This window comes from Drosophila simulans, chromosome 2L (assembly GCF_016746395.2).
Source record: "Drosophila simulans strain w501 chromosome 2L, Prin_Dsim_3.1, whole genome shotgun sequence".
Taxonomy (NCBI): domain Eukaryota; kingdom Metazoa; phylum Arthropoda; class Insecta; order Diptera; family Drosophilidae; genus Drosophila; species Drosophila simulans.
Genome location: NC_052520.2, coordinates 22131435 through 22275613, shown reverse-complemented (window position 1 = coordinate 22275613; position 144179 = coordinate 22131435). Strand labels below are relative to the sequence as shown.

At 39.7% G+C, this 144179-nt stretch overlaps 1 protein-coding gene across 2 annotated transcripts; it reads right to left on the bottom strand.

Annotated features, from left to right (window-relative positions):
- Positions 1-40285: 40285 nt before the first annotated feature.
- On the bottom strand, positions 40286-128442 carry LOC6733134 (meiosis regulator and mRNA stability factor 1). 2 transcript variants are annotated; one of them, XM_044922358.1, is made up of 8 exons: positions 128291-128442; positions 69516-69606; positions 44557-45421; positions 43756-43887; positions 41906-43702; positions 41582-41843; positions 40882-41492; positions 40286-40828 (listed from the first exon to the last, which is right to left on the bottom strand). In XM_044922358.1, the coding sequence occupies exons 2-8, from the start codon at positions 69533-69535 to the stop codon at positions 40631-40633; spliced, it is 3885 nt and encodes a 1294-aa protein (XP_044778293.1). In that variant the 5' UTR covers positions 69536-69606; positions 128291-128442; the 3' UTR covers positions 40286-40630. The 2 variants fall into 2 exon arrangements, with proteins under 2 accessions (XP_044778293.1, XP_039147198.1); XM_039291264.2 differs by lacking the exon at positions 69516-69606.
- Positions 128443-144179: the final 15737 nt, after the last annotated feature.

Below are 144179 nucleotides of genomic sequence, written 5' to 3'. Positions count from 1 at the left end.
TTCTGTCCAGGGTAGTACCTCTTACTCAACCTGAAGATCAATATCATCCTACTTTCGAGGTGGAAGTCGACTTAGGTACGGTATTAAAAGTAAATTCAGAGAAGTCAACAAATCGAATTCCCTGTTTTCGCAAGGCAAATTTTCGGAGGCTAAACAATTTTATAGCTGGCTTTAATTGGTCCGATCTTTACTCCTGCAACATAATGGCGGATGCGATTAATATGTTTTATACCGCAATTAAATCATTTTTTTACTCTTGTGTTCCGATGTACTATCCGTCAATCTCTAAACCTCCTTGGTTTAATAAAGAGTTGACACACCTAAGAAATGTAAAGTCCAGACTCTATATGAAATTTAAAAATACCGGTTCTCAGTCCATCCTTTGTAAATATTTAAGCGCTCGGTTAAACTTTACCGTGCTTAATGCTCAGTGCTACAAAAATTATTTAAACCGTTGTAAGTTCAAGTTTGCACAGGATCCGAAACAGTTTTATAATTTCGTTAGCACTAAGCGAAAAACAAGTTCTTACCCTTCCTCGCTATTTTTTGAAAACAATACGGTTACATCGGATCAGGCAATAGCCGATCTATTCGCCAAGTTTTTTCAAACAACATATTCAACTTTACCTCATTCCGAACAGCCATACTCTTATGCTGTATCTAAGTCGAACCTAATATTTTGCCCCACTATAAACGAAAGCTTACTGCTTAACGATCTTCAGCGTGTTAAACCGGTCTATTCGCCAGGTCCCGATGGAATCCCTGGCTGTGTGCTCAGATTCTGTGCGGAAGCCTTGTGCAAGCCTCTACTGAAACTGTTTACCTTATCTTTGGAATCTTCACAATTCCCTCATATATGGAAGGAGTCCTTTGTGATTCCTCTTCACAAAAAAGGTAGCAAACTGGATGCAAGCAATTACAGAGGAATCTCTAAATTGTCGGCTATCCCACAACTTTTCGAAAATGTTATCACTCCTCATTTGCAGCACCTTTGTAGATCAATCATATCACCGTGTCAACACGGTTTTATGAAACGCAGATCTACAACCACTAACCTCTTGGAGCTAACTTCTTTCGTAATACAGGGTTTCAAAAATAATCTTCAAACAGATGTCATCTACACTGACTTCAGTAAAGCATTTGACTCTGTTAATCATTACCTTCTAATAAAAAAACTTGACCTTATAGGTTTCCCTGTTGATCTTCTAAATTGGATTTCAAGCTATCTGAATGGCAGGACACAACAAGTCCTCTTTAAAAATTCGTTATCTTCTATTCTCCGAGTCACATCCGGTGTCCCACAAGGGAGCCATCTTGGTCCGCTTCTTTTTACCTTATTCATTAACGACCTCCCCTTAATAATAAAACATTCGCGTGTACAAATGTACGCAGACGATGTTAAATTATGCCTCCAGTACAAGGACACTTCTTGCCATTTGGACTTACAATCCGATCTAGACCGATTTCAAATATGGTGCCGTATTAGACTTAAATAGCTCCAAGTGTAAAGTTATGACCTTTTGTCGTGCCAACCCAATACGCACGACTTACACTCTAAGTGGGTGCTCTCTGGACAGAATAACACGAGTTGATGATCTTGGTGTTCTTCTGGACCCAAAACTAAAATTTTCTGACCATATTTCGTCTATTGTCAATAAGGCCAGGGGTGTGCTTGGTTTTATAAAAAGGTGGTCCAAGGAATTTGATGACCCTTACTTGACTAAAACTTTATTTATTTCGGTAGTCCGTCCGATTCTCGAGTACGGATCACCTGTTTGGAGTCCACACTACGCAGTCCACTCGGACCGCATTGAATCGATCCAAAAAAACTTCTTACTTTTTGCCTTGCGGCGCCTAAATTGGGATGCAAACCATATATTACCTCCTTATTCCAGTAGACTACTTTTAATTAATTTACCATCCCTAGCTAACCGTAGAACTATGCTTGGAACAGTCTTTATTTGTAAGCTTATTCGTGGGGATGTTGAGAGCCCCGACTTGATTAGTCGGCTTAACTTCTCGGTTCCAAGTAGAGTCACTAGAAACTATATACCCCTTATCTTAAATCATTGTAGATCTAATTATGAGTTGCATGACCCTTACAGAGTTTTATGTTCTGACTATAATAGACTTTATCCTATTATCTGTAATCTTGACTCTCTGCCGCTATTAAAGCAATCCATTTTATCTTTTCTATTACATAATTAGATCCTACTAACACTAATATTTAACATAGTTATTAATTTCCTCGTCCTATTCTATTTTTTATATCGCGTCTATATCTTCTCGCGAATCGAGCCGTACGATACACGGCAGCGCCCCTCGGTCGGTTGGGCGGGAGGTGTGGCCGTGGGACCCGTGCGAAAAAAAACATAAAAAAAAAAAAGAAAAAAAATTTACAAATTAAAGTAAGAAATTTTGAAAAGTGGTTCCTCGATAGTACAGTGGGGACCAGGTTTCAATTCCCCGTCGGGAAAACCAAATTTTTGAAAGTGCCAAAATTTGAAACGAGAATGGATGTTTAACAGTAAATATAAAAGTTTAAGTTAGAAGTAGTCAACAAACATTGCATTGTTTAATAACAAAAGAGAGAATGCTGTTGTCGAGTTCCTTGACTATCAGATATCCGTTACGCAGCTAGTGTGAATGCGAACGCGAAATTTCCTGATTTTTCTGGGATATCGATAGATATTTGGGAAAAAAAAATGAGGAATAAAATGAACAAATTTAAAAATTGTTCAAAAATGTGGGAGTGGCAGTTTTGGGCGGTTTTTGTGGCGTTGAGTGGACGTGGCAAAAATTATTTTTGGAAATCGATAGAAATTTACAAGATTAATAGAAATGTGCATCAACACATTTATCAAAAGTGTGGGGGTGGCAGTTTTGTGCGGTTTGTGGGCGTTAGAGTGGGCGTGGTAACATGGGTGCCCTAGGTCCTCGTCTCTAGAATTCAGAATGCTGAATCTTAAAATTCTAGCTATTATAGTTCCTGAGGTTTCGACGTTCATACGGACAGACGGACAGTTGGAAAGACGGATCGACTCGGCTATTGATCCTGATCTATATGTATAGTCGGAAACCCTTCCTTCTGCCTGTTACATACTTTTCAACGAATCTCGTATACCCCTTTACTCTACGAGTAAGGGGTATAACAACCATCCCGATTGCGGCCAATAATCAAAATAAATATATGCTACAATTTTTCTTTCATTATATGGTTAAACTTGCTGAATTAATTTCAGAAGTTCGATTTCCAAGTATGATTTTGATAAAATAAAAAGTGTAATTGTGTTATAATTTGTATTTATGTCTGTTTGTGCTTATGTAAATTCTTCATAATACCGCATACGATGTCTCTTTGATTAGATTAAAACTAAATTCGTCAGCAATTTTTTGCTTTTGCTTTTTGGCTTCAGAATACCTGGGTTTGAACTTCGGCCGGCGGTAGTGCTCTACTGACTGGGGTGTCGGAGCTCTACTCACTCCACTACCGCCGGCGGCAATGGCATAGCATCCTGGGATAAACTTGAATTTCGTCTGATTTGAAAATAATTTCGCAGCATTCCTTTCCCCCTTACGCCCTTCCGCTTTTAACAACCCAACTCACACCACTAAAAGCGACTGCTAAAGGTAGTAACAACAAAAGGCAAGCCATTTTTTTAACTAGTGGTGGTATTACCAAAATAGCTTCTCTGTATCTTCCTCCAAATAAGGGTTGGACTAAAAACGATTTTGATCAGCTACTGATCACATTGGGCCCCAAGTTTTTAGCAGGAGGGGATTACAATGCTAAGCACCAATGGTAGGGCAACCTAAGGGCATGCAGTCGAAGAAAACGACTACAAGAGGCCATCATAACTATTTCTAGCGAAGTTCTAGCTACAGGTGAACCTACCTTTTACTCATCTAACACTAGACTGACGCCAACAGCTTTGGACTTTTTTATCGTAAATGGGGTGCCAATAAGTAAACTTTCAATTGAAACAAAATACGATCTATCTTCTGATCACCTACCTATAGTAGCAACATTAAGCCACACTCCCCAATATAAATCCAGAAAGAAATCCTTACTAGCTCCCGGCTCCTCTGTCGAAACATTTAGGATTGTCCTAGACAGAAGCATTAACCTAAACATGGACATAAATTATCCAGAAGACATCGAAGATGCTATAGTGATGTTCATGGACAAAATTCCGTGGCTGCGACACTTGCTACACCAGGAAGCAGAAATTCTCCTACCCAGAGTAGACGCAGTGTACTTCCACAAAACGCTTCAGTTCTCATACATCTCAAACGAAGAGCTAGACGAGAATTTTCCAGAACAGGAGACGCACGCGCCCACAACATTTACAAAAGGTTATAAAATCGTCTTAACAAAGTTCCGGGTAAAAACAAACAAGACCACACTGACCAAATGCTGGAAAATGCAAGTCCTGATGCATCGACTAATTACTCGCTGTGGAAACGCACGAATAACCTTAAAAGACAAGTTATTCCAAAGGCTCCCATCAGAAATCCGGCTGGTGGTTGGTGCGGCTCCAGTCAGGAGAAGGCCGATATCTTTGCAAGCAGCTTAGAGGATAGATTTAAGCCACTGAATCTTACTCCGGCAGAATACCGAGACAGGGTGCAAACTCTCTTGGACCAACCTTTTCAAATGGCCCTTCCCACAAACCCTGTTACTTTGGAAGAGGTAGTAACGCAAATCAAAAAGCTCAAACCTAAAAAATCGCCTGGTGAGGACCTCCTAGATAACAGGACGCTCAAACTCCTTCCCATCAAATCTGTACTTTTCTTAGTCCTACTGTTCATTAGCGCTCTAAGGCTGGGACACTTTCCAAGCAAATGGAAATCAGCAATCATAACGATGATTCCGAAGCCTGGAAAGCAACCCCCTGAAGTAGATGCATATAGGCCCATTAGTCTTCTACCCGCGCTAGGGAAAATGTTGGAAAGGGTAATATTAGAACGTATCCTCAAACTTCCAAGCGTGAGCCAAGCTATTCCAAAGTGGCAGTTCGGTTTCCGAAAAAGTCATGGCACTCCAGAACAGCTTCACCGAGTGACAAACTTTGCTTTGAAGGCAATGGAGGACAAGATGTATACAACAGCTGTATTCATGGATATACAACAAGCCTTTGATAGAGTTTGGCATGATGGTCTTCTAAGTAAGCTTAAGACCATTTTGACGCCACAGCTATTTCTTCTTATCAAAAGCTTTCTATCGAACAGACAGTTCAGTGTGGTTGTCGATGGCGACAAATCGTCTACGCATACAATCTCAGAAGGCGTACCCCAAGGCAGTGTTTTAGGCCCGACTCTTTATTCGCTGTATACTTCTGATATGCCGGATTCCTTGTGCTGTACAGAAGTTGAAGACGAAAACGTTCTTATTGCAACCTACGCGGATGACACCGCGGTAATGGTCAGGAGTACAAGCATAAGTGATGCAACCAGGAGCCTACAGGAATATGTGACGGCCTTCGGGAAGTGGGCAACGGAATGGAATATCGCATTAATTGCAGCAAATGTGCTTGCGTCACATTCACAAAGAGGCCTTTGAACTGCTCTGGAATTTCCATGCTCGGCTCCACACTTCGACACGAGACCTTCTACAAATACCTCGGGGTGATTTTGGACAGAGGACTAACATTTCAAAGACATACGACTATGAACAAGCAAGCAGTACTTTCAAAGGCTGCAAAAATGTCGTGGCTCTTATCGCCGAGAAACAAACTCTCATTGGCAAATAAAGTTCGCATGTATAAATCCATCCTGACCCCAATTTGGAAGTATGCGTTGCAAATATACGGAATTACGGCCAGAACTAACTTGAATAAAATAAGAGTTGCTCAAAGTAAAGTAGTTAGATCACTATGTAACTCCCCCTGGTACATGAGAACCAGAGATATAGAAAGAGATCTTAATATTCCAAAGAAAGGCGATGTATTGAGGACCCATGCGGAAATGTATATGCGGCGACTAGGTTCCCACCCAACACCCTGGCGAGAAGGCTTATCCATCCCCCGAAAAAAAGAAGGCTAAAAAGATTCCACCCACATGATCTCCCATTGAGATTATTATAATTATTTGTTCATGGAAAAGAAATCAATTAAATATGGTTAGAATAACTTAATTTATAAAGTAATGTATAAGTAATGTTTATATTGGTATGCTGTAAAATTTTATGTAAAACCTGGTCAAGTTGCCACATAGGTAGCAGTAAACTTGTTTAATTCCAATTAATAAAATTAAAAAAAAAAAAAAAAAAAAATGAACTGTGTGTAAAGTGCAAAAATAAAAAAATATCAAACTCGATAGTACAGTGGGGACCAGGTTTCGATTCCCCGTTGGGAAAACCAAATTTTTGAAAGTGCCAAAATTTGAAACGAGAATGGATGTTTAACAGTCAATATAAAAGTTTAAGTTAGAAGTTGTCAACAAACATAGCATTGTTTATTAACAAAAGAGAGAATGCTGTTGTTGAGTTCCTTGACTATCAGATACCCGTTACTCAGCTAGTGTGAATGCGAACGCGAAATTTTCTGATTTTTCTGCGATATCGATAGATATTGGGTAATAAAATGAGGAATGAAATGAACAAATTTAAAAATTGTTCAAAAATGTGGGAGTGGCAGTTTTGGGCGGTTTTTGTGGCGTTGAGTGGACGTGGCAAAAATTATTTTTGGAAATCGATAGAAATTTACAAGATTAATAGAAATGTGCATCAATACATTTATCAAAAGTGTGGGGGTGGCAGTTTTGTGCGGCTTGTGGGTGTTAGAGTGGGCGTGGTAACATGGGTGCCCTAGGTCCTTGTCTCTAGAATTCAGAATGCTGAATCTTAAAATTCTAGCTATTATAGTTCCTGAGATTTCGACGTTCATACGGACAGACGGACAGTTGGAAAGACGGATCGATTCGGCTATTGATCCTGATCTATATGTATAGTCGGAAACCCTTCCTTCTGCCTGTTACATACTTTTCAACGAATCTCGTATACCCTTTTACTCTACGAGTAAGGGGTATAACAACCATCCCGATTGCGGCCAATAATCAAAATAAATATATGGTACAATTTTTCTTTCATTATATGGTTAAACTTGCTGAATTAATTTCAGAAGTTCGATTTCCAAGTATGATTTTGATAAAATAAAAAGTGTAATTGTGTTATAATTTGTATTTATGTCTGTTTGTGCTTATGTAAATTCTTCATAATACCGCATACTATGTCTCTTTGATTAGATTAAAACTAAATTCGTCAGTAATTTTTGGCTTTTGCTTTTTGGCTTCAGAATACCACATACCATACCTGGGTTTGAACTCCGGCCGGCGGTAGTGCTCTACTGACTGGGGTGTCGGAGCTCTACTCACTCCACTACCGCCGGCGGCAATGGCATAGCATCCTGGGATAAACTTGAATTTCGTCTGATTAGAAAATAATTTCGCAGCCTACTTATAAAAAGCTTTCCTGGAAATAAAAATCAGGATAAATATCAGGATATAAATACTTAAAGCGCAACTGAAAGCATTATGTCATAAGTAAGTTAACAACGAACTCCCAGGTTAGCATCAGCAGGCCTATTTTTATTCCTCCTATTAATATTACTCATTTTATTACCCATAATTTATTAATATTAAGCACTTAATATTATAATTATTACTCCACTCATGTATGGACCACCCCAAATTGGGACCACCCTAATTGGCCCGAGAGCTGAGCCAACATATTGCGCCCTTATGGGCCGTGGCTTTGACCCATTGGCTAGCAGCGATCGTATGACTTCTGCAAAATGTGCATGGTCAGCGGTCTGCCACGGGCATCCGGTCATGCATAAGCTTTTGTTAGTTCTTAAGTTCAGTTCTGATTTGATATTCAATTAATAAAGAGCACAAGCTCATATAACAAAACTCCGGCACTTAGCCGTTAAACCTTTTTATTACAAAATATACCGGCTGAGTCTCTAGGCCAGCGGTATTGAAGGACAGTCTCCTTCCAACGTAATCATCCTATTTCATCATAGAAACAGGACGGCCAACCGGCCCCCCACTGGACAACCAGCAACAGCCAACCGGCTACCTACACTGGGAGACAACGGCGAGGGATATATTATTGCCAACCTCCCACTCCACTTAATAACTGGCGCCCAACTACTCTTCGAACCTACCCTGAAGATCATAAAATGTAAGTGACTGTGCGACTAAGATAGCACCAGGTCATGATACTGTAATAAACGAATAAATAAAGTGTGCCTGTGAGTTCTGCATACCTCGCCAGTAAAACTTCCGTACAGTGTAAATTCCCGATATATATATTTCTTTGCATTTTTGTGTGGCGATTATGCCCCGCACCTTTCCCCTGGTGTATTCTGTGAATTTACTTAATTTGCATGTGTCTAATTTTAAACAAAGAAACGTAGAAATTTTGTGCCCAGTGTATCTGTGTGTTTGCTTAGCCTGTGCTTCGCTCCAACCATTTCCCAACTGGAATATTTCTTGGGATGTATAACTCAGCGTTTTTATTGAGATGTGTTCTCGAATTTTCTGTGACTCCACTATCTGTGCAGAAACTCCAGCAAACGATTGCTAAGTTTTACACATATAAATTCTGCGGGTTTATTATTATATTTTCTCTCAAATTTGTTATACTTCGCCCACTGTGTTGTGACTCCTCTAAAATATTGTACATCGTCGCCAGACCCTGACTTAGCTACAAGTGTCGGCCAACTAAAAGCGGTGCGCGAAACGCAAATTTTACCTTTATTCGCCACCCATATTACTGCCAATTAATTCACTCAGCTTCATTTGTGGCCGATGCATTGGGAATATAGGGAAGTGAAGCATGAAGTAGACAGTGACGGTGGTGAGGAAATCGGATTTTGCCCCGCAGTGAGACAACCAGACTCATCAGAAATGAATGCAGAAGTGGTCCAAGCGCTCATAACAAATGTCGTCAACGCCGCGCTAACCGCACAGGAGCAGCGCTGGCGGGCAGAAATTGAATCAGTTAGAAACCAGGTCAGCTCGTTAACTGTGCAGGCACCCCAAGTAGAAGTTTATGAAAGGGTAACGCCGGACCCCAGCATAAAGTGTGATGTCAAGTTAGATATTGTGAAATCGCTCCCAACCTTTAGCGGCAGGTTGGGCAGGCCGCATCAGATGCGTACGAGGTATTCAAGAGATACAAGGGCAGCGAGGCCCACTATGAAGCAGTGGTAATTATTAAAAACAAAATTTGTGGTAACGCGCGAGCGCTCCTCACATCACATAATACTGTGCTAAATTTCGATGCAATTCTGGCTATGTAGTATTACGTCAAAATCTCGAGATGGTTCAACAACGTGATGCCGATCTTATGGCATACTATGACGACGTCGAGAGGAAACTCACGCTCGTCACGAACAAAATAGTTATGTCGCATAGTGCGGACACGGCAACTATCTTAAATAAGGAGGTTAGGGACGATGCCCTACACGCATTTATTGCTGGGCTGAAAAGACCGCTCAAAGCACTGGTGCTACCAGCACAACCAAAAGACCTTACGACTGCGTTAGCGCTTGCGCGGGAGGCTGAAAATAGCATTGAAATAAGTGCATTCGCGGCGTCATACGCGAAGGACATCGAAGACAAGGCTCTTGTGCACGATGGCAACAGGCGTACTAATAAATTTCAGGGAAAGCAATGGAAAGGAGAAGATAAAAATACACACTTTATTCCTAAGCAATTCCAAAGCAAGCCCCAAGAGGACAGCCCCTGGCAGAAGCGCGGGGACCCCGAAATTGTAGACCATAACAAAGTACAGCCTATGGAGATCGACCCTTCGACAGCCAAATCTAGGCAGGAAACAAATTGGGGAAAGCCTCAGAATAATAGCAACAACAAAAGACGGAATTCATCTCAGCGTTATTCGGGACAAAGACGCCAGCGTGTTAATAATAAAACTCAATCCCACGAGCAGGAAGAGTCAGGGTATTCCGTCACAGCTGAAGCGGAAGTCGCCAGCATTGAAGAAGGTAACGACTCCGATGAACTTAAAGATCTGCTACATTTTTTAGGGAACGCTCCCGACTGCCGTTCATCGAACGACAGTTGGCTGGTAGAACACTAAAAATACTTATCGACACGGGGGCGGCAAAGAATTACTTTAAGCCCGTAAAGGAGCTAAGAAATGTAATGCCGGTCGAGACCCCCTTTACTGTGAGCTCTATTCACGGCTCCAGTGACGTCAAGAACAAGTGCATAATGCGCATTTTTGGGTTAGACGCCCCATTTTTCCTGTTGGACACACTGAGCACGTTCGATGCTATATTAGGCTTCGACTCGCTAACGCGAGCAGGAGTGGCATTGAACTTAGGCGACAGCGTAATAAAATACGCAAACGTCACTGAAAAGCTCAAATTCTTTTGAAAAATTCTTTGACTGTGAAAACGTTAATTTCACTAAAATTGATTACAGAGTGGTACCAAATTCGGTGAAAGCCGAATTTAAAAATGTTATTCTGAAACGAATAAAGGTGTTTTCGACCTCTAACGAGGCGCTAACTTTCAACACCTCGGTCACCGCCACTATTCGAACTAAGAGTGACGAACCCGTCTACTCCAGATTATACCCCTATCCCATGGGGGCAGCAGACTTTGTTAACAACGAGATCAAGGAGCTGCTGAGCAATGGCATAATAAGGCCTTCCAGATCCCCATACAACAGCCCTGCTTGGGTAGTTGACAAAAAAGGGACTGACGATAACGGCATCAAAAATAAGCGCTTGGTAATCGACTTTAGGAAACTAAATGAACAAACAATTGCTGACCGCCACCCTATGCCAAGCATTCCCATGATTTTAGCGAACTTGGGAAAAGCCAGATACTTTACTACCCTAGACTTAAGGTCAGGGTATCACCAGACATACTTGGCCGAGAAGGACCGGGAAAAAACCTCTTTCTCAGTTAACGGAGGGAAATACGAGTTTTGTCGATTACCTTTCGGATTAAAAAACGCATGCTGAGAATGCTGAGGGAAGAAATAGGCAAGATATGTTACGTCTATGTCGATGACGTCATTATATTTTCAGAAAACGAAACCGAACATGTTAAGCACATCGATATAGTGCTTAAGCGACTGCTCGAGGCCAACATGAAGGTGGCACGAGAAAAGACTAAATTCTTTAAAGAAAGCGTAGAATTCTTAGGCTTTATAGTCACTAGGGGGGGAACGAAAACAGACCCTGAAAAAGTCAGGGCAATACAAGAGTTCCCCGAACCCAAAAATCTGTTTAGCCTTAGGTCTTTCCTCGGCCTGGCGAGCCATTACAGAAGCTTTGTGAAGAATTTGGCCTCCATTTCCAGGCCTCTCACTCATATTCTCAAAGGGGAAAACGGTACAGTGAGTAAAAACATGTCGAAAAAAGTTCCTGTTACATTTGATGAAACCCAGCGCAATGCGTTTGATCACCTGCGTAACATCCTAGCATCAGAAGATGTCATTTTGACGTACCCCGATTTCAAATTACCATTTGACCTAACCACCGATGCTTCAGGCAGTGACTTTCGGACCTCTCCGAACTTGTTTTACGTGGCGTGTTCCACACTGAAGGGATTACAACCACGACACCCTGAACACCCACTAGTGGTGCATGTATCAACATGGTGCATGAGTCTGGATACGCCAGACAAGCGTCCCGGACTGGAAGCTATAGCTATGTACATAGCGACCACCCCGGTAGCAATTCGAGTACTTGCTTGCCGGGCAAGCACTCCCCCTTGCTGAGGAGCGAGATCTACCTAAAATCTCTACTGATCTCTGGGTCACAGCACCCGAGTTTTGCGCAACCAGCACCGCAACTCAAACGTCGAACACGAAGGCTCTACCCGCGATATGGGTACCAACCACAGCCACCACGATACTCCCACCAGGGGGCCTACCTCAATGTGCAGTCTTGGATAGCTGCACAACCCGTGGTACCGAAAGAGAGGCTCGGTGGGCCTCCTCCTTTTGCTCCGACAAACACGGTTAGAGGAACCTATCGCTATATTAGTCGCCTCTTACGACAAGCAATAGCAGGCTGTGGAAGTATTCTCGCCCGCTAACCACACGGCGAAGTTTTTTGGGCTAAACGCCCCTCCTCCTACGGAACACCTCGTCCGCAAACTCTGCCAGCTGTTGAGTCCTCTGTTGATCTTCCAGGATTCTATCGAAGGTCCAGTTTTCGCCAAGGCGCTGCACTCCAAGTCCATCGAGGTTCCGCAAATCTGCATATAGGGGGCAGGCGCACAATATGTGCATCCAATCCTCATATGGATCTCCACAAGCGCAAGCAGTGGTATCGCTGAGGGCTCTCCCTTGCAAAAATGCGTTAAACGACCCGTGACCTGTCAGCAGGTAAGACGTCCTCATCGAGAATCCAAAGCTTGGATTCCGATAGGCAAGAGTGACGTATGGGATGAACTTATGCGTCACCCGTCCTGGCTCGCTGTCGTCATCCCATCTATTCTGCCAATTCTGCAGTAAGCACTCTTCTAGGCGCGTCTTCCGCTGCTTCCAGCTTAGACACGTAGTGTCCTCGTCGTATAGCCAGTCGTTCTCCTCCAGCGGGTATCCACGCTTCAGCTTGTATTTGACCGCTAGAAATTTAGCAGCCAAGTCAAGCGGGGGAGCTCCACCAAGTACCTGCAGTGCCACTGTGGACACAGTTCGGCACACCGAGAGGCTTCCAAGCAGGATTAGCCTCTGGCAGGAGGCTAGTCTTCTCCGGGCGGCTACTTGCTCGGCGGTGTCATACCATACCGGGGCACCAAACAGCACACAAGGTGCCATGAGTCCGTCATATATGGTCCGCCTGGCTCGAGGACTGAAGCCCCAAGATGCTTCAGGCAGTAGTATATGCGCGGTATTGTCCCAGAACAAGAGGCCAATCACAATAATCTCTCGTACGCTGAAAGACTGCGAACTGAACTACGCCACCAACGAAAGGGAATTGTTGGCGATAGTCTGGGCAATAGGCAAACTTCAAAATTACCTATACGGTACCAAAGAGGTAAGGATCTTTACAGATCACCAGCCCCTCACATACGCGGTATCTGAGAGAAACACCAACGCTAAGATAAAGCGATGGAAAGCATTTATTGATGAGAACAACGGGAAAGTATATTACACACCGGGAAAACAAAACCTGGTAGCGGACGCGCTATCTCGACAACCCCTGAACAACTTAGAGGCTGAGGCCCAGTCCGATGCAGCAACGGTGCATAGTGAGCTTTCCCTTTCGTACACTATAGAAACCACAGACAAACCTCTGAACTGCTTCAGAAACCAAATCCCGCTTCGGCGAGACTTCATAATCTTTGGAAATAGAACTCGCCATATCATTAACTTTAATGACAACGACTCGCTTGCAGAATCCGTTAAGGAAATTGTCAACGCCAATGTCGTGAACGCGATTCACTGTGATTTCCCGACCCTGGCGCGTATTCAACATGCCTTGAGGCAGGAGTTTCCTGCGAAAAAGTTTTGGCATTGTAAAGCCTTCGTCAGTGATATAGTATTACCAACGTCAATGAACAGCTTGAAATCACTAACACCGAGCACAATCGCGCCCATCGGGCTGCACAAGAGAACGCTAAACAAATCCTCCGGGATTATTATTTCCCGAATATGTCTAAACTAGCTAGCGAAGTGGTCGCAAATTGCAAAGTCTGCAATAAAGCCAAATACGACCGCCATCCTAAGAAACAGGAATTAGGAAATACCCCTATACCTTCATACGTTGGAGAAATGTTGCATATCGACATATTTTCCACTGACAGGAAAATCTTCTTAACCTGTATTGACAAATTGTCCAAATTCGCCATCGTACAACCCTTAGTCTCTAGGGCAATCATCGATGTACGAGCCCCTATTCTCCAATTGGTAAACTTCTACCCAAATATCAAAACCATATACTGCGACAACGAAGCCTCTTTCAACTCTGAGACAATCACGTCGTTGCTTAAAAACCAATACAGCATCGATGTTGTCAATGCGCCACCGCTACACAGTAGCTCCAATGGCCAAATTGAAAGGTTTCACAGTACACTGGCAGAAATCGCCAGATGTCTCAAAATTGATAAAAAAAATAGAGGATACTGTGGAATTGATCTCACGGGCTACGATAGAATACAACAGGTCGCTACATTCGGTCACAAAGTTTAGACCAGTGGAGGTTATCCACGCTGGCAATGACGAGATCATGTTGGCAATCAAAGATAGAATTGACAAGGCACAACAAGCTAACCTGGACAGAATTAACCCTTCTAGACAAAACCGAATCTTTGAAGTTGGTGAAAAAGTACACCTACGTAGCAATAAAAGGTTAGGTAACAAGTTGACTCCGCTTTATTCAGAAGAGCGCGTGGAAGCAGATCTGGGAACATCTGTTCTAGGGGGAGGGTGCTCCATAAGGACAATATCAAATAGGCATTTCATCTGCCACATTCACCCTTATATTAAACACTCACTATTTGCTATAATTTCCACAGGCTTGCCGTATTATCCATTATACTTCTAACCACCGCAAGCGCGCGAGTCACCGACTTCTCGCATGCAAAATACATCCCGGTGTTAGACGGGAATGTATTAGTATGGGAACAGTATGGCCTGATTAGGCACTCGACAAATCTGTCTGAGTTTTCTAGCATAATTGACTCTACAGTCAGAATGCTTGAACTGTTCCCACAGTCCCACATGAGGAAACTTCTGGAAGTCGACATCAACCATGCCCAGTACATGCTGGATGAAATTACCGTGCACCGTAGAATGGCCAGGAGCCTGGATTTCCTGGGCTCGGCACTTAAGATCGTTGCGGGCACGCCCGACGCGGAGGACCTCTTTAGAATCAAAACTAACGAAGCAGCCCTAATAGAGGCAAACAATAGGCAGGTAGTAATAAACACAGAAACGAAAAACCATATTAACCAACTCACAGACACAGTAAACAGAATCCTCAAAGAGAAAAGGGACGGGTTGGTTGACGCCGGCCACCTTTTCGAGACCCTCTTAGCCAGAAATAGAATACTAATTTCAGAAATACAAAATTGCATGCTCACGATCACACTCGCAAAAAACAATATGATAAATCCAGTTATTTTTAATCACAATGACCTTAAATCTATCTTCGACGAACAGCTCACAGAGGTCCCCATAGTTAGTCTTATGGATGTATCTAAGATTAAGATTTTTCAATCTAATATTTTTATCCATGTAATTGTTCAATATCCTAAAGTTAAGTTTATTTGTAAAAAAGTCCTGCTCTTTCCTGTTGCTCACTACCATACCATGTTACGAATTGAAGAAAACGTCTTGGCGGAATGTGATGACGGAGTCCTAGCAGTTTCAGATTGCGCGTCTACCAACTTGGCCACGTTCTGCAAAAAGGCGGTTCACGACACCTGCGCCAGGCAGTTACATGCTGGCGGTGTGGCTACATGCCGGACGCAGCCCAGCAATCTAGAGCCCCTTACAATCGTGGACGATGGAGTAATAATCGTCAACGAGAAATTTACGAGGATTACTATCGATGACGGGCCTACAACAACCGTAATAGGGACCCACCTTATTACCTTCGAACGAAAGGCAGTCATCAACGGCTCAGTGTATTTGAACCTCAATTACGCTGTGGATAAGAGCCCTGGAATCGCGGGCTCCCCATTAATCAACATCACCGGACATGATCAAATACTGAGTCTGCCGCTACTACAGCGGATGAACGAGCACAACCTGCGGCTGATGCAGGAGCTCAGAGAGGACGTGTCCGCGGGAGGTGCACGAAAAATCTGGTTCGTCGCGGGAGTCGCCGTTAGCTTCACGTTATGCGGCTTGGTCCTGCTGCAACAACACTGCAGGCGCAAACGGGAGGCATCCCAGTTGCAAAAATCCATTGACGAATTGGCTGTCACCGAGGACGGCGTCTAATTTAAGGGGGGAGTAGTTAACAACGAACTCCCAGGTTAGCATCAGCAGGCCTATTTTTATTCCTCCTATTAATATTACTCATTTTATTACCCATAATTTATTAATATTAAGCACTTAATATTATAATTATTACTCCACTCATGTATGGACCACCCCAAATTGGGACCACCCTAATTGGCCCGAGAGCTGAGCCAACATATTGCGCCCTTATGGGCCGTGGCTTTGTCCCATTGGCTAGCAGCGATCGTATGACTTCTGCAAAATGTGCATGGTCAGCGGTCTGCCACGGGCATCCGGTCATGCATAAGCTTTTGTTAGTTCTTAAGTTCAGTTCTGATTTGATATTCAATTAATAAAGAGCACAAGCTCATATAACAAAACTCCGGCACTTAGCCGTTAAACCTTTTTATTACAAAATATACCGGCTGAGTCTCTAGGCCAGCGGTATTGAAGGACAGTCTCCTTCCAACGTAATCATCCTATTTCATCATAGAAACAGGACGGCCAACCGGCCCCCCACTGGACAACCAGCAACAGCCAACCGGCTACCTACACTGGGAGACAACGGCTAGGGATATATTATTGCCAACCTCCCACTCCACTTAATAACTAGTACACGTATCGCGTTCGAGCAAGTGGAGCCGGTCTTTTATATGAGCCATTGACAGATCGCCTATGTGGTAATGAACATAACCAACCTATTGAAGATGTTTGGAATTATTTGAAATGTTTATATATAAGTTAAGACAAACCAGTTGGTGTTGTAAGCCCGACGACTCGCTGGTTGACCCTTTCCCTCCTTGAGCATTCCTTTCCCCCTTACGCCCTCCCGCTTTTAACAACCCAACTCACACCACTAAAAGCGACTGCTACAGGTAGTAACAAAAAAAGGCAATTCAATTTGCTGACAAACAAAAAGTCGCTCATTCGCTCGACCGACCGAATTGCGCAACGAGCGCAGACATGGCCGAAAAGTCTGATCAGCACTTCAACTGGGCTGGTAGAAATATCCAGCGGTCAGTTACAATTAAACTGGAAACGGGTCAACAACGACACGTCAGGCACGTTTTTTTTTTGAAAGAACGGTATACATACTGTTTGCATAAGAGTGCCGCCGCGGTAAAATGATTGAGACAATGAGATATGATTAGGGTGAATGCTTTATTAGAACTGAACTGTGTACATAACTTCGTATACATGCTTCACTACTTTGAGTGGAAATGAGAGTAAGAGAAGCTTGCTCTCTGAGAGAGTAATAAAGTTGCCAGACAGATGATATGCAATCTTATATTTCCAACACTTTTGCTTAAGATCAACATCATCTGTTTTGCAATTACAAATTTAAACAAACCCAAGTGATTTCAAAAAGCCACAATGCTTTTGCTTACTTAAACCTTTGGTTAGTATATCTGCGACATTATTCTGAATGTTAACATATTCAACAAATATTTCATTTTTGGTAATTTTGTCCCTTACAAACTTATATCTGACATCAATGTGTTTTGTACGCTTGTGATTAATTGGATTCTTGGCAATACTCGAAGCGCTCAGATTGTCGCATAGTAGTTTCAATGGCCCCTTGTCGAACCATCCCATCTCTTGTAAGAGTCTTCTTAAAAACACTGCTTCTGCTGCTGTTGATAAGGCGATGTATTCAGCCTCGGTGCTGCTTTGGGCGATGACGCTCTGCTTTGATGAGCCCCATGAAAATGCACTTCCAGCCATAAGGAATGCATATCCTGAATACGACTTTCAGTCGACTTTGTCGTTTGCCCAATCTGCGTCTGCGAATCCCTTGACCAGCTCGCCGGTCTTCTTGTAGACAATGCTCAGGTTGATTGTCCCACACAGATATCGTAGCACATACTTTGCTGCTGCTTCGTCTTCGTGGTGAGGGTCGGTATTTCTCTGTGATAACTTGCTGACAGAGTGCAATATGTCTGGTCGACTTACTACTGCTAAATACATAAGCGAACCAATTAGTGATTGAAAATGGGTTATATTTACCTTTGCACATTTCTCATTTGTGCAACCAGATTCATAACCAGGGTCAAGTGGGGTTCCCACTAGTCGACAGCTTTGCATGCCATACCGTCTTAGTAGATTTTCAATGTAGCGCTTTTGACATAGCTTTATAGGACCTGTTTGTCCCTCTCGGCTTATTTCCATCCCAAGGAAATAGCTCAGTTGGCCGCCATCCTTCATATCAAACTTTTTTGCTATGCTCCCTTTGATGTCTTCAATGCCCCTTTTTTGGGAGATATGATGATCAAATTGTCAACGTAGACAGCTATATAGCTAAAACCGTTTTGTTGCTTCTTGTAGTATAAACATGCCTCGTTCTTGCTTCTTTTAAAGCCCATATTTTGAAGAACTTCATTTAAGGTATCGTTTCACAGTCGTCCTGACTGCTTAAGCCCATAGATTCTTTTTGCAACTTAAGGACTTTTTCAGGATTTTCCTTGTCAACGAAATTTTGTGGTTGTTTCAAATAAACATCCTCCTCAAGGTCGCTGTTTAGGTATGCGTTTGATATATCGATTTGATGCATGTGAAGGCCTTTTTCTGCTGCAACTGCAAGCAGCATCCCGATGGTCTCGTACCTGATTACCGGGGAATATGTTTCCCAGTAGTTCACTCCAAATTGTTGTCCACAACCTTTGTCAACAAGTCGTGATTTTAATCTCTCTATTTCGCCATCCTTATCTTTCTTGATGCGAAATACCCATTTTGATCCAATTGCTTTTGCTCCTTTGGGCAGGTCTACCAGTGACCATGTATTGTTGGCTATTAACGCTTCATACTCCGCTCGCATTGAATCCTGCCAATTTACTTTGTATTGGCCCTTGAGTGCTTACTCCAACGACTGCGGTGTTTCTTCATCTTCCTCGTAATTCAAATATTGAAGAGTTTGATACACCTTTTTCGGCCTTCCTGGTGGGCCAGTTTGATGAACCTTGGTCGGCCTGGCCTTCGCTGTTGTGTCATTAGGGTGTCATCTGCAGATTGGTCATCAGAGTCGTCATTAGCTCTGACAAACATCCTGCCCTCATCGGTGTCGTCAACGGCTTCTTCATCGTGAGTACTGCTGGCCTCAGCTAGCTCATTGATCGGTTCGGGAGTATTTTGATCAGTGTTCATGGATTCCTTGATTGGCTCAAAACGAATAATACTTGTTTGAAAGTCATTATTTGTATTTGTATTAAGTGACCTTTCTTTAATTTTGGTTGGAAACTCACCCTCAATAAATTTGACGTCTCGGAGCTCGTATACATTTCTTCTTTGAGGATCATACAGCCTGTATGCTTTTGCTGTAAAAGAGGAGACAACAAATACGTACTCTTTTGCTTTTGCCTGGAACTTTCCTCCTTTGGGTCTAGTTAATGCAAACGCTCGTGAACCGAAAATTCTAAGATGCTTTACAGAAGCTTTCCGGTTGTTACAGTATTCGAATGGTGTGCGGTCATCTAAGGTTTTTGAAGGACACCTGTTCCTTATATAGGTGGCAGTGTGCACGGCTTCAGCCCATAAAAATTCATCCAAACCAGCATGTATTAAAAGACTTTTGGCCATTTCCACAATTGTGCGGTTTGCACGTTCAGCAATTCCGTTTTGCTGAGGGGTATACGGGACACTTAAATGTCTCTTTATCCCGCATTGGCTTAAATAATCGTTAAATTGTTTCTTGATATATTCAGTGCCATTATCACTGCGTAACGATTTAATTCTTTTTCCGGTTTGCCGTTCAACTTCTTTGAATATTTTGAACTTTTCGAATGCTTCATTTTTTGCTTTCAAAAAATACACGTGAATTTTTCTTGTGAAGTCGTCTATGAACGTAATAAAATACCTACTACCTGCCAACGATTTTACGTTCATTGGGCCACATACATCGGTATGTATCAATTCGAGAACGCATTTTTTAACTGTTTCTGCCTTCTTTGACACATAGCTTTGCTTTGTTACACGTATCATTTATATTTCTGCCCGTTATTTTACTGTCTATTCCGACTACCAAATCGTTAAGTTTCTTTAAACTTTTAAAATTCAGATGACCGTATCGTTCGTGCCATTTAATTTCATTATTTTTTACAGAATTTACCGCGTTTATTTGATTACTGTTAACCTTGAACAAGTATAAATTATTTTCAATTGACGCGCGAGTTACCACCCCACCCCCTAAACCACCACGCCTCTAAACAAATCGTCGGACACTCAACCGGGAAGACGGCAACTGGAACACCGCATCCGGCCGAATGCTGACATTGCACACAAAGTTGCACTGCAACATTGTCCCCAGCTAACCTAATGCCGAGTCGGCATGTTCATTATGCTTACAATTAAGAACCTATGTACTTATGTATAAGATTGAAACCGAGTACTCAAGTAGCCCTTTTTTCTGACAATAAACTTCACTCTGGTTTTGAACTTCAAGAAAGTCGGTCGCATTTTATTGAAAGTTTTCATACATATACCACATATATCTGCCGAAAGCTAAAAGCCCTCATACATATACACATCATATCCTCGCAAAAGGCTCCACCCTCGAGTGCACGGACTTAACTCGCACAACATTATTTGTCCTTGTTTGTTTTTTACTTGTGCCTCATTTTTTCCAAAAATAATGCTGTGTTCAAACTCAGCCGCTTTACTTACTGACAAAAAATTCATATTGAGTGCTGGCGCATACAAAACATTTTGCAATATTAAGTTTATGCCGTTTACTTTCATGCTACATATTTATCAGCTGCTAATTTTGCTGAAGCAGTTTCTTCTTTGAACGAAATGAACATACCCTTTACACAACACATGTGCGAAGTTGCACCACTGTCAAGACACCATGTATTTTTGTCTTGCTTGCTGGGTCCGCAATCGGTATGCATTAAACAGTTGTTTGTCTCGTCGTCTTTGGCGACTTAGTTCTTTTGCTTATTTCGGCAGTCATGGGATCGGTGCCCATACTTTTTGCAAATGTAACAATTCCCTTCAAACGAATTTTTGTTTTTGTCTTTTCTAACGAATTTCTTTTTGTTTTTGGAATTATCATTGGAATTGGCGTCGCGGTTCTCACTTTGTGTTTTGCTGTTATAACTGTTCACTTTGGAATGTGTATACACAGCTTGGGACTAATCACGCTCATCATCCCTTTTTTCTCGACGCGCTCCTTCTCTAGAAGCTTGATTTTCAATTATTCTAATGATGGCAAGCTATCACGGGTTTTGATTGCCACTACAAAATTTTCATAATTTTCTGGTAAGCCCGTGAGCAACATAATCACTTGTAACTCTTCGTTAATCTTTATGTCCAACTCCGACAATTTTCCAATTATTTCCACGAAAGAGTTAACATACACATCTACATTATCATTGCTTTGCTTTTTTTCAAGTTCACGAGTTTTTGATAAAGGTAACACTTTCTTTCTGGGCTCGATGGCATGTGCACTTCTTTGAGTTTTTGCCACGCCTCGTAGGCCGTTACACACAATTTTATGTGTATCAACTGTGATGGTTTCACATGCAAGATCAAACATGATAATGCCTTTTCATTTACAACGTCCCACTTTAGGGCTTCTGCCGGTGTCACTGGCCTTACTTTTTTGCCACTAGTAACATCCCATAAGTCTGTGGTGACTAGCACGCTACGCATAGATATGCACCAAACATCGAAATTGTCCTCACTTAACTTTTCGATCTGCAGGGATATACTCATTTTGCCATAATTAGTTTTTTTTTTTTTTTTTTGAGTGGCAAATGAGAGCAAGAGAAGCTTGCTCTCTGAGAGAGTAGTAAAGTTGCCAGACCGATGATATGCAATCTTATATTTCCAACACCAAGAAATAAATAAAAATGTAATAATTAACGGCAACAAAATAATAACAATAAAACAATGTAAAATCAAAATAGGAAAAATAACGTTAAACGAAAATCAGCTGAATCCCGAAATAAATCTAACACCATTGTACACACCCATCGAATTAATAAAAATAAAACCAATAGAACATAAAGACATTGTAAAACTAATATCAAATAATAATATTACAGTCTTTATTATCGTATCGCTCATTAGCCACATTTTTGTATAGTTTGTATCTACTTAAAACTAAAAATAACAAAAACAATTATAGAAACACAAGATACAAACCCAACTGCATTACCAAGTTTATATGCGTCAAGCCCATTACAAGCATAAGCTTCCTTTTAAGGGGAGGGAAGTAGCATAACATGCTTCACATATTACGCTTACAAGCATTGTACATACAAGCTTGCACATGCACAAACACATGAAACCAATTCACATTTTTGGTTACATATCGTTCTTTTGTACACATATAGAAAAAATCAAGCCCCACAGCCACAAATACACTGACTAGACATTCCCATTTCTCGCGACTCACTTCGAGCCGATCAAAACTCTGTACAGTAGTCTTAAGCTGACATTCCTAAAATAAAGACGTTCACCGAAATTGTTCGTGTTTCAATTTAAAGTTGTTTTAACGTTGATCTTTGTCTTTGTTATTGACGAATCATTTATTCGACTAACAAATTAATAAATACGTAAGTATATAGGTATAAGTATATATTTATCAATTCTTTTAATGAGCGCTCAATCACACTGTTAATCGCACAATTTGAGTAACGGGTATACTAGATTCATTGAAACAAATGTCACAGGCAGAATAACGCGTTTCCCACTATATAAAGTAAATATATTCTTGAACATGATCAATGGCCGAGTCGATCTTGACATGTCCGTCTGTCCGTATGAACGTCAAGATCACAGGAAGGTAGAAGTTTGCGATTCAGCATACAAGTTAACTAAGTTAACCGGACCGATCGTCCGCACCCCAGCTCCGGTCAAATTGCTGACCAAGCATTTGGCCGGAAGCCCATGCATAGCCGGCAAAAGCTCTGCACATTGGCGGAGGCCGCTATGAAGCTCTTCTTTGTTAGCTTTTAAGTTTCAGTTCGTTTTGGACATTCAATGAATAAAGAGCACTAGCTCATAAAACTAACTCCGGCAATCTGTCGTTATCATTTTAACCTACCATAGCTATCTGAGTCCCTAGGCCAGTAGCCAAAAGGAAGACAGTCATCTTCCCAACATAATCGTCATAAATCTTCAAGTGGAAACCACCACCCCCGCCTTCGGACGAAGGCATCAGAAGATCATCGGCCAACCGGCAAATTACCAGTGACGGCGGCGAGAGATTCCCCCCACCTTACAGCATTGGAAAATAATTAATTGGCACCCAACTACAGGAAACCGAACCCACAAAACTACACACAAATTATGTAAGTGAGCTCCTGATCCAAACTGCACTTAGAATTTTTAATATTTAAAAAAACATTTGTGCGACTAACGAAATTAGAATAACAAAGTCTGCACTTCCATAACATTGTAAACGTCGTGCATTAAATTAAATGTTGAATTTTAAATTTTGATTGACTGTGCGGGTTATTTTATTCCACACTAGTCGCAAAGATTATTGACTTTGCACTTTTTATTCTATTGTGTGCATTTCGTTCCACTTTGTTTTTCATGTGAATTCGCTACACTAGCTCTGCAGCCCTCTCGAGCTTTGTTGTTGTTACCCCACTCCACTTCGCCAACCGACACCGGCGCATGCATTGCTGTGGCAATTTTGTATTTTTTTCTCTTTGTCTTCGCGGTGGCAAATTTTATCTTTGTATATTTGTTTCTCTTGATGGAAACCCGCCACCTACAGGCCCTTCTCCTTGTTGTTACTTAGCTGGGCAGCGGCTCTGCTCACTGAGTCTTCGGCCAGTGCCTTCAAAGCGGCGACTCAGCCCCCGCGTCCCCCTCGCAGTACGGTTTGGCCCCATGGGCCCAACGGCTTGAGTTTCCCATACACAGCTCCCCATGTGCGAGCCGTTTCGGCGGTATAGAACTTCTAAAAAATACGCTAGCGACTCAGAGTCCGAAAGCGACGATTCTACAGGAAACTCTGCACGAAAAAATATCCGAGCGAGTACATTTTCTTCAAGTGAAATGTCTCTCGAAGGGGAACAAATTAAAGCTCTCATAAGGGCGTTTGAGGAACAGGCCTTAGAGAGTCATCGCAAGGAGGCTGAGTTGCGTACAACAATTCAGGAACTTGCCGGACAAGTCGCAGCTCTACGGGTTGCCCCCGTACAAAAAGGGACCCCACTGATTAAAGTTTATAAGCCAGTGGATATCTCCGGACTGGTCCCTTGCAACGAAACATTAGATGCCGTTAAATGTCTCCCAGAATTTTCGGGGACACAGGAGACATACGTCTCCTGGCGGCAAGCGGCAAATGCCGCTTACCACATGTTCAGGAAATATGAAGATAGTTCACGCCACTATCAAGCGGTGGTTATTATTAGGAGCAAGATCAAAGGCCCTGCTGACGCAGTGCTATCATCCTTCGGAACTGTCTTGAACTTCGATGCGATTATAAACCGGCTCGATTTCACGTACAGTGACAAACGGCCGATTCATGTGATCGAACAAGAGCTGGGCACCCTTAGACAGGGTAGCCTCACGCTACTCCAATACTATGATGAGGTAGAGAAAAAACTTACCTTACTTACTAACAAGGCGAATATGTCATATGAACCGCCGGCAGCGGCAGTTCTGTGTGAAAAATTCCGAGATGACGCCTTGCGAGTTTTCGTCTCAGGACTCAGGCGCAACCTCACAGATGTGCTATTTGCGGCAAAGCCGAAGGACATGCCATCAGCGCTTGCTCTGGCGCAAGAGGTGGAATCCAATCATGAATCCAATCCAACGCGCAGGGAAGTGCCGGGAAGAACCCGCACTTTACCAGGCAACACAGAACACAAGTGCACTCTGCTCCGCGAAGCGGCAGAACGGCCCGAGAAGGCACACCAGAGCCTATGGACGTGGATCCCTCATCGTCCAGAGTACAACCATCCCACGCCCCGGCTTTCCCAAAATTCAAGCCGGCCGCGTCCGGCCGCTCGGCCCCCCCTAAAAGGCAAAGGGTCAACCATGTTGCTCCGGCCTTAGATAATTCCAACACGGCTTACGCCACCGCAGCCTCCAGTGCAGCGGATAAGATCGATGACAATGCCATCTTAGAGTACGACTCGGATGCCGTTAATTTTTTAGGGGAAAATCCCTGCTACCCGTCATCAGACGAAGAGTAGCAGGGATCGACATGAAACTCTTGGTTGACACGGGTGCGTCAAAAAATTTCATCCGACCATTTAAGGGGTTGAAAGGCATCCGCCCAGTGGAGTCCCCATTTGCAATCCATTCGATTCATGGTGTGACTACAATCACAAAAAAATGTTTTGTGTCCATTTTTAACCTTAAAGCTACCTTCTTTCTACTACCGGATTTGACCTCCTTCGACGCGATCGTTGGCCTAGACCTCTTAAAGCAAGCCGGCGCGTCGCTTTGCCTAGCTTCCGGACAGCTCAAATGGGGCTCCGAAGCGGAGCAAATTGATTTTCACACCTGCCCCGATGTCAATTTTACCAACGTAGATTGCTCGGACGCACCGCCCTTAATTAAGGGTGCTTTTTTAAAAATGCTCACGAATAGGAAAAAAGCTTTTGCTAATCCTAATGAGGCTCTTCCTTACAATACGTCGGTGGTAGCCACCATCCGGACGATTGATGAAGAGCCCATTTATGCCAAATTGTACCCATATCCCATGGGAGCAGCTGATTTCGTCAACGGCGAAATCCAGGAACTACTTAAAAATGGCATTATCCAGAGGTCGAAGTCCCCCTACAATAACCCAATATGGGTCGTAGACAAGAAGGGCACCGACGAGACGGGCAGGAGAAAAATGCGTTTGGTACTGGACTTTCGCAAACTGAACGAAAGAACAGTACCAGACAGATACCCCATGCCAAATATCTCAATGATATTGGGGAATCTTGGAAAGGCCAAGTACTTCACGACACTCGACCTGAAGTCTGGCTACCACTAAATCAGGCTCGCTGAACGCGACCGTGAAAAGACGTCGTCCTCAGTGAACGGAGGGAAGTATGAGTTCCGAAGATTACCGTTCGGACTCAGGAATGCTGCAAGCATCTTCCAGAGAACAATTGACGATATTCTGCGAGAACAGATCGGAAAGTTCTGCTACGTTTACGTCGATGACGTCATCATCTTTTCAGGAGATGAAAACGCCCATGTCAAACACGTCGATTGGGTTCTGAAGAGCCTGTACGATGCTTACATGAGAATATCGGCAGAAAAGTCGCGTTTTTTTAAGAAAAGCGTGAGCTGCCTGGGGTTCATCGTCACCAACAATGGCGCGGCGACTGACCCAGAAAAAGTTAAGGCCATAAAGGAATTTCCAGAACCCAAAAACGTATTTGAGGTAAGGTCATTCTTGGGCCTGGCCAGCTATTATCGTTACTTCATTAAAGACTTCGCATCAATAACGAGGCCCATTTCAGACATACTGAAGGGTGAGAACGGGAGTGTTAGCCGACACAGGTCCAGGAGTATCCAGGTGGAATTTTCCGAAGCGCAGCGACGTGCCTTCGAAAAGCTACGCAATATCCTGGCATCTGAGGACGTCATCCTTAGATACCCTGATTACAAGAAAGTAGTGTTGGGTAATCCTAGTTCAATTTGAGGAATAAGTTCGTTCGTTCGTTTAAAATCAATGAACTAGGTCGTTCATTTAGTTCAATCGTTCATTTTTTAAACTTGCTTAAAGGTGCTTCAAAAAAAAAAATGTTATGAATTTATTTCATACAATGCTGTCATTGAAAATTAATATTATTTATTCAATTTATGTCAAAAACACTTATACATAATAATAATAAGAAATAATAAAGAGTTTACAAACAGATAATATAGTAATTTTAATGCATTTATTTGATTTCTGAAAAGAGAATAGAGAAGTTTATTAGGAAACATTTTCAATAACATATGATAAAATTATGTTTATACCTGTGATCCATCTACATGTTGCTATGAAGGAACATTAGATTTTCCACTTTATTAGGTTTTAGTAGCATCCGTCTTTTTCGGATGATTTCCCCAGCACTTGAAAATAGGCGTTCGCAAGGAACTGATGTAGCCATAAGGCATAGTCGCTTAAGGCTGTAAGAATATAGATGCGGATACAATTTCTTTCTTTGTTCCCACCAAACCAAAGGGTCAGCAGTCCTCGGTATAAATTCCTCTTCGAGGTATTTTTCCATCTCTTTCTCGGCAGAACCGGTAGTGTTTGCAGCCTTTGTCGTGTTCTTGAACTCACTGTCAAAATCACACCAAACCGAACTCTGATTGGCTGAATTAGTTTCAAACGCAGGTGATTCGAATTCATAATTTTCGCTGTTGAGACGAATTGGAGTTACTTTCCTTTTAAGATTACAAACAGCTTTTTCGTATTCTTCTTTTGACTTGAACCAACGACCTTTAAATCGAGGACCTAAAATGTTACTCTCTGCGTAGAGTTCGTTACTTTCCAGCTTGCAAAATCGTCGATTCATCTCAGCTTTTAGAACTGCAACAAGTGCAGCAACACATTTATCCTTAGGCGTTTTGTTATTCAAACAGTTCTGTAGCAAAATCGCAAGAACTATAACCTTTGAAAGGGTTACATTCTTTTCTGCTGATATTTCTTCTGTTACCTCCATGAATGGTTTTAATATAGGCAGTAACTCTTCTACTATCGCCCACTCATTCTGAGATAAGTTTAATTCAGAACGCAGAGTAGAAAGTGTTAATATAAGAGCATCTTTCAACACAACAAGCCTTTCTAGCATTTTAAAAGTTGAATTCCAACGAGTTGACACATCTTGAATCAATTTGAGATCGGGCAAGTTCAATTGGGTTTGAGTTGACTTCAGCTTCTTAAGGCCGAAAGTGCTACGATTGAAAAACTCCACAATGAATTTGACTTTGTATTGTACAACGCTGATTTCGCGGAGTCCTTTTTGCACAATTAGGTTCAAGCTATGTGCAAAACATGGTATATGTGGCCAATTTCCTGTTTTAATGGCATTGACAATATTTGCAGCATTATCGGAAACCACAGCAGATATTTTGTTCTCTATACTCCATCTTTCTGCTATTTTTTGTAAAAATGCGCTCAGATTTTGACCACTGTGCTGCTCAACGAATGCCTCGCATGCAATCATATGTGAGCTCATAACAGTTGCCTCACTCTCAATAAAATGAGCTGTAACAGCAATATAACTTTCATTTGCAAGAGAGGTCCAACAATCCGTTGTCAAACAAACTGCAGATGCCAGCTCCATTTTTTCTTTGACGCTACCAACAATTTCGTCCCGAAGCTTTGGAAGAAGCACGTTGGACAGCGTTTTTCGAGTGGGCATCTTGTATCCGGGGCAATTAGACACATCATCTATGAGCTGCTTGAAATCAGGCTCTTCTACAATTCGCAATGCATGATGACCTTTTGCAATCATACGAACTAGTTGCCTATCAATTTTCTCAGCTTTCCCGGCAGCCGGTGGTCGTTGAATGAACGAAGTTATTACTTGCTGTTGGGGTCCAATTATCTGAGGAGACTATGTTAAAAGAAATGAAGAATTTAGTAAGCCTACTTAAATGAATAAATCAAAATATTATGTTTACATTTGCTTCCTGTCGGCTTTCATTGGTTTGGCGCTTTGTTTCCTCCAAAGCTGCTGGGTGCTTATTTTTAAGGTGACGCGATAAGTTTCCTTGCGATCCACCAGCCACACTAAGCACAGTTTTGCAGTATTTGCATTTAGCACTCTTCTCATCCACTGAATCAAAGAAATTCCAAACTTTGCTATGCTTTCGTTTTGAAGCCATAGATACGCACAAACTTGTAAACCGTAGTTTTAAATGTATGCGAAAATTAATCAGCTTATTCGGTAAGCGAACTTTCGAACTAAATGAACTAAGACCAACCTATCGAACTAAGTGAACTCAGACCAACCTATCGAACTAAGTGAACTCAGACCGACCTATCGAACTAAGTGAACAACGAACGAACGATCAGGGTAAGAGATCAAAATGAACGACGTGAACTAAGTGAACTATATTGAACTAAGTGAACTAAATTGAACTATCGAACTATATTGAACTATAAAGGCAGACCTAGTTCGTTCGTTCAGTTTGGTGAATAGTTCAATTTAGTTCGTTCGTTCACGAACGACACAACACTACAAGAAAGCATTTGATCTAACGACAGATGCTTCTGCCTACGGCATTGGCGCAGTGCTGTCCCAAGAGGGACGTCCAATTACAATGATCTCTAGGACATTGAGCGACAGAGAGGTTAACTATGCTACCAACGAAAGGGAGCTGTTAGCCATAGTCTGGGCACTAGCCAAATTGCGACACTACCTTTATGCGGTCAAAGAGATAAACATCTTTACCGACCACCAACCCTTGACGTTTGCGGTATCGGAATCCAATCCTAACGCCAAGATCAAGAGGTGGAAAGCACGCATCGACGAATCCGGCGCTCGAATGTTTTACAAGCCCGGAAAAAGTAACCTCGTTGCAGATGCACTCTCCAGACAACAACTCAACGTTTTTGACGACCAAGAACCACAGTCGTGCCCAGCCACGGTTCACAGCGAACTTTCGCTCACCCACACTATCGAGTCAACGGACAAACCCGTAAATTGCTTCCAGAACCAGATAATTTTAGAAGAGGCGCGCTCCCCTTGGAAACGCACTTTTATATTATTTGGGAATAAGAAGCGTCACTCGATAAATTTCTCCTGCAAACAAGCCTTGCTAGAGGAACTTTCCAACACCATTATCCCTAATGGTGTGAACGCCTTCCACTGTGATCTCCACACGCTGGCACAAATCCAGAATGAAGTGGTTCGACAATTTCCGGCCACAAAATTCTGGTACTGCAAAAATAGGGTCACCGACATTTTCGCGGTTCAAGAGAGAAAAGAAATCCTTACCGCCGAGCACAACAGAGCTCACAGGTCGGCACAAGAAAACGTGAAGCAGGTACTCTCCGAGTACTACTTCCCGAAAATGGCCAAATTGGCTAGCGAAATAGCAGCCAATTGCAAAACTTGCGCCAAGGCGAAATATGATAGACATCCGAAAAAACAGGAGCTCGGTGAAACACCAATCCCAGCCCATGTAGGAGAAATATTACACATTGATATTTTCTCAACGGATAAGAAATACTTCCTCACCTGCGTGGACAAGTTTTCGAAATTCGCCATGGTTCAACCGATACAATCTAGAACAATAGAGGATCTAAAACCACCCCTGTTACAACTTATGAATGTTTTCCCTAAAGCCAAAGCCATATACTGCGACAATGAACCCTCATTGAAATCGCACACAATAATGGCCATGTTGGAAAACCATTTCGGCGTCAGCATCTCGAATGCACCGCCCCTCCATAGTGTCTCCAACGGACAGGTGGAACGCTTCCACAGCACGTTGATTGAGATCGCTAGATGCCTAAAAATCGACAAAGGCATAGATGACACGGTGGAGCTGATCTTGCTGGCAACTACCAGATACAACAAGTCCATCCATTCTGTCATTGACAAGAAACCGGCCGAGATTATGCGGGCAAGTCCGGACGAAACGCAAAAGGATGTCCAAGAAAAAATTTGGAACGCCCAAAATGCGACCAGAAGCCGAGAAAACGTTTCTCGGCAGAACAAAGTATTCCAGGTCGGTGACAAAGTCCTAGTAAAGTCAAACAGACGACTAGGCAACAAACTCACTCCCTTATGTGAGGAGAGGACCATCGAGGCGGACTTGGGGACCACAGTCCTAGTTAAAGGGAGGGTGGTTCACAAGGACAACTTCAGGTAACCCGAGCAAGACCCAGATGCGAGTCACTCGAGGTTTTCATTTTTTCATTCGTAGCCACTTGGCATAAGTTTTCATTATTTTTTATTATTCATAGCCGCTCGGCATACGTTTTTTTTATATCTATTGGCGGTGGGCAACCCTAATTCGGACATGTATTAATCAACCACACATTTTACAGGTCGTTTCCAACGCTTTTACTCCGTTTCCTGGCCGTGACATCTGCCCATATAACAGACTATTCCCAGGCTAATTATATTCCCGTCGTCGACGGTCAAGTCTTGGTCTGGGAAGAATATGCCTACGTTAAACACTCAGCTAACATCTCTGAGTATAGGCGGGTAGTTGATGACACTGAAAACATGCTCAATATGTTCCCCCAGTCTCACATGAGAAAGCTTCTGAGCATTGATATCGCTCATCTCCGTGATATGCTTAATTCGTTGAGCATCCATCACAGAGTTGCCAGGAGCCTGGACTTCTTGGGAACTGCGTTACACTGGGACACTGCCTGCGTGCCACAAGGGCTAGAAGATCCGCAGCCCAACTTAAAGAAATCCTCACCCAAATAGGGTCGGCCGAGGGCGGCCTTAATCTTGAGGGGGGAATAGTTAACTAAGTTAACCGGACCGATCGTCCGCACCCCAGCTCCGGTCAAATTGCTGACCAAGCATTTGGCCGGAAGCCCATGCATAGCCGGCAAAAGCTCTGCACATTGGCGGAGGCCGCTATGAAGCTCTTCTTTGTTAGCTTTTAAGTTTCAGTTCGTTTTGGACATTCAATGAATAAAGAGCACTAGCTCATAAAACTAACTCCGGCAATCTGTCGTTATCATTTTAACCTACCATAGCTATCTGAGTCCCTAGGCCAGTAGCCAAAAGGAAGACAGTCATCTTCCCAACATAATCGTCATAAATCTTCAAGTGGAAACCACCACCCCCGCCTTCTGACGAAGGCATCAGAAGATCATCGGCCAACCGGCAAATTACCAGTGACGGCGGCGAGAGATTCCCCCCACCTTACAGCATTGGAAAATAATTAATTTACATATTCTAGAGACAAACGCCAACAACCACAAACGCCCACAAACCACACAAAACTGCCACGCCCACATTGTTGAAAAATTAGTTGATATTTTTAACATTTTTATTAGTCTGGTAAATTTCTATCGATTTGCAGAAAAATAAATTTGCAACGAACACTCTAACGCCCTAAAATCGTCCAAAATTTCACGCACACATTTTTAAACCATTTTTTTTTATAATTTTCTTAATCTTAATAATTTCTATCGATTTGTCTCACTAAATTTTTGCCACGCCCACTCGAACGCCACAAAATCTCCCAAAACTGCAACGCCCACATTTTTGAAAAATGGTTGGATATATATTCATAATTTTATTAGTCGTGTGAATTTCTATAGATTTGCCATAAAAACTTTTTTCCACGCCCAATCTAACGCCCTAAGGTCGCCGAACCGGTCACGTCCACACTTCGGAACTATTTTACAATTTTTTCTTATTTTATTTCCTAATATCTATCGATATCCCAGGAAAATTCTGAAATTTCGCGTTCGCATTCACACTAGCTATGTTACGGTTATCTGATATTCGGGAAACTCGACTATAGAATTATCTCTTGGTTTAATATGAAAAGATATCAATAATATGAAAAGGAAATCAGCCTCATCACTCAATCACTATTTGGTTTCTGAAACAACTCAAATGTTTTTCTGTTGATTGCACAATTTAGGTAAATGACTCCTTGCTTTGGAGAGTTCGCTATTATCTAGTGCATTTATGTTTTGCGGTGACGAGGCATCGACTACTTGGTTTTCTTGTCCCGGCTTACGGAATACTAGTTCGTTGTGTTCGTCAACAAACGCTTTCACCTTTTAGGTCTGGGATTCGGATTTTTATCTGACATTGAGCCGGTGGCTGTCTTTTCCATATAAGTAACATTTGAGATTTTGAAGTGCCCATTCTATTGCAAGCAGTTCAGGTTCATTCGTTGCAATTAAAATAACGTTGCAGCGTCATGTGCAAGAGATCGTGGTGGTTGGACGACCTTTTTGTGATAGAACATGACAATGGATTTATGTGACTTCGAATGGTGTTTCATACGAAATTTGTACGGAAATTGGACATTATATCGAGGCAGATTTCCACAGCTTTAAAAGACGATATGACTTCTCCTGGGCCGTATGGTTCAACCGTTGACGACTACAAGTTCTCTGTTCGCCCCTGAATTTAGAGCGTGATGTAGGATCGACGTGTATTGTTTCAGTGCCTTGTTTTTGGGCATAGATTTTTCGAGGATTGTTAAATTCGTTGTTCTGTAGTATTCAAACTGTACTTCATTGGTTTTTAGAAAGATGAGTTCCCCAGCTTGAATACTACTAGTGCCCGGTATATTATTGTGTGGGTTTTTTTGGAAAGTAGCCTGCGAGTTGTGATAATTATCTTATGGTGTGTTTTGAAAACTGCTACCCTGGCAGCGGTTTTCTGAATAGTGAGATTTACTTTTTATTTATCTGTTTTATATTGTTATTGATTAAGTGTATTTTTCCCAATTAACCATCAGCGGATACGTCCTCATCCAAGCTCACCACCCATCAGTCGGAGCGAGGGGGGGAGCATTCATCCTTATTAGAAGCGGCATTCATTATACGAAGCTAACAGCGATCCAGGAGGAAAGACCTCAATGTGCCAACCCTAGAATCACTAGTCCTTAGGGAGACATTAACATCGGAGCAGTCTATTTCCCTCCCAGGCATTCGCTAACTGAAAGGAACCTACGGGATTTCTTTAAGTGCCTCGGATTCCCTTTCATTTCTGGCAGAAGTGCTACTCATGGTGGGGGTTGCTAGGTAACAACCCTAATAGTGGAGCTGTACACGGATACCTGCAGCGCAATGGACAGGACTAACACTCTACAGGCGAGCCCACTCATTGGCCTACCGATCCCATAAAGCATCCCGATCTGCTGGATTTTACGTCTCAAAAAGGTATTGATCAGGCCAACACAGACCTCCTCTCCGATCATTGTGCAGTCAACCTGTTCATCAACATCCCAGTATTCCGGAAAAACCCCTCAAACAAGACTCACCGGGAAACAAAGAGATGCTTCTGTATGCTTTTCTGCCTGAACAACGGCTCTCCCGTCACCACACCCTGTGAAAGGTGCACAAGTAAAGAGCGTGCAGCAAATCTAGAGTACATCGACAGTACAAGTGTTCCTGGATCGCCGCTACAACTAGGTGTACCTGAGGAGGTTTCTCAAGAGACCGCAGAACTAGAGACCAGTAAATCACCTGGGCCGGATAGCATCGACGGGCAAGCATTAAATATGTTGCCTCTACACTCCTCACAGATATTAGCCAACATCTTTACAAGTTGCCCCCGGGTTGGGTAATTCCCTAAATAGTGCAAAAGCGCAGAGGTAATAGTTCTCCAGAAATCGGAAACTTGAAGTCAACCTAGCCTCGAATCGTCCGATCAGCTTATTGGCTATACTCTCCAAAATACTCGAATGAGTACTAGACGACGCCGAAATGATCCTTATCACAAGGTTGGCTTTAGACGACCCCACGGAACAACCGTCAATGCCACCGACTCATTAAGCGTATACTGTGCGCTCTTAAGGAGCAAAACAAGAGAGAATGCTGTAGTCGTGTTCACCGACTATTAGATACCCGTTCCTCAGCTAGTGTGAATGCGAACGCCAAATTTCGATAGATATTGAGGAATAAATTGAAAAAAATTTTAAAATAGTTCCAAAGTGTGGGCGTGACCGGTTTCGCTGCTGTAGGGCGTTAGAGTGGGAGTGGCATAGAAATTTGCACGTCAAATTAAATTATGGAAAAATATCAAAACATTTTGCAAAAGTGTGTCAGTTTTGGGCGGTTCTAGGGTGTCAGAATGGTTCATACGGACAGACGGATATGGCTAGATCGACTCGTCCATTGATCCTGATCAAGAATATACATATTATATAGTTTGAACGATTCCTTCTGCCTGTTACATACTTTTCAATGAATCTAGTATACCCTTTTACTGAACGAGTAACGGGTCGGGTATAAACATTTTTCTTTATTTTTTCCTTATTTTAATGTATTAAGCGGAATCTTTTCTTTAGTTAGAATCCCAATGTGAAACTGATTTTTCAAAATGCATTATTCTTATAACTATGGCTATAATCGTTGACAGCGACGTGAGCAGTGAACATTTATTCTTTTGTTTAATTGGACAAAGCTTTTATGCTGACGAATGGGATCACAGGCTGCACCCTCTGTTTAAAAGTTTGAAAATATTTATATCTGATTAGAACTAGGGTGCCGTCGATCGTGAAAGACTTATGTCGCTTAAGTAGTTTAATTTTGATGTCGTTTTGAATTGAATAATTCCCACAGCTCTGGACTTAAGTACTTGACAAATATTAGGTATCTAGGCATATACAGGTAGTTGACTGGCTTTGGGGTCTATTTGCGCATACGTCACGGGCACAAATTTAAATTCAGGGTACGGCAGCCTAACTATCTTTTTTAAAATGCGCGCCATTCAGTTAGTTGATATCATAGCGGAGGGCTAGTGGTCCCGTTCAAGAGAGGCTCCTGCAAAGTTTTGTCCCGACACGGTTCGGTCGCCATCATGCGTTGGAATAGTGAGGAGCGTGCCTTTGCCGTTGAGGCCTACTTTTCAAGCGGATGTTCATTTATTAAAACAGCGTGCATTTCGGAATCGCTTTAATTTTAGGCTCGCGTCCCAGACCGCAAATCAATTGTTACATGGGTCACTACATTCAGGCAAACTGCAAGTGCGACAAAACGAAGAACTGGAGTCCCTTGACCCGTTAGATCACCTGAGATCTTTGAAGCAGTGAGAGCGTCCATATAGCGATCTCCACGGCGTTCTGCAGGTAAACACGCATCTGACCTTGGACTAACCGATCGTTCTGTAAGAAGAATTCTGCATGATGATCTTTAATTTTTAAGGGAACACAATCTTCAATTGAGGGAACACTTTCCAGAGCGCCTTATCTCAATTAGAGGCGATTTGGAATGTCCGGCACACTCTCCCGATCTTTCCCCTTAAAATATTTTTCTATGGGGTTTTTTGAAGTCCCGTGCTTATGTGAACCGTCCAAGAACTCTACAAGATTTGAAAACTAACATCCAAGAAGAAATTGCCAACATAACACCTGCTATGCTTACAAGAGTTACGAAAATGCCCGAAATCGGGTTACGCAATGCATAAAGTCTAAAAATTTTGTTGTTTTATTGTTGATAATAGTGGGTCCGAGAAATCAATCGCTCTGTGGAAAATTTAACTCATCGTAATGATTCGACTATTTTTCATGGCATGTAACAGTCGGTCGCGGTCCCAAGGGGATCAACCACCTGGTGGTACGCGCCGTAATTGTGACACACTACTGAAAGAGCAAACACACTCTCCACGCGAGGGCGGCTGGAAACAGGCTCTTAGTAAGGTCATGTCTCTTCTAAGAGTGCTGGCTAATCGTAGTTGGGCTGGAGCTGGAAACTCTTAAAATTTCAATTTTAAGGTGGCATTCGACCCGTGCCGAGAGTCTGCCAGGCTAGGGGGCCCGGGAAACAATTAGCCCAGTCGCTAACGGAGAGTCCGGGCAAGTGGCGTCCGAGTCACCTGCAGAAGCTTTGTCTCTGGCCAAGACACCGCAGCCGCTAGAGCAAAGGCCCAACTATGCTTCGAAGCGGGCAAACTCCACCTTAACGCCTCCGACGGAAACGCCTAAGAGGCAGAAGGTGGAGAAGAGCAGGCCACCGACTACTCCCTTTGATGGCCCAAACACCTCAAGGGCACGCAAGCCATCATATGCGGCCAAAACTGGGACCATTAAAGTTGCGGTCGTACCAGAGGGGTACCCCAAGGTCGTCCTCAGTAGTGAGGACCTCTCACAGCTCGAGGACACACTACAGGAGGAGATAGTCCTCTCTGGTTGGGATACTCCAATTAAGTTTGGAGGAATCCACTTCAGGGTGGGTCACTTGATAGTAGATTGCCGCAACGCAACCACTGCTGAGTGGCTGCAATTAGCAGTCCCCAGCCTCAGAAAGTGGAGCGGTGTCTCCCTGGACGTACAGATGGGCGACGACTTGCCATCGTCAGACAACATCACCATCTTCTGCCCCAGGACAGGAGACAAGACCACAAAGTGGATCATGGAATTGATCAAAAAACAAAATGACTTGGACACGGAGAACTGGCGTCTTATGTCAAGGAAGAATGAGGGTGGTGGCTCAATCCTCAGCCTAGGCATTGATGACAACTCATGTGCCAAGATTGTTTCTAGCGACCACAAGTTGAGCTTGTGCCGGCACAAGACGGGTCGAGACTTTTCGAAATCTACCAGTCTCCGCGGAGAAGGAGAAGCCCAATAAGCTCTCCGAATCGAGCGAGAATCTGGTGGATGATAAGGATCTCGATGCGACCGTCATCGAGATGGGGGATCAGACCCTGATATCCTCTCAGGAGCTGGGCATGGAACTAGACCTGTTGAGTGAGGAAGAAGCTGTACCGGCGGATGGTGATCTGGGTATCTCCAGATCAGCAACGCCGACGATGGAGCCGATCATCTAATGGTCTGAAGTACAGGGATAGCTCAGGTGAACATCCATCGCTCCAAGGCGGCCTCGGCTGTGCTGGCAAGGATGTTCACCAAACAACATCTTGGGCTAGCCCTGGTACAGGAACCCTGGTATAACCAGGGAATAAAAGGACTGTACGTGAAGAACGCCAAGGTAATTTGGGATCAACGGGCCTCTAGCCCTAGAGCCTGTATCCTGGCATGTAGAAGTAGTAATTATTATATACTTACAGAATTTCTCACGCGGGACTGTGTACCGATCGTGGTAGAAGATGTGGGAGCAGTCAAGAAGACTGTGGTGGTATCGGTATACTTTGCCGGTGACGAGGCGTGCCCACCGCCCGAAATCACTGTACTGGCAGAATACTGCAAGAGGACGCACTCACCCATCTTCATCGGATGTGATGCAAATGCACATCACGTGATATGGGGCAGCAGCTCTTAGAATTTATCTTGAATAACAATATAGAAATCCTAAATGTCGGCAATGTTCCGACATTTGTTACTAGGGTAAGATCTGATGTTCTGAACATTACATTTTCTAGCAGATCAGTGGCTTCGCATATAAGCGACTGGCACGTATCTCCTGCGAAGTCAATTTCAGATCACAGAATTATTCGTTTTAACATAGGGCTAAATCTATAATGTAGCTAGCGTAGGCGCAATCCCAGGAATACGAACTGGGAAGGGTTCAATGCCTCCTTACTGCGAGATCAAATTACTGGGGTTATCTGGAAAATCCGTACCACTCTAGAACTGAAGGCCGCCGTAGAAGACATTAACTCGTGTCTTACAAACGCGTTCAGAGAAAACTGCTCCCTTGGCCGAGCCAAGAGGGAAAAAGATGCTTCACGGTGGAACGACTAATTGAAAAAGTTGCGGAAAGCGACCAGGCGTCTCTTTAACAAAGCAAAAAGTGAAGGGAACTGGGATGCCTACCGGAATAAACTGACCATGTATAACCATGAGATCAGGAATCCAGGCAATAGTAAACACATGTGAAGGCGCAAGACTTCACAGAGCAATCTCCAAAGGAGTGCCAGAATCAAATCTGGCACTACGAAAGGAGGATAACTCCTATACTATAGAAAGTAAGGAGAAGCTTGAGCTACTACTGACAACTCACTTTCCGGGCAGCACGCTTCAAACGGATGGGAATACCCCGGTAACGGCACAAAGTAGATCGTGTGCTACTGATTGGGCCAAAGCAAAATCAATAGTAACAACGGAGAGATTAAGATGGGCAATTGGTACATTCCAGCCCTACAAATCTCCTGGTCCAGATGGCATTCAACCAATCCTGCTACAACGAGCGCTAAATCAGCTCGCGGTGCCGATCAGAAACTGATCAGCAGCCTAGCTTTAGGACACATTCTGCCTGGAGTATAGCAAAAGTGCTCTTCATTCCAAAAGCTGGAAAGAAAGACATCACTTATCCGAAGTCGTTCAGACCCATCAGCTTGACATCGTATTTGCTAAAAACGTTGGAAAAGCTTGTGGATGTCAGCATTAGAAGCGTTATGCTTGTAGAGCATCCGCTCCAACGGACGCAGCACGCCTCCAGGGCGGGCAGATCAACTGATACTGCCCTATATCACCTGAAAATCCTTATTGAGGATTCACTTACTCATAAGAAAGTGGCGTTATGTGCCTTCTTAGACATACAGGGTGCTTTCGACAATACCTCCCATGAGGCTGTCAACGCATCCCTGGCAAGAAGAGGACTAGATGCGACGACCAGCAGATGGATCAAGTCACTACTACGTCCACAGTATCTACCACAAGGGGTTGCCCCTAAGGGGGTGTCCTGTCACCTCTTCTGTGGTGCCTTCTGGTAGACGAGTTGCTGGAAAGACTGACCCGCAGTGGTCAAGGCTATGCTGACGATATTTTCATTATAGCTAGAGGTAAATATGAGGAAACACTCTGGGATATCATTCAACTGGGTCTCAATATGACCAGCGAATGGTGCAAGGAAGTAACCCTGAGCCTAAATCCTAGCAAAACTGTTATTGTTCCTTTCACAAATAGGTAGTCAAGCAGCCATAAAGGCACTCAGCAAAGCTAAGATAACATCTAAGCTAGTAAATGAAGTGAGGACAGCACTAGACAAACTAGGAGATGTCAACAAACTCAAAATAAGGTGGTTCCCGGGACACAACACCATCTCGGGAAATGAGCTAGCGGACAACCTAGCCAGGATAGGGGCAGGGACCCACTAATTGGGACCGAACCCTTCTGTGATGTTGGTCACCACAGAGTACTGGGCTTACTGAAGTCACTAGAGAAAGAAAAACGTCTGTTCTTGTGGGAACACCTACCAGGACTTTGGCAGTCTAAGATTCTCCTCGTGAATATAACCATAAAAGGTTCAAGACCATAATGACACACGGGAAAAACACCGTGTGCATTTTGACTGGCCTAATTAAGGGGCATTCGCGGCTTCACAGCCATTTGCACAAACTTGGCATTGCAGACAGTGAACTCTGTCGCTTCTGCTGCATGGAGGAGGAGAACTCTGCACATATTACATGTGATTGCATGGCGCTTGTCATCAAGAGGAACAGACTCCTGGGCATGAATGTAGTCCGACGGGAAACAATTGCAGCCCCGAACCCCAATAAAATTCTGGCATTTATACAGTGCATTGGACTTCAGGGGGATATTTGAGTCATGAAGGGGTAGTACAATAAAAAGTGTTCTAATAATTTGGCAGATATTGCAATCAGCTGTCAGCTGAAGTGCCAAAATTAAAATCACCACTAGTTGCCATACAAATTAACCAGCGCAATTCCTTTTATTTCTACTGCCTTTAATATTTTCTGAATATTACAAAAAAAACATTGTTGTTAGCAACGCACTCAACAAGAGCAGCGATATAATTAAATGTATGTAATATAAATCCTTTAAAAGGATACAAACTTTAAAGCAAGCAAAATAAAAGTTTTTAATAAACTCTAAAAATATTTATTGGGAATTTAAAGAGATATACTCGATACATTTTTTGGACTTGTAAGAACGTTTGGAGCCACTAAGTACTGCCGATCCAGTTGCTATCCCTGATTTTCTTGACAATCAATACATCGACATTATAAAACATTTATATAATAAAATTTACTTATAATAAAGTTAAAAAACTTTTCTTAACACAAAATAATTACAATTATTGGAAAATTGTTTCTTATTTGTATTCTAGGAAGTCATTTAAGGGAATTTATAAATGAACACATTAAATAATTATTATTCTTATTAGATTAAGTTATTTTGACAATGGGTGTATAACTTGTTATCAAGCTATTTTACGATCGTGATTATCAAAACTAAACAACTGCCGCTTCAAATTTTCATTTTTCGAAATGGTGTAAGGCGAAAGTATATTGGAAAACGTTTTAGTTGTTTTTGCCTTAGGAAGTCGAATGTTAAGTATGTCATGCCTGAGCTGTTCCGATCCTTTGCTCCAAATGGGATCAATCCAAAAGGGTAATTTCTAATTGAAAAACAAAATAATAAAATATATTTTGGATTATTTGTACCTTTTACCTCTTTGGCTTGACCATCAAACTTAAGTGGCTCGTAAATGGATCCTATTGGTGGTGCGATGTAATTTCCCATAATGTAAGGACAGTCAGTTCCATTTTCCGATTTGGGATAATTAGATGGATTAGGGTGATTAAAGTTTTGTTGACGTCTACGCCAAAGTTCGGATGGTTCATTTGAAGTGTCAACTGCGATAGCTGTGCCTGCAGATATGTTTGTTAAATCTCCTGCTCCTAGACTGGCATTTAGCTCGCCAGAAGAGTTAAATGAACTGTTAAATAACTGAAGAGATTTCATAGAGTTTTCCTTGTTGCTGTAACTATTGGAAAAACTTCCACTTTCCAGAGCTGATCCGAAACTATTAGGCAATGATAAGTTGGTTCTTGGGGGAAAACAATTCGCTGGTAGATGAAATATGTCGTTATCGACATGGTGTGCTTGGAATGTGGAACAATTGTTGATTGTTGCGTTTCGTTTCCGGGGTGGCTGACTGATTGGAAGTCCATTATGCTCGCCAAAGTGACTATGGAAGCTCCGTTGTGCTCTATGTTTAGAATTTGTTAGCTTCTGGGATTCCAGGACGTACTGGTCTTTGCTTAAAGAACTTTGACGAACTAAGAAGGGGGCAAATTGTGATTATTAATTTTCTTTAGTTCTTAATATATTTTAATATTCTTTAATAGGATATCTAGAGTTTACTTACGCTCACAGTTCATATTAATGGAAACCTCGCTTCTTTCTTGCGTTGGTCCGTTGTTAATCCTGAATAGGTCTTTGTGTGCTGCGATCACTGAATATAGATTTGGGAATCCGAATTCAAAAGTGGTACTAAGGCCACAGTTTAAACCATTCTTGATCTCATAGAGATACATGCTTGGTCGCTGTTCTAGCATACGCACAATGGCAATTATAAACTTCATGAAACGGGTTAGACGAATACACTGTATGCCACCATCATTGTATACCTGAAATAATGTGAACCTAAACATACGTTTTTAAAATATTGTAAATTTTTGTTCAGTTTTACCTCAATCGCTTGTCGCATGGCTAAAAGAGCTGACTCTGAAAGCTGGTCCTTATGCTTAGAATTGAAATCCCTAACCAATGAGCTTTTATGAATTGGTTTTACCAATTGTTGAGATTGAGTTAACTTAACTTCACCTCTAACGTTTGTCCAAACTGATGCAGAAGGGTCCCTTTCAATGACATAATTACACACCCTATAGCAAAGAAAACGAAATTCATGATCGTTATTGTGGCAGATTAGCCAAATGGCCTGTTCTTTTTTCTTTAGCTCGACGTAAGGCAACAGCTCAACTGCCAAAGCCATATCCATGACACCCAAAGTTTTCGGCTGAATTTGGTAGCCATATTTCTTTTTGTGCAATACCAGCACCTGTTCTAGCTTCATACAGTGCGATGAGTTTCCTGTGGCATTGCAAATTAGGTTCTCACATTGTTCAGCGAAAACTCTTCTAGCTACTTGTGGCGAGAGAGCTATTTTCTTGTCCTCATCACTTGTCAACTTCATTTCCACCAAACCATTAATTGCCTCTAGAAGATCGGCCAGTTTAAGAAAGCCGTAATCACTGAGACGACATTGGTATGCAAAGTGGTAATGATAGGACCGTACAAACTTCTGAAATAGAATAGTGTACTGAAGAGCGTTTTGGAAGAGCTCAACCATTTCCCCGGCGAACACACACGTTTTCTCCAATTCACTGTTTGTCTGCTTGCGTTTTGGCATTGATATAAGAATATCTTTTCCGTTCTGTACTGCGCCTAAAGTCACGATGTTGGAGCTTACTAAGCCGTCTAGAATGTCTATAAGGTCGCACACTCCATAATCAGTGATGTCAAAAGTTTTATTTTGGGTCTGTGTAAAAACTAATGGCAACTGGGAAAGCAGAACTGAGTTGTTACCATTTGCGCGCAATACACGCAATAAGTCTGATGTAAACCTGCGTATTTGAATGCGGTGGGATAGCGTAATTTGACGATTTTCGCCGTCTCCCATAATTTGGACAACGTTTGATAATGCCTCAAACAATTCGATTAACTTTGTATAGCCATAGTCTGCAACTCGACATTGCTTTCCAAAGTGATTGTGGTAGGCGGGAATAAAACGGTTGAATTTCATAGTTGATTTTGGTGACATCTTTAGCAGCTCTATAACCTCGCGGGAAATTTGGAAAAGCGGATCGGCAACTGAGTTTTTGAAATAGCTTCCACAATTCGTGCGATCACTGGCAGTCTGGCTACATGCATTAGAACTGGCATTAAAAGTTCCTGATTGCATTTCTTTGTTTATTTCTAACCAGCCGAGAATTTTAATTCCGAAATTGTTAGCCCGAACTTGAATTCCCTGAACACAGCAAATCAAATGCTCCAAGTTAACGCCATTTTCGTTCGCCATTATAGATACATTAAGCTCTTCTTTAATGCAGTGAAGAAGGGTAGCCACCGGAATATCCCCCGTATGTACCTTGAGGAGTGGATAAATTAGTTTCTGAATTTCCGAAATGCTCATAAAGACGTTTGGTAGTGGCTCGATGTCCTGCTCGGCCCATCCCTTGTGCTGCTCCTTTTTAAAATGAATACTACAGTAAGGAACACTATGTTGGAGTCCTTCCATTAAGGGGGATATATCGAGGGTGTTTACTAATTCCGGATTTAAGCTGATAAACTTTTCCTCATTGTTATCCGAGTTAATGGTACATATGTCCTGCATTTTGTACAAATCTAATACACTGATTGAGGTTTTGAAGCGCGACTGAAACAGTTCTCTGAACTTATACATGGGGAGGGTGTTGAATGGGACATCCTTAAAAGTAAGCAATGTTAAATAATTAATTAAGAAAAAATCGTAATTATTACCTTTAGAAGTCCGGCGACCTGGCAACGTAGTGTGTTGACCTCGGTATGGGAGGAATCTCGAGTATAACTGACCAGCATGCGTTTGTGTCCAATTTTCTTGCGGTGCAAATTGGAGACGACCTGCTTTGCGAACTGACGAAAAAATATGATCAGTCGAAAATAATGTAAGTGCTTACAAAAGGGACTTACAAAATAATTAAAACTAACTCATTAAACATTATAAATTTGACCTCTAATAATTGATAGATGGGAAACGGAATTGACCGAGCTTTTTAAAGAAATGTAAACCAAAAATTAAACGATTGCGAAACAACATAGGCATATTTAATAATTTTTCTATTTCTTTCTTTTAAATGAAACTCTTATTTACAATTATTTTAAGTGTACCTTTGGTGAGATCCTAACACAAGAGAAATCTGATAGAAAAGCTGACTGTTTTAAATTTAAAGAAAAATTACGTATATCCCACAAAAGAGAACTAATACTTCAGAAAATAAAGTTTTTATTAAACGTATCCGTAAAAATATAGAAACTCCAAAATTATAAGAAGTAAAAAGATTTAAAGTTTATGGACTGTCTGGATAGCGTTTTAGTTACTTGATTTTAGGTACATAATTATCGAAATAAAAGTTTTCCTGAATAGTTTTCTGTTTTCCAGAACAGAAAAAAGTCAAGGTCTATAAGTCTCTGCCACTTACGATTCCAAAATAAGTATACCTTTTTACCACCAATACTATTGGACTTGACTATTTGGCCGTAGGACTTCAAAAATATTTAATTTGAATTAGGATTGTGTCTTACATAAAGATCTGGAACAGTGACTTTGGCATAGGAGCTTCCCTCGAAGACAAGGGACACAACAGGCGTAATGGGCTTAAGCTGATTAAGTAGAAAGCTGCGTATATGTGATTCGTCCAGCGAGTAGTCCAAGTTGGTGATCTGCAATGTAACAGCATCGCTCATCTCCGTAATCTTAGCAAAAGTATGACCTTCCTTATCTCCACCGTCTTCGCCGGATGACCTTTGGATGGTCACCGCGGTTGTTGCTGACCTGGTGCAAGGCAACAATTCATTAGGAGGAATCATGTTCATTTTGATGTTGTGAGAGGTGATGCCGGCTTTTGAGCAAGTGGTGCTTTCAACGAACGAATTGTCCACGATTGGAGCTACCGATGCCAATGTTGTCTGTTGCTGCGCAAAGTGGCTTGCGGTCTGATAATACGGAACAATCGTTTGATAAGACGCTGCACCTTGTTGGTCTTGGATGTGCGCATGGTTGATCAGGGGAGTACTGGCTATAGGGAAACCAGTTGTTGAAGCAGAGTAGGAACGATTGTTATAGTATGGAATATATCGGTTGCGGCTGTTGAAAGTGGAGTTTGCCGTGGTACGAACATATTGGTGCAGATTAAGGTGGCTGGAAAACGATAAGGGTTCAGAAGCATTTTGCACTTGACCGTCGCCTACATATAGGCTGTGGACCTGCGACCCAGTTTTATTAAGGCGTAGTCTTTCTGCGTTTCCTGCTTCCGAAAAGTTGTTAAAGTTCGAGTATAGTGCGGTGGTCGGCGATAGTGTCGATAGCTGTTGATAAGGCATGGGATCCGAATGTTCCATTACATAAAATATGTTTTCGACTTTTCCGTTTCTATCAAACGGCCAGCATCTAGTAGGTAAAAGCAAAAGAAGTAAATAAATATAACTACAGTTTAACATTTAGCTATATAAAAATCATCATATGAAATATATATTTTTAATGCTTTAATTAACAAGATAGAACTAAAAAGCGTTCTAACATTCAAAGATGACTAGAATGAAGGTTGAAACACTAAAATATGAAATATAAAATACCTTTTTGCTGAGAATATGAGTGCCAGTTCACAGCAAAACTTGTCTAAATTGTTGCCTAATCCTATGATTTTTGTCTTCTGAATTCCGTCTTCTGAATTCCCAGAATACAATCTGCCTATCTCTAATAAACCGTCGTCACGGCCTTTAAAAAAATTTGTACACACTCAATAAATGTAAGGTCCTGAGCAGCGATCCAAAGAACTAGCGAAGAAGCTTCGCAAATCAAAGAAACGGCTGTTACGCTTACTTCTTAACAGGCGATTTCAACGTAGAAAACAAATCAACAAAGAGTAACCCAGATCTACAGAGTGCCGAAAGAAAGAGGGCGTGCTCTTCATCAACTCCTAAGTCATTGAGCTACCAAAGCCAAACCTCACCACCGCCGGCTTCAATGGGAGAAGCTCTGCTGGCGCAGCAAAAGCACCACCAATATCCAAACCAACTACCAATATTGCGAATTCTGTGCCAACTGCAGTAGCACAAAATACAGTTGCAGCAAAACCCGTCAGCTTTGATAAGCAACAAACGATCCTGGCCATAAAGACCGGTATGGATCGCCCACTAAATACTGTTGGTAATAAGGCAAATATCAACCTTATCAACAAAAGAAACGAGCAAGCTAAGAGCTCCAATGACAACCCTGTTGTTCTTATTAAAGAAAAATTCTATGAAACCAAAGTTCAAACGAAGTCCGAAGAACACTTTCGAACTGTGTTACAATACCTGGAGGAAAAAAAAAGAAGTTATACACCTATTAACTAAAAAGCAGCAAGGGACTGCAAGTTGTACTAAAAGGAATCGAACCTGACGTCCCCCCCTCTGAGATTCAAGAAGCCCTTAAAGACAAGGGCTTCTGTGCCAAAAATTTAAGCAACATAAACAGGAACAAAACGCCGCAACCACGCTTCAAGATCGAGCTCTAACCACATAGCGAAGCCCTAAAGAAAAACGAAGTGCACCCTATCTACAAGCTGCTGTTCCTATTGCATGGAACGATCACCATGGAAGAACCACACAAACGCAACGGACCTTTACATTGTACTAACTGAAAGGAGTAGGGACACACCAAGACATACTGCACACTTTGATCAGTCTGCGTAGTCTGCGGAGACTTTCACAACTCCCTAAACTCCTCACAGCAGCCAGGATCTCAACACCAAAACGGAAGGATTTTGGAAATTAAGAAGTTCAAAAGCAACCTGCAAATGTAACAGAAGGTTCTGGTCAGTTCGTTCATAATGATACCGAAGCTCGGGAAAGATCACACGATTCCGTCATCTTACAAACCAGAAGGTTTATTATCATGCATATCTAAATTATTAGAAAAATCGCGCAATTTACCATACATATATGGAAGCTTACAACATTATCCCAGCCCATCAATTTGGCTTCAGAGAAAATAATGGAACTATCGAGCAAATTAACAGACTAACATCAGAAATTCGCACAGCCTTCTAGCTGCGGTATATTGCAACGCGATATTCCCCGATGAGAAGAGGCTATCTGACTGGAGTAAAAAAAAAAATCGGAAAAAATTTTAAACATATAATATTTAATCTTAACAGACTTGCCCTCCACTCTGCCTGAATAGCAAGCAGATCCCCCAACTCAACGAAATAACGTATCTAGGTGTCAACCTCGACAGACGTGTAAAGACAGGCGAAGACATATCAAATGCAAGAAACTACACCTAAAACGCCAGATCGCCCTTATGTCTGGACCACAACGAGCAAGCTAAGAGCTCCAATGACAACCCTCTACTACTTCACTCTTTAGCCAATCTGAACAAATGGACTTCATACAGCGCGTTCAATCAAAGATCCTGCGATCTGTCACTGTGGCACCATGGTATATTTGAAACGAAAACATACACAGGCATCTCGGCATTCACGCAGTAAAAGAAGAAATAGACAAGCAAAAAGCGTCCTTCTATGAAAAACTCTCTGCCCACCCAAATCCTCTCGAGAGGGACTTGACCCGGGTTTCCAACCTAGCCCGCCTACAACGTACCAAAGACACTAGTATAATTATTCTAGTGTCTTTGAACGTACCTGTCCAACCCCGCCATAATTTGTGAGAGCCATTTTTACAGCTCTAGCATATATGTATATATATATATATCCAGTATATAGGTTATAGTATAAGATTTGATACACTTATTGTTAGTCTGAATTTTGAGAAAATTCAATTAATAAAGGCAAAGTAAAAAAAAGTAAGAAAAAGACAATTTTAATAGCTGGTTGAAATTTGTAGAGTAAGTGTGTTATCCATCTTGTAGACTGATTAATTTCCTAATTAGAATATAAGCTTAATCTTTTCGCGAAAATTAAATTTTTAGTTATCAAGAGGAGGCTAATACAATAGCAATAAAAAATCAGCAATCAAACATCTTATCCGCTGAGATGATATTAAGTTATGGTTTTGATAGAAGCACGGACAATCTAAATACAACCAGGCGTACACTGACTACCACTCAGATGAAGACGATTAATCCACATTTTGCAAATCCACATTTTGCAAGGACAGTAACGCCTCTGCGCCTTATAGATTTGTCAGGCAACGAACCATAGTACTCCGTAAAATCTAAAAATGCTATCCGTTACAAATATGAACTCAGGCTTGCCCCATCAAAAGATTTTTGATGTCGGTTAAGGTCGACCAACCAAAACAAGGGGGATTCGGAGGGACAAATGTTGCTAATACTGCTCGCCGGGCATTCAATTACTTCCAAGTCTTCTTCGATATAACATCCCAATAATTTTTAACATGAGGAAAATAGGTCTGTCATGTAAGGGGTTTACCTGGATAACTACGAACAACTGTTCCATAAGCCGGAGAACTAATTATTGGCAAGACTAACTGATTTGCAATGATAGCGACCATTTACAAGTTTCTGGTTTAATCAAAACAGATTTATGAAAACACAGATTTCCAGTCGGATGTTTTGTCAAAGAGGCTTCAGAATTCAAAAATAAGATTTACAAATCCGACGGAAAGCAAAGTCCAATTTTCAACTTTACAGAAGTGATTTAACTTCGGACCCTATATTATCATCTCTAAACACTTTTTCCGTGAGAAGTCATTGAATTGTTGTCGTACGAATTAGAACGTGCAGACGATTGTTTGGATAATCCTTATAAAACCACATATTTTGTAACATTGAAGAATATACTAAAGAATATATTAAGTAAAAAAATTCGTTTGAGAGGAGGGTTGCGCTCGCAACAGTGTTCGGTAACCGTAGGATGGTCACGGTACCGCATCGTCCAGGACATACGTTCAATAAGATGCTTCAGGTGACTGGATTACGGCCACCGGGAATTAAATTGTCATACTAACCTATCTATGGAAGAGTGGGAAACAGCACCAATGCTCAGCATCGCAATCGCTCCACCTAGCGACAGTCCGGAGCAATTAGGGGAAATGCTTGGAAAGCTTGTTGACCATGCAAGGAGGCGACCTCGATACCTGAGCTACAGAATGGGGCATTCGGAGTTCTAACACAAGAGGACGAGCTGTGATCATACAAAGCTAAGCGAGTCGAGTTTAAGTACGGCATAGCTGCAGTGCATTCAAGGACCTTCTTGCAAGCGTATACGACGGTGCCCGGAAGTTTCATATGACAGCGTGGAGCCCACTACGTCTGTATTGTACCGAAGATTCATGACGCATTTTTATGGCCCGCGATCTGGTATGCTTACCGATTGAGCTTGGGTGCTATTGTTTCAAACCTGCCCTTTCCTACCGAAATGGTCGATAAACGAAACAAGGAGCAGTCCGCTCTGCTGGCGAAAGTTGCTTATGAAGACAGCATCACAAGACAACGAAAGATGGAGTCAAAATGCTGCGCTGAGGACACCAACAGGATTGACGAAGCGGGCAGTGAATAAGCTGTGTCCTACCCCTTAGAAATTCTGTTGAAAGTCACGCATCCAACGGGGAAGTATGTCGGGTCACGCAGCCGCCAGCAGATTCCTAAATGTTTACCTTGTAAACATGACAACTTTGTAGACAGTTAAACTCTGCTGTTCGCTCCTCGTGATCTATCACTTCTAAGTGCAAGTCACGTTGGCGGTATTGTCAGAGGCTTGCGATTCCTCACAGCTCATCTTGGAACTATCTATATACTAGTTCAAAAAGCAGGTCTACCTTTACGATGTGTCCTCTTGGGATTCACCGTACCATCCCAGTCCAGGATTTTCTCGTCTCTCCACAGTTTAGGATTTTTTCTAGTCCTGCCAGATGAAACTTTTGAATTTCAGAATTTCGTTATTTTCCCTACTTTGTGATTGATGAACTAATTTATTAGAGTTGAATTTCCATGTAAACGACTTCATATATGACATTCGTTTATTGTCGAACTGTAATTTCTACCAACGAGAGAATCTTCAAAGTCTTATGATATCCCAAAGCAGAATGTACGTATAAACTAGTGCATTATTATTTATATGAAATTATTTGCTATTATTACACCAGGGTGTATTTTCTGTTTGGTTGATAAATTTATAGTTCGAAGAATTTCTTCACAAGGTGTGGAAAAGTCATTATGGCCATTGCACAGGAGCATTTCTGGAAATAACGCTGTTACCGAACACATCGACGAATAAGTCGGTGGTTTGTCGGACTGTGTGGCACCGTCTTGCTGAAACCAAATGTCTTCTGGACCATTCTCTATTGTTTGGAAACAAAAGTTCGTCAAGAATGGCTCGGTAGGGGTTGCCGTTGACGGTAACATTCATTCCTTCGGCGGCTATGTACCGCCAGTCCATAAACCGCACCAAAATGTGCATTTCGCTAAGTGGCATGCTAGTGGATTAGTGTCGGGCGAAGTAAACGGTGCACTTTCACAAACGACCTCTGATTTTCGAAATAAAATTCAAATAAATTTTTATATTTCTCAGTGTTTTTTCAGCAGCTTGCTTTTCTATAGAAAAAAAATCTAGTATCCCTAAATATTTAAAATACACCAGTTGCTTAAATTGAAAAATATTCGGTACTTAAATTTTAATGTATACAATCAACAATTTTATTTCCACAAGAAATAATTCAAAAATAATTCTGGGATAGGAAACTCCCGCGGAATTGCTATATGCTCTTCCGAAATTATTTAAAAAATTTATCGCTAGTCAATTGCAACACAAAATCGGTCGCTTATTTTGCAACGTTTTACCACGTGCGGATATACTACTATTAGGGTTATATATAGTTACAAATAAACAGCTACAAAAAATTGCCTTGAATCTATTAAATAAACTGTTTCGTATACAAACTTAGTCCAACGCTGAAATCAGAGTTTTTTCCAAATAAAAAGTATCGAGACCGATTTTTGTTCTTTATTGTATGATGCTCAGCATAAGATTGGAAAGTGAATGTAAGTGAAATGGAGGAGAAGCCTTTGTGCTTAAGAAATATGTTAGTGTATTTTGGGAGAGCATTGCTCCTTCGATTCTTAAGTTGAGGAGAAGCCTCAGAGAGAGATATCAAAACTGCTTAGGTTAGGATTTGGGATTTGTTTACATGAATGGCTAAGTGCCGTTGCCAAAGAATTTGTTTATCGTTGCCAAAGAATTCGTTTATCAAAACGCATACTAACTAAGCAGATGGCATACAGTACGGGAACCAATTAAGTGCTTTATTGTTCATTGAATTAATGAAATTTGCCGGTTTGGGTGGCGCAAATACGTCACTATGTACATATGTATGTCCCACTGTATTATACGTGACATAATGGGCGACGCGAGCGTCGCAAGAAATTTGGGTGAAAAGAGAAACATAAAGGTAAAGACGAAAATTGTATTGAGTGTGTTGAGTATTATTGTTTCTTTTTTGCAAGCCTTCGTGTGCATTGTCTTTTTTCTACCTGCTGCACCATTTTCCTCATTTATCTTAAATGTATAATTATAATAATATTAATTAATTAATTATATTCATTTATTAGTTAATTATATTAATTAATAACATTAATTATTATTATTAAATATTTATTATTATGATTAGACAAAGACAAAATCACTGAACTTGTAAGAGACAACCAATAACACCATGGGTGCTTAAAAATCTCAAGTGAATCTTGTGTGTTTTGTCCAACTCTATGGATTTATAAAGTATATATATTCTTGATCAGGATCAATAGCCGAGTCGATCCCACTCTGTCCGTCTGTTTGTCCGTCCGAATGCACGTTTAGATCACAAGAACTATAAAAGCTAGGAGGTTGAGATTCAGCATACAGATTCTAGAGCCATATACGAAGTACATGTTTGTTGACCCATGCTGCCACGACCACAAACCGCCCAGAACTGCCACGAAAACACTTTAAAAATTATTTTCGATATTTTTTCATATTTTTTTGCCACGCCCACGCTTTTGAAAAATGCTTTGGTATTTTTTCGTATTTTTATAAGTGTGGGCGTGGCCGTTTTTAGCGGTTTGTGGGCGTTAGAGTGGCCGTGGCAACATGGGTCAACAAACTTGCGCTGCGTTTTTCACAGACGAACTGACGGACAGACGGGCATGGCTAGATCGACTCGGCTTTTGATCCTGATCAAGAATATACAGTCGGAAACACTTCCTACTGCCTGTTACACACTTTTCAACGAAGTTTTTTTCGTATTTTTTTCATTTTACTCTACGAGTAACGGCTATAATAAAACTCTTCAATTTTTTACATGTGTGGCCGTGATCGGTTGGGGCAGTTTTGTGGTTAGATTGTGCACGGCAACATCAGTTAAGAAAAATAGAGAAAAATATGTTTTGTTTTAACAAACATGAAAAAATCTAATATTTTATTCCAAAGTACGGTTTATGGAAGAAATTGTAACGAACTGATTTTGTTGATGTGCTCGTCCCACCAAATTTAAATTTGATATTAAACTTCATCACCCGTTTACCAGAAATAACACTTTGCAGTTCTTGTTACGTTGATCTTTATCTCTTGTTACACATTAAGTGAATTCTCCGTTGTGGGTGATAGTTGTTTCCCCCGCTACCACGCGTGATCGTTGGCGAGAAGATGACCTGTTGGGCTCACTCCTCTGGTTATGATCACAGCTGGGGGATTTTCGAAAAATAACTGTACATTCGAAGATTTTAGACATTTTTTGGCAATCAGACGTGTTTTCGGTTGCTCATTGAATTAGACTCTGCTTTAATTTCTTTGTATTGCGTGGACAAGTGTCAACTTTCGTATTAAAAAAATATAAACAAATAAAGTGTAATCCAGTAACAATTGAAGAAAAAATGGGAAAAGCTGCTGTTATGGAACGTCTCTTCACTCGCAAGAACTGTCCAATCGGAACATTGTCAAACAAATAAATCGCAGCTCCAGAACTGTTGACAGATATTTGAAAGATCTAAAGGTATATGGAAATAACTTCAAAGGCGAAAAAAGACCCTATCAAAACAAACAATCAGTGCGCCAAATTGTTGGAATTGCTTCGAATTCGACTAACTCTTCCGCTAAGATCAACGAATTGGCCGGAGTAAAGGAGCCTTTTAACTATTCAGCGTACTATCAGAAATGTAGAACACCTGAAGCTTCTAAAAATAAAAAAAGGCCCATTTGAGTGCAATAGGCAAGAAAATGCGGCTTCTATTCGCGAAAGAATACATTACGTGGACTGTCCAATTTGACACTCGACTTAATGATGTCTTTACTAATGAAAAAAATTTTAATTTAGATGGCCCTGATGGATTTCAATATTATTATCACGATATGCGGAAATCTAAAATAATATATGTCGGGAAGTTAACTATTTCGGGGTCCTCTGTTGCCGCGCACCGCCCGCGAGTCGTACATTTCCTCGGTTGCGACATATTCACGCGTCTGTCTTCTCGGAGTTTTCAAACATAAGTGACCCGCGTACATTTCAACATCGCTCTATCTCGCTTGATACATGCTGGTCCGAACTCACCACAGGACAAGCATTTGTCTCACTCTAACGCATCGTCGAACCGAGGCTATGTAGAACAGAGCAAAATCCGTTAAACTCGCATAACGGAACACAGCGAACAGCGATCAAAAAGAAACGAAGACAAGAACAGCTCGATACGAATTTTATTTATTAGAGATGGAACATAGAAAATAAAAATAAGACTAATAATGATGCGACACGGCCTTCCTGACCAGCACACGTCCTCGTGTGTAATATAAGTTTTGAAATTAAACAAGCTTAATCTAGAAAGATAACATTAAACGTAATTCAGAGTATTAGTAAAGGTTCTCTTTTTTTTTTTTTTTTTTTTAATTTTATTTTTCTTGTTATCGACCGACTCGAGTGACAGAAGTACCAAGAAGATCGTTTGTTATTATTAGCAACACACTAGGACAATTCAACCCGCCACGCCGCCAGTCACCAGACATCAAATAAGTCAACACAGTAACACGTGTACCTACTAGCACTGGCAACTTGGCGACGTTGCATGTGTTCCTAATCTCGCATTGAAATCCATCAATGCCTCTCATTCACTTGAGTCTTCAAACAACTTAGTAACTTTTCGCTCACATTGGCATCCACCAACGGATTTCTAACGTCTCTTTCAACGTTTTCATCCACATTGGAATCCACCAAGGGATTTCTAACGTCTCTTTCAACGTTTTCATCCACATTGGAATCCACCAAGGGATTTCTAACGTCTCTTTCAACGTTTTCTTGATCGTCACATAGATCTAACTCTTTGGGGATCTCCTCTGTTGGCATACTGCGCAAAGCTTCATGTGGGTACTTATAAGTCCGCTTTTTAGTTAAAGATTTTAAAATATAACGATCTCCCTCAAGTACCTCTGTCACGAGGAAAGGTCCTTTATATTTTTGGTCTAATTTTGTTTGGTGCCTTTCTTCGTTCTTGAGTAAAACATAATCGCCAACACTAAAGTTATCAAATTTGGCTTTGTGCTTATCGAATCTAGTTTTTTCATACAAGGCGTTCTTCTTAATATTTTCTCTCGCGATATTTCTTATAATATTTACATCGACTTTATTAACTTGTTCGCATATTGGTAACATATTAAATGGTCTACATTCTTTTCCGATTAGTAATTCAAGAGGACTGGCTTTCGTTATGCGATTTGTAGTACAATTTATAGCTAGTTGTATCTCTCCTAAGGCATCTTGCCAAGAACGATGGCTGCTCTCTACAGCCGTAAGCATGCGTTTAAGCACACTCATAACGCGTTCTACCTGTCCATTGGCACGACTAGCCCCTGTTGCAATTAAGTGTAGTTGAATTTTTTGCATGGAACAGAATTCACTGAAACAAGAGCCTGTAAAGCATTTACCCTGATCTGCAATGATTCGTGTTGGTACACCGAATACGGAGATTGACGCCTTCAAGGCGTCTATACAACTCTCACTATTAATGTTTACCGTGTGGTGCAAACAAACAAACTTTGTAAACGCGTCAATCAGAACGATAATATATTCCTTTTGATCCCTCTTGCCGCTTAATTTTCCCGTAATATCTATATGGATCGTGTGCCATGGAATTTCTACTTTTGGTATGGGGTGGAGTTCGATTGGCAATTTTCCTGACGGAGGCTTAGTTAACTTACACGTAATGCAATTATCAACGAACTTACGAACATATTTGGCCATGTTCTCAAACCAGTAAAATTCGTACATTTTGTCTAAAGTCTTTTCCCACCCAAGATGTACAACTGCTTCATGGACATGGTTCACTACTGACCATCTGAATGATCTGGGGACAACTGGCAGGCAACGAGTTTTACCGTTCCTTTGGATTTTGCGAAAAAGCATTTTGGAGCGTAATTCATAACTTTTTGCCAAGCTCTCACCCAATTCATTGTTCTGTATTTTAACAACAATCGTGGAAATCTCTGAATCCTTTTGTTGTTCTGCAAGTAACCAGTTGTCCGTTATTTTGGCCAATAGAACATGTTTTTCTTCCTCACCAGTAATAACCCGAGCAGTTGGCAGTGGATTGCGTGACAAGAAATCAACATGTTGCATTTTGGCACCAGGTCTATATTCTATGTCAAAGTCGAAGGACTGCATATATGCCCACCAACGGTGTACTCTCGGCGTTAGTTCAGTCTTGTTGCGAGTAGCTTTTAGGGAATTACAGTCTGTAAAAACAACAAATCGTCGCCCATGTAAATAGTGACGAAAGTGTCTCATGGAGTTATACACAGCTAAAGTTTCAAGCTCGTACGAATGATATCGAGATTCCGTCAAGGATGTTTGTTTGCTGTAATACTCAACTACACGACGTTTATTATCTATTTTGTGGAGTAGAATTGCTCCGTACTGCCCATACTGGCATCTGTATGCAGTTCAATGGGATGCCGAGGATCGAAGATAACAAGGACGGGCTCATCTGTAAGCAATTTAGTGACTTTTTGACGAATTTGTTCGTGTTCAAGTTTCCATTCAAATATTTTGTTTTTGCAGGTCAGTCTATATAAGGGTTTCATGATTTCTGAAAACTTTGGCACAAACTGCCTAAAATAAGAGGCTAGGCCAATAAATTGTCTTACTTGGGTAACAGACTGCGGAGGCGGTAAAGCGACTAATGCTTTTATCTTAGATGGATTTGGTCTTATTTCGCCCTCTTTTACCACAAACCCCAGATATTCAACGCAAGATTTCAGGAATGAACATTTTCCGATATTAAAAGAAAACCCAGCCTGCGATAATATTTTCAAAACTGTCCTTAACCTTACAAAAGCTTCTTCTTTTGTTTCTGCGATAATCATTATATCGTCCATATAAACGATAACGTAAGAGTGGGCAAGCTCACCCAAAGCTTTCATAACTGCACGCTGGAACACGGATGGGGCATTCTTTAACCCGAAGGGCATAGTTAGAAATTCGAATTGGCCGTCAGGTGTCACAAAAGCCGTGCGCTCAATTGAATTTCCGTGAATAGGTATCTGATGAAACCCGCTGGCCATATCCAAGCAACTAAAGAAACTTGCTCCACGCAACCTAGATATTTGGTCACTAATTAGTGGTAAGGGATATTTCTCTGCAACTGTGTTTGTATTTAGTTCGCGGTAATCCACGCAAAGACGATCAGAACCATTTTTCTTTTTAACGAGTAAAACTGGACTGGCGAACGGTGAGCTGCTAGGACGGATGATGTTAGCTAACAGCAGCTCATTAACCTTGTTTCGGACAATTTGTTTTTCCTCTATACTAAGTCGGTACGGTCGTCTGTGTACAGTTTTTATTGGATCAATTAAGCGTACTTCTAATTCGCCAGTTGTAACACGATTTTTGGGAAAACCGTCTATAAATGAGTCACAGAATTCATTCAAAAGATTTACCAAGATTTTCCTATCCTCGCCACACAATTCGGTATTAACATTTTCAAGACTAAAACTACTACTCAAAGCAGATAGGGTTTGCACAGACCTTGTTTTACATAACTCTATTTTATCTATTGTTATAGTAGAACTAAATCCCTGACTTAAAATTTCACGTCCAATTATAATATTATAATTAATGCAATCATTAAGAATTACGTGAAAAAGCACTTCGAGACAGTAACCACTTATTGTTACGTTTGACAAAATTTGTAATGTACTGGTAACAGTATTATTTCCGATACCCTTTAAAACTACAATGTTGTTAATTCGTGTGCCCGAGAGTTGGGTGGACACAGATTCTCTTACAAGTGAGCATTCGGCTCCAGAGTCGAAATAAAATGGATACGACTCACCAGATGATATCAATGTCCCAATTGGCTCGACTACGTGACACACGTTGACACGCTTCTCGTCGGCTTTAGTTTGGTTTGACAACGATTGTCTTGCAGGGCAAGCTGACGCTATATGCCCCTGGTTTCCACATCTATAGCAAGTAATTGACCCAGGTTTAGAGTCAGATAAGCGCCCAATACTCGAACTAGATCCTTGTTGATTCTTTAAGTTGTTTTTCATGGAGCGGCAGTCAGCTATCTTGTGGCCAATTTTTCCACAAAAGTGGCACTTAACATTTGGGTGTAGGCGAGCTCTTTTGCTGGTAGAATTTTCTGGAATGGGATGGTCCTTCCTCTTGCCATACGAAAACGCTCTTAGCTCGTTCTGCAACTCGTTGCGTGTTTTGACAGTAGTTGTGAACACAGTGCGTTGCAGCCTACCATCTATATTTGCAGCATGTGCCAGGGCAACGGGCACTGCAATTTCTTCTGCGGTCATAGACTTCCATTTTGCCATAAGTGTTGTTATTAATCGGCTACCATACAGCGCAAGACATTCGCCGTCGTTTGGCCGCCCGTTTAATACATCAAAGACTGTTGCTGCTGGCGTCTCATTGCCTTCATACTGCTGAAGGAACATTTCTTGGAATTGGCTCCAAGTCATTCCGGCGAAACAAATTTGTGACAGCCAATTAGAAGCACTGCCCTCCAATGATTTGGTTAAGGCCATGAGCAAAGCACTGCCACCCAGAGGATTTTCTCCTACAATAAGGTCCACTGTAGAGCACCAAGTGGCTGCACTTGAACCGGCGGACTCAGGGTTGAACTTGGGTAGTACAACTACTTTTGTAGTCTGCGAGCCCCTCACGGCATTTACAATTTCCAATAGATTACGATGCTGCATTTCTAAAATTGTGGACAGGCGATCATCAGTGATGGCTTGGGGCTGAGGCGATCCCACTTCTGATGTCGGGAAGTTAACTATTTCGGGGTCCTCTGTTGCCGCGCACCGCCCGCGAGTCGTAAATTTCCTCGGTTGCGACATATTCACGCGTCTGTCTTCTCGGAGTTTTCAAACATAAGTGACCCGCGTACATTTCAACATCGCTCTATCTCGCTTGATACATGCTGGTCCGAACTCACCACAGGACAAGCATTTGTCTCACTCTAACGCATCGTCGAACCGAGGCTATGTAGAACAGAGCAAAATCCGTTAAACTCGCATAACGGAACACAGCGAACAGCGATCAAAAAGAAACGAAGACAAGAACAGCTCGATACGAATTTTATTTATTAGAGATGGAACATAGAAAATAAAAATAAGACTAATAATGATGCGACATATATATTATTATATTATATAGTATAATATCTATATTTAAGTCGCCACGTAAGCGGAGAAGAGGAATAATGATGTGGGGTGCTTTATGATACAATTGACTTAATTTTTATCGATCAAAAGATGAATGGCGATCGCTTGAAAACATTGTTGGGAAATTGTTCCGAAATTAAAAGATCTCTTTGGACCAATTCCTTGGATTTTTCATCAAGACAATACTCCTATTCATAATTCTCAAGTAGTAAAGTCTTTTATTTCAAGTCAAAACGTTAATATCATGACCTCGCCACCATATGCTCCAGATCTTAACGTTATTGAACATGTTTGGGGCGTGCTATCACGGAAGGTATCAACGGAAGAAAGCAATACGAATATAAGGAAACATTAGCAGAGCTATTAAGCGTGCTTGGAGCGAGATTTCCCTGAGCTATGTAGATTCCTTGTACCAGTCTATGCAGGACGGGATTTACGAAGTTATTACTAACAAGGGAGGCAGTACTCATTGCTAACTCATAATTTAACTTAAAATCCAAATACTTATAAAAAAATTAAAAAATCAAAGTAGTAGTTTTAAGAAAATGTTTGAAAAACACAATTTTGTTAAATTTTTATAATCAATTGTATAATATATTTAAAGTATTATTAAATAAGATATTATTTTGCATGTTAACTTATTTTCTGTCGTCATTTATTAAATACATGAATAGCAAAGTTGTATGCAACTAAGCGTGCGTCTAACCTAAGACCAGAAGGTTAACCCGAATAATCATTTCATTGAAAAAATGTATAAGTTTAGTAAGGTTTACTCTCTCTACACAATTTTGGGTTTCTTCCATTTAGCCTTACGTTGTGTTTATTCCATTATGTGACAGTTGTTCTTATATAGTATAGTATAGTTATATAATTGTTTTTTTTTTCCTGGCCACCAAATTAATTTTGTTAGGGGTTTGATCCGATCTAATGTGAAGGGAAGGTTTTTTTTTACACGAGCGAGACCCACGTTCACACCTCCCGCCCAACCGACTAAGGAGCGCTGCAGTCTATCGTAACGCTCGATTCGCGAGAAATACACGCGATAGAGAATAGAGTACATAAACGAGCAAATATTTGTAATTATTAGTAAGATCTAGACCACGAACACTCCTGGCCTTATTGACAAGTTTAAGATCCAGAAGAAGACAAAGGCTCCAACCAATGTTATTCTGTCAAAATAGCACCTACTTAGAGTGTAATTCGCAAGAATTGGATTGACAAGACAAAGGGTCATAACTTTATACTTAATATTAATAGCTACAAAATGTTAGTGGCTGTTGATCTGCGTTTCATAAAACCATGCTAACATGGTGAAATAATTTATCTACAAAGGTGCTCCAAATGAGAAGTGATAACATTTTCAAAAAGCGTAAGGATCGCCGACAATTTAGAGATTCCTTTGTAATTGCTTGCATGCAATTTGTTACCTTTTTAATGGATAGGGAACACAAAGGACTCCTTCCATATATCGAGTAACTGTGAAGATTCCAGAGCTAAGGTAAACAGTTTTGGTAGAGGCTTACGCACAAAAAATTAGCAATGAGCTTTCGTTTAGAGTGCGACAAAATATTAGATTCGACTTTGATACCGCGTAAGAGTATGGCTGTTCGGAATGAGGTAATTGCCAGCTTGGGCCGGTATTGCGGACTCAATATTCATTTGTGGTGGTAAACTAATCGGTTGAGAAACCAGTGCAGACAAATCGGAATCTCTAGCGATCCCAAGCTGGACTCCCTCCACAACAGATTGATCGGATTGCTCCGAATCTTTTTAGCTGCCGATATTAGAAACATTTGAGGAATTGCTACGATGTACAGCTGATCAGCTGTGGAGTCATATTGATCATTTGTCAGAAGCTGCGGAGCGTTCCCCTTAGACAGCCCACCACAAGCTGCTTTCTTGCGCTCTGGAACGCGAAGAGGAAATCGTGAGCTCGACAAAAACTATCTCTAGACACGCAGACAACATTAGTTTCCATATTTTTTCTATTTGGACCACTGCACAGTGGTTCCCATTGTATGGGGAAAGCGGCCAAAAATACTTTTAGTTGAGGTAGACACTTGAAACTTAGCACAAAATTTTCTTATTTTTGTAGCAAATTTTATGAAAAAATCAGCTTGATCGGACCACTATATCATATAGCTGTCATACGAACGATTAAAATTAAGTGTTAGTATGGAAAACTTTTTTTTTTCAATTATTTTGCAACGAAAACTTGGAATTCTACATAAGAAATTGGTATATATATATCCAGGGTGAGCTTAGCGAAAATGGTATGCTATATCATATAGGTGCTATAGGAACAATCAGTCGAAAATCGTGATTTTGTTTGAAAAATTATTTTGTTGCAAACAATATAGTATGAAAAATTTTCAATCATTTAATAATAACAACCACAAAATAACTTTGTAGGCTATATACATTGATATACTTACATTTTAATTATTCAAATTTCAAAAAAATATATAATACATTTATATGTTCATATGTACACGGTGAAAAAAAGACTGCTCAAGTAAATCTGATTTTAAAAGCTCTAACTTGGGTTTGCTCAATAGAAGTCTGTTCAAAAGGTCCGTATTTGTCAGTACTCTTGATATTTTTCGCATATGTCTTATTCTAAACAATTTTATGTCCTTATATTTTGCCTCAGCAGCTTCTTCGGAAAGTTATCCAATGTGCATGTACATGTAATAAATCTTTGTGCACTAAAGGGGGAGGTGGTACCAAGGATATTTCTCAATCAGAAATTGTGCAGTGTCTAGAGCATAGTCTCTGAATTTTGACGGACTTATGTTGTAGCCCGATGACATGGCTGCTCCTGGGCCCCTGTCGGCACTTGAATTAAACTTTTTCTTAATTTTAAAATGTTAATAAACAATGCACAAAAAAAATTATTAAGTTAAGTGGAAATGGACATAACGAAAACTCCAACGAAAGATAGCAAACATAAACAAAGAACATCTGCAACTATATACTAAACACAACACTAATTTACGCAAAACACAGAACGTCGTACATATAATTTTTGTTTTAAAAATATACTAAATACCATTATTTATTATACGAATGCCTTCCATTGCCGAGTAATGTCGAGTATCATTTTTCGATGCTATTCTTGATGCGGACAGTTAGAGCAAAACAAAAAAATGAATAAATTTGAATAGCTATACCAATTATGAGAAAGCAATGATACATTTAAAGTCAAAATTTGGACTTTGATTTTTTATTTTTGGCCTATGGGGGAACCACTGTGCACTGTGTAAAAACGCAAAATATATCTTATAAGCGAGCTATTATAGCTGTCGCACGCTTAGAACGTTGAATTTTGCGTGGGAGAGCGAGAGAGCATACAAAACCAACTTTAAACAGGCAACGAGACGAGAGAGTACACAAAGCACACAGACAGAAAAGAAATTTAATCAAGAGAGATTCATTCGCATATGTAAAGGATGGCCATATGAACACAACTAACCACCGAACTGAAGACGACAATGCACCCCGCACCAAACGAAAGCGAAAGAAGAGAATATATAATCGAAAAATCAAATGGAAGCTCAACGAAAACGAAATTCACCACCAGTATGGAAAAAAGATTAAAGGCATTGGTGAACAAAATTACGTTAACCTACTTAAAAGCGGCAATGGCTTTCAAGTTTTCCTGAAAGGTATAGAACCTATAGAACACTCATCTATGTCGACCTAGAACCAGAAACTTGAATCTTAGAAGCCTCACAAGAGAAGTTCACCCGATCAAATACAAATGCTCTCCATTCCATAAGAACCAGCAATGTCTAATCTAACGCGGGACAATTGTACGTGCCCCAAACTCACAGATTTCCTAACCCAGTTTTCAGGCTTTTGGCCGCGCATTAACCAGCTCACAATAGACCCTCTAGTCAATTTTAGTGAAGTGAAGGCAAAACATTTTGAATCAACAACAGGTGCAGGTTCCTAAAAAGGGCGGAGTGGCCTTCAAGTGGCACGCCGCTACGAAGACATTGAACACATCAGACTTTGGGAAAAAGTTTTCATCAAATTAATAGAAATTTACAAGAGTAATAAAAATATGAAAAAAGATAATTTTTTTTTTTGGCAAATCGATAGAAATTTACGAGACTAATGTAATCATGTAAAAATATCAAAACATTTTTCAAAAGTGTTTTTCAATATTGGTCAATAAAATTGCGTTGTGTCTATGTCTCTAGAATTTGTTATTGTCTCATTGTCTGCCTCTGTCTCTATGTCTGTTAATCTGAACTCTAGCTACTTACCTCACCAATCTAAATATAATTCTGAACCATCTGGAGTCTTATGCTTATTAGAGCCTCAGCTTAATGAAAACATGACTTTTCAGTCAAACTCATCACCATGATATTGTCTTCTTTTTTATTAAAATGTTAAGTTAAATTGTTATGAACTTCTGTTAACATGCTCATAATCGAACTAATCGAACCAGCACATTGTTTTCTGCATGCGGCCGGGAAAATGCTACCCAGGCTACAGAGGAACCATAGGGAACCGTGTGTGAAGATTTACGACCAGATACGTTGTGCCCAAGGTCATGATAACGCATAACGAAAGTGGGGGTCAGGCTCAAGGCTCAGGGTTCCATATAACCCACAAGAATCCAAGAGAAAGGTCCAACAGGACCGTCAAAAACAATGATCGCGCAATTGACAGGGAATACGAATGTGGCGGGGACTATTGGACACTCGCCGGCATTCATCACGCAGGGAAGGAAGCCAAGGCTACCGAAAGCGTTGTTTGACGAGCAGACGACCGGGACACCGACACCGATAAACTTGGTGGCAAGAATAAATAATTTTTTCGGCGGCGACAAAGAGAGTACGTGTGCTCTTGGTGGTTTCAATTTTCGAAAACTTATAACTTCAGCTGACAGCGGCGCCAGCTTGTGAATCGCCCTACGGAACACTGCACAGTCGCTTCTTTTAGGGTCGACGGCTCTGACCATGCCGTCCCGACCCGCGTGCGTCGGGATGACTCGAGTTGTCCGGCGACGAGGACATATGCCCAGGCCAATCGCCAATCGCAAAAAAAATATTTTCCAAGCCCCATAACCAAAACTGCCACGCCCACATTTTTTAACCATTTTTCGATATTTTTTCATAATTATATTAGTCTTGTAAAGCTTACAGTTGATCTATCAATTATTATTATCAATCAATAAAACTCACCGTTACCGTGTTTAGCTCGTACGCGAAAGAATATCGTCGTGAAGGCCACTACACCATCCGCCTCTTCATCTTCCTCTTCTTCAAAAACTAGCATTTATTCTTACTATTTAATGTTCAAATGCTACAGACTTGCGTCTGCGGCACAATATGGTCCCCAGAAGAAAAGTCGAATATCCTTCTCCCTATAGCATAACATGACTTTATAGATAGCTTGCTGGACTTATCTTAACTGTCGACAGTTGGATCTATGTCTTGTAACAAGTCCTGAAAGTGTGTTTCTGTCCAGGTTAGCACCTCTTACTCAACCTGAAGATCCATATCATCTTACTTTCAAGGTGACGACAATCGAAATAGGAACCGTATTAAAAGTAAAATCACAGAAGTCAACCAAGCGAATTCACTGTTTTCGCGAGGCAAATTTTCGGAGGCTAAACAATTTTATTGCTGGCCTTAATTGGTCCGATATTTACTCCTGCAACAAAATAACGGATGCCACTAATATGTTTAATACGCAATTAAATCATTTTTTGACTCTTGTGTTCCGATGTACTATCCGTCAATCTTTAAACATTCTTGGTTTAATAAAGAGTTGACACACCTAAGAAATGTCAAGTCCAGACTTTATACAAAATTTAAAAATACCGGTTCTCAGTCTATCCTTTCTAAATATGTAAGCGCTCGGCTAAACTTTACCGTGCTTAATGCTCAGTGTTACAGGAATTATTTAAACCGTTGTAAGTTCCAGTTCGCACAGGATCCGAAACAGTTTTATAATTTCCTTAACACTAAGCAAAAACAAGTTCTTACCCTTCCTCGCTATTTTGAAAACACTACCAAGTTTTTTCAAACAACATTTTCTACTGTACCTTATTCCCAACAGCCATACACTTATGCCGTATCTAAGTCGAATCTAATATTCTGCCCCACTATAAACGAAAGCTCACTGCTTAACGATCTTCAGCGTGTTAACCTGGTCTATTCGCCAGGTCCCGATGGAATCCCTGGCTGTGTGCTCAGATTCTGTGCGGAAGCCTTGTGCAAGCCTCTACTGAAACTGTTTACCCTATCTCTGGAATCTTCACAGTTCCCTCATATATGGAAGGAGTCCTTTGTGATTCCTCTTCATAAAAAAGGTAGCAAACTGGGTGCAAGCAATTACAGAGGAATCTCTAAATTGTCGGCTATCACAAAACTTTTTGAAAATGTTATTGCTCCTCATTTACAGCACCTTTGTAGATCAATCATATCACCGTGTCGGCATAGTTTTATGAAACGCAGATCAACAACCACTAACCTCTTGTAGCTAACTTCTTTCGTAATACAGGGTTTCAAAAATAATCTTCAAACAGATGTCATCTACACTTACTTTTGTAAAGCATTTGACTCTGTTAATCATTACCTTCTAGTACGGAAACTTGATCTATTAGGTTTCCCTGTTGATCTTCTAAATTGGATTTCAAGTTATCTGAATGGCAGGACGCAAAAAGTCCTCTTTAAAAATTCTCTATCTTGTATTCTCCGAGTCACATCAGGTGTTCCACAAGGGAGCCACCTTGGTCCGCTTCTTTTTACCTTATTTATTAACGACCTCCCCTTGGTAATAAAATATTCGCGTGTACGCAGACGATGTAAAATGATGCCTCCAGCACAAGTACATTTCGCGCCATTTGGACTTACAATCCGATCTAGACAGCTTTCAAATATGGCAACTTGATATCGTATTAAACTTAAATAGCTCAAAGCGTAAAGATATGGCCCTTTGTCGTGTCAACCCATTACGCACGATTTAAACTCTAAGTGGGTGCTCTTTGGACAGAATAACACGGGTTGATGATCTTGGTGTTCTTCTGGACCATATTTCGACTATTGTCAATAAGGCCAGGGGTGTGTTTGGTTTTATAAAAAGGTAGTCTAAGGTATTGATGATTTTTACATGACTAAAACCTTGTTTACTTCGTTAGTCCGTCCGATTCTTGAGTGTAGATCACTTGTTTGGAGTCCACAATACGTAGTCCACTCGGACCGTATGGAATCGGTCCAAAAAACTTTTTACTTTTTGCCTTGCAGCGCCTAAATTGGGATGTATATTACCTCCTTATTCCAGTAGACTACTTTTTTTTTTTTTGCTGTGGAATTCTAAATCTTTCTCCTGTTAATTTTTTATTTTTTCAAAGGTTTCTTGTCATTCTACTTGTTGTAGGTTAGGATCATTTGCTACCTTCGAACCAAAAAATAGATAGACTGGTTAACTGTTAGTAGTAGAGTGAATAGAGTAATTGTATTTAACTATATATCTGCCTATAAGACCTCTTATGGAGTTATGGAGTTTTTTGCTTTTTGACATCTGATGATTTCAGTTAGGGTTGAATGGAAACTTTCGATTTGTCCATTTGCCACGCTGTGGAGTTTTAAACACTTCTATATTATATTTCTCATGCATATTTCTCCCCTAAGATTTCCTTTTATAACATAATCGTTATTTTAAGATTTCAACAAGTTTTTCCAAATCGAATAAATACATTATGTCTATGATAGACATGAAAAATTATTTCAAATTTATAATAAGCCTGGATTTCTATTTTCAGTATTATTTGATTCTTAAAGACGTTTAGAGAATTCTGCGATAGCTCTTACTTTTTCTGGATTTGTTTTAATTCCACCGTCTGCTATAAAAAATCCCAGGAATTCTACCTCCTTGTCCAACTGAACCTTCATATTTGCCTCTTCTAAAGTTCGGAAAATTTTACTAATGTCGCTTGCATGCTGTTCTTCTGTTTTGCTAAATATGATGATGTCGTCTATATAGACGAAGCATCTCACACCGACGTGGTCTCCAGGTATATCGTATAGTGCCTTTTGAAATATAGAGGGGGCGTTTCTGAGCCCAAATGGTAATCTCGTAAACTCATATTTACCCTGATTCACTGAAAAAGCAGTTTTCTCTATGTCGGATTTTCTTAAGGGAATCTGATGGAAACCGATTTTTAAATATATAACGGAAAAGAACCTGTTTTTTCCTAACTATGCAAGGACAAAATGTCTGGGATCGGGTACCTATCGGGAATGGTGGCCATATTCAACTTCCTATATGTACGATACATATCGGAGAGTTGTAGGGTGATCTTGATGGTCTTATGACTTCGTTTTCGAGTAGCTCCTGTATTTGTTTCCCTACTTTTTTCCTGGGTGCTTCTGAGTAAGGATAGTGTCTTGAATAGATATGTCGGTGTTAGTACTTCTACTCGTTACTATCACTTTTGTTGTAAACGTTTTTGTTTCGTTTGGGTCACTGAACACTTTTGGGAATTCTGAGCAGATTTTTTTCATAATTTGTTTTTGAGTGTTATTGGAGTTTTCTAGTCGGAGATTTTTTACTTCTCGTTATGGTTGTTGATTTAATTTAAATTTTAGTTTGTCTTCCTTCATTATGAATCTTTGTCTTGAAAATGTGTGTGTTCCTATTTCTCTTAATGTGCCATTTCCTAAAAGCGCCTCAAAGGACTCGAGTGCTGGCAAGAGAAAAAATTTGAGGTTACTGTTTTTCAATCCGAACGGGTTGGCTATTTCATGATGAGTAACTAAAACAGAGCCACCAACAGATCTTACATGGAAAGGTTTTTCTTTTTTTTTTTTTTTTAATTATTGTATGTAATTTTTATTAGAGCCTGTGTCTATCAGCATTTTGATCATTCCTCGCTCATCGATTCTACAGTTTATGTACGGTAAGGAGGAGGATATTACTCTAAAAAATTAAGATCAACGAAGTCGGATTCGAATGGTTCGTCCTCACTTGTCACATGGAAGTTTCTTTGTCTTTTGTCAGACTGTCCAAATGTCTGCTGTTCCAATGGTATTTTATTTATCGTGTCATTAATAGGTCTGTTCATGTAGTTTATGCGTCTCGTCTGCATGCTTTGATCTATATCCATTGGTTCCGGCCGCTTTTGGGGCTTCAGCCGATGGGCGTGTGTGAAGGTGCCGCAAAGTGGTTGATTTTCAAAATTAGCGACAAATAAGTATAGACGCGTTGATAAATTTCTGTTACCGTCGTATTGCCCTGTTTTAGAGACGTCATTTGGTACTCGAGTGTAGTGACATCTCGTTTGTTAGCGTAATGACCCGTCAACCATTTCGAGATAGCCGTCCAGTGTAAGAGGGTTTGATATGATTCTAAAACCGAATCAGCATTTCCCACGATCTTGTTCCTGATGACGTTAAGAATCCCATAGTACCTAGGTGAGCCAGCTGTTGTTGAATAAATTTGCAAGATTCTTTCTACACCTTTTATTCTAAGAACTGAATTCTCCTGCTTGTCCTGAAAATTTCCTAAGGCACATTACTACATCGGAAATTCTGTCCAGTTCGTTCATGTAGTTGCCCTCGATGTTTACTGGTTGGTCCCGTCTTCTAAGTCTTCTTTTTAGAAAATGTCACCCTCTTTGCATCAGCGCTAACGTTTCCAGAATTTTTAGCAGCCATGGCAACAGCAACAACAACGAAACGGCGGAAACAGCGACTCGAAATTCAGTTTAAGCGGGAAGATGAGCTCAAAGAAGAATTAGAGGCAGCTTCCGTTTCTTGGCTATGTACGCGCACATAAGTATTGCAACAGAACTTTTTATTAACCCTTAATTTGTCTGAATATTGCAGACAGAAACAGTGGTTCAACAAAGCAGTCAGCAACAATAGCGAATTAATTGATGAGTTAAAGCTCTTAACATCACATCTTTGCCAGATTGTCACTATTTACCCTAGCTAATGGCTAAACTGCTTTGAACAGTCTTTATTTGTAATCTTATTCGTGGTGATGTTGATAGTCCTGACTTGGTAAGTCGGCTAAGCTTCTCTGTTTCAAGCAGATTCACTAGAAAATATATATCCCTAATCTTAAATCTTTGTAGATTTAACCCCTACGGTCATCTATGTTTCATTTCATTTCATTATGTTTCGACTATAATAGACTTTATACAATACAGATAATAATCTGTAATCTTGACACTCTGCCGCTCTTAAAGCAATCATTTCTAACTTTTTGTTACTTTAACAGAATTAAACAGGAATTGGCAACATTTTATTTAATATACATGAAATAAATTAGATATCTAACAATCAACGAGTTATGAACAAACGTGTTACGGAATAATTCCAGTTCCGCCTGAGTAATGTTACAAAAGCTAGGTTAGCTTTACCGCTTTTTGCGGAGTACGGTGGTATATCGGATAGGCAGCAATAAAAAGCTATATTTATTAACTCATATCTCGGCTAAATATAGATTATCTTATTGAGATAAACTTCTGATATCAAACAAAAATACGACTGAGCGCGGTAAGAAAAGCTGTGATATCAATGGTTTCTATTCTTTTCTCTTGAGATCTCCATGTTCATACGGACGGGCAGACGGGCAGACGGACAGACGGACATGGCCAGAACGACTCGGCTATTGATCCTGATCAAGAATATATACTTTATATGGTCGGAAACGCTTCCTTCTATTACATCCTTTTCAACGAATAAGTATATCCTTTTACTCTACGAATAACGGGTATAAAGAGCAAACCATGTTCAAGCAGGACGAATTTGTTTTTATCGACTTATAAAGAATATAATTTATGTGCCTGTAACTTTAATGAAAGACCGCATACGCATACAATTACATAAAGTTATAAATATAATTTCTTACCTATAGAAACGTTCCCCCATTTTGTACGAACTTTAAAATTGTTTGAGTTCTTTTCTTCTTTAAACGTTGGTTGGATTTATTTTTGACTTATCTGAAATTTACCAAAAACTGTCAGTAGAACTTAGAAATTTTACATTGTATTAATTCAAACAAAAACACCTTTTCAACTATGAAAATTACTAAAGTCCGATTTCGTACCGATTTAAAGCAACAAATCCAAAAACATAACTGCACAAGATTCTTATTCAAGAATTAAAAACCCCCGTAGTCAACTATCGGAGTGTTCTTTCCCGCTAGAATAAACATTGCGATGAGTTAAAACTCTGCCCAAGTGCATTTGTCAACTGCGGAAGGAAGGCCTGCCTGTTGCCAGTTATGCAACAAATCGGAGCTTAGTAACGGCAGTGCGAAACGCAAAGCTTGGAGAAAGTGAGTTTGGAGAGACAGAGTTCCTAGGAAGTGAGTTTGAAGAAACGGAATCTGTAGAAAGAGTTTTAAGAAACAAAGCCTGAAGATTAATTGAAGAATCACTCCAAGGAATAAGAGAACGAGACGACGACTTAGCAACGCCAAGCAACGTTAGCAGAAAGGGAGCTACAGACGTGAAAGTTTGCAAGGAGCACGATTGATACATCGAAACAAAACAAACATAGAAACAATAAAGACGCCTTTCTACACTACAAACCCTATTGTGTTTTCACAGGCGGCCTAATCATAGGAAGGACCCGCCTGCGTAGCGGCGGGTCTTGCGAGTCTTGTAAAGACCCGGTAGACTGCTTCGGAGCTTGCGTAACGCGTTCGTAAAAACCATGCATTAGGTCTACAGGCGCGTCCGTTTAGATTACACGGGGTTGAACGTGTTGCCTTTTCGTCCTGCGGTTGCTTGAAGACAGCCGTTAGCTACATTGACTCCGTTTACGCAGCAGCGTAGTCCACACCATCTAACACGAGGAGAGCGGCAGGACAGGGGAAATGAGGCCGTCTCGGCTACTGAACCTGATCAAGAACATATATACTTTGTCGGAAACGCTACCTTTTCCCTGTTACATACTTTTCAACAAATCTAGTATATCCTTTTACTCTACGAGTAACGGGTTTAAGAATACAATTTTTAAAAATACTGGTTTCAAGTCTGTCCGTTTTAAATATTTAAGTTCTCTGTTAAAATCTATCGAAATTTGTATCGATCCGAAACATATTTATAATTACACACTAAGCGCAAAACAATTTTTTACCGTTTCTCGCCATGTTTGAAATTACTACGGTAACATCGGATCAGTCAATATCCGATCTATTTGCCAAGATCGTTTAAAAAATACGAATTCTACCAGATGGCAAGACGCAACGGGTCCTCTTTCAAATTCTCTTTCTTGTATTTATCCGGTGTCCCACAAGGGAGCTACCTTGGTCCGCTTATTTTTACCTATTTATTAACGACCGTTCCTTAGTAATTAAACATTCGCGTTACTTATGTAGTCAGACTATGTTAAATAATGAAATTTTCTGCCATTTGGACTTATAACCCGATCTAGATATCCTTCAAATATGGTGTCGTTATAATGTTATAAACTTAATGGCTCCAAGCGTAAGGATATGACGTTTTGTAGTGTCACCCCAATGCATACTAATATATAAATACACTCTAAGTGGGTGGGCTTTGGATAGAATAACAAGAGTTGATGATCTTAGTGTTCTTCTGGACCCTAAACAAAAATTTTGAGAACATATTTCGTCTGTTGTCAATAAAGCCAGTTGTGTGCTTGGTTTTAAAAAAAGGTGGTCAAAGGAATTTGATAACCCTTATGATGAAATGATAAAGCAGTAATCGATGTTTGCGAGTACTGGAGACTATCTGGAAAAGGCGACAGGGAATCGTTTGTGAAAGTATCGGCTGTAGTTTAAGAGGCAGTGCATCGTAGATCGTCAGAGCATTAGTCTGAAATCGGCCTAGTCATGGTAAACTGTAAACTTGGAAAAGCAGATCTGCAGAAAGCGTTGTGCGCAGCGGCGGGCAGAGGCGAGCGTGAGGCGGGTACTGCAGGAGCAGAGGCGAGGTGACGAAATCTGGAGGACGCGGAGTCTTAAGCATCCCGGAGTCTTACTCAGCGTGGAGTCTGAAAAAGCAAACCTTATTTGAAGACAAGCAGTGGCTAAAAGTTGTTAAGCTTGAAGAGTCTGAAGAAAAATATAATCGGAAGAGTTGACGAGTATTCTTAAGAAGCAGTGCATCTAATGGGGTGCAACCCAAAAATTAAGATAATCTTTTTGAAACCGGCTGGCAAGCAATAAAATACGTTGTATATAAGAAATTAAAATCTTTAATTTATTAAATCGTAAGATATTCCTAAAAACTTTGTGTAAGCAAATTATTTATTCGAAACATTTAAATATAGTTATTTTTAATCTAAAACCATTAACCAACCATTGTAAAACGTTTTCAAAATCGCGAAGAAATAATGTTAATGAAATACGACGATTTGCGCTAAATTTAGCCAATACAGGTAGAAAAGGATAAACTCATTGCCCACTTTGATATTCAGGATGCAGTTGATAACAGCTACTCAGATGATGTTCAATCTATAGCCCACTAGTCGCTCTTTATTTACACTGATAGATCTAGAAGGTAGAGTATCAACATTTGCAGGAACAGCTAAACCAGATGTACCTCATTCAATACAGGAGTTAGCGGAATGCGCTTGGACTGTAGAGTGGAGTCAGCTCCAACCATTCATTTTCTCCAAGCAATTGCATAGTGGAGATGCCAAGTCGTTTGCCCGTAGTCAGGTTAACATTAAAAAATATCGTCTGCTGAGGTTCATTACAAGTTAGGTGTGCACAGGAATAGAAACACCTTACATGAATATTTGTACATCGACGAGGAAAGCTTAGTAGAGAACTTTAAAAAGAGAGTTCCAGGCGCAAAGGCAAGCAAAATTATGTTGTACCAGAACTAAACTAAAGGTGCAGATCGAAGTCACATACAAGGTATCTTACAAGAACGAACAGCGCACAGTTGATATGGATGGTTCACAAAGGTTCGCTTCCAAACCAGAGCTTGTTCGCAAATGCTTCAAATGCATCCGTCCCACATAAAAAATAATTGTAAGAAGAAGATAATAAATTAGGGAAAATCAGGTCTTAATGTTAGCAAGTATAAACATACTGGTCGATATAGAAAACATCAAGAGGTGTTAGCTTGTGTGAGTAAAATAAATATAAATGCAACACACACATAAACTCACTTCTACCTAAGCTCCACGATAAAATAAATATAATAAAATGCTTATCCTTAATCCTTGTCTTTAATTTAATTGCAACACGTATTCACTCCTTAATGTCGCCAAGGCAACGGTCCAAACCAAAATAGAATACGGTCTGTTTCTATACGGCATTCTAAACATGTTAGGAACACCGTTCAACTCTGTCTAGTCCTCGGTGCCTATCGCTCCACTTCAATTAGTAACTTACTCTATAAAGCAAATATTGCTCCTTATAAATGAAGAGAGACCTTCAAACAGCCAAGCTGTCTCAAAACATTTTTTCCCCAAAACACACCAATTTACGGGTTTGTCAAGTATAAAAATGAGAAAAAGAAAACAATTCAATGAAACCAGCCTCCAAACCAGTAAACAAACCATCCTGGGCTCTTCCCAATCTAATGGATCATAACTCCAAGCCCATAAAAACAAGAAAAATTTCCAGAATCATACCCAAAACTGTACGAACTCAAAAAAATAGTCTCAAGCCACATACATACATACCACAGCCACATCATATTCACTGACGGATTAAAAATTAATATTAGCAATAGACTTAATGCAAAACCCAAAAACCAGCAGTTATTACCCAAACAGAATTAGATCACTTATGACACAATACGCTCCCAAAATTAAAATAAATTACCCACGTTATAGCATCGACCCTCAATTTTGCCACCAAAATGCCTGCTGAAATTTAAAACCGATGATGCAAAAATCTAATCTAATCTATCAAAGGTTTTGACGTTTTGTGCGGTTGTGGGCGAGGTTAAAATGTAATTAATCTAATAAGACAATAAGAAAAATAAAATTATGAAACAAAATCAGCACATTTTTTAAAGTGTCGGCGTTAAAAGTTTGGACGGCTTGAATTTGAAATTTATTAATATACGTGTTTATCCAATGGGCTTTTTCATTATTTAAATAATTGTTGTAATATTATTGTTCAAATAATATATTTGGTTTATTTGTCAGCGAAAGGGTCAAACCAGTGCGAATGTTTAACTGAGTAGGTAGACGACAGAGTTAAAAAATAAGAACGCTGTGTACAAAGATGGGCGTAAAGATAAGAATGTCTGCAAACGTTTGCTTAGATAAATAAGCATATAAATGAGATAAAGGACAACAATGATTGATTTACGTTAATCTTAACTATTACAATTGGTCTTGTTTAATGCTGCCGGCTGCGTGGCCCGACATGCCCACCTCGTTGGAAGTCACACTTTCAACAGAGTCCTTTAGGGCCAGGAGACACAACTTGTTTACTCTTGTCTTGTCTTGTCTCTTCTGATGATGTTTTCAGTACAGCACTCTAGTTAGGGGCCAACCCATTGAGGGTAGATTTTCGTCCTTAACAAAAACATAATTGTTCACCGACAGACTGCTAAAGTAACGTTAGATGCTCTTCCTTTCACTTAGACCAGATTTTCGGCAAACCGGATACGCGCTGCCATGTATCCAAGCGGTTGTAGTTTAGACTTGTCATGTCAGGCTCATCAAAGGAACCTGGAGGAGCGCCGTTTAAGAAATGTCAAAATACCAAAGTGGGGAGAACGTAGAGAAATTAAATGCCAATCGATAGTATCAGATAGACAAAAATCATGCACCGACTTCTGGTGATCCCTGCTAAGCTAAGCAGCAGCCGCTTTAGTTCCAATAGCTCGTTTTTGGCGCCGATAGTAGCGTTAGCGTTGACTGACCAAATTTTTTAAGGCTTCCGCCTGGTACATATAAAGCGCTTGATACCGTGGAGAAATACTACTGTGGAGAAATCCTTGATTAGCTTGAGATGCACAGCTTTGGTGGAGAAGCAAATAAATACTCAGACGTAGCACATATTGCGAGCCTTCGGCTTGTAAAAGAATGGACCGCAGAAATCGACTCCAGTGACCTGAAAGTCATGCGATCCGTCAAGCCGCTCCTTCGCAAGATCCTTCATAGTGTTTTCCACGAGACGAGGTAATGGTTTGCCCAAAAACATCGTACGCATCTATTCGTGGCCTTGGCCACAGTGTTTTTTCCACCAATATTTTTCCGCCAATAATTGGAACGAATTATACCAAAAAAGCTCTAGGGGCGGTATGAAGATTATCCTCATGGTTTTTTTTAAATTTATTTATTAGACTTTTAAGATTAAGATTAATTAAATGGAATAACGATATAACAGTAAGGAGGGCAAATCCAGATCATCATTATTTCGCCATGCTACCGTTCTATCCACGGCTTGAGATTAGGAATCAGCTGCTGCGTCCAACGAACCTTTAGCCCGTTGTTCCACCTGTACTGCCATGTCTCCAGGGTGTGCTGCCTTGCTTCTGCTCGTATTGACCTCTTGGCGCAGGGGGAAAGGCTTCTACCATGGGTTTGGTTGAAGACCACTTTGTTTTCCTGCGCTTATAGGTCTAGAGGCGGTATGCCTGCGATCACCAATGCCGCTCCGTTGGACACTGTTCTGAAGGCGCTGCAGTGCCGACTGAGCGTAGCTTTCTGTTTCAAGCGATTTTGCCCACACCGGGACGGCATATAGCATGGTCGAAGTGCTGTTACTATTTTACTCCTGCTGCTTTCGAGCTAACGTAGGCAAGGTGTTCACGGAACGAAAGGCTGGTGCGCCAGCTCTAGCCCCATTGAGCTGAGCCATTTTTCAATGTCCCTGATGTTTTTGTTACACTTTTCCTCAGCCTTGCCGGGATGCTTGTCAACAACGAGCAAAGCCGCGTCATCTGCGAAGCCTACGATCTCGCTCCTCCCAACCAGCGGTAGGCGAAGTATCTTGTTATACATGGAGCGGGCCACAGAAGCGGGCCAAGAACCGAGCATTGCGGGACTCCACCGGTGACCTGCTGCCTGAAGACTCCTTCCGACGACTCCCACAGTAGGACCAGTTCCGAGAAGTAGCTGCGAATGATCCTGACTAGGTAGGCTGGAGCGCCGAAACCAATTAATGCTTCTAGGATCTGGTCCCACCTCGCTGTGTTAAAGGCGTTCCTGATGCCTAGTGTGACCATGAGGCAGTACTCTTTACTAACCCCCTTCCATCTGGTGTCCTCGATTGATTGGGCCGCTACTTCGACCACTCTGTTGACAACGTCGACGGTGGACCGCGCTTTCCTGAATACAAACTGGGACCAAGAGAGGTCATCCGCGTCAGCGATAGCCCTCTCTAGCCGAATGCAACCAGTTTCTCCTTGCCAGTTCCATCGATGAGGCATATCGGCCGGAACGATGAAGGCTCCTCTGGTGGCTTCCCTGGTTTTGGGAGGAGCAACAGCTTTTGTATCTTCCAGCAACTTGGGAAATCTCCTTCAGTCAGGCACTTGGTGAACACCTTTGCAAACAAGTTTGGCTGTAGGTGGAGAGCAAGCCGAATCGCCCTGATCGGAATGCCGGATCTCCTCACTGCTGACCGTGGCGTCGTCTTCGACGTGGTCCCCAGTGGCTGGGTCGGTGGGGAGTAACTCATCCATCAAAGCAAACAGATGTTCCGCTACACTGCGTAGCATCGCTGGTCCAGTAGCTTGGGAATCCTCGTATATGCCTTCTGACCACCGCCTTGTAGGCACTTCCCCATGAGTCGCTGTCAGCAGAATCGAATAGGTCGAGGAAGCATTTCCGCTTGCTCACCCGTATGGCTATCTTGAGTGCTTTCCTGTGGACTCTATACTCAGATTGGCGTTCGGCAAATGACTGCGCACCTCTAGCGCGTTGATAGCGTCGTCTGGCGGAGAGGCAATCTCGACGAGCCGTCTAAATCTCCTGGTTCCACCAGTGGACAGGGGCTCTTTGTCGACTATGCGTCCTGCTCGTTTGCATGCTGGCGTCGCACGAGGCCTTCAGCTGCCTTATTAGTGCCACTGCCGTCAGCTCAGCTCCTTCTCTGCTCACCGGGGGTAGGAACTGCTCTCGGAATAACTGCGTGTCCAGGGTGACCGTCTTGTATTTCATCATTGGCTTGGGCTGCTATCTGGGCGTGGGACGAGGAAGGGCATCCCAGGTCGTAAATGATGGCCAAGTGGTCACTGCCAGTGTATTCCTCGCTGAGTCTCCACCTTGCTAGCCTGAACGACGAGCCGCTAGTGAAGTTGAGGTCCACCATAGAGCCCAGTCCGGCACGTGTGCCGGTTTTCTTGGTTTAGAAGAGCGAATGGCTCCAGCACCAACTGCCCCAGCTCTCTGACCATGCGTTGAAGTCGCCAGCTATGAGAACATGGGTGCGGCCTCTAACATCCGCTGCCAGTTTATCCAATGCCGACTGAATGCGATTAAGGTCAGGCTGGGAGCTAGGTATACGCTGTGCACCCATCATCTGCCCACCCTTGCCCTAACAAACCCGAAGTCCGAAAAAAAATCGGTTAATTGTTGGGCTTCTCTGCTGCACCTCCAGATCGCTGCTTTTTTGGTGCGGTCAAAAGCCCAGTTTTGGGCTAGCCGCCGTCCGTTAGGGCTAGCTAACTAGCGCAAGCTTCACTCTGCGTTCACGCACCGTCTGCACTAGCAGGTTTTAGGCTGCCGTGCAGTGATTCAGGTTAAGCTGAATTAAGCGCATCATTGCACTGCCTTTGGTGCTCCTTTAGCCGCCAATGGGCACTTCCGTGTGCCTGCTTGATGGTTGGTCGATTGGCTTCCTCTGCTTGCGCACATGAAGCACTTAGCCTCGTTAGGGCACTCAGCGGCCTTGTGTCCCGCGGACCCGCATCTGAAGCAGCACTGGCTTTTGTCTACGGTGCTTCTAGAGTGGGCCGCTATGTGGCCTTCCTCCAAACATTTGAAGCATGTTTGGCGTGGCTTCAGTTCCTTGATCAGACATTGGGACTATCCTACCCTCAGCTTGCCACGCTTGATTAGCGGGTCCGCCAGATTGGCTGGAACTGCTATTACAGCAGTACAGCAGTACATACTGCGCTTAACGGAGGCTCTTGATAGCAACCACTGCTGCTGGGATCTCTGCCAGGGCCTCCAGGGCCCTCTTCAGCTCGACTTCAGTAGTAAGCTCGTTAAGGGCGCGAATAAAAAATACTTTTGATTGTGTTACCGCGCGAAGGCTGGTGCGGTCTCCTAGCACCGCTTCCATGTCCACCTTGAGCTTCTGCGTCAAGTCTTGGGCAGAGGCACGTAGCTCGAGGAGCAGTTTACCTTTGGCCATCCTCTTAACCCTCGTTACGTTTTTCCCGATAGCCCTAAGCCTGGCGTCCTGGCCTCTTGTGACCAGTGACAGCACTTCGCGAGATTATTAAGATTAGAAGATTATCTCACACACACTCTTTAGGTTTAAATGGTTTTATTAGTTCTTTTACCATTTTTAATCGATGTACAAAATGTAGGTGTTTTTGTATACAAAACAGCACAACAATAGAGTTTCGCTTGGGAATTTGCGTACGTTACAATCCTGACATAAGAAATCCATCGCACCGATATCAATGCATTGCGTTGTGCCATCCATTGTAGCATCATAGCGATATGCTGCAGGATTCAAGTCCGTCTCATTGATTCTGCGCCGCACATGTCTGTTTTCAATTTCTTGATCATCACGTGCAGCAGAACCACGTAGTCCTCGCATTATTGTTTTCAATTTATTTTTGTGTGTGTAAATTTGTAGCCTTTTTTGCAATTCACGCTGACGAAGATTTGCCACGCTCTTCTACTTCGAGTTACAATATTTGAACCACGACTTGTGGCATTATTTCTCTAAGCCAAATACATTAAAAACGTCTATAAAATAAGCTAACTTAGGACAAATTCTTTTAATCAATCAATGCACTATGTAGCTTGACTGCACGAAAACAGCGAATGAAACAACCAAAAGTGCGCAGTCGATTTACGGATATCCTCAATGAGCGATAATATTTGACAAAAAAAACACACGTCTAACACAGATATAATACGAATCCACAAAGAACAACATTCCTTTCAAGGTTTTCATTAGGAAAACTCGTCTTATCTTAGCAAAAAAAAGCAAGAAAATATTTTTGACGTTTGTAGCTAAAAATGATTTATTATATTTTGCGGGTTATCCACAGATTTTCCGGCATTTTCGCATAGCTAGTTAACCGACTTGGTCAATAAACGGTGATAGCAAGGCAAGTGAACTATACGGCTCTACTACTCCTTTGGTATTTAATGTTATACCACAAATTAGCACGCTGAACCAGACGCAGCAACAGAGAAGTCCCGCTTTGAACGTCAGTGATTGATGTTGAAAAACTTACAGATGTAACCAAACGTACTGCAAAACAGCAAATTAATTCACGTAATTGCTAAATGCTACAATATCACTGTATTTTTGCTTCTCCGTTAATACTGTTTATGGCCAAGACAACTTTTACTTGCACAGCAGCTAAAAAAAAATTTAGACTTTGTGATTACTGGGCCAACCAAACCAAGAGTATTGTAAAACCGAGTGAAGGGTGAAATGAGAGCCACGGCCGATATCACACCGTATCCGCGTCGAGGCCTAGCGTTTTTGTAAATTCGCCTCCATCGTCCGACTTCAAGAAGGACTACTTATCATCTTCCGAAACTCCTTCCAAATCGACTGGTACATTTGAACACCACTTTTTTAGTTTAAAAGTGCCTCTGGACAAGACTGCGAACGTCTGCTGCATATTAATTCCCAAGTTGCTGTCTGGCGCATCGCCAGGGTCGTGCATCGCTGCTCCAGAAATGATGCCTAGTATTCCCAAGTCGGATTTAAGTTTTGTAGGGTCCTCCAAATGCTCCTCCCAGCCCAGCCAGTTAGCATAGCTCCCAAAAAATGTTGGAAGCTCAAGAGGGGGTATCGACGGTACCCTATTCCGGAGTGAACGCTGCTGATGGCCAAAATCACACTGATAAATGCCGCCAGCAAAGATTGAGTGGGGGTGAACTTGCGAGGCGCGCTTTAAAATCTTCTCCCGAAATCGTTCCACTCTATTATATATTGCAGTCACCTTGCGCTTTAAAATTGTCAACCTGTTTGCATCAGCAGTAACATTTCTAGAACTTTCAGCAGCCATGGCAACAGCAACAACAACGAAACGGCAGAAACAGCGACTCGAAATTCGTTTCAAGCGGGGATATGAGCGAAAAGAATTAGTGGTAGCATCCGTTTTTTGAAACACAAATGGAGCACAAATATACAATCCCAACGGTTACTTGTTACTTTAATTTTGTCTGCCTGAATTTTGTCTGAATAGTGCCGAGACAAATTGTTGTCCACCAACGCACAGCTTTGAATAATTTTCACTACATATTGTGTTTAGCTATTGAGCTTTTTCAATAGCTGTTGCGAATAATAAAACCGAAGAAAGTTTGCTTTTATAACGACAGTTTTTATTTTGCGAAATGTTATTATTTTACGATAGCGATAATCGAATGCGTAAGTTTAGTCTTTTCCGAAACACGAAGAATTGGCAACTGGCGGGCAGGCAGCCGAAATGCAGCGCCCAAGCTTAACGTAGGTGGCTAACAACAACAAACAAGGAATGAGCGCCGTACAGATAAATGCGTGCGAGAGCAGCGGTTTGCACTATGGGCATCGCAACTGCTACCACTGATTAATTTGACTTATAATATTAAAGAATATGATTAGTCTACTGTACAGTTTTGGCGGCTGCATGACCCAACATATTGCTTAAAAACAAATCACGTTGGGGTCACCAAAACGTTGGGAAAATAATCTTTTTTATGGGATATTCTTCAAAAAAAAAAACGGTTAAATTGTTGCGATTTTAACCGATTTCTGTTCATTTTATTTGTACGAAGTTTTAGTTTTGAATTAATTGCAGAGCGAACAGCATAACGCAAAGGCAAAGCTACAGGCGAAAAAGTAAACGAGAGAATTCGCGGGAGAGGAGACCTTAGATGCACACGCAGTTGATCTGCATTGGTAACGAAAGCTGAGTTGCCGTAAACTAATGTCTCTATTGTAATGTGATCAGAGTTTCCAATGTTGGCATAAACCGAAAACATAAATTTAGGAGGTGCTGGGGACTGATTCCTGTTTCTAATGATGTGTGTCGGTCATGCAGCTGCCAGCAATTCCTAAAATTATACATTGTAAATAAGCCAACAGTTTAACTCTGCGGCACCTCAGCTGTGCATCAATATCAATATCTCCGTTATCTAAGCTGCCCTCTCTCGCGCTCTCTCTAGTTCTCTCACACCTTTACCTTTGGACTCGCGTTCGGCTGTTCGCTCTGCATCTCGGGCGCTAATTATCATCCCTTTCGTGACTTATACATATCGCTTTTTTTTTAGTTTTAACAATCGTATCGGTTCATATAAAGTTACAGTCGTGCTGGACAATATAATTTTGTATTTTTTTTTATATTTTTGATGTAAGTTTCATATTTCTAATGTGCATTGGCTTTATTATATTAAATTGTTCCCCTGTATCGTTTTGTGGATCATCAAGCTATCTTGTTTAATTTGTGTTAGGCTCAACATATACTTCACGTCACCAGCTTAGCGCCCCTTGAGCAAAAATCTTTGATGTGAGATATTTAGAGAGAGCTTTGAAAATTTTTGTATCGTTAAAAGTTAAGCAATTCTATTCTATAGATGAAAGGTTTGTATGGGAGGCAGTTTGTTGCTTATAGATTTTTTTTTAATAAAAAAGAAAAACAATCCATAAATGGGTAAATCAAAATCAACAGAATAGGGCCCTACGATAATTTAAGTTTTTTCGATTCATTTCAAAAAAAAAAAGAGATGTTTAACTATTAAATATTGAAATTAGAATATTTTTAAAGGAAATTAATAATGAGTTGATCCTCTTTTGTTTTCAAGGACTTCACACATTCGTCTGGGAAGTGAATCATACATTTTTTGTAGGTAATCCAATGTTAGCGTAGACCAACCGAGTTTTACTCCGGTCATCGATTCCTCTTAAGTGGCATATTGTTTACCACCCTCGTATACCTTCCCAGCCAACCATCTGCTGTCCACCGTATGACTGTCGACATCACAGGATCTATAGAAGCTAGAGAGTTGAAATTAAGCTTACCGTTTCCAGAGACATAGCGCAAGTTTGTTGATTCATGAAAAATGAATCTACCCTACACTTATGAAAAATGTGTCCATATTTTTTCACAGTTTCATTAGTCTTGTAAATTTTTATCGATTTACAAAAAAAAACTTTTTTCCACGCCCACTGTAACGCCCTACTAACAGATCTTCATAAATCATGTACTCTTCTGAATTCCCAGATTATTCTAATCATTTGCCAGCAATACAGACCGCTTTCGATAATTTTCTCTAGATTTAAGTCTAACTACGAGATACACAGACGAAAATCAAATATTCTTTTTATGAAAAACGCGAGTGGTTCAATCCAAATCTATAAGCTAATCTGCATTATTTTTGCAAATTCAAATTCATCATTGCAGTTATGTTTCCATGTTATATTTGCTGCTTTTGTTAGTTCATACGTTTTAAAGCCATTTAGTTGGTTACTTAACGTAACATAAAATTATATTATATCAAACATATTAAAACGATGAATATAGTTGTGAGGAGTTTTAAAACTCCCCACAAATCTCGTGTAGGGGAGTGGCCCAGCAACAGCCGCGATGCAAGGCAGCCAGGGCATAGCGAAGAGACTGTGAATTAACGGTACCCCGTTAGGTCTTGGACGCGCGGGCCAAGGGTACAGGGGTCGAAAGGTAACGGTGCCGATGTCGGACAGGCACCGTGAACTAACGGTACCGCTCTGGACCTTGGACTCGAGTTGACCAAGGGCACAGAGGTCGACCGGTAACGGTGCGTGCACAAAGAGGAGTCACCGTGAACTAACGGTACAACTGTTGGACCTTGTACCTGAGCGGGCCGTGCGCAAAAGGGGAAATAACGGGATCTCCGCGGCCTATAAAGGGACGGCGCAAGTGCAGCTCGAGTCAGTCAGTCTTAACACGCGAGGAGTACGTACGCGAGGATAGTCGAGGAGAGTACCAGCGAAGGTGGTCCCAGGCCGAGCGTTGCCTCGCCCGTGGACGATATACCCTGAACCATAACATCCTAAATCCGTTCCAGCCAGAAGGACCTTCAGAAGGATAGGCAAGAACTTGGCGTGTCCGTAAGGGTCAGTGCAGTCAGTGGTCGGTACAGGTGGTCCCACGACGAGCGTTGCCTCGCCCAAGGACGATAAACCCTACCCCATAACATCCTAAACCCATACCGACCGGCGGGTGGACTTCCTGAGGAGACGACAGCGACGTAGCAGGTTCGAGAAGGACTGTGGAGTCAGTGGTCGGCAAAGGTGGTCCCAGGACGAGCGTTGCCTCGCCCAAGGACGATACACCCTGCCCCATAACATCCTAGTCCCGGCCGGGCCGACTCGTCGTCCGTGTCAAGGAGCAAGCAGTACCACGGAGGCCAGGCGTTGCAGGAGAAACACCGCAGGAGTAGAAAGATCTCCGAAGGAATTATATATAAAACAGTAGAATAAACGGCTATGATAAGAACCCATTGCTTTTCCTTGGTCGGGCAATCACAGAAATCTTAAATTTGGTGGGACGAACACACAAACTCTCTGAGCTAGCCGCTGCAATCCGTAGCGCAATGAACTAACGTATGAACTAACAAAGGCAACCAACACAACATGAAAACATAACAGCAATAATGAAATTGGAAAAATTGGATTAGATAAAATATTTGGCTAGTTTTGAAGCACTCGCGTTTATCGAAAGCGGTCTGTATTGGTGGCAAATGATTAAAATAATCTGGGAATTCAGAAGACTAAGCGATTTATAAAGAGCTGATATAAATAAAACAAGAGAGAATGCTATAGTCGAGTTCCCCGACTATGGGATACCAGTTACTTAGCTAGTGTGAATGCGAACGCGAAATTTCATCATATTTCTGGGATATTGATAGATATGGGGGAATCAAATGAGGACCATTTTTTAAATTGTTCAAACTGTGTGCGTGTCCGGTTTGGCTTGGAAAATGTTTTTTTGCGAATCGATATAAATTTACAAAAATAATAAAATTGTGCAAAAATATCAACACATTTATCAAAAGTGTGGGAGTGGCAGTTTTGTGCGGCTTGTGGGCGTGGCAAAATGGGTCAACAAACTGGCGATGCGTCTTTGTCTCTGAAATCTGTATGCTTAATCTCAACCTTCTAGCTCTTATAGTTCCTGAGATCCCGTTAATACGGACACATGGACATGGCCAGATCGACTCGGCTATTCTAGTGTGTACCTTTTTTTTTATGTGTATTTCGTTTTTCTTCCAATTGCTCCAACAACATGTCTAGTAACACCCAGGATCCAACACGTCACCGCCCAGGATTAAAAATGGAGCACAGTTCCCATTTTTTCTTCATATTTCATCTATTGCTATTCACATATGTATATATGTATTATTAAACGTTTTTATTAATTCCAATAAAGGAAGAACTAGAGCCTTTGGATTATCACTAGGTTGGATAATGGACTTCGAAGTTGAAGTGGGCTTAGCAGGGTTATCGCGATTGATAACGTACTCAGAACTGAACTACTGTATGCGGACACGTTTGGGTTTATATAGGCAGATTGGGATAGCTTAAGAGCGAAGTTTAAGAGAATAAAGTCATCAACGTCTATTCTCCCGAGAAGAGAGGTGTCTCTTCTCCCGTTAAGAGAGGAGCTCCCGAAAAATAGGAGTAATTTGAGAATCCTGAGACGATTGTGTGGGCGGAAGTTTTTGTTATTTCAGTTGGCTCGCCAAGTGATCGAATGTTTAGGGGACGTGGACGTTGGCTCGCCACAGAGTCTAGACTTTGGACTTTGGACTTTTTCATTTTGCTGTGTGTAAATGACAGCTAAGGTTAATCGAAGGGCTCTCGATCATTGATTACATTTCGTCCTTAGACATTAATGTGTGTGTGTGATTGTTTACAATAGTGTGTGTGGTTGGGGAGTTGTGGGTGTAGAATAGATAAGTTACTTCCCCATCCTTAAGAAAAAAGCCTGTCATCAGGCGTTTAGATTAGGTTACAATACAGGGGTATTGGGAGGTGCAATATTATCTGTGTCAGGACTTATAATATTTTCAGTTTTTGGGGTATGATTTTTAAATTTTACAATTAATTTTTAGGGTATAGTCTTATATTTATAGATAAAGTACAATATTACAATAATAACTATTATGATTAATGTTGTAAGTGTTATTATTTGAAAGATAGTATTTGTCTGATTTTGTTGTTCTGTTATTTCTTGTGCCTCAATTTATTCGATTGGTTTAAATTTTGTTACAATATTGTTTACATAGATAGTTTGAATATGTCTAACATTGTGTTGGTATAAATATTTCTTCTAATTGGACAGAACAATTAAATGCTTTTATCATGTTATTGCCTTCTATTATAGTTTCTTTATTGATACAGTTTTGGTTTAGGATAGTCTTGGGAAGGTTCCAAGTTGTGATTACATTAGGTTCTACATATTTTATTTAAAAATCATAATGTGTTTTACTGTGGGTATATTGGGTTGGGACCTGGTTTAGTATACCAGTTATACATTTATTTACAACCAAGCTTTGAGAACTTGCCGTGTAAGTTTGATTATTGTGTGAAAAATATTTGTCATGTATTGTTTCGGTAAGTATGTTACTTTTTCCGTCTGGGTAGAGTATTATTTTAAAAACTGGTGTTTTGGTTATTTCTCTTGGAATGTGGGATATTATCAGAATTTAGATCGTATCGGATTTAAGCCAAGCTGAAGTTTCAATATTAAGAAGTTTTTCAGAATTGACGTTATTGAATCGTGTTTTAAAAGTTTTGGATTAAAGATACCTAAGCGTGTCAGTTGCAAACCAAGCTCTATGTCTTCAATGTATTCAGTGAATTGTTGTAAGTTGAAAATTATTAAATTTATCATTTGTTTTCCTTCAAAGTTATTATTTAAATGATTGGTCAATTCGATTCCTTGGTCAATGACTTCTATTACGTGGTTAAGTTCGCTTATTTGTACATTTATTTATTTTATTTTTAGAGATGTCGGCTATTTGTTGTTTATTGAAATACTAAAATATTACTTATGTAAAGTTGGCAACAACTATATGCTGAAAGTTGGTCACACTGATCTGAATAAGTTCTTTTTGTTTTTCTGGAAACTTCCTTCTTCTTGTGTTAACTTCCAAACGACTCACAACGGTGTCACGCTTATGTCAAATAAAACAGTTATTAAACTTTAACTAAATCGCCTCGCGTTTTACTCCACCATTTACAATAGGTTATGGGCCCAGGAGTAATAAAGACTTTAATAATTGTGTGTGATCAAGAGGAAAATAATTATTGTATATAATTAGCTTGAACATTTTTTATAAACATGAGCGGACAAGGGCTGTGTGCGATCGACAAATTGAACGGCGAAAATTACGCAGTATGGTCGGTGCAAATGAAGAGTGTATTGGTGCACTCGGGTATGTGGTCGTTGGTGTGCGGAAGAGGCGTGAAGCAGGATGGTGATACAGCTGAGCAAGGAGCCCAATTCGACGAACTAGACGAAAAAGCACTAGCAACAATATTGCTATGCGTGAAGGCTTCAGAAATTAATTTGATTAAAAACTGCGCTAGTTCTAAAGAAGCTTGGGACAAACCTGCAGCTTTGTACAAGCCTCGTGGACCCGCCAGGAAAATTACCTTGTTCAGGAAATTACTCCGGTTGAGTTTGTCGGAAAGTGCGTGCGTACAAAATTACATAAATGATTTTGTGGATATCGTCGAAAGACTGAAAGAAATTGATATGGACATTTCTGAAGATATTCTTACTATTTTGATGCTGTCGGGACTCGGTAAGAAATTCGAAAATTTCGTGGTAGCGATTGAAACGCGCAAACAGTTACCGACTCTCTCTCATTTAAAAGTAAAAATTATAGAAGAGGGAGAGAGACAAAGAGTGAGTTCGGACGAAACGGAACTTTGTGTGCAGCAAGCGTTTGTGTCGCGTCCCAGTGGAAAGGGAGACAAGAAAAATAGATCGGCGAAAAAGAACAGTGATGCAAAGAAGAATAAAAAATGCTTTCGATGTGGTCGCGAGGGTCACTTTATTGCGCAGTGGAAAGTGAAAGACAAAAATGATGAAATAAAAACATCTGCAAAAGAGAAGTCGTTTACTATGCTTGCAAGTGTAAATAAAAATGACGTTTTAACGAAATCGATGTGGTGCTTGGACAGCGGAGTAACTGCTCACATGTGTTGTGAAAGGTCGTGGTTCGCGGATATTAAAGAGCATAAAGAGAAAATATTACTTGCAGGAGAAAACTATATATTTTCGGATGGCGTCGGCACGGTGGCCGTTAAAACAAAGAATGGTTCCGTTAATTTGAAAAATGTGCTTTACGTAAAAAGCTTGCAAAGTAATTTCGTATCGGTAGCGAAAGCCGTTGAAAAAGGGTATAAAGTAATTTTCACAAGCAAAGTGCGTATATAAAGGACGGTCGAAATGAAGTAGTGTTACAGGCAAGAAAAGCTAGAAATCTTTTTGTTGTTGATACTTAGAACAATCGGTGCATGTACTTGTGTGCAAATGATGAATTGTGGAAGTGGCATTATCGTTATGGTCATTTGAACATGGCGACAGTACCGTGCACTCCGCAACAAAACGGGGTTGCTGAGCGCGCTAACCGGACGCTTGTGGAAATGGCAAGGAGCATGATTATACATTCAGGAGTGAATTAGTCCCTGTGGGGAGAGGCAGTTAGGACTGCAGCATATCTACGCAACAGATCGGAGACAAGGTCGTTGAAGAGTCAAACACCATTCGAACTGTGGACAGGTAGAAAGCCTTCGATATCGCATTTAAAAATCTTTGGATGCAAAGCGATTGCATTGAATAAGAAAAATGCAGGAAAGTTCAAGCCAACAGGTATTGAATGCATGATGATAGGGTATTCAACAACAGCAAGGCCTACAGATTAATGCGCATTGGATCGAACCCGGTAATCGAAAAGGAAACTATAGGGTATCCGAAGAATGGAAACAGCGAGAACGAGACGGCACTTATTGACGAAATTGAAGTTGATTGTTCGCAGATTTTGGCAGTGGACAACAACAAAGAAGATGCTGAGGTGCTCGAGGAAGAGCAAATTGACAGCGAGATTAATGAAGCCGATAGTTCTGATGTTTACGAGAGTGCGAAGAGCGATGATACCGAAGAACGGAAAATTCATGGTCCTGGTCGCCCTAAGAAGATAAAAACTGGAAAGCCCGGGCGTCCACGAAAACAATACAACTTGTTGAACATGATGAAGGTTCAAGATGTCAAGGTACCTGTTACGTTTGCTAAAGCGACGCAGTCTGAAATGAGTCAAGAGTGGATAGCATCAATTCAGAAGGAGATTGACGCCCTCGAAGCTAATCAGACATGGGAGCTACAGGACTTACCAGAAGGTAAGAAAGCCATCGGTAGTAAGTGGGTTTTTGGCATCAAAGGAGATAAGGATGGCAATGTGATGCGATTTAAATCGAGGTTGGTGGCTAAAGGATTTGCACAACAATATGGTATCGACTTTTTTGAAACGTTTTCACCAGTTGTCAGATATCCGTCGGTGAGACTTATTATATCTCTGGCTGTTGAGCATAACTTATTTCTACATCAGATGGATGTATCGACAGCTTACTTAAATAGCGAATTAAGCGAAGAAGTCTATATGAAGCAACCCGATGGATTTGATAATAAACATTATGGACAAGTTTTGAGACTAAAGAAGTCACTTTACGGACTAAAACAGAGCGGTAGAGAGTGGACCGCCAATCTCAACGAAGTCTTACAAAAACTGTATTTTGTTCCCTGTGCCAGCGAGCCGTGTGTGTACACACGCAATAAGAAGGACAATATTAATATAATTCCAGTATATATATGTATAATATATGTCGACGATCTTCTTATTGCAAGCTCATGTAAAGATGATTTGATTGGTATAAAAGAGTCAATTGCCAAAGAGTTTAAAGTAGTAGATAGCGGACAGCTTAATCATTTCTTGGGCTACACACCTGGGGCATGTTAGATTGCAAACCGGTAGCAACGCCTTTGGAGGCCAATTTCCAAGTTAAGTGTACTGATCCTAACTGCAAACCTGTTAACGAAAAGGACTACCAGTCACTTATAGGATCGCTAATGTATTTGGCAATTACAACCAGGCCATATATAATGCATTCAGTTGCAAAACTGGCTCAAAGAAATGTGAACCAACATAAGAAGCATGAAGTCGCTGCCAAGCGTATACTAAGGTATTTGAAGGGTACCTCAAACTTAAAGCTTCATTATCACCCAACAGGTAAACCGATTCATGGCTACGTCGACGCAGATTGGGCAAATGACACATCGGATCGTAAATCCTACAGTGGATATGTCTTCATAAACGCAGCTGGTCCAATATCCTGGGAGTCCAAAGAGGCAAAGTCTGGTGGCATTATCCAGCACGGAGGCCGAATATGTTGCATTGTCCATTGCAGCAAGAGAAGCAGTATTTATTAAAAAGTTTCTGAAGGAAATGGGTTTTTGATAGATCACTCAATTTTAATTTCTTGCGATAATCAGAGTGCTTTATGTTTAGCTAAGAATCCAGTATTACATAATAGAAGTAAGCATATCGACATAAAGTACCACTATGTTTGGGAACTTTATTCCAAAAGGAAATTGATGTAAAATATATATGTACAAACGACATGTTAGCAGATATTTTAACAAAAAACCTACAGAAAAACAAGCACTTAAAATGTATAACTGAAATGAATTGTTTCTGAATATGTTGTTGAGAAGGAGTATTGAAATACTAAAATATTATGTATGTTAAGTTGGCAACAACTATATGCTGAAATTTGGTCACACTGATCTGAATAAGTTCTTTTTGTTTTTCTGGAAACTTCCTTCTTCTTGTGTTAACTTCCAAACGACTCACAACGGTGTCACGCTTATGTCAAATAAAACAGTTATTAAACTTTAACTAAATCGCCTCGCGTTTTACTCCACCATTTACAATATTGTTGTAATTCTTCTTTATCTTCTTGATCTAAAGTACCGAATAAGTATTTGTAAATATTTCCCATAAAGATAACAAAACCGCGTTTACTACGTTTTACAATTCGAATACCGTTAAAGATTAGGTAGCCGTTTTTGGCCTGGATAGGGGTTACTTCTTGGTATTATGTGTTAATTGTCGATAGGAGGCATAACATGAGTATCGTGCTCGGGAGTAGGCCTGGAATTATCGTTATTATATTTACTTTTATTAATTTTATTTTTCTTTTTGAACTTAGACTTATAGTGTATTATCTTTCTACCTCTATTTATTTCTTCTAAATGTTTAACATCTATTTGTCTTAAATTTCCTGTTTTTTTGAATGGGTTAGTCGTTTTTGCTCTAACTAAAGGAATTCCTTGAAGTTTGTGTCTATGTTTAAGTCGTGTCTATTTTCATTGAGTTTGTCAATTTTGTTTACTTTATTTTATTGAGTGTTATAGGCAGAGGTTCCTGCAAAAATGAAGATGTCTGCTGGGGTTCGAACAGTTGTGTTGTGCTTTGTTTTGTGATTGTAAATGTAAAGTATTTTTTCAAATTTTGTGAATTGGTTTTCAGGTTCGCTTGTTATTATTCTTAATTTTTCATTAACGGTTTTATGAAATCGCTCAATGTCAGAGATTCCATTTTTAATTGTTGTTATAATTGGAGTTACTTCTTCTGATTCTAACCAAAGTTTAAATGCAATGCACATGAATGCGGAGTCTTTGTCGGCTTTTATTTCTATGGGTTTACCCATATCGCTGAATATGCGTAAAATAGCTCTTTTAGTTTCAAGCCAATTTCTACTTTTTACTTCTATAAGGGAGTCGTACTTAGAATAAATGTCAATACATGATAGGAATTTTTTATTGTTTATTAAGTAAAAATCCATGACTATTGTCTTTTGGACTAAAGGCTTCTGGGGTTGTTTCAAGGGTTAATTTTGTGTTTCTATGTACAGTTTTAGCGGTGTTACAGATTTCACATTCGTTTATGATGTTTTGGATAAGTTTTTGATAATCTGGGTAATAGTAAAGTTCTTTGAACTCAAGTGTGAGTTTTTCTATACCAGGCTGTAATAATTCTCTATGTGTTTTGAGAATGATTTCCTTGAATTGGGCGTATGTTTGAATGTCTATTAATTTACTAATAGTTTTCATAGTTTTAGTGACACTGTCGGGACTTATGATTTGAATATACGCATTTTGAATATTTGAAATCCGATCTCATCAGGGAAGTAAATAGCACTTTTCTTAGTGCAAAAGTGTTCTTTGATTAGATCCTTAGCAAGGGTATCAGTCATTTCTTTATAACTGATTTTTATTCTGGTTTTATGGAAATATTTTATTATTTGGACGTCGTTAAAATTGTCTTTTATGAATTCAAATTGTCTGTTATAATAATTAAGAGGTCTTTCTGTTATTGAAATGTGATTTTGGTTGTCTTCTTGTGCACTATGGACAGTAGCTGCTGTGGGAAGGGAAGCTGGGTCATCTTCTCCTAGGAAGTTTTCCTGAATTTTAACTCTAGATAGAGCGTCATGATCTACAGAGCTACATGATTTTCTTTACCGGGTAGATATTGAATATGTCGGAGCACAATTATTATTTTCCATTTCACGCAGCGAGTTTCGAAGGCACCGAAGGTCTACACACAATTAATTTGTGTCACTCACTTCTTCTCCGTGCTAACCTTCGAACACTCTCGGCGACAGCGACCACACGCTGCCGCCGCGCTGAAACGGGAGATGCCAAAGCTACAAAAATACAGCCGACCAATAGCAACGCAGTATGCAATAATGCAATATGATGAAATACCAATGATTTCCCCAAAATGATGAAATTACTATTCTTCTGGAATATTCTAACATATAATGCAATATTATGAAATACCATTGATTTCCCAAAATGATGGAATTACTATTCTTGTGAAATATTCTAGCACATACACTAGCTTACAAAAGTATGCGCCGACACATATTATAATCGTATTCGTTAAGTTTTATCTTCCATCTCTGTAATTTCATATTGGGATCTTTTATGTTGCTTAGCCATACAAGTGGTCTATGATCGCTTAACATGTCGAACTTTCTACCGAATAGGTAGGACCTGAAATATATTGTTGCCCATACTATAGCTAATAGTACTTTTTCTATAGCCGAATAGTTAAGTTCGTGTTCGTTTATAGTTCTGCTTGCATAGCAGATGGGTTTATGCTCTTGGGTAATACAGCATGATGACGTGATGAATACTTTACAGCATGATGACGTGATGAATACTTTACAGCATGATGACGTGATGAATACTTTTAGTTTCTCGAAGGCGGACATGTAATCATTATCTTTTGTGTTAATTACTGCTCCTTTCTTTAATTTAGAGGTCATAGGTTTTGCTATTTTTGCAAATTTGGGAATGAACTTACGGTAGAATCCGCAGTCCAAGGAATGATTTTATTCCTTTTGTGGTTTTAGGAATAGGAAAATTAATAATTGCACTTATTTAGGGTTAGGAGTATTTAGGGTTTGGTTTTACACTGTCTGTTGTAATAATGTGACCGAGAAATTCAGTTTATTTCTTCAGAAATTCACATTTATCAAGGTGCAATTTTAGATTAGCTTATCGTAGCTTATCAAATAACTTTTTTAGTGACATTATATGTTCTTCCAATGAAGTGGAATAAATGATAATATCATCTAAATAAACTAAACAATCTTTATAAATTAAGTCTTCTAAAAGTTTGTTCATGAAGCGTTGAAATGTTGCTGGTGCATTTTTCAGACCAGAAGGCATACGAGTATATTCGTAATATCCCTGTTTTGTTAAAAATGCTGTTTTGGATATTGATTGCTGGTCCATTTGAATTTGATGGAAACCTTTAGCTAGATCAATGGTTGTGATGTATTTGACAGCGTCCAAGCTTGTCTAATATTTCGTCCATTACTGGAATAGGGAATTTGTCGTCAATGGTTATTTCATTGAGACTACGATCTATGACTAATACAAATTTTGGTTTACCAGAAGCATCACTTTTCTTTGGCACAATCCAAAATGGAAAACAATTGGGGGATTTGTGGGAAAGTTGCTCCCTTCCTTCTGTATTTAGATGTTCTAATCTGAATACGTTAGATTCTCTTAACTCGTCATCTAAGGCGTAGTTAGAGGATGTTACTAGAAGAGCTTCTTCTATGTATGGGGTAATAAGAGGGTTTTCCTCAGATTTAGAAGTCTTGGGATCCTCATTGGTAGTCTTGGACTCTTCTGGGTTAGACGATTTGGGGCACTCATTGGAGACCGTTTTTCTGCTTTTTCTGCGTATGTAGAGGGGTTTCCTCTGAATTAGATGATCTGGGACACTCATTGGTAACCTTTGACTCATCTGATTTTAAGTGGGGCTTCCGCTTAATTTTCCGAAGGGTTTTCTCTTTTTTTGGGGTATGTAGAAGGGTTTTCTCTGCGTTAGATGACCTGGGGAGTCCAGCCTTGGACTCATCTGTTTGGATGTGGTCACACTACATTTTAAATGTGTAGCCATTGTTAGTGAATGTTTGTGTTGAATAATTAATTTCAGTGTTAGTTGGTTCTATATAGTTTCTGCCTAATTGTAAGTCATATTTTTCTGAAAAGTTGTGATAATAGAATGTTTGTCTTTCTAACCTTGGATTTGGTTCGCAGGGTCTCGGAGTAGTGCTTGGATTTGACTTAATTGTATTATGCATAGCATTGTTCACGAAATTTTGATAGTTTCCCTTATTCTTAGAGATTTGGGGTTGGATTGTGTTAGGATTGGAATTATTTTGGGGTTTGATTCTGTCATTGAAAGTTATTTCGTATACACCTTCTTGTTATGCTATTTGTTTAAGTTTAGATACTTTCGTAATGTCAAATCTAGCAAGAGTCATAAATAACCAATCGGGCAATTTTCTCATGATTACATCTTTGATTGTATTATTTAATGCATTTGTGTATAATACGGTATTATCAAAGACACTAGAATAACAAGATGCGTAACACCAAACAATTTTTTGGCACGCGATTTTTTGGCCGTGGCTCTAGAGGTGGCTCCAGGCTCTCTCGAGTTTTTGTTCGAGAGAGAAAGAGCGGAGAGCGCTACAGCAAACAGCTCTTTTCTACGCATACAGTGATAGCAGACAACTGTATGTGTGCACATGTATGCTCATGCATTGTAAATTTGACCAAATATGCCCTTCACCTTAGAAGTTCGTTGACTTTAAATCTATATTATTTTTTATCAATTGGCACCATGCGAAGAATTCTTGTTTTGCATTGCCTTAACGTTATTATTATTTAAATAAAGATTATAAATAGTAATAGCCGAATCTATGTACATCACAAAATAAATTTCGAAAATTACTTTATATTAGAATACTTGTCATTAGGGTATTTAGCTTGCGGCGTGACAAAAATTAATAAGGCAATGATTATTGAGTGCTTGTGTCCGCACTTCGTGTCTGAAGATATGACTTTTGCAACAAACTGTTTTCATATTTTTATTTATTTTATTCATTTTAGTTTTCTACTACGTATTATTATTTTTTATGAAATATTATTATTTTTATTATTTATTAATAAAATTATTATTTTTTTATGAAATTAAAAAATAATTATTATTTTTATGAAATATTTATTTCTCAATGTAATGTCTTCTTTTTGGAAAATTTATGTTTCAAATTACAGTAGCTATAATAATTACCTTTGTATTTTCTTTAAATATTTAGTATACTTATTAAGTCATTTGACTTAATATGATGTATGTAAATGAACCATTTTTATTATTTAAAATGTGCATTATATTCAGCTTTCAGTTAATTTTTTTTTTTTGATCTATATTAATTATTATTTTATATCATCATATAGCTACGAAATTGGCCACAACTCCAAATATGTAAATTCGTTTCTTCGATCAGAATTGATTTCGGCCCGAAAATCGTCTTCTAGCACAACACGCACACATATACACGTTCTCGTCTATTGTTTTTACTCACACAAGCAAGCAAATTCTATTTTTAGATTTCTTACGCTCTCAGCGTAAGCGAGCGGAAAGAGAGCAAATTTGGCCTTCACCAAAAAAGTGGCTGCATAGTGCCAAACCAATGTATGGCCGTTACGCATCTTGTTATTCTAGTGTCTTTGGTATTATTGATATCATTTTCTAGCATAAGTTTATTCGGTATTGTGAATGATTTCATTTCTAACTGTTCGACGAACTTACGGATACTTCCGCTGAAGGGTGTGTTGTAAAGACGACGGAGTAATTCTTCACATGGTGTTTGGGTTTTATATTCGCTGATGAGCGCATTCATAAGGGTTGGCCAGGTTGTTGCTCCAGATAACAGGGATACTCGTTGAGGATGTCCTGCAAGTAGCATCTCAATTGCGCTGAAGAATGCATGCCTTTGCCTGGTGTCGGTTGATGAATAGAGCTGAAGTATGAACTCGATCCTTCGGATTCCTTCGGATAAAGGCACTCAGTTCTTGGGTATTACCACTGAATGTTGGTATTTGCCTAATTTGACTTAAGGCTAGATTCAGATAGGATTCCGATAACAGTTTGACTTGGTTGATGAATTCATTTTTATTTTTGTTTTTACACTTTTATTGACCGTATGCAGTAGGTTTGACTATTGCGTTTCAACCACCGATTATACGTAGTTCTTTTGCGGATAAAAAGAGTTAATTGTATTACGATTTTATGTTATCTTTAGCGCCGATTCGCGAGGTTCAATCTTAAAAGATACGCTTGGTCGTACAAGGATCTTTTGTCACTAGATTGATATTTGTAAACAACTTGCACAATTTTTCCTATTTATGCTACCGTCTGCGCCATTTACGAATTCAGACCGAGAGTTTATTAAAAAAAAGAACACAGTTGGGTTTTTATGTTTTATTAAAAGTTTATATTAATTCCAATAAAGGAAGAACTAGAGCCTTTGGATTATCACTTGGTTGGATAATGGACTTCGAAGTTGAAGTGGGCTTAGCCGGGTTATCGCTATTGATAACGTACTTAGAACTGAACTACTGTATGGGGACATGTTTGGGTTTATATAGGCAGATTGGGATAGCTTGAGAGCGAAGTTTAAGAGAATAAAGTTATCAACGTCTATTCTCCCGAGAAGAGAGGTGTCTCTTCTCCCGTTAAGAGAGGAGCTCCCGAAAAATAGGAGTAATTTGAGAATCCTGAGACGATTGTGTGGGCGGAAGTTTTTGTTTCAGTTGGCTCGCCAAGTGATCGAATGTTTAGGGGACGTGGACGTTGGCTCGCCACAGAGTCTAGACTTTGGACTTTTGCATTTTGCTGTGCGTAAATGACAGCTAAGCTTAATCGAAGGGCTCATGATCTTTAATTACGTTTCGTACTTAGACATTAATGTGTGTTTGTGATTGTTTACAATAGTGTGTGTGGTTAGGGAGTTGTGGGTGTAGAATGGATATATATATATATGGATATATATATACTATTCTCGTTGTCTTCGCAACGTTTTCTGACGCGTGAGCGAGACATGTCTGTTCTGCTCAATGATCGATCACTGACTGCCTCAATCTCTCTTCACAAAATCAGAATTAAGCGTATCTGGAAAAATCCCAATTCCAGAAAAGTCAACCACTGGTAGACTAAAGATCCGTCACCTAATTCAAACATTCCTTGCCTAAGCCCTCACCCCATCGTCGCGTTCCCACGTTCAAAGCTCGGACTCGCAATCCCGAAAACAAAAGTATCAGATTTCAATAAACAAAACTATTAGAATCAAATGCACTTGAATCCAAGAGAAATCCAAAGACAATTAAAGTCAGCAACTCCAAAGCTCTTTCTCTTCACTTGATCAGAGCCCTGAAGTCTGAAGTCCATATCAGGAAAGCTCGATACCGAGGCTTGAACGTCTTTCAGTTCAGTTTGAGACCTAATTGTAATCGGTCGGTGTTCTTCAACAAATAAAATATTGTAATCATTCAGTGAAATAAAATTATATTTTTTTTCACATATGAGTATTGCAAACATTTAATTGGAGCAGTCGGTAGGATCATCATAAAATAAAGAGTCCTTTTAGTACGGTACTAATCAACTGAAGGTTATGCTATACAACTAGCTATCTAAGATTAACGAATTAAAACAGTGATTCTAAAAATTATATTTTGAGATCCGCAAAAGAATCTACGTGAAAGTGGAATTTAAATAAAAATTCCGTGTGGTCGGAAACAAAGTTAATCATAACTTTTAATTCCGAAATTTAAAAAACTCAACTTAAAATTTAAAACCAAATAAACCACGTGTACAAAAACAAATACACCATGGCAGTTCCATAACTTTCGGAAACCCATTTAAACCAACTACTAAATCAAATAAAAGAATTAAATTACTATGATGGCACACCTGGCAGACTGTCTGGATTCGTTAATAAAGTGGAACAATTACTCAATCTATACCCAACCCAAGATGCGAGACAAGCACACGTCATATATGGAGCAGTGAAGCGGTTACTAGTGGATTCAGCATTGGAAGTCGTAACCCAGGAAAGAACGACAACATGGCTGGACATGAAGAAAGCACTGGCAATGGCATTCAAGGACCACAGACCATATATAACACTCATAAGGCAATTAGAAGACACATCATACCCAGGAAGCATCTGTAAGTTTATAGAGAAACTAGAAATACAGTATTGGATTATGTTTAATAAGTTAGAATTAGAAAATGATCCCGTTGATAAATCGAATTATACAGAAATGTTAAATAGGACTGTCAAATCCGTAATAGATCGAAAACTGCCGGATAGAATTTATATGTCATTGGCACGTAAAGATATTAACACTATTTATAAATTAAAACAAGCATCAATGGAGCTAGGCCTTTATGATGCTAGTCCAGAAAACTGCTGTCCAAATAGATCAGAAGTGAACAAACGTAGGAACAGGGGAAACTATAATCAAAATAATAATCAAAAATATTACAATAATAAAAATCACAATTATAATTATTATCCTGGCATGAATCAGAACAATAATAAACAACCACCTCAAAATTCGAACCAATTTATACCAAATCAAAACCAGTACTCACCTCGTTTCATACCAAATCATCTAAGATGAGATTATTACACATGTAGAAGGGATTTAACTCAAGCCCAACAAGATAACCTTAATAATCCCACTCGACTTCAAATAATCTTAACAGTCAAAGACCGGTAAAAAGACAACGCGAGAATCAAAGTGGGCAAAGCAGAATGGATATAAATTTTCATCAAGCTGCCTGGGACACTCAAGTGACACAGAAGGACGTAGTCCCTATGTAGAAATAAGTTATCATAATAAAATTTACAAAGGAAGGATCGACACAGGATCATCAATAAACATCATAAGAGAAAATTTTGAAAATATAAAAGAAAACGAAGAGAAAATAACAGTGTACACTATTAAAGGGCCAATTAAACTAAAGAAAAGTATATTAATAAAACCCACTTCAGTCTGTCCGTCTGTTTAGAAATTCTATGTCCACAAATTTTTCGACAATTATGATTTCCTATTAGGCCAAAAATATCTAGAGGATACGAAAGCTAAGATAAATTATGATAATGATACAGTAATTCTAGGTTCAACATTTAAATTTTTGTATGGAGAAAAGAAGGGCGAGAACGCATCCAAATGCCTCATCCCACAGCAAAAGAATGATTCTGCTCTAGTGGAGAAAATCAATCGAAAGATGCAAAAGGTTAAGACCGCACCTAAGGGCCTTAAACCAAAGCATCAACAACAAAAGAAGGAGACCGCATCATAAAATGCCTCATTTCAAATGTTGTTAGTGACGCAGTGGACAATGATGTAACACATCTCGATCCCATGTCCGTTGACGACGATATAGTCAACTTCGCGATTAACAATGAGTTACGCGAATGTAACGAGTATAGACTCGAACATTTAAATGTAGAGGAAGTTGAATACCACGCCAGTAGGTATCACAAGGGGATCAACGCGCCACCAACAGTGGTACGCGCCGTAATTGTGACACACTAATGGAAGTGCAACTACACTCTCCACGCGAGGGCGGCTGGAAACAGGCTCTTAGTTAGGTCATGTCTCTGCTAAGAGTGCTGGCTAATCGTAGTTGGGCTGGAGCTGGTAACTCTCAAAAATTTCCACACCTCCGGTGTGGAACCCGTGCCGAGAGTCTGCCATGCTAGGGGGCCCGGGAAACAACTAGCCCAGTCGATAACGAAGAGTCCGGGCAAGTGGCGTCCGCCCGGTCTAGTTAGCCTTACCCGGGTACTGCGGATATCTGCCCGGCCGGACCTTTTATTTCTCTGCAACTCGTGGGTACTATGAGCAATAGACCGAATAATTTTAAAATACCGCAGGCCTTGACTGCGGGAAATGTCGCAAGACATTACGAGGACCGTCTCCTTGACGGAGAGCGGCCTACTTCGGTGGTAACACCAAAAAATGATCCTAAACGGAGTGCGCCAACGGCACAAGCACGCCCAGTTGCGGGAGGGAAGTATTGGGCAACCACACCGAGTCACTCGAATGTGGTCCAAGCCGGCCAAGCGGGACGGGTTAAAAACCCATTACCGCAACTTTGTCAGCCTGGTGCCCGGGATGACCCTAACCGTAAGGGGCTGAGCGGGGCCAGAACGAAGTGGTATCTTCGTTACCTTCAGCAGGGCAAGTCACCCGCAGAAGCTTTGTCTCTGGCCAAGACACCGCAGCCGCTAGAGCAAAAGCCCAACTCTGCTTTGAAGCGGGCAAACACCATCCTGACGCCTCCGACGGAAACGCCTAAGAGGCAGAAGGTGGAGAAGAGCAGGCCACTGACTGCTCCCTTCGATGGCCCAAGTACCTCAAGGGCTGCAAAGGCAACTGAGGTACGCAAGCCATCATATGCGACCGTAACTGGGGCCATTAAGGTTGCGGTCGTACCAGAGGGGTACCCCAAAGTCATCCTCAGCAGTGAGAACCTCTCACAGCTCGAGGACGCACTACTGGAGGTAATAGTCGTCTCCGGTTGGGATTCTCCAATCAAGTTTGGAGGAATCCCCTTCAGGGTGGGCCACCTGATAGTGGACTGCCGCTACGCAACCACTGCTGAGTGGCTGCAATCAGCAGTCCCCAGCCTCAGTAAGTGGAGCGGTGTCTCCCTAGAGGTAAGGATGGGCGACGACCTGCCATCGTCACACAACATCACCATCTTCTGCCCCAGGACAGGGGACAAAACAACAAAGTGGATCATGGAATTGATCAAGAAACAGAATGACTTGGACACTGAGAACTGGCGTCTCATATCAAGGAAGAATGAGGGTGGTGGCTCGCTCCTCAGCCTTGGCATTGATGACAACTCATGCGCCAAGATTATCTCTAGTGACCACAAGCTGAGCTTCAGGTTTGGAGACATCTCAGTTTGTGGTCTAAAGAAGGCCAAAGCGATCAAATCCGGCACAAGACAGGTCGAGACTCCTCGAAATCCACCAGTCTCCGCGAAGAACGAGAAGCCCAATAAGCTCTCCGAATCCAGCGAGGATCTGGCGGATGATGAGGATCTTGATGCGACCATCATCGAGATGGGGGATCAGACCCCGTTATCCTCTCAGGAGCTAGGCATGGAACTAGACCTGCTGAGTAAGGAAGAAGCGATACCGGTGGATGGTGATCTGGGTATCTCCAGATCAGCAACGCCGACGATGGAGCCGATCATCTAATGGTCGGAAGTACAGGGATAGCTCAGGTGAACATCCATCGCGCCAAGCCGTCCTCGGCTGTGCTGGCAAGGATATTCACCAAACAACATCTTGGGCTAGCCCTGGTACAGAAACCCTGGTATAATCAGGGAATAAAAGGACTGTAGCTAGTGGATGTCAGCATTAGAAGCACTCTGCTTGTAGAGCATCCGCTCCAACGGACGCAGCATGCCTACAGGGCGGGCAGATCAACTGATACTGCCCTATATCACCTGATAAGCCTTATTGAGGATTAACTTACTCATAAGGAAGTGGCGCATGTGCCTTCTTAGACATACAGGATGCATTCGACGATACCTCTCATGAGGCAGTGAACGCATCCCTGGCAAGAAGAGGACTAGATGCAACAACCAGTAGATGGATCAAATCACTACTGGCATCTGGGCGAGCCATGGCCACTATAGGAGGACAGTCGTCCACAGTATCTACCACAAGGGGTTGCCCCTAAGGGGGTGTCCTCTCGCCTCTATTGTGGAGCTTGCTGGTAGACGAGTTGCTGGACAGACCCGCAGAGGTATACTTTGTCAAGGCTATGCTGACGATATTGTCATTATAGCCAGAGGTAAATATGAGGAAACACTCTGCGATATCATTCAACTGGGCCTCAATATGACCAGCGAATGGTGCAAGGAAGTAGGCCTGAGCCTAAATCCTAGCAAAACTGTTATTGTTCCTTTCACAAATAGGTACGAGCTACAGAGAATGAAAGCAATAACCCTGTCAGAATGTCGCATAGAGGCCATCAAAGAAGTTAAGTATCTTGGGATAACACTCGACTCCAAACTTAGCTTCAAAACGCATGTCGATAACACAATTGATAAGTTCACCAGAGCACTTTTCACGTGTAGGAAAATTGCTGGAAAGTCGTGGGGAACCTCACCACGCATAATAAGATGGCTGTACCTCATGGTAGTCAGACCCATACTAACCTATGGGGTAATAGCCTAGGATGATAGAGCACGCCTTAACACCACTAAGGTGACACTTCATAAGCTGCAAAGAATGGCCTGCATATGCATGACAGGAGCAATGCGCACCTGTCCCACTGCAGCCCTAGAAGTACTAATGGAGGTAACGCCGCTTCATATCGTCATTGAAATGAAACGGAAAGCCACCCTAATAAGAATTGAGGGAGCAGGAAATGACTGCAACCTTACAAGAAAGGATGCTGAAAGCCTAAAAAGGGATATCCCTTTGCTGATGCAACCAAGGGATGAGATGCCAGCTGAGCACAGGTTCGCTCAGAACTTCAGCACTCATCTCAGTAATAAAAACAGTTGGACAACCCTGGGGAAAGTACACCCTATGAAACCATAAACAATAAAGTGCTATACAGACGGATCCCTCACCGACGAGGGAATTGGGCTGGGGGTTGTAGGCCCCAGGTTAAAATACTACGAATCAATGGGCAGATACACCAGCATTTTTCAAGCTGAAGTCTGTGCTATTGGACGCTGTGCGGAGTTTAATCTGCAAAGGAACTATCGTGACAAGGACATTGCTATACTGTCTGATAGTCAAGCTGCCATAAAGGCGCTCAGCAAAGCTAAGATAACATCTAAGCTAGTAAATGAAGTGAGGATAGCCCACAATAAGGTGGGTCCCGGGACACAACAACATCACGGGAAATGAGCTAGCGGACAACCTAGTCAGGAAAGGGGCAGAGAACCCTCTAATTGGGCCCGAACCATTCTGTGGTTTTGCTCACCACAGAGTACTGGGCTTACTTAAGTCAACAGAGGAAGAAAAACGTCTGTGCTTCTTGGAACACCTACCAGGACTTAGGCAGTCTAAGATTCTCCTTCGTGAATATAACCACAAAAGATTCAAGACCTTAATGACACGCGGGAAAAACACCGTGCGCATTTTAACTGGCCTTCTTACGGGGCACTGCCGACTTCGCAGTCATTTGCATAATATTGGCATTGCAGACAGTGAACTCTGTCGCTTGTGTTGCATGAAGGAGGAGAGCTCTGCACATATTATATGTGACTGCACGGCGCTTTCCATCAGGAGGAACAGACTCCTGGGCATGTATGTAGTCCCACGGGAAACAATTGCAGCCCTGAACCCCAATAAAATTCTGGCTTTTATACAGTGCATTGGACTTCAGGGAGATGTTTGAGTCAATAGATCCTACTGGGTCGCAGTACACATAGAAACCCACTTAATAATAATAATAATAAATGTTTAAAGAAGGTCCTATACGAATATAGAGAGGGTACAGAGAGGGCGAAAATTTGACCTTCACAAGTACTATTAAACATGTCATCCAGACTCAACATGAAGATCCAATATACCTTAAACCCTACAAGTACCCCCAAAGCGTTGACCAAGAAGTCAACAAAGAAATCAAGGAAATGATAGAACAAGGGATCGTTCGCAAATCAAAATCCCCTTACTGTTCTCCTATTTGGGTTGTCCCCAAGAAGGCAGACGCCTCTGGGAAACAAAAATTCAGGTTGGTAGTCGATTACAGGAATCTAAATTACAGGAATCTAATGAAAAATTTCCCATTCCCCGAATGGATGAGATATTGGACAAATTGGGTAGATGCCAATATTTTACAACAATAGATCTAGCTAAAGGTTTTCACCAAATCTAGATGGATGAAAATTTTATTGCAAAAACTGATTTTTCCACTAAGCATGGGCATTACGAATACACTCGTATGCCCTTTGGTCTAAAAAATGCTCCAACTACTTTTCAGAGATGTATGAATAATCTTCTGGAAGATTTGATCTACAAAGATTGTTTAGTCTATTTAGACGATATTATTGTTTATTCCACCTCATTGGATGAGCACATTTTATCTCTAAAGAAAGTCTTTGAGAAACTGAGAGAAGCCAACTTAAAATTGCAGCTAGATAAATGTGAATTCATGAAGAAAGAAACCGAATTCCTAGGACACATTGTCACAACAAACGGCATCAAACCAAACCAAAACAAAACTAAAGCAATCACAAATTTTCCATTACCTAAGACACCTAAGCAGATAAAATCATTTTTGGGATTATGTGGGTTCTATCGCAAGTTCATTCCTAAATTTGCCCAATTAGTTAAACCCATGACCCTCAAACTAATGAAAGGTGCCGTAATAGATATGAAATGCAAAGACTACATCGAATCATTTGAAAGACTAAAGGTTTTGATAACGTCAGACCCGATATTAATCTACCCTGATTTTTCAAAGCCCTTTTCTCTAACAACTGACGCAAGTAATGTAGCTATTGGTGCAGCGCTACACAGAACCATAAGCCCGTTTGTTATGCCAGCAGAACGGCGAACGAACACGAAATCAACTATGCTACTATTGAAAAAGAATTGTTAGCTATAGTTTGGGCGACAAAATATTTCAGGTCATACCCTTTCGGCTGACCATTTGAAATAATGAGTGATCACAAGCCATTGGTATGGCTCAATAATATCAAAGAACCGAATATAAAATTACAAAGGTGGAAAATCAAACTTAATGAATTTGATTATAAAATAAAATATCTTCCAGGCAAAGAAAATTTTGTCGCGGATGCTCTTTCCCGCACAAAGATAGAAGTCATGGTTGGCGAAGTCGCAAACAGCGCAGACGCAACATAGTGCCAATGAAGATAATTTGAATTATATATCCATAACGGAGAGTCCAATCAATTTCTTCTCTATACAAATAGAGATAGAAAAAAGGCGACAGTGACACAACAAGTGTAAGTCACTTCTTTCAAAAATTAAAGATTAAAATAATTAAGGAATATGTGTGCACCAAGAAAATTGCAATTTACTTCCCTAATGATGAAGATTGTTTTCTGATTTTCCAAAACTATTGAGATGTACCACCAAGCTAATTGACATACTAACTTCTGCGAATTTAAGGACTTAATCCTAAAGAAACATAAGGAACTTTTACATCCAGGTATAGAAAAAACCGTTAATTGATTTAAAGAAAACTACTATTACCCCGATAGTCAACAGCTAATTCAAAATATTATCAATGAATGTGAAATCTGTAATCTGGCAAAAACAGAACATCGAGACACAAAATTGATTTACGAAAAAACACCCGAAGTATTTAACACAAGGGAAAAACGTGATAGATTTTTATCTCACGGGAAACCAAATCTTCCTATCTTGTATTGATATTTATTCGAAATTTGCCTCACTAGTAGAAGTAAAAATTAGAGATTGGCTAGAAGCGAAAAGAGCCATTAAAAAATAAAATATAAATATATATTAAATATTCAATGATATGGGAAAGCCACAGAAAATTAAAGCGGACAAAGATTCAGCTTTTATGTGCATGGCTTTGCAAAACTGGTTAAGATTCAAAGGTGTTGAAATTTCAGTAACATCTAGTAAAAATGGTGTATCTGATATATAAAGATTTCACAAGACCGTAAAAGAAAAACTAAGAATCATTGGAAACGAACAAAATATTGAAGATATGTGTACAAAATTTAAAACAATTCTATACGTATATAATCACAAAACCAAACATAATAGTACTAAACGATATCCAGCGGACATTTTTCTATATGCAGGTAGTCCAGACTTTAACGTACAACAAAACAAAATCGATAAGATCGAATATCTTATATACACTTATTCGGTACATTAGATGAAGACGACAGGGAAAATTAATAACATGTCGGAAGACTCCATGAAAACCCATGATCTAAACATGATTGTCGACATAATCGACATAATTAATAAGCTCAAGCTAGAAAATGAACAAAACCAACAAAATGCGTTACTGATATTCAACCTACAGCAGTTTACAGAATACATAGAAGATATACAGTTAGGTATGCAATTAACTAGACTAGGAATTATTTGAAACACGTAAATTCGGAGAAAATGCTAAAGATAAAAACATCAACTTGGCTCAAGACAGACACTAACGAAATTTTGATTATTTCCCACGTTCCTAGCGAGGTCACTGAAGTTCCGATACATTCCTGAAACAGTTGTCAACCAAGATTGTACAAACAATAAAATATTAATCTCAGGAAACAACATCATTAAAATTAAAAATTGTACCATGCGAATATATGAGTTTCTAATTTCTAATAATCAAGCAGATTTTACACAAACAATTTATATCACCAACAATGTTACACGTTGAGAAACAATAAATCACTTACAAACAAGAGAAATGATAAAATCCCATGTAAAACACTATAACTTTTTTCAAATTATATGCATTACAACATTTGTCATCATGATAATTAGCTTGACTCTGTATTTAGCATATAAGCTTAAAAATATACCTAAGAAAAGTATTGTCAAATATTGTAAACAAAAAGAAGAACATCCGCACCTTGAAACTAATGTCAATGAAAATATTCAACTAGGAAACAATATTATGCTATATCCATATTTAACGACCTGAGGACAGGCCAAATTCAAAGGTTGGGGGAGTGACATATTCATAAGTCCCTAAGACTTAAGAACATGCCTAAACACTAATACACATACAACATGTTCACCCAAATACACCCTAAACTACCCCGGATGTACGTAATAGATTCCAGATAAGAATAAGATTGTCATATGATCCTCAAGACTGGGTTGAGTGGAAAAATACCAACTCCAGATAAGTCACCCACTGGTAGACTAAAGATCCGTCACCTAATTCAAACATTCCTTACCTAAGCCCTCACCCCATCGTCGCGTTCCCACGTTCAAAGCTCGGACTCGCAATCCCGAAAACAAAAGTATCAGATTTCAATAAACAAAACTATAAGAATCAAATGCACTTGAATCCAAGAGAAATCCAAAGACAATTAAAGTCAGCAACTCCAAAGCTCTTTCTCTTCACTTGATCAGAGCCCTGAAGTCTGAAGTCCATATCAGGAAAGCTCGATACCGAGGCTTGAACGTCAATCAAATCAGAATAATTAGATGAGTTCAGTTTGAGACCTAATTGTAATCCTTCTTTGGAGTGCTGACGTGGATTACCCAGTAGCCCAGGCAATAAGGATAACATTCACCCAGCCAGGAGGAGTGACCGCAACAATTTTATGTTAATTAAACGCAAAACGAAGAACAGCCATATTGCCGAAAAGAAGAAGGAAAAAGTAGAAGTAGAACGCCGTGAACTAACGGCACTACAGAAGAGAAACACCGATAACAGTTAACAGTGCAATCCAAAACGGTTAAACGACGAAGTGACCGCACACGTAATGTAAAATCTAAAAAGTAAAAGCAAAAGTAAAGGCAAAAGTAAACGCAAGAATAAAGACGACGAACGGCGGAGAACGGCTGCGTGAGCCAAAGCGCAGACAATAAGGAAAAAAAAGCAGTAGCAGCAGCAGCCCGCTAAAAGAAAGAGGAACAAGAACACGTCGACGACGAAGAAGCTGAAGAAGCAGAGAGACGACAAGAACCTGGAAAAATACACAGGAAAAAATATCAATGTTTAAATACGCTCGAAGTCGGTAGACAAAAAGTGAGCTAGCGACAAACTCCGAACTCAGAAGACCACCTTACCCAGCGCAACAACAACAACAGCGACATCATCAACAACATCATCAATTTAAAATTCAGGCATCCACCCATAATAAAACATAAGTATGTCGGAGCGCGACTCTTCGCATTCCAGGACTTCCTTCTGTGATTTCATATTCTGATGAAATTGTAATATTGCGGTAAAATTCTGTCGAGCGCTGCGGCAGGGGCACGAACAGCCTCTGCAGGTGAGTGAGGTCCGATCGTGTTGTCATAAATAGTGTGCTAGAGAGAGATGACAAGTAGTGCACGCCAGTGTGTATAGACATAAGATAATATGTATGGCTGCTTCCGGGCCTACCTACTCCGGTTCCGTCACGTAGAGTCAGCTCGATGCTTGTTCTGCGTCGACGGTGAGGAAACAGCAGAACATGTGTTAATGCACTGCTCCAGGTTCACGGCGGAGAGGGAGCAGCTAAAGACGCTGTCAGGTACCCCGTTCAGACCTAGTGGCTTGTTCGCGGCTATGCTGGCGAACAGCGGGGCTTGGGAGCTGGGACACAGCCTTATCATTAATATGATGAAGCGTGTCCGATCAGACGAGATGGCCAACAGAGTGGATGCCTAAGCCCAAACTGGCGCCCTGGGTGACGGCGGGCGAAGAATTCTACTCCAGAGTTCCCGGCTCGTCGTAAAAAATCAACTAAAGGAAGGAGGAGCCGCCAAGGACTACACTGAAGGCAGGGAGTGCGACCTGGCCTCACATCCTGCTCACCGAAGTCATACCTTGACTGGCAGTCCCGGTGAGCGAGTAAGGACTGAAGAGCACGCGGAGGTTTTTGTTTTAGTACGTAGGCATAATTCCAATAGGGCTTATGAATCGTGCATGCCACCTACGAACAGTAGGTGGTATCTTTAGAAGATTTTAATTTTCCTACCGTAAGTCGAATAAAAAAAAAAAAAACATAAGATAATATGATAAAGTAAGAAGTATGATAATGTAAGAAGATCCCTTCAGTGAAGTTTGACGGGTAGAGTTGATCGGAACTTGCTGCGCGGCCGCACCAAATCACAAAGTGAATAAATGAAATGGATGAGACTCCTCTATTTGGCGACAAGTATAACAAAAAAATAAAGTATATTATTATTATTATTATATTATTATTATTATATTATTATTATTATTATTATTATTATATTATTATTATTATATTAATTTTATTATATTATTATTATATCATTATTATTATATTATTATTATATCATTATTATTTATATTATATTTTCAAACCAGTTCCTAGAGATCTTCTGAAAGAAACAGTTTCCTTTTCTCGTACACTGTTCTCAAAGCAAAATAGCCGCTGCGAGCTAAACGAAAAGAAACGAAAAAGAAATAAGCAAACACATACACACGATTTCCATATTTTCTTCTCACCACAACTTTGGTTAAGTTCGAATTGGTTTAGGTTTAGGCTTGTTTTGTGCAGGTGTTGTTCGAATTAAAAGCCAACATGGCAAACCCTAATAATATAATAAGACCATCAGCTTTCAGTTCAAATGAGGGACCGGTACCGTCAGAAAGACCCGACCTGCCTGAATAGCATCGCGTAGACATGAGTGTCGAACAGTTGACAGGATTAATTGGCCAAACGGTGTCCCAAGTTTTACCTGTACTGATAAAAGAAATAAATAACTCTTGACTTTACTGACGTGAGCGATCAGGTCGTCGAGCCCGAATACAGAAATAATTTGGTGGACTTCGACAGGGTACCTGATATCGTAAAATCGATCAGGGAATTCTCTGGAAATCCAGCAGAATTTGGGTCTTGAGAAAAGAGCGTTGATAGAATCCTGGAGACTTATACCCCATTTGTGGGTACTCCAAAATATTATGGTATACTTCATACCATAAGTATTAAAATTGTTGGAAGTGCTGATGTGTCACTCGAGTCCTACAGCATTCCGCTGGACTGGAAGGCCATGTCGAGATGTCTCACTCTACATTACGCAGATAAACGGGACATAACTACCTTGGAATACCAAATGTCAACATTGTTTCAAGGCCACCAGCAGTCGGTGGAAGACTTCCACCAGGACGACTACAAAAATCTTTCTCTTATTCTAAATAAGGTCGGCTGCATGCAAATGAGCCGAGAATCCGAGCAGTTTGTTACAAAAATGTACAGAGAAAAAGCTCTGGATACTTTTATTAGAGGCCTTCGAGGAGATTTACCTCGCCTATTGGCAATAAAAGAGTCAACTGATCTCCCATCAGCTTTACATTATTGCCTTAAACATGAAAATCAAACTTTCAGGTCAAACCATGCGGCAAATAAGGGTCAACAGTCGAGTTTCAGAGGTAACAAAAAACAAATACCGGGACCCCGCCAAGCCGTCGAATGCCTTTGGCCATCGACAGCCTCCACCGGTCTCTCCACGAAATCTCATGAGGAGACCACCACAATATCTAGGCCAGCCATCCGCGGCGCCAATACAATATGTGTCTAACTTCGGTAATGCACCGTTCATTCCACCCCGACAAAACTATCAACAGCAATGGCAACAATATAAGGCCCCACCCCGTCCCTTTGCGACCAAACCACAACCAAGACCAGAACCAATGGACTTGGACCGCAGTGTACAGACCCGAAACGTTAATTATAGAAATAGAACACACTCGGACATAAACAAACGACAAAGGAACTACAACATCCAAACAATGGACATGGGACAGCCAAGTATTGAAATAACTGGGTCCAGTTCAAGCATGACAGGCTATCAACGGCCAATGCAAGAATGTGAAACCCAGAACGATAAAAAACGGCACCCTAAATGAATACTGTTATGGGCAAATAGACAATTTGGACAGCGAACAACGAGACCACGTGTTGCATTTTTTACAGTAGAAGACTCCTCACTATCATACTTCGAATGTAGAGTGGGGAGTGGAAAGGTTTTAAGAGTTTTGATTGACACAAGCTCTAACAAAAATTACATCTAGCCCATTTTGGTGTCGAACGCGATACCAAATAACAAGCCTTACATAGCTGATACTCCAAGAGGGGATGTAAAAATATCGCATTACAAAAGAGAAAACCTTTTCGATTTCGAAATAAAATTCTTTTTATTACCATCGCTGAAGACTTTTGACGCCATACTTGGCAAAGATACAATGAAGGGAATGGGAGCGCAAATTAACTTAAAGAACCTAACCATGACACTGGAAAACGGGAAGAGAGTCGTTCTCAAAGAAAAACAGCTCGAGGCTGTTAGCACAATTAGTCCCAGAATAAGACACTTTAAGGTAGAACAGAGAAAGAAATTAAATAAAATAATTGATTCTTATCCAGGTCTCTTCGCAAACCCCAATCAAAAACTACTTACACAACAAGTGTAATGCCAAGAATCCGAACTATATCAGATACACCGGTGTACTCAAAATTCTATCAGTACCAGTCTCTTAAAGACGAGGTACACAAACAAATATCAGAACTTTTACACGATGGCATCATTCGACCCTCAAGGTCACCATACAATAGTACGAAAAAAAAACTCGACTCCTCTGGAAAAAAAAATACAGGGTGATAATTGACTACCGGAAACTTAGTATGGTAACGGTAGCGGACATATACACTATTCCTGACATTTCTGAAGTGTTGGCCTAATTGAGAGACAACAAGATTTTCTCAGTGCTCGATCTGAAAAGTGGGTTTCATCAGATTCTTTTAAAGGAATCTGATATTGAAAAGACCGCCTTCTCCATCAATAATGGAAAATACGAGTTTACACGACTCCCATTCGGTCTGAAAAATGCACCGTCAATTTTTCAGCGCGCACTTGACGATATCCTTCACGAACATATCGGTAAGATATGTTTTATTTATATTGACGACATCATTATCTTTAGTAAAGATGATGAAACACACTACCAGAACCTAACACCATTTCTTTCTCTTCAGCAAGTCAACATGAAATGTCAGTTGGATAAGTGCAAGTTCATGAAGAGAAAAGTGGAGTTCCTAGGCTTCATTGTGTCCGACAAGGGCATTGAAACCAGCCCAACCAAGGAACAGGCAATCTCAGACTTTCCAATTCCAAGAACACTCAAAGAACTGAGATCATTCTTGGGATTATCCGGATATTACAAGAGATTTATTCCTAACTACGCTAAGTTAGCAAAACCACTTAGCTCGCTATCGAGAACAGTCTCGAAGGCGGAAGAAAATTATGCCACAAATGAGAAGGAAATGTTAGCCATTATCTGGGCTCTAAAAAACTAAACATTTTCTTTTACAGCAAAGCAAAGGTGTAAGTCTTTACTGACCATTAGCCTCTGACCAAAGACACTAGAATAACAATATGTATTATTGTTATGCGTAACGCCATACGATTTTTTGGCACGCGATTTTTTGGCCGTGACTCTAGAGGTGGCTCCAGGCTCTCTCGAGTTTTTGTTCGAGAGAGAAAGAGCGGAGAGCGCTACAGCAAACAGCTCTTTTCTACGCATACAGTGGTAGCAGACAACTGTATGTGTGCAAGTTATCCAACCCATGAACATAGCTCCCTTCCACAGTTTATAAACAAATTTCAATTCTCAATCTCGTCGGCATATCCTTTGTCTTTGTTTTTGTCATTGCCTTTGCCAGCACTCAGCTACCCGCTAATATAAGCAACCCAAACTTAACGTAAACACAGCTTCCGCTTGGAGACCAAACCACGGCCAACTTATTGCGCATCAATCAAAAACTGCATCGATCAGCATAATTGAATTTCACAATGCAGTGGAATAATTTCAGCATAAAGCTTTTATCGAAAGTTCGGTAATTTTCCAAAAGAAAAGCTTCTGGCCGAGGTTGATTGGATTAGGACTTAGAATTTGAAGATCAGTCTGAATCGGGACGAGATCGTCTACAGCCACCAAAAAGTGTCTCGTAATAGTATAAGTGAAAAGGTTTATCACCGAATAAAAGTTAAATAATAAAAAATAAAATTTATTTTTTTAAATAAATAAAGAGTAACAATTTTAATTGGCGCCCAGTCTGGGGCAGCGTATTTAAAAGTTCTAAATAAATATTAACGATAATAAGTTAAATATAAAACGGAACTCGCGCCGCCAACAATCCATATTTTTAGTGGAAAAATTAAAACATCCACAACAATCCAACGACATCTAACTACTGTGACAGTGATCGTGGAAAAACTTAATTGGAAATCAATTAATGCAATAATCCAATCAAGAATTTAATATAAAAAGGTGGACTGAATACTTAATACAAATTACGAGAACACAATAATAAAAAATCAGACCTCAACTACGAACCCAAAGAAATTCAAACAAAATTTAAAAAAAAAGGCTATATACAAAATTGAAGGAAGACCACAATGAATAATAATCAAGACGACCCAATTGAAGGAAGACTCCAACAAAGAATTATTAAGACCAACCAATTGAAGGAAGACCCTTACCCTTCCCCAACTACGCTGAAGGAAGAACTCCCACTGAAAGTATCGTGAGCAGATAAAAACAACACTAAGTCTTTAAATAAAATTTAAAAAAAACTAAGATTACGATACAGAGAATACTACATTAAAATTAAATATTACAATTTAAATTTAACAATGGCAACCGGAGGTTCAGTATCAACCCTTTCTGCGTGCGGGATATCCAGCGCCAGCAATCTGACAATGGAATTAATAAACCGATTAATAAATGTACAATTGAGTGAAGTAACCATAAAAATTGAAGGGATAGAAGGGCAGTTAACCGCTAACAAAAATGAGGTGGAAGACTATAAGATCCAAAAAAGAGGTAGTTAAATCCTTACCAAAGTTCACAGGTGAAATAACCCAAATTGTAGGCTGGAGAGAAGCGGCGGAAACCGCAATGAGTCTATATAAAATTGAAAGTGAACAATATTTTATCGCTTTAACAATTTTACGTAATAAAATCATGGGAGCAGCACACGATGCTCTAACCAACCATGGTACCGTTTTAAACTTTCAAGCAATTCTTTCCAGATTGGAGTTTATTTGTAACAATAAAAGACCAATCCATATACTCGAATCAGAATTAAGCATCTTAAGACAGGGACGCATGACCATTACAGAATTCTACAACGAAGTAAACAAGAAAATGACGTTACTCATAAATAAAACTATAAAAACTTATGGAAAGGACAGCCTTATAACCAAGGAAACAAATAAAACAATTGGGAGCAACGCTCTAAGAATTTTTATTTCTGGATTAAACGGTTCAATCTCAGAAACACTCTTCTCTCTTAACCCACCAGACTTGCCAAATGCTTTGGCAAAGTGTCAGGAATTAGAGTCTAACAACTTTAGAGCTCAATTTGCAAATAGGTATAATTGATTTAGGAATGAAAATAAAAATCAAGGAAACAACCTTAGACTTGCCTCTAGACAGATTAATAATACACCAAATAGGATAAATAATAATTGGCCGCAAAACGGGAACTTGGGAGCGAATAACAATTGGAATTTTAATAATATTTCCAAAGTTCAACCACCACCAGAACCAATGGAAGTAGACGGCTCCATAAGAGTTCAAAATCGTCCACATAAAAATTATAATCATCCTAGAAATAATAACAACCAGTGGAATTATAATAATAACCGACACAATTTTAATAATAATTTCCAAAGAAATAATTATAACCAATACCCAGCGCAAAAACACAACACAAGCGCAGGTCATGTAAATCAGTTCGAAACACACCCCCCGATAAAACGGGAATCAACGGAAACAGTCAACCAGCCAGATCAAAAAACAATGAGGGTAAATAATATCAACGAGGGCCATTTTTTAGATCAGCACCTTACAGAGGAATGCCTCATATAACAAGGGTAGACAGAAAAACTAAAAGACAACTCAAAATATTAATAGATACAGGAGCCACCGCGTGCTATATAAAAAAGGGTATTTATGAGAATAAACTCTTTTATAATTATCAATACACAAAATAGTATCTACAGTTCATATATATTCAATCATAAAATATTATAATTTGATAAATATATTTGGGGAACAACATTTATTCTATGAAATTGAGGGTTTAGAATCTGATCTATTAATTGGATTCAATTTGTTAAGAAAGATTGGAGCTAAATTAGATATCGAGAAAGGAATCATGGAGTATAAGGGAAATAAAGAGAAACTCGAATATTTTGACGAGGATAAAAATGATTTGTGTTTAATTGAGGAACAAAATATTCTTCCATTAAAAGAATATATTATTTAAAAATATTTAGATGAGCAAAAGGTATATCAAACCGAAACGGTAATTGCTGAAGGCAGTTTATATAGCTTGGGATCAATGAATCCTGAGCACGACGACGTTGAATTATCCGTCATTAATAAAACTAATAGTTCGGGATCTGAAAATCCTGAGCACGCCAGCGTAGATTTATCCGCTAATAAACAATATATCAGTTTGGGATTGAACAATCCTGAACAAGACGACGATGTTAATTCCGTCAGTCATAAATCGAATAGTTTAGAATCCACAATCACCGAGCACGCAGTCGTTGTGTTTTCCGACAAAGAAAAAATTCATAACATAAATATAATTTCAAATCAAATAAAAGATTTTGAAAATAAAGTTATGAAAAAAATTGAAAAAGAGCATTCTAAAATAAATACGCAAATTCCTCTTCGTACCTATATTCGAGGAGAAATAAATACAGTCAATGACAGAGCAATTTATAGCAAACAATATCCTTATGCTATGTCGGTCTCAGATTTCGTTAATAATGAAATCGATAGAATGCTAAAAGAACAAATTATAAGACCAAGTAGAAGCCCCTACAATTCACCAGTCTTAGTAGTGCCCAAAAAAGGTCAAAACGAAGATGGATCTCCAAAACATCGACTAGTTATTGACTATTAAAAATTAAATGAAAGCACAATACCTGACAGATACCCGATGCAAGATCCGTCTGTAATATTATCTAACTTAGGGAAGTCAATATATATATATATATATATATATATATATAAAATTCTCTATAATAACGGAAAATTTGAATTCTTACGTATGCCATTTGGGTTAACAAACGCCCCTAGAATATTTCAAAGAGCAATGGATGACATATTGAGAGAACAAGTCGGAAAAACTTATCATGTTTATATGGATGATATAATAATCTTTTCTAATACAATTGAACAACATTATACTGATTTAATTCAAATAATTAATATTTTACAACAAGCAAATATGAAAATTTCTCTATAAAAATCTAAATTCTTTAAATTAGAAACAGCATTTCTAGGTTATATAGTATCTCACAATGTAATTAAAACAGATCCTGAGAAAATCTCCACAATTATGAAGTATCCTATGCAAAACATTAGAGAGCTTCGAAGTTTTCTAGGCCTCACCGGCTACTACCGTAAATTTGTCCGAAATTATGCAAAAATTGCCAAACCTTTAACCAAATACCTAGGAGGAGATAATGGAAAAATTTCTAGGATGATGTCTACAAAAATTACGATATAGTTAGACGACCCAGCTGTTAAAGCTTTTAAAGAACTTAAAGATAATTAAATAGCACAAGTGGAATTAGTTCAACCAGATTATAACAAACATTTACTTTAACGACAGACGCATCAGAAGTAGCAATCGGAGCAGTTTTATCACAGGATAATAAACCAATTACTTTCATATCCAAAACCTGAAATAAAACCGAACAACTTTATGCCACAAATAAAAAAGAATTGTTGGCAATAGATTGGGCTCTTAAAAATCTCAGGAATTACTTATATGGTGTAATTGGTATAGAAATTCAAACAGACCATCAATCTTTATCTTTCACAATCTCAGATAAAAACCCGAACGTAGAAATGAAAAGATGGTACTCCTTTATAGAAAGTTTCACCCCGAAAATAATATATAAACCCGGAACAACTAATGTCGTAGCTGACGCATTATTTCGAATAAAAATAAATAATATTACTAACAGCGACTTAGAACAATCAAACTCAGATAAAAATACACAGCATTCTGATGAAAGTAGTTTTAAAAATTTAATACAAGAGACCCGAAACTGTTAAATCAGTTTCAACAACAACTGTTATTAACAAAGGGGAGATATACAATACATGAGTCATTGAATGTTTTTGATAAGATACGACATATAATTGAATATGATACGCCAGAAAACCTAATAGAAATATTAAGGGAGTATCTAAAACCAAACATAACGGTAGGAATTCATTGCACTTTAGAAGATCTTTATCATATTCAATTACCATTAAAAACTAACTTTACCAACAAATTTCTTTATACTAAAATATTTCTACAAGACGTGGAAAGTAATGAAGATAAGGCTATCATAATAGAAGAAATTTTTATTGGCCAAATTTATATATCAAACTAAAGGAATATATAAAAAATTGCACAATTTGCAACGAAAATAAATACAACCGGCATCCTATTAAAGTCCCTATTGGGAAAGCTCCTATTCCAACTAAAGAAGAAGAGAATTTACACATCGACATTTATTACGCACAAAGTCTTATTTTCTTAACCTGTATTGACGCATATTCAAAATTCCTGGTTGTAACAGAAATTCAAAATAAACTAAACATCGAGAATAAAGTAATGGAATTACTCCAACATTTTTCCCATGCCAAAGTAATTATGACTGATAATGAACTCTACATTTCGCCGACCCCAGACTCAGTACCTCGAACGGACAAGTAGAAAGGGCACATTCAACATTAACAGAATTAGCTAGTTGTATAAAGGAAGAATTTAATCTCACTGACTATTCAGAAATAATTATTAGAGCCGCAAAAGAATTCAATCAAAGCATTCATTCTACAACAAACCAAAAACCTTTTGATATTCTTTATAATAAAATTGATCACGAAAACATTTCAAGAATTCTAAGAACACACAAGAAAAAGTGTTAGTAACACACAATGAAGGTCGTAAAGAAAAAGAATATCATGTAGGTCAAGTTGTTTATGAGAAGAAACACGGAGAAAGAAAAAAGCTAAAAAATAGATACAAAAAACAGGATGTTAAGGAAAACTTACCTAACAAAGTTATAATCAATAATAGAAACAGGACTATTCACAAAGATAACATTAAGTTTTAACAAATACCATATTTTTTTTTTTAAATTACAGAAAATGCATTTCTTATTACTTCTAATAATATTCGTAATGATAACCACTTCAGAAATAATTGATTACTCCAATCACGAATTCTTCCTGTTAAAGGACAAAAAGGATGTCCTTACCTATGAATCATATGCCGACTTATTCCACGTAACTAACTTAAGTTTTTATAAAGAAATAATCAATATAGAATCAGGATATGTAAGAAAAGATAAAAATATACGGACACAATGGGAAATTACTTATGAAATACAGATAATAGAATTAATTTTGTCACAACTGATACCAACTAGATCAAAAAGGGGAATAAATGAGTTAGGCACTGTTTGGAAATGGTTAGCTGGAACTCCGGATCACGATGATTTTATTAAAATACAGAATAAAATAAATTATTTAATTGAAAACAATAACCAACAATTTATTATTAATTCCAAATTGTTTAAAGAGATCACTTTCCGATCATTTTAAAAACATTTTTATTGATCAAGAATTGCCATTACGAAAACATCGTTTACGTTTATTAACATTTGACTTACAAAACATTATTGATACTATCAAACTGGCCAAAATTGATTTATTCAACACAAAATTTTAAATAATGAAGACATTAAAGAAATATTAGATCACGAACTGTACTTATTGCAGACTTAATGGACATCGCCATATTCAAAATTGTATTGCATAGAGAACTCTTAATAATTTATATAAAATACACCGTTATAAGAAACAGATGCGAAATTTACTATGCCAGATCCATTTCACATAATGATGGAAAATTACTTATAAGTAATCAGGTCGCAAAGTGCGAAAATACCTTTTATGAAATATCTAATTTTAAGAACGAACTTTTTAACAACTATTGTATTATAAGTAAAGATAAGACTTGCTTTACCCGCTTACTAAATGGAGAAAAATCAATTTGCACTAAAATTCTAGAAAAAAATAAGAATATAGATATCATTCAAGAAGGTGCCATTCTAATAAATGGAATTAATATTGTGAACGATTCTCATTTAAACGGGTCATATTTAATAACATTTAACAACACAACTACAATAAATAATATTTCATACACCAATTCAGAAATCAAAATACTTGAGTACATAACTACCAACCACTTTAAAAACATAGAAATATCAGAATATATAAAATCCAACAATTCAGAACATTCTCTTGACAACATTAATATCTTAAACCCATTTATTGAAATTCACAACTGATAAATTTCAATTTCATTTATATTATTAATTTTAATCATTTTGTATTTCATTACTATATTAATAATAAAATTCAGATATTATATATTTGTAACCAAACAAAAACGGCCAGAACCAGAAAAACCAAATAATGATGTAGAATTTTTAACAGAATTAAATGAGCGTTTGAACGAAATTAATAATGAAGCGGGACGCGTCATTTTAGAAGGGGGAGAGTTATCCAACCCATGAACATAGCTCCCTTCCACAGTTTATAAACAAATTTCAATTCTCAATCTCGTCGGCATTTCCTTTGTCTTTGTTTTTGTCATTGCCTTTGCCAGCACTCAGCTACCCGCTAATATAAGCAACCCAAACTTAACGTAAACACAGCTTCCGCTTGGAGACCAAACCACGGCCAACTTATTGCGCATCAATCAAAAACTGCATCGATCAGCATAATTGAATTTCACAATGCAGTGGAATAATTTCAGCATAAAGCTTTTATCGAAAGTTCGGTAATTTTCCAAAAGAAAAGCTTCTGGCCGAGGTTGATTGGATTAGGACTTAGAATTTGAAGATAAGTCTGAATCGGGACGAGATTGTCAACAGCTCGAAACTAAAGATAAGCTACCAACAAGTGTCTCGTAATAGTATACGTGAAAAGGTTTATCACCGAATAAAAGTTAAATAATAAAAAATAACATTTTTTTTTTTAAATAAATAAAGAGTAACAATTTTAATTTGCACACGTATGTTCATGCATTGTAAATTTGACAAAATATGCCCTTCACCTTAGAAGTTCGTTGACTTTAAATCTATATTATTTTTTATCAATTCTTGTTTTGCATTGCCTTAACGTTATTATTATTTATTATTTAAATAAAGCTTATAAATAGTAATAGCCGAATCTACGTACATCACAAAATAAATTTCGAAAATTACTTTATATTAGAATACTTGTCATTAGGGTATTTAGCTTGCGGCGTGACAAAAATTAATAAGGCAATGATTATTGAGTGCTTGTGTCCGCACTTCGAGTCTGAAGATATGACTTTTGCAACAAACTGTTTTCATATTTTAATTTATTTTATTCATTTTAATTTTCTACTACGTATTATTATTTTTTATGAATTATTTTTATGAAATATTATTATTTTTATTATTTATTAATAAAATTATTATTTTTATGAAATATTTATTTCTCAATGTAATGTCTTCTTTTTGGAAAATTTATGTTTCAAATTACAGTAGTTATAATAATTTCCTTTGTATTTGCTTTAATTATTTAGTATACTTATTAAGTCATTTGCCTTAATATGATGTATGTAAATGAACCATTTTTATTATTTAAAATGCGCATTATATTCAGCTTTCAGATATATATTTTTTTTTTTGGTCTTTTCCAAATTAATATTTTTAAAAAGCGCGCACTTTTGGGTGGGAAGAATAGCGCGCCATAATTATATTTCTACGAAATTGGCCACAACTCCAAATATGTAAATTCGTTTCTTCGATCAGAATTGATTTCGGCACGAAAATCGTCTTCTAGCACAACACGCACACATATACGCGTTCTCGTCTCTTGTTTTTACTCACATAAGCAAGCAAAATCTATTTTTAGATTTCTTACGCTCTCAGCGTCAGCGAGCGGAAAGAGAGCAAATTTGGCCTTCACGAAAAAGCTAGCTGCATAGTGCCAAACCAATGTATGGCCGTTACGCATCTTGTTATTATAGTGTCTTTGCTCTGACCCATTCTCTCAGTAGTTGGAATGGCAATGCGAGGATTAAAAGAAGGAAAGCATACCTTGAGGAATATTACGAGATATTACGAGATTTTCTAAACCAGGCAGAGAAAATACTGTAGCCGACGCTCTGTTCAGAGGACCGACAGATTAACACAGTAGCCTCAACAATGCACAGCTCCGACAGTTCGAGCAATGGGCTGATACGTAGCATTGAAGCCCCGACAAATGCATTTAAAAATCAAATTTTCTTCAGGAAGTCCGAGTCAGAGAAATACTCATTTAGCATTCCATTCCCGACATTCCAAAGGCATTTAGTAGATCGCAAATTGTTCACATTCGATAGTCTCTTGTCAGATTTGAAAGAATATCTCAACCCATCTCATTAATGGAATTTTCACATCTGAGGATGGAATGGGGAAAATACAAATTCTCTACCCCATCCATTTTCAGGGTTTCAAGATTAGATTCTGTCAAACTTAAGCCAAAGACTTTGTTAACGAAGCCGAACAAGAGGAAGAAATACTTAGGACACAGAACAGAGCACACAGAAATGCTGTAGAAAAAAAAGCTCAGTTGTCCGAAAGAATATACTTTCCTAAAATGAGGAAAAAAGTTTCGGCTACCGTGAGTCAGTGTTTGGTGTACCCCGGACAAATTATTCATATTGACATTTACTCGACAGAACGACATCTGGTGCTCACGGCGATTGATACATTTTCCAAATTGGCCATGGGAAGAGTTATCAAATCCAAAGCTGTAGAAGACGTTAGGAAAGCCTTAAAAGATATCGTGTTTTATTATGTAGTGCCCAAATTAATAGCAATGGACAATGAAGAGTCCCTCAACTCAGCCTCTATCGTGTTGACAGACCAGATGGGTATTGAGCTCTATAAAGCACCTCCGTATAAGAGTACGGTAAATGGACAGATAGAAAGATTTCACTCCACACTCTCTGAAATAATGAGATGTTTGAAAGGAGATGGAACACATTGGTGCTTCGAGGAACTTCTCGATAGAGCCATCTATAAATATAACTACACTGTCCATTCTGTCACAAAAAAACTACCTCTAGAGGTGTAGGATAGCTACTGTAGCTCCAGAAAAATACGAACAAGCTAGACTGGACAATATAGACCGACATAAGAAAAAACAGGAAACTGACATAGAATACCACAACTGGACAAGAAAGCCCATAAAGACCTATATCAGGGAAAGTAGTACATAAAAGTAACATTAGATCATGATTTCTTTCAGGATAATTACTGTGGCCACATCAATAGACAAGTAGAACATAGAATGAACATACTGACTAACGTAACCACGAGAACACAGAATTCAATTTGAAATGATTCGACTTTGAAAGAAGAGTTGGGTATAGGTTTGCAGAATTAGATTGGGCACGTGAAAGAAGAGATAGCGTTGTGAATGCGTTTCTGCTGAGCGAGTTTAAATTGAATGAGATCAGTAGCCTACTTGAAAACAATAATATGCCGATTTCTGCCTTGACGGTCAAATAAATGTTAAAACTTTGACACGTTGTCGCTTTACACAACGGAACTACAATTTGTATGCCATTAAAATCTCCATATTGAATCAGTTAATTCCTTATTTCTTATATTTTAAAACATGATCAGTAAAGGAAACTAATAATAATAAATAAATAATAATTTAATTTGAATAATAATAAAATTTACCAATTAAAGACGAAATGTACGAAATCAATGCCTTCTGCAAAGGTTCCAATGGTCTAAAAATATGTAGATATAAATTCATTAGTAATTTAGTAAAAACCAGAACTTTTAATAGAAAGCAATCAAGGTGTTAATGCAGAACACATACCGGCAATAGAGAAGATAGACGACGGGCTGATATGGCTCAACGACTTCAATGGCAGGGTGGACTGGAACATCGAGAGACGATTGAACGGCACTTACGTTCCTGAACGAGACCCAACAAAACCTGCATCACCACTGATACAGTGACTCCATACGAGAAGCACTCGAGCTGCAACTTCATCCGAATAACACATCCGAGTAGCACAAACCTCGAACGCACGCAACAATAAACACCTGGCATTCAAACCATTAATGCGGTGCCCAAACCACCACGAATCACCCCACAAACGATGCGACTCAACAACATCCCGTCCTTATGATGACCGCTCGAGGACAAGCGTCAATTAAGAGGGGAGGAGTTATTGCCCTACAATAGGTTCTCTCACATCTTGTGTTCCTACATTGTTCTGGGTGTAACATAAGTGCCCAGAATGCTAACCAGAGGTCAGCATAATCTCCGCTGCCATCAACGACAACGAACGGTTAAGCGCGACATCAACACTTCTCCGCTGCGACGCTGCCGACGACTTCACTTGATTGCTAGGGACTTAGGGAAACATTTTGTATGTTAGTTTTAGTTTCAAATGATCAATTACAATAAACGGTCGCTAGCGATCTACAAAATAAAAACAAATTAACTGTAATAAATAACTTATATATTCATGTGTCAACTTTGCTTATCTTTTTTACAATCGATATATTTTTGTAATAGTGCTAACCAAAAGGTGTTAGGCAGTGCATATCTTTGGTAACAATTAAATGTTTAATGATTAATACTTTTCATAAATAAAGAGAACTTTTTGGCAGCGAGTATCAGCCTTGTTTTTGATGCACATAGACAAGAGCCCTCAAAGCGACGTTTGCAGTCGTGAATAGCCAATAACTTTTGTTAACATGTGCATATTTGCCCGGTGGCCCGGTGGCAATTGTTGTTAACTTACATATATAGCTTTTGTTTTCTAGCCTTTAAATATATTAATACAGATGGCACTAGCCAACAATATATTTATCAATGAAGATATGATATTAATTCCTATATAAAAAGATGAGTAGGTAAACAATCTTAAAGGGGGGTGCCGACGCGAGAAGTGGTGTAGGTCCACTACGTGGGATGACATAATCTTTGATGGATATCCGCCACGATCCATTTGGCACACCGACGTGTGAAGGGGTGGGAAACATTGCCCTTTTATTTTGGAGAGGTGAGAGGCTTACCAAGATCCCATGACCCGAATACGACGAGCTTACGCTAGCAGCCTGGTGCCTGAACACCGGATGCCTCGAGATATCTGCCACTCAGTTCAAAAACAATGCGGAGAGTCAGCTCTGACGCAAGATAAAGGCCATACGCAGAGATAATGCTCGTAAGTTTGTTTTTAGGCCTTTTGACATTTTGCTTCATGAAAATAGAATCGTAAGTCAGTTGACGGTCCCCTTAAGTCCGCAATAAAACGGAGTGGCAGAGCCAGGACAACGCTCTGAAGCTCAATAAGGGAATATACGGACTCAAACTCGCAGGTCAAGAGTGGAAAGCCACTTTAGATAAGGCACTTCGAGAGATCGCATTCGTGCCCTGCCACTACAAATCATGTTTGCACAAACAGGACATTAACGGTAAATTGAGTCCCAGAGCAGACTGGTCCACAGGTATAACATAGGTCAAAGATTTGAATGCGTGGACAATGTTCAGATGAGCATGTTTTTGAGTATCAGGCAAGTGTACACAAATTGTACAGCAAGGATATGCGGCAGTGACACGGATTGGAGCTGTGCAGGTCCAAAGCGATACCCTTAGACGCAGGATTTCAGGTTAGTTGTAACAAGCAGCATTGTGTTACTCAGGATCGTTGATGGTTGATGGGCAGGTGATGTTAGTCACCGACGTTCGTACACATGATTTGTTTTCTTCTGTAGGGAGGCCCTATCCCTTGGAAGTCGGAAAAACAAAGCAGTATTGCCTCCGCTATAAAAGAGCCGATACATCTGTGGCGTTTAATCATCGAGATCGGTTGTGGAAGGAAGAACACCCCAATAGTCATCAATGGAGACAATATTAGCGGCAGTAAACCAGTTTACAATGCACGGTCAAAGCATATTCGTATCAGGTATTATTTCATTGGGGAAGTTATCCAAAAAGGCGATGTTGAATTAAAAAATATATTCCAACTAACGATAAAATAGCCGATAAGTTAACAAAGTATTTGTTAAAACTGAAACGTGAGAAGTTGATTATGTTATAAACAATTATGTTTTAAAAAATTAAATGAAAAATTGTAACATTGAGGAGGGGCGTTGAAACTAGGCCAATATTACCATTTATGAGCGTCTGTAAACAGGATGTACGCGTATCATATGTGGAGCGAACTGAGAGACAGTGAGAACTGTAAGTTTAGTATTTTGTGATTACTGGAGTCCAACCGAATTCACGCAACCCATTACCCGTTACTCAGCTTAGAGAAATCTTGAAATATATTTCATGATAATCAATGTCAATTGATACTATTGATACTTTTGTGCGGCTGTGCGCACTATGGTGAGCATGGCTAAAACGTGTTTGGCATATCTATATAAAACCCTTTACTCTACTAGTAAAATGTGTAAATATCAAAAGTAAACGTGTGTGGCGGCTTGTGGCTGAGCCCAAAATGTTTCTGGCATATCAAGAAAAACGAGAAGGAATGCTATAGTCCCTATGCCGGCGATATTTCATAATTTTTTCTGGGATTTGGATAGATATTGAGGAATAAAATGTGAAAAATTTGAAAACTTGTTCAAAAGTGACCGGTTTGGCGGCTTTAAGGCGTTAGAGTAGGCGTGGCAACTTATTGTTTGGAAATTCAATATAAATTTATAAGTCTAATAAAATGATGAAAACATATCCATCAACTTGGGAGGTTTTAGGGCGTTAGAGTGGGCGTGGCAAAAAGTTATTTTTACAATAGATAGAAATTTACATTTTTACAGAATATCTAGAATATATTCATTTATTCTGCTTGTTTCATACTTTTCATCGAATCTAGTATACCCTTTTACTCTGCGAGTAACGGATATAATTACCACTTTTAATTCGAACTCTGCGCAATGTCATGTTACAGAATCACAATCTAGCTATAATCTGCACATAATATTATAATGCAGAATAAAAAAACTTTTTGAATATTATATAGAGATTATTATAAACCGAAAAGGACAATTACGGAGATAAGGAAACAATTAAATTTCTCCAAGTGCTCGGTGCATGGAGGGTTACAAATTTTGAAGAAAACAGAACATTCTAAATAATATTACGACTGAGGGAAGCTCGTCAAAATTGTTTGGACTTGTCGTCGGAAATATTTAAGAAAATCGACTTCTGAGTGCTTGAAGAAGATTGTCAAAACATCGATTTTGGACGCGGCTACACTTTGAAAATATTAATAAAGTTTCCATAAAGTATGTTTTCTGATCACCAATGAATTATATCCAATAAATTATTTTACTCAAAGGGCAAGGAAAGTCCCTTCCTTACAATTCGAACCAACAGCGTTTGCAACTGACTCTTGAAAGGATGTCTTGCACTGACTCACTCAAAAAAAATTAATAGGACTGTAATCCTATGTGTTTATGCTAACATAAAAACTATGTGTTCACAATATAAAATTGAGAATATAAAACTCATCTTTCCATCTTATAAGAATTATCAGAATTCGAATTTTAAGATATTAATGGTACAATTTCTAAAAAAAAAATCAGTACTCTAACAGTGTAGAAAAAATGTCAGACTCAGTTACTATCTGAGGGAGAAGGAGGGATAAGTCTTGTGGACAGAATGTACCGAAAATAATATATTTCAGGCAATAGGAATCACATTAGGAACTACTAAGGGCCTGCAGTTAATTTAATACAACCAGTGAAACAGCACAGGAGTACAAAATGTGTACACATTTGAGGCAACCGTGAAGGCATTTGAAAAGAAAATTAATTAGCTTCTTGGGTCACATCCACAGGCAAACTTCTTTGCCCGAATTCGACGGGAGTCAAGGGAATTGAAGACACAATAAATTGGGGGCAACGCAGATGCGGTCCTATCCCCTTATTTCTAATTTTCAATTGACTAAAGAAATTTGATGGAGTAGTGCGGCTGGACTTTGTAAAGAAGGTAAATGCAAATATTATTTTCGTAAAGAATTCTATAGAAAATGAAAATGATAATTGTATCACTTTAATGGCCGTGGCAACCGGGACCGGTACATTCGCAGACCCTTATCAAGCCATTACTAAATAAAATCGCTAAATAAACATAATACGTGTCATCAAGAATGATATACACCGCGTTTAAAAAGTTTATAAGAAGCCGGCATTAGGCTGTCTCAAGAAAAGTCAATCGAGGCCTTCCAATCACCTACGTTGATTGACGGCCTTAGATCATTTCTGGGTGCCTTATTAAACGCTATACCACACGCTTACAGCGTAAGAGGACCTAATTCTATCGTAACCAGGTACATACTAACAAACTAATACATAACAAAGGACGCTTCCGCGCTGTTGCAGATGGAAAATCGCACAATAACATCAATCTCCATGACCATCCGGGACAACAAAAAACATTTTGCCAATAATGAGCGTGAAGCAAACAAATTAAACAATCATACCGACCATCAGCCTTAGTAAAGCGATAGAAATCTTTTATTGATGATAACGCAAACATTTTCTGCAAAGCAGGCAAACAAATATTGTCGCCGATACACTCTTAAGATAGAATGTGAATTACGACAACTCCAAAAATAACATTGCCATCATTCATAGTGAGAATTTTCTCACGTACACTATAGAGTCAGTAAATAACCCTTTTAATAGTTTCTGTAATCCAAAATAATCAAAGAAGCAGACTTCTACGAAAATTTTTATCCGCGCTAAATAAATTTCTAACGATTTGGCAAAAAACGTTCTGTCACGCCCACAAACCGCCCAGAACTGCCACGCCAACACTTTTGAAAAATATTTTGTTATATCTTGATGTATCAGTAATGCAAATTTCTATCGATATGCCAGAAAACTTTTTGCCGCGCCCACTCTAACGCCCTAATGCCAACTATAGCATTCTCTTGCTTTGTGTTGATTTACATGCTCTCGTCAGCAGAAGCTGCTGGAGATCCCGCGAAGTAGCATCGTACTTTATTCGTATTCGTATACTTAATGATACATAAAGATGAAGTGTGTTTAACATGACAGGGATTCAGGTCGGAAACAAGATAAAATCAGTACTGTTGACTGCTATGTTTGCCCACATAGCGCTCGTGGGCATTTCCAATCACTTAGGAATGAAATTGAGTGATTAGCCAAAGACAGAACCTTTTTAAGCCAAATAATCGTCTTTAGTGCACCGACTTAAGACAATTAAAGATGTGCCTACTCCAGATGGATGTGTGCATATCCTACATTAATTAATTACAAATAAATTTGCAAGGCAACAGATGTGATAAAACAGAAACGTCACCTTGGGCTCAGTACTTCGACACCTAGTCAGGTTCATGATATAAAACATGCTTGCACGAGCAGGATTAAAGTGCAAATTTTTACTTAAAGCGACAAACAGAAATTCAAATATTTAGGCAAATGCTTTAATTTCGACCATACCATTTACATTTTTGTAGGTAAGCCTCATTGTAAATGTAAATAAGTTCATCCGCACAACTGTCATCATTAATTTTTCGTACGTAGAAAATATAAAGATATTTTTATTCTAAGCTTAAACCATGTGGCGTATCCTCACTTCAGCGACATACTGTACATATTTAAAATGTATTTTTATTATATTATATTTTATTTAATTAACTGGAATTTATTTAATCTGTTTCAACTTTAGCTTAAATTGTTTCGTATGTTTATGTGTACATCACTATATATATTCCAACACTCTTCACACTTTCATAAGATGCACGCGCAGCAACAAGACACAACCTCCTTTGCAATCCACAACACACATCAATACTAATCACAACCGTATTTGTTTGGAAAACAGTTTCAAATCACCTATCTATACATTATGAATATGAGTTTAAAATCGTCGGATTTTGTGAATACTAACCGAGAAGGAAATAATGTGCTTATAGTTGAATTTCGCATGCATTTTAAGCGTGCACTATATAAATTCTACATGAATTCAGTTCTAAGCCATTTCTTTGGCATAAATGCGCCTACAACAAATTTTTATATGTATATAACCTCCCGCGTGAAATGCAGTCAATGTAATGTACGTTAGCACTTGTTTAAGTAACTTTCCAAGAACATTAACCCTTAAATAAACGTGTTTCTTATTAAAATTATTAAAATCATTATTAATAGATAATTTTTCATTAATATTGGTACCATAATCATAGGCTTCGAATAAGTAATATAGTAATTCAATTAATATTTTAACAATGGTCATGTCACTACAAATTTTAAATAAAAATTGTTGTACTTACATGAATATATATGAACCAATTATATAATTTACGACAATAAAACTCAAAATTCACTTAAAACAACACGGCACATGCGAAGATTAGACTTTGTGATCCCTTGAACAGTGAGGAGACTACGTATGTAGAAAACATTGATGACTTGTGTGGAGGCTGGAAGGTAGCGGCATAGGCACTGGAAGGTGAATAGTTTGGGGTTAATTAAATTGTTATTATTTTGATTAAATAAATTTTCTTCTAGTTGTTCATTTCATCCAAGGAACTTATTCAAAACAAGAGAGAATGGTATAGTCGATTTCCCCGACTATTAGCTAGTGTGAATGCAAACTTGAAATTTCATAATTTTTCTGGAATATCGATAGATATTGTTGAATAAAATGAGAAAAAATTTAAAAATTGTTCAAAAGTGTGGGCGTGTACGGTTTGGGGGCTTTAGGGCGTTAGAGTGGGCATGGCAAAAAGTTTTTTGGCAAATGTGGGCGTGGCAGTTTTGGGCGGTTTTTTGGCGTTCGAGTGGGTGTGGCAAACATATTTTTTGTAAATCGATATAAATTTACAAGACTGATAAAACTGTGAGTAAATGCAAAGTAAAGGGTATAATAAATAATCCAAAAATAAATGTTAAAATTTAATTTTTTGAAGACATATTTGCTTTTAATTAACGCACGGGAATTTTTATATCATTACTATTTAATCCCAATTGTACTGAATACTTACTCACACGAATTCTAATTGTTTAGACCTGTACATAACCTTATTTTAGAAATATATTTTTTGAATCATGTTCCGTCTTTTTCTCACTCTGCTAACTCACTAAACAATCTTACGGAAACTTTTCGCAAGTCCACAAAAAAATCATTTATTTTAGTTGTTTTGCATCAATTTTACATGCAAAAGACCTTTTTATAAAACTTACGTTTCTAAGCTTTGAGTCTTTTTATTCTATTTAGTCATAACACATTGTCTTGAATTCCGATCAGATTTGGGTAAAATGCCCGTGGGTTGTCAAAGAACGAAGAAAGAACAAAGTTTTTTTACCCAAAATCCAACTAGAATTCGTACAGCTGTGTTCATAAAAATAGCAGTGCTTGGGACCTGCGAGTTTGAGATAAAAAATACTATTATTTACAGTTTTAATAGGCAATTTTTTTTATGATATCATTAGGTATTTAATTCACAATTTAACAAATGTTTAAAATTCATTTCTTCAATAGTTCCGAAAGCATAGATTAAAACTACATAATAGGCAGAAATTCTGGTGTTCACTGAAATAGCAGTGCTATAAGAAAATATTAACAAAATTCAACTTGATTTAGAACGAACTTAGTGTTTTTTTTTAATGTGTTAATTGGGTTCTAATACTTGGTTGGATAGCCTTTGTTAGCCAGAACAGACTTACACCTACACGGCATGGAGTTCACCAGGTCCTGGCAACGTTTGGGGGCAACTTTTGCCCATGCATCCTGCACAACTTGCCAAAGCTGAGCCTTAGACGACGGAGAGTTCCTTGACACATATGTATTGTTTAATGTCTCCCCACAGGTTTTCAATCGGATTTAAATGATGATGAAGATGGTGATTGCTGCGGTATTACCTCTATTCTATTTTGGGTGAACCAGTTCTCAGCCGATTTTCTTGTGTTTCGGATCATTCGGATTTCGGATTTTAAGTCCCCCATTAGGCTGAGCCTTAGACGACGGAGAGTTCCTTGACACATATGTATTGTTTAATGTCTCCCCACAGGTTTTCAATCGGATTTAAATGATGATGAAGATGGTGATTGCTGCGGTATTACCTCTATTCTATTTTGGGTGAACCAGTTCTCAGCCGATTTTCTTGTGTTTCGGATCATTCGGATTTCGGATTTTAAGTCCCCCATTATAAAAAGTCTTGAGTGGGTGTTATGGGTGGTACTCCGTGTTTAGAGGTCGTCGGATATACCAGTTCCATCAAATAGCTCTATTTTTAACCCGTCAGTCAAGGATGTTACGCCATTTGGAGACTGGCCAGTTTAGGTAGGTTTTAGCGAAGCTTAACTTTGCCTTAATATACCTTCCTCGCACTTAAATTTTGATTCAGTAGTCGTCGAATTGTAACGTCACTGATTCCAAGGTTCAGCTTAGACTTTATGTCCCTAAAGGATACAAAAGGATCGATTTTGCTGTAACGAACTATACGTCGATCCTCTATGTCAGTCGTTTTACGTATGGTACCACGGTTTTCGGGCTACCATTCATATTTAATGGCATACCATTTTGACAGAACATTAAAGGGTTTTTTGAATGTCCTTATTAAACGTGTTTACAGCGCAGAGGTTTATTGGTAACTGAATTCAAATTATGTATACTTGCTGCACACAGGCAGCGTCAAAATATGCGAACAAAGAGTGATCCCCGATTAGTAGCGAAAACACTCAAAAAGGAATTAACCGTTGCTCGCAGGCGAGCACACAAGTAATTGAGTGATTCTTACATACATACATCGTTGTTCATTATACATATATTTTCATTATATATTCAACAGTCCCTATATGTTTTTCTTTTTTTTTTCTTAGCTTAAGAAATAAAATTCGTTTCTCCTAGGACTGGAGTTGGACTAGGACAGCACTACTGTCCTCTACCAACTAAAATTTATTTTTTTTAATTTATTGTACTTTTAAATATACGAATTAACTTAACCAAACACACTTTTAGAAAATATTGATTATTTCGAGACGTTACGTTATGAACAGCCTACAAGTTGTAAATTTGCTGAAGAATGTAAATAAAAAAAGGTTAACAAAAAAAACTAACGGATTTTCTTTTTTTTTCCTATCTACACATTCTATTTTACAAAAATAAGTTGAATAAAAAGTCGATTTCGAAAATAACTTTGTTTTTTATTAGTTTCCCTTACACTGCTATTTCGTTGAACACAGCTGTATGTACTATAAAACAAGTAATCGTTATTATACCCGTTACTCGTGGAGTAAAGAGGCATTCGAGATTTATTGAAAGGTATGTATGTAACATGTAGAAGGAAGCGTTTTCAACCACAATAGGATCATTTAGAATGACCCCGCCTGTTTATGTAAACGTCGCGATCTCAGCAACTATATAAGCTAGAATGTTGAAAGTAACCATACAGATTACAGATACATAAACGGAGAGCAAGTTTGTTGCCATGTTGCCACGCCCACTCTAACGCACACAAGCCGCTAAAAAATGTTTTGATCATTTTTCATATTTTTATTTGTCTTGTAAAATATTATCGATTTGCCAAAATCCTTTTTGCCACGCCGTCATAAACCGCCCAAAACTGCCACGCCAATACTTTTGGAAAATGATTTGATTTTTCTTCGGTTTATTGTTTGTCTTGCCAAAGTGAGTGAATTTATGAAGAATTTTGAATTGAATCAATTTCCGGAGATAAGTAATAAAACTCAAATTCATATCTCAGCATCGACCAAGTTACCCACTATATTCTCAACCCTTCCAACCTAATTTAAATCAATACACGCAACCATTTAGAGCCACCTATACACTGCAGGTGACTGACAACCAACCTATGTGACACTCACCTAAATATTAAAAAAAAAAAATCCTTTCCCACAACATCCCGACAAAACCCAAAATCCCCAAACAACACATTTTAGAGGAAATACATACCCTCAACTACAACAACCATCTACATTTAAAAATACTAACTTCCCTATTACCAAACGACTAAAACCATCGGACAGTAAAAAAACCAAAATGTCTATTGGCGAAATGGATTCGAACAATTTCAACCTAATTATTTTGAACAACAGTATTATGACCACAATCAATACAATCCGTGCCAAAATCATGGATGGATCATCAGCAACCCGCCAAAATTAATGACGAAAAAAATCAAATAACTCTGAACCAAACTAAACAACAAGAATACACAGAAAAAGCATACAAAGGTTGCACATACTTAAATGCCTTATAGACACAGGATCCACAATATATATGATCATTAAAAATTTTTTTGTCTTCCTATTCAAAATACTAGATGTGAAGTTTTAACATCAAATAGTCCTTATTACGTTAAAAAGCATGATCTTACCCAGCAATAGTATTTTAAAATTAAATCAACCATTTTCTGTACACAGTTTTTCTTATAATTACTAATTGGAGGCAAATTGTTGAAAAATTCACAATCAGTTATAAATTACAAAAATAGTACCGTTACCTTTTTATTAAAACACACAAATTAATTACTTCAGAATCGGAAAGAAACCAAAATTTGTATATCCAAAAGCCACCAGAACCAATTGAACACTCAAGTCGGGAATCAATAAAAAAAATATATATTTCTCACAGTTTCGAGTAGATCATCTAAATCAGGAGGATTTTAGGCTTATTAAATAAATTTAAAAATATTCAATATAAAGAAAGAGACAAATTAATATTTCCAAATTCCATTTAACATGTACTAAATACAACACATAACTCCCCAATTTATTCAAAACAGTGAAAGAAAAAAACAGTAAAAATCAGGGAAATGCTGAATCAGGGATTAATTAGGGAAAGTAATTCACCATACAATAGTCATACTTGGGCATTACCCAAAACACTGATGCTTCTGGTAAAATCAAGTATAGAGTAGTTATTGATTATAGAAAACTCAATTAAATAACTATCCCTGCCAGATATCCAATACCAAACATGGACCAAATCCTTGGTAAATTAAGAAAATGTCAATATTTGTCAAAAGGATTTCATCAAATATAAATGCAACCAGAATCAATATCCAAAACTGTTTTTCCACCAAAAGCGGTAATTACGAATACCTTACAATGCCATTTGGCCTTAGGAATGCACCCGCTACTTTTTAAAGGTTCATGAATAATATCCTTAGACCGTTGCTTAACAAACACTGTTTAGTATATCTGGATGATGTAATATTTTTTTCAACATCCCATTAGTTTTTTCAAAGCTTGCAGAAGCAAATTTAAAATGGGAGCTAGATAAATGAATTCTTAAAAAAAGAAGCTAGTTTTCTTGGTCACATCGTAGTCCCAAATGGCATAAAACCAAGCCCTCTTAAAGTTAAAGCCAAAGAAAGTAAAAGAGATCTGAGTTTTTTGTGGATTAACCGGTTATTATCGTAAATTTATCCCAAATTACGCAGACATAGCAAAATCCAGGCAAACAGTAAATGACCAACTTGTTTAAAGAAAATCACTTATTTCCAAATTGCCAACTACTAATTCAGAATATTATCAACGAATGCACCAAATGTAATTTGGCTAAAACAGAACATAGAAACACCAAAATTATTTTTTTTTTATTTTAAATTCGATACACTTGAGCAATTTAAAACAAAGGCCTTGATAGAATGCAGGATAGGTAAGTCCAAATTACTAAAGGCAGCCAGAGACGGAGCTTTCTCCGGCTTGACTCTAAAGCGATGGCTTGAAGCAGAAGGAATCGAATTGCCACTCAATACGGCAAATCCGGCAGACATCGAAAGACTACATAAACCACTAAAAAAAAAAAATCCATATAATCACTTCATCTGATGACGAAGAAATAAAATTAAGCTAGATAGAAACACATAAAACCATAAAAATAAACTTGACACTACTGGACAAACACCTGCTCAAATTTTCTTATACGCTGGGCATCCATATAACGATGTTGTTTCAAATATTAACAACTTGCCACAGTCTACAAATTCAAATAACAAACCCAGATTTCGACCTTGGCTACTTACTTATCTTAAGCAATCCAAATACCAGTAGCATATGAACATCACTGTCTAAGTATTAATTTAACGGATATCAATGTCATCACTAATTCTTTTGGTAACAAAATCACTGACCAGCCCTCAAAGAATTAAATGGTTTAACTATTCATCGGCAAAACAGGCAGGCCCGTGGACGGACTATTTGACATAATAGGTTCATATTTCAAATTTCTTTTTAAAACAAGTGGCATACTTGATGAAAATGATAGGGCAAAATTAAAAAAAAATAGATGTAATTGCAGAAAATTCAATCCAACTTCATAAACTAAATGATGTCGTAAGTTTCGCGAACGAAGGACTGCAGAAGCTTACTCTTACTATGAAAATAACCGTAATAGTATTGACTCAATCGTTTATGATCTTATGCAATTTTTTGAATACGTAGAAGACATTGGAATGGACATGCAACTTTGATGTTTCGGAATTTTAACCTAAAATCACTCAATTACGACAAGATGGAAATCATTAACAACCAAATAATGGGTATCAGTTAGATAATTCAGATCAACAAACATATTCTGAAGATGAGAATAAGATTTTTAATCAAGACAAAAAATAAGTTAATAATGAATTCATTAAAAATATAATAAGGCGTAAGAATCCAATTTTTTATTTTATGCCAACTCCCTCAGAGGAAATTATCCAATACGTTGAACCAAATACACTACAATCTCTCGCTCCAGAAATAATATAAACAAAAGGGCAGTATTACAAAGATTTTTGTCACTAACATTTAGTCTTAAGCTGAGATCAATTGAATAAAGACGCGAAAACTATTTCTCCGATAATTTTTTATTTCTTATTATATATATTGTTTGGTCTGCTCCTAACCTCGGTGCTACAGAATTAAACCATGTTTGGGAACTTAACAGTCCACCAGGCATTCCGGAGTCAGGATATTGATTATAATTGATTATAATAGCATATTGATTATAATAATATAATAATAATAATAATAATTGATTCAACAACTTCTTTTAAAATTAGGAAAAGGTATGTTCTAAATAAAAGCAATGTGTTTGTGACCCGTATTTTTATTTTTAGTAAAAAAAAGTGTTCTAAGTTCGTTCTTTTACCAGGTATGGCATTATGCTTGATACTAACATATTTGGTCTATAACCAACCTTGTTCACTCTTGTTCAAGCTGATTTTAGCATTTATGTAAAGTTTTTTGTAACTTACAGAAAGTTTTTTTGACTTACAGAAAAATTGAAACCATGTCATTACAACAGAACTTATTTCGAGAACAAAAAAAGCAGAAATGGCTTGGATGAGCCGCTGTTGATATGCAATGTACCATCAAATTAAGATCTGGGTCGGCCCAAGAAGGATTTTGGTGACCTGTGCAACAAAGTTTAAGCCAGAAAAGTATCTAACAGGTGCACTCCCTGATTTTTGAAAATCAATTTGCGGAAAACAATAATCGCATAAGTGCAACCGCAATACATAAATGTGGCTGTGATGGAAGCAGTGGACACGCTACCTGTCTAAATATGTGTTTAGACATGATAAGTAGGCAAACTATAAATATGTTCTATTTATGGGCTGCAATTTACATGTCACTGGACAGCATAAGTGGCAACTACAGATAAGTACGATTGCAGCGGCCTATTGCCGGAGTCTCAAGAGATATGACCACGCGGGAGGTGAAAGATTTAAGAATAAAACTCAGCTGCATTTACCAATGCAGACGGCGGCGTATTACAAGCGCTGCATTATATAATTAGATGATAAGAACCTATGTAAGAATGAATAAAGGGCGAAGCACTCGCTGCAGCTAGTCAGCTAGATTCAAACGCCCGAATTGAACTCATTAAGTGTACGCACAAGTTTATAGTGTGAACATTTTGGTCCTTCGAGAAATTCTGTTGTTTTCCCCCACCAGTGGTAAGAAACACAGAAGAAAAAACCAGCGCTTTAAAGTAAAAAGAGCAAGGTTATTCGAGTGATTCTGTTGTTTCCCCACCAGTGGTAAGAAACACAGAATAAAAGACCACGCCTTAAAGTACTAGGATTATAAGGTGAAACATTGTGTTCTTGCTTTTCCTTAGCTAATCAATCAGCTGTGAGTCGAGGCAGAGCTAGGTCAACTGGGTGACCAATCAAAAAATCCTCCAACGGATCACGCCAAAGAATAGAAGCAGAAAGCACAAAAAAGTCACAGTGATTGTTTTCCCAAGATGTTGTCGGAAAGATCTGTGAAATTGATGCAAGAACAAGGAGAGCTGCAGAACAAAATACTGCAAGCCATCAAGGAAAAGGCATCTAAACCAGCAATATAAGTATTGGTAGTCCGATTTACTACTAACAACAATGCGCTGGTAAAATTGGCAGTTAGCGATCATCAATATTTTAATTATAAAATATTTATTAAAAGTATGGATGCTATCAAGGCCTACAAGGAGTCACTATTAAGGGTAGAGACACTTGATAATAAATATACCAAGCGGATCAAAATTATCTGATACCGCATCAGCTTGGAGCTCCAGTCCAGTTGATAATCTGGTTCAACTGGTGGATAGAAGAGCGGACAGGGTGAGGCAACAGATGAGCCTAATCTAAGAAACCCTAGATAGTTCAAGTAGGATTGAACTAGTCAAGCAGCTGGCAATGATGAAAAGTCATTGGTCCAACGTGACGGACACACTGAAACTGCTTGAAAACAAGTATGACAGAACTGCCTTTGATCAAGATGAGGCCGACATTCTGCAATCTGAAGTGGCCGAACTAGAGATGGTACTTCAAATAAAGTTGGAACAGCTCAAAAGTTCCAACTACGACGTGCCAGAACTCTCAAAAGTGGACCTTCCAACGTTCAATGGAAATGCGAAGGAATGGCCAACATTTAACGAGCTGTTCTATAAGCTAATAGACAACAGGAAGGATCTCAGCAACACAAGGAATCTGGGATATTTCAGAGCCTGCTTAAAAGGAGAAGCTCAAATGGTGGATAGCCATTTGATAACGGGATCAGCGGCTAGCTATACAGCAAACGCTATGAGAATAGCAGAAAAATATTCTCCAAACACTTCAACAAATTAATGGAACTGGAGTGCTTGCTGCCCCATGATGAGAAAAATTTAAGGAAGTTTTTGGATACTGCGACTGAGAGCATATTCATCATAAAGGAAAAAGGAAAAATAGAAAGCTCTGCTGACGTAATTTTATCAGAAATTCTACTACGGAAATTTTCGCCAGAAGCCTTACAGATGTATGAACAGCATGTAAAAAAGGCAAGACCTATACAGTCCTTGCAAGACGTACTGGAGTTTAATGAGCAACAATACAACTCAGTAAATGCCATTACCAAAAATACCGCTCAGCTTGCTATAAGAAAAGTGCAAGTTAGATCGTGTGCCTTTTGCTCTAAGGATGGCCACGATATGATAAAGTGTGTCAAACTCGGAGCACAATCAATAAAAAAAAAGAAAAGAAATCTTTCAAAAGAACAGCATGTGCTTTAGAGGCTTTGGAAAGCATAATGCTATCGACTGCAGAAAGCAAATTACATGCAATCGATGCTCCAAAGGACACAACAGCCTTCTTTATGAAGACACAAAACGCAGTATCAACAGCAATAGCCTCAAGCAAGGCCAAGACACACTATTGGCAACAGCTGTTGTTTTAGTGAAAAACAAAGCTGGAGGTTACAACGAGTTGAGGGCGCTTATTGACGGTGGATCCCAGAAGACGCTGATTTCAGAGGAGGCAGCACAAATATTAAGGATGCGCAGAGTAAGGAGTACTATAGAGGTCGAAGGTATCTCCCAGACTACTCAATTATCCAAAAATAGCGTCCACCTGACGATCAAACTAAAAATTCCAAGCAGCTTCAACACATCAACGGAAGCATTGGTTTTACCAACACTCCATAGAGCCCTTCCCAGCAAAAAGTTTGATATTGATATCAACAAAGTGTGGAAGGGCTACAGGCTAGCAGATCCACGATTCAACGAGCCAAGCAGAATTGACATGGTGATAGGTGTGGATCTATTTCCCCTGATTATGATGGAGAAAATAAAAACCATGAATGGAATCTTGGGACAAAAAACCAGATTTGGATGGATTGTGTCCGGAAATATAGCTCGAGCAGCAAAGCAAAAAATAATAAGTTCCACTACAACAATAAATCTAAGCGACCTGGAACGCTTTTAAGAATTGGAATACGATTACAGACAATGGACAATGCGAAAGAAAATTCCAGGAAACAACTGTCACCAATGAGGAAGGCAGATTTGTGGTTTCAATTCCATTCCACAAAGAGGCAAAGCTGGGAGAAGTTTCAAAGAAACCCTAAGAACTGGGCTGCATACAACGAATTCATGAAAGAATACCTTAAGATGGGACATATGGAATCTGTAAAGACAACGGGCCAAGGTAAATACTATTTACCCCATCAAGCAATCATCAGGCCTGGAAGCTTAACTACGAAGCTACGAGTAGTTTTTGACGCATCCGCAAAGACGACAAATGGACTATATGGTTATTATAGCTGGTCCTAAGATTCAAAAGGATATATTCGATATTCTAATTAAATGGCGCAAGTGGCAATATGTTATGGTAACTGATATTGAAAAAATGTATTGCCAAATAAAGGTTGCTGAGAAAGACCAAGAATACCAATATATCCTATGGAGAGATGATCCAAAATTGCCGATCAGTGAGTTTAAGTTAACAACCGTAACTTATGGCACATCGTCAGCACCTTTCTTAGCAGTCCGATGTCTACGAGAGTTGGCAGATCGCTTTTGCCAAAAGGATAGCGTCTTAGCAGAAACAATTAGAGACGTTTTTTATATGCATGACCTCATAACTGGTGGAGACACAGTCAACGAGTGCTATGAACTTCAAAGGAAATTGAGACAAGTGATGAGTGGCCGCCATGCATCTGCGAAAATGGGTTGCAAATGACGAACGTATTTAAGCGGACATTCAGGACGACGGTGCTACGAAGAAAATCTTGAGGAGAATGAATCCATCAAAACCTTAGGACTTCAATGGGATCCGAAGAAGGATACGTTTACGTTTTCGGCAGAAAACCCAATGCTAACACGCATAACAAATCGGTTAGTGTTATCACAGTTGTCCAGAATTTTCGACCCACTAGGATGGTTGGCACCTGTAACGATTCAAGGCAAATGTTTCATTCAGGAACTGTGGAAGTTACCGATGACTTGGGACGTTGAATTGGAATCCAACTTAGCTAACTGGTGGGTGGAATATGCTAAAGGTCTATCATGTTTAGAAGAAATTAGCATTTCACGCTGGACTGAATGCTCGAAAGGTATTATGGAGCCACATGGATTCTGCGATGCATCAGAGAAAGCATATGCAGCGGCTGTGTATACAAAAGTAGGCGGCAGAGTTACTTTGCTAGCAGCAAAAAGCAAAGTATATCCTATAAAAAACAGGAAATCAATTCCAAAGTTGGAATTATGTGCTGCGCATTTATTAGCAAAGTTATTAGCGAAGGTGCTATATGGAGCAACAAGATCACAACGCATGCATGGAGTGATTCGCAAATTACTATTGCTTGGATACAGAAAAAGCGCAGCAAAGATAAGTTCGTCATAACTAGAGTGGAAGAAATCAATAAACTAATTCCCAATGTCAAATGGAATTACGTTAAATCGGAAGAAAATCCAGCAGACGTCAAGAGTAATATCACCGCAAGCTCTTAAAATCTGTGAAATTTGGTGGAGAGGGCCGAATGGGCTAGCTATAGATGCACAACACTGGCCCATTCAAATGGAATCGGAAATTGTTGTGGTATCCACATTGATAAAATCCGAATATCTGCAAAATCTTAAAATGCGCATCAAGACTCTGAAAAATAACAAGGTACACATTGATGACTTGATTTTCCACACGGCAAGCGGACACTCGGCTCTAGGGTTGACAACGATTATCATAATTATATTGGTCATTTATATCCGGAGGCAACGCACAAATGAGAGACGACTACTGGCCGTACATTGAAACTGATTTGCGAAAAGGAAACTAAAATTGATTCGATAAGATTCCGATATAGTAAAAAGACAAATACTGGACATTCAACCAACAATTACACCCTTATTTACAATTTTCCACGAATTTCAAATGACCATGCTAGATGGCAAAACATTTGGCGCTCTTGATGAAGCATCTACTCAGACATGTGAAATTTGTAGAGCACTACCAAAAAATATGAATAATATTAGATGGGTAAAAAGCTATCCAATTGATGCAGATTTTTTGAAATATGGACTATCAACTCTGTATGCATGGATATGGTTTTTGAGTGTATCTTACATATTGCCTACAGACTGCCAATAGAGAAATGACAAGTTCGTTACGAAGGACAAGGTAGAAGCGAAAAAAATCAGAAATCCAATTGCAGCCAAGAAATCAGATGGGATTATTGGTAGACATTCATATGGCGGGCATTGGAAATACCAACAATGGGAATACGCTAAATGTTTTTTCAGTCAACCGAGTTTGGTTGCTGGCATTACTGGAGTTTGTGAAGAACACATATACCGATTCAGTGTGATCTTAAGGGTGATGGCTAACGAACACCAAGTCAAAACAAATTTATTCAACTCATATGCAAACGAAACAGCTGAAATTTTTGTAGAAAAATATCCTTGGTTTTATATCCCTTCATCTGTGCACAAAATTTTAATAAACGGAGCTGACATCATCAACAGTGTTGCACTTCCTATTCGTATAATGTTTGAAGAAGCTGTGAGGAGTCTTAAAACTCGCCACAAATCTGGATGCAGGGGAGCGGCCTTAGCAACAGCGTAGACGGCTGCAATGCAACAATAGTCAAGGGCGATCAGGTCAAACGGTAATTAATGGAATTTGGACCCCGGCAAAGCGGAGAAGCCGTGAACTAACGGTACCGCGCTGGACCTTGCACTAGAGCAGGCCAAGGGCACGGAGATCGAACGGTAACGGTGAGGACCTTGGACATGCTCAACGAGGACGCACCGTGAACTAACGGTACATTAGTTGGACCTTGTACCCGAGCGGGTCTGGCGCAAAAGGAGAAGTGACGGGATCTCCGCGGCCTATAAAGGGACGGCGCAAGTGCAGCTCGAGGCAGTCAGTCACAACACGTGAGGAGCCGTACGTACGCGAGGATAGTCGAGGAGAGTACCGGTGCGAGTCGCGCCGTTGAAGGAATCAGTGTCCGAACGTGCGAAGAAGGAGATCGTGAGTGATAACGCGCAGAGAAGTTGGTGAAGAGCAAACTGTGGAATTGTCGGGCAGCAAGAGTCCCGCAGTACACGGAAGGACGAGCAGTGCAAGTGGAGAGTGATCCTTGGAGTGGAGGACCTGGCGTGTTTGAAAGGATCAGTGGAATCAGAGGTGGTCCCAGGCCGAGCGTTGCCTCAATCCGTGGACTATACACCCTGCCCCATAACATCCTAAACCCGTTCCAGCCGGCAGGTGGTCCTTCGGAGGAAATGACAAGGACCTGGCGTGTTCGAAAGGGTCAGTGGTCGGCAAAAGTAGTCACAGGCTAAGCGTTGCCTCTACCCGTGGACGATACACCCTGCTCCATAACATCCTAAATCCGTTCCAGCCGGCAGGTGGTCCTTCGGAGGAAACGACAAGGACCTGGCGTGTTCGAAAGGGTCAGTGAAGTCCGTGGTCGGCAAAGGTGGTCTCTAGGCCGAGCGTTGCCACGCCCGTGGACGAAACACCCTGCCCCATAACATCCTAATCCCGGCCGGGCCGATACGTGGACCGTTGTTAAGGAGTACACAGGACAACAAAGGCAAGGCGTTGCAGAAGAAACGCCGCAGGAGCAGCGAGATCACCGGAGGAGTCAGCCGTAAAACAGACTAATAAATCGACTACATTAAGAACCATCTGATTTTCCCTGGTGTTCGGGACAAACGCACAAACTCTCTGAGCTGGCCGTTGCAATTCGTAGCGAGCAGAAATACAAAGTCCTTGAAGCCAAGAACAAAGATTTCAGAAACACTCAAGTAAACCATTCCCGTAAGGACAAAAGGAGTAATACAATGGAGGGTGTTATGAAGGGGTTACTTGTTTCATCGGATCCGTATATAACGGCTATGTCGAAAACTTCTAACACTAGTTGCAAAGAATTCAATTTTGATAAAACCGTCGGTGGACTTTTGATTAATTTCGAAAACAATTTAAATAAATCAGATTCGTCAGATTCATCCGATTCCGAATAATTACGGATGAGAAATAATAATACATTTATCAAAAGTCCAAAATATAAAGATAAAGTCAAATCTTTTTTTGTTTATTTGAGTTATTACTAAGGTTCCGCTAGCTGGGCAGCCTGGCCCACTGTGCGTTTGTTGGATTAGGAGTCTTTCAGGGCAACCTCCCTTGACTTCCGTAGATTATTTAGCAATTCCGAAGGCGTCGACCGCCACAAAAATATCAAAACATTTTTCAATATGGGTAAATAGCAAAAAAAATAGTAAAAAAGCAGACACAGCTTGTTTACTGCCCGCCTTATTACTCCAGACGCGGTCCTCAATTCTGCAACTCGAGCGACGCCGTCTCTGCCAGGAATCAACTGAATGACTTTCGCCAAAGGCCATCTCATTGGGGGTAGATTCTCGTCCTTAGCAAGAACGACGTTGTCCATGGCTACGCCAGGCTTTGGGGTGCGCCACTTGGAACGCTGCTGGAGCAACGTCAAGTACTCTTCCTTCCATCGCGACCAAAATATTTGCTGAAGAAAGGAGATGCGCTGCCAAGAGTCAAGCCGATTATAGTTTAGGCCCGTTATATCTGGCTCGTCAAACGATGAAGGCGGACCACCATTGAGAAAATGCTCCGGGGTGAGGACATCCAGATCGGCAGGGTTCTCTGAAATGGGAACCACAGCGCGGTAGAAATGATGTTTGGCCGTTTTCACCGCTGCTTCCCAAAGTCCACCGAAATGGGGCGACCGTGGAGGGATGAACCGCCAGTCAATCGTCTCCGAAAGGCAAAAATTCTGAACGGAGCCTTGATGCTCGCTGCTGAGAAATAACCTTCGAAGTTCCAGAAGCTCATTTTTGGCGCCGACAAAGTTGGTGGCGTTGTCTGACCAAATTTGCTTCGGGTTCCGCCGGGTGCATATGAACCTCTTGAGTCCGCACAGAAACGCAACTGTCGAGAGATCCTTGATCAGCTCCAGCCTTGGTTGCAAAGCATATAAATACGCAGACGTAGCATTTAACCGCGGGCTTGTTGCAAGTATCCGACTTGTAAAAGAAGTGTCCACAGAAGTCTATACCAGTAATCTCAACAGCGTGGGATCCTTCCAAGCGCTCCTTGGGAAGGTCCGCCATTATGTGCTCTATCAGCCGCGGCTTAATCCGAAAACATCTGATGCACCTATTCACGGCCTTGGCACCCGTCTTCCTCCCCCCAATAGGCCAATATTGGTATCGACTTGCACCCAGAAGAGCTCGAGGTCCGGCATGAAGATCGCTTTCATGGTAATGCGAAATAATTGTTTTGTCAGGACAAACAGCTGTTGGCCAATCTCTTTCAGGCTCCGTAAGATAGGCGGGTCCATGCGCCCAGAGTGACGATTCGCTAGGCTCAGACGGCAGGGATCCTCTGGATAAGATGTCAGCCGGATTTGAAGCTGTTGGAACATAACGCCAAGCCGTGACATCTGTCAGCTCCTGAACGGCAGCAACCCTATTTGCCACAAATATGTTTTCCTGCTGGCTGAAGAAGGAACGCGTGAAGCTATTAAGGCGCTACCGCAAGGGCGCGCGCAGCCTCCAGACACAACCCAGCCCAGACGAGTTTTTTGAAGCAGGGGCAGTCCTGGCAACAACTTTATCTGACCTACGCACAGCAGCTCATAAAACAGGCTAGCTCCTATTAACATGTCAACACGCTGAGCTTTATGAAATTCCGGGTCGGCGAGCTGCAGGTTTTCTGGGATCTTCCAGTCCTCAATGTCTACATTAGAACTTGGCTGGCGATCCGTGATATTGGGAGCGATAACTGCTGTTATGTTCGTTGAGAAGTCCGAAGTGACAGACCGAATCGCAATTCCTACCGAGAATCCATCAGTCGCGAAATTGGAATCCCCGATTCCAGTGACGGAGCTGGACGACCTCGACCTCTTAAGTTGCAGTTGATTTGCAAACCG

Coding starts and splice junctions, on each gene's coding strand:
- LOC6733134 (XM_044922358.1), bottom strand. CDS start 69,535: ATGGGGGAACGTTTCTATAG. Junction 41,493..41,581: donor CATTAATATGAACTGTGAGC/GTAAGTAAACTC, acceptor CCCCCTTCTTAG/TTCGTCAAAGTTCTTTAAGC. Junction 40,829..40,881: donor TTGATGGTCAAGCCAAAGAG/GTAAAAGGTACA, acceptor TTTTTCAATTAG/AAATTACCCTTTTGGATTGA.